At 61.1% G+C, this 132,782-nt stretch overlaps 5 protein-coding genes, 2 long non-coding RNA genes and 1 other non-coding gene across 9 annotated transcripts; 6 read left to right on the top strand and 2 right to left on the bottom strand.

The window, feature by feature from the left end:
* Positions 1-15,902: 15,902 nt before the first annotated feature.
* On the bottom strand, positions 15,903-15,975 carry TRNAR-CCG (transfer RNA arginine (anticodon CCG)). Its single transcript has one exon. It is a non-coding gene; the product is annotated as a tRNA-Arg (tRNA).
* Positions 15,976-19,018: 3,043 nt separating this feature from the next.
* On the top strand, positions 19,019-20,770 carry LOC144246341 (uncharacterized). 2 transcript variants are annotated; one of them, XR_013340035.1, is made up of 2 exons: positions 19,019-19,062; positions 20,128-20,770. It is a non-coding gene; the product is annotated as an uncharacterized LOC144246341 (long non-coding RNA). The 2 variants fall into 2 exon arrangements; XR_013340034.1 differs by lacking the exon at positions 19,019-19,062 and adding an exon at positions 19,389-19,417.
* Positions 20,771-22,009: 1,239 nt separating this feature from the next.
* On the top strand, positions 22,010-87,008 carry CPSF1 (cleavage and polyadenylation specific factor 1). Its single transcript, XM_077781699.1, has 38 exons — positions 22,010-22,053; positions 25,089-25,275; positions 26,622-26,649; positions 28,379-28,512; positions 33,186-33,266; positions 34,728-34,879; positions 34,954-35,100; positions 38,934-39,073; positions 39,806-39,916; positions 40,427-40,520; positions 41,383-41,470; positions 41,583-41,708; positions 42,570-42,618; positions 43,361-43,455; positions 45,111-45,185; positions 46,024-46,104; positions 48,982-49,071; positions 50,308-50,427; positions 52,423-52,564; positions 54,158-54,336; positions 56,247-56,377; positions 58,231-58,402; positions 61,682-61,879; positions 63,169-63,258; positions 65,031-65,198; positions 67,100-67,252; positions 69,696-69,812; positions 70,602-70,692; positions 73,109-73,193; positions 75,035-75,176; positions 75,820-75,972; positions 76,767-76,943; positions 78,220-78,286; positions 79,725-79,772; positions 80,497-80,652; positions 83,311-83,440; positions 85,118-85,256; positions 86,890-87,008. Exons 2-38 carry the CDS (start codon positions 25,132-25,134, stop codon positions 86,935-86,937), a joined length of 4,341 nt encoding a protein of 1,446 aa, XP_077637825.1. The 5' UTR covers positions 22,010-22,053; positions 25,089-25,131; the 3' UTR covers positions 86,938-87,008.
* Positions 87,009-87,084: 76 nt separating this feature from the next.
* On the bottom strand, positions 87,085-101,258 carry ADCK5 (aarF domain containing kinase 5). Its single transcript, XM_077781702.1, has 14 exons — positions 101,252-101,258; positions 100,436-100,511; positions 98,689-98,889; positions 97,829-97,969; positions 97,173-97,286; positions 95,441-95,572; positions 93,922-94,005; positions 92,747-92,828; positions 91,951-92,029; positions 91,747-91,838; positions 90,656-90,764; positions 90,272-90,484; positions 88,916-89,017; positions 87,085-88,454 (listed from the first exon to the last, which is right to left on the bottom strand). Exons 3-14 carry the CDS (start codon positions 98,863-98,865, stop codon positions 88,349-88,351), a joined length of 1,431 nt encoding a protein of 476 aa, XP_077637828.1. The 5' UTR covers positions 98,866-98,889; positions 100,436-100,511; positions 101,252-101,258; the 3' UTR covers positions 87,085-88,348.
* Positions 101,259-104,078: 2,820 nt separating this feature from the next.
* LOC144246328 (uncharacterized) lies at positions 104,079-105,674 on the top strand. Its single transcript, XM_077783588.1, has 4 exons — positions 104,079-104,140; positions 104,933-105,007; positions 105,103-105,441; positions 105,523-105,674. Exons 3-4 carry the CDS (start codon positions 105,118-105,120, stop codon positions 105,607-105,609), a joined length of 411 nt encoding a protein of 136 aa, XP_077639714.1. The 5' UTR covers positions 104,079-104,140; positions 104,933-105,007; positions 105,103-105,117; the 3' UTR covers positions 105,610-105,674.
* An 876-nt stretch (positions 105,675-106,550) lies between these two features.
* On the top strand, positions 106,551-108,482 carry LOC110483344 (uncharacterized). The gene is made up of 4 exons (XR_013340029.1): positions 106,551-106,617; positions 106,772-106,835; positions 107,262-107,315; positions 108,018-108,482. It is a non-coding gene; the product is annotated as an uncharacterized LOC110483344 (long non-coding RNA).
* A 9,320-nt stretch (positions 108,483-117,802) lies between these two features.
* SCRT1 (scratch family transcriptional repressor 1) lies at positions 117,803-122,094 on the top strand. The gene is made up of 2 exons (XM_077781510.1): positions 117,803-118,001; positions 121,367-122,094. Exons 1-2 carry the CDS (start codon positions 117,890-117,892, stop codon positions 122,092-122,094), a joined length of 840 nt encoding a protein of 279 aa, XP_077637636.1. The 5' UTR covers positions 117,803-117,889.
* A 3,575-nt stretch (positions 122,095-125,669) lies between these two features.
* On the top strand, positions 125,670-127,121 carry LOC144245961 (uncharacterized). The gene is made up of 2 exons (XM_077781695.1): positions 125,670-126,020; positions 126,064-127,121. The coding sequence occupies exons 1-2, from the start codon at positions 125,869-125,871 to the stop codon at positions 126,752-126,754; spliced, it is 843 nt and encodes a 280-aa protein (XP_077637821.1). The 5' UTR covers positions 125,670-125,868; the 3' UTR covers positions 126,755-127,121.
* The last annotated feature ends 5,661 nt before the right edge of the window (positions 127,122-132,782 follow it).

The raw sequence follows: 132,782 nt of genomic DNA, 5'->3' as shown, positions 1-132,782 counted from the left end.
CCCCGCGGTTTTCAACGACGGGTCCGACACTGCCGCTACCAGCGCCTTGCGAGGCTTAATTAACCCCGTGATCTAATTACTGCTTGGCCTAATTAGAGCCGTGTGTAGAGGACGTTTTGCCGTAGAAACTTCCCTTCCCAGAACTCCTTTCCCCACGTGTCCCGCCTTTTCCGGTAGCATCTCCGCATCCCATTGGTCAGTTCGTCCAACTCGGCGTGTCTGTGTCACTGATTGGCTCCTCAGCCTGTCAATCATAAGCGTTGCCGGGCAACGCTGCGGCTGGAGGCGGTGTGGGTGCTCCAATTGAGGGATTTTAATTTAAATTAATGAATTTAGGCCCGGTTTAAGGGATTTAAACCGAAATTAATTAATTTAGACCCGGTTTAAGGAATTTAAACCGAAATTAATGAATTTCGACACGGTTGAACGGATTTAAACCCTATTTAAAGGATTTTTCCCGTTTCAACGGATTTAAACTCGATTTAAAGCATTTTTTTTTTATTTAAGAGATTTAAACCCGATTTAAAGGATTTTTTCCCCTGTTTTAATGGATTTAAACCTGATTTAAAGGATTTTTTTTAACCTGATTTAAGAGATTTAAACCCGATTTAAAGGAATTTTTTTCCACCCAAAACCCCCCAAATCCTTGGATTTCCCCCAAAACCCCGCCAGGTTCCCTCCCCCACCGATGTCCCCTGTGTCCCTTTGTCACCAAGGGTGTGGCACCGCGAAGTCCGGGGTTAATTACCCCTAATTACCCCTAATTAGCCTGGGCGGGGGGGGTGTGACCTGGGGGTGGTGGCACTTCCCGGTGCCACCTCGGCGCCGTCACGGGGCAAAGTCCTCGTCCCGTTGTCCCCAAGGGACCCCAAGGTGGGGACATTGGGGGGGACATTGGGATGGACATGGGGACACCGGGATGGACATGGGGACATTGGGATGGACATGGGGACATTGGAGACATTGGGGACACATTGGGGACATTGGGATGGACATGGGAACACTGGGAGGGACATGGGGACATTGGGGACATTGGGGACACATTGGGGACATTGGGGACACCGGGATGGACATGGGGACATTGGGATGGACATGGGGACATTGGGGACATTGGGGGGACATTGGGGACATTGGGATGGACATGGGGACATTGGGGACATTGGGGACACATTGGGGACATTGGGATGGACATGGGAACACTGGGATGGACATGGGGACATTGGGGACATTGGGGGGACACTGGGGGACATTGGGGACATTGGGATGGACATGGGGACATTGGGGACACATTGGGGACATTGGGATGGACATGGGAACACTGGGAGGGACATGGGGACATTGGGATGGACGTGGGGACACTGGGATGGACATGGGGACATTGGGGACATTGGGGACATTGGGGGGACATTGGGGACACTTGGCACATTGGGGGACATTGGGATGGACATGGGGACATTGGGGACATTGGGATGGACATGGGAACACTGGGAGGGACATTGGGGACATTGGGATGGACGTGGGGACATTGGGGACATTGGGGGGACACTGGGGACATTGGGGACATTGGGATGGACATGGGGACACTAGGGACACCCTGCCGGACACTGGGGACACACAGCCACCGTGCCACCAGGACGGGTGGACTTGGGGACCCCAGCGCAGAAGGGGACACGGTGGCCCCGGTGGCAGGTGGCACAGTGCCAGGTGCCACCCCGTGACACATTGGGACGCGTGGCACGCCCGGTGGCACCGCGTGATGTCACGGCGCCCCGGGTCCTTGGCGGGGTGGCCCCGTGTGGCACGGCGGGGTGGGGACAGCCGGGCACCCCCAGGTGACAGTGGCACCCCGGAGCAGCCCAGGGTGGCACCGGGGCCGTGTGGTGGCTCTGGGGACAAATTCCAGCCCGGCAGCGCGGCAGGGAGTGGCAGCGGGTGACACGGGGTGACACGGGTGACACGGGGTGGCACACAGCGTGGTGGGACACGGGGGGTCCCTGGTGCCACGGGGTGTCCGGAAAAGCGGCGCATGTGACATGCGTGACGTGTGTGACATGTGTGACACATGCGACACGTGTGGCATGTGTGACATGTGCCACTTGTGCCACCTGTGCCAGGTGTGGTGTGCCAGGGGGGTCACACGTGACATGTGTGACATGTGCCATCTGTGCCACCTGTGCCAGGTGTGCTGTGCCAAGGATGTCACACGTGTGACACATGTGGCGTGTGTGACATGTGTGACATGTGCCACCTGTGCCAGGTGTGCTGTGCCATGGGGGTCACACATGTGACATGTGTGACATGTGTGACATGTGCCACCTGTGCCAGGTGTGCTGTGCCAGGGGGGTCCCAAGGGTGCCCAGGTGGGGGTTGGTGACCCAGGGGTGTCCCAGATGTCCCAGAAGTGTCCCAGAGGTGTCCCAGGTGACCCAGGGGTGTCCCAGATGTCCCAGAAGTGTCCCAGAGGTGTCCCAGGTGATCCAGGGGTGTCCCAGGGGTGTCCCAGATGTCCCGGGTGTCCCGGGGGTCTCCTGGATTTGTTCCAAGTGTCCCTGAAGTGTCTCGGGGGTGTCCCAGGGGTGTCCCAAGGGTGCCCAGGCGGGGGTTGGTGACTTGGGGATGTCCGAGGGGTGTCCCAGGGTGTCCCGGGGGTGTCCCAGGTGTCCCGGGGGTGTCCCAAGGATGTCCTGGATGTGTCCAAACTTGTCCCGGGTTGTCCCAGGGGTCCCAGGGGTGTCCCAGGAGTCCTGTGGGAGTCCCGGGTGTATCCCAGGGGTGTCCCAGATGTCTCCCAAGTGTCCCGGGGATGTCACGGTTGTGTCCCAGGGGTGTCCCAGGTGTGCCAGGTGTGTCCTGGATTTGTCCCAGGTGTCCTGGGGTTGTCCCAGGGGTATCCTGGATTTATCCCAGGTGTCCCAGGGGTGTCCCAGGGGTGTCCCAGGTGTGTCATGCATTTGTCCCAGGTGTCCTGGGGGTGTCACAGGGGTTTCACAGGTGACCCAGGGGTGTCCTGGGTTTGTCCCAGCTTGTCCCAGGGGTGTCCCAGGGGTGTCCCAGGGATGTCCCGGGGGTTTCACAGGTGACCCAGGGATGTCCTGGGTTTGTCCCAGCTTGTCCCGGGGGTGTCCCAGGTGTCCTGGGGGTGTCCCAGGGATGTCCCAGGTGTCCCAGGGGTGTCCCGGGGGTTTCACAGGTGACCCAGGGGTGTCCCGGGTTTGTCCCAGCTTGTCCCAGGGGTGTCCCAGGGGTGTCCCAGGGATGTCCTGGGTTTGTCCCAGCTTGTCCCAGGGGTGTCCCAGGGGTGTCCCAGGGGTGTCCCAGGTGACCCAGGGATGTCCCGGGGGTGTCCCAGGTGTCCTGGGGGTGTCCCAGGGGCGTCCCAAGGGTGTCCCAGGTGTTTCACAGGTGACCCAGGTATGTCCTGGGTTTGTCCCAGCTTGTCCCGGGGGTGTCCTGGTGCTGTCCCAGGGGTGTCCCAGGTGTTTCACAGGTGACCCAGGGGTGTCCTGGGTTTGTCCCAGCTTGTCCCGGGGGTGTCCCAAGGGTGTCCCAGGGGTTTCACAGGTGACCCAGGGGTGTCCTGGGTTTGTCCCAGCTTGTCCCGGGGGTGTCCCAGGGGTGTCCCAGGGGTTTCACAGGTGACCCAGGGGTGTCCTGGGTTTGTCCCAGCTTGTCCCGGGGGTGTCCCAGGGCTGTCCCAGGTGTCCCAGGGGTGTCCCAGGTGACCCAGGGATGTCCTGGGTTTGTCCCAGCTTGTCCCGGGGGTGTCCCAAGGGTGTCCCAGGGGTTTCACAGGTGTCCCAGGTGTGTCCCAGGTGTGTCCCACGGGTGTCCCAGGTGTCCCAAGGGTGTCCCAGGGGTTTCACAGGTGTCCCAGGTGTGTCCCACGGGTGTCCCAGGTGTCCCAGGTATCCCAGGGGTGTCCCGGGGGTTTCACAGGTGACCCAGGGATGTCCCGGGTTTGTCCCAGCTTGTCCCGGGAGTGTCCCAGTGCTGTCCCAGGTGTCCCAAGGATGTCCTGGGTTTGTCCCAGCTTGCCCCGGGGGTGTCCCAAGGGTGTCCCACGGGTGTCCCAGGTGACCCAAGGGTGTCCCGGGTTTATCCCAGCTTGTCCCGGGGGTGTCCCGGTGCTGTCCCCCGCTGCGGCGGGGCCGTCGCGGGCAGCGGGGCCGTGCCCCGCGGGGTGAATGAATCGTTAACCCGGGCCAATCTCAGCCCGGGCCAATCAGGGCCTGGGCCCCGGGCGGGTTTTACAGCCCCGCTTGTCCCCACGCCGTCCCCGCGGCCGGCGGCGCCGTGAGCCCAGTGGCAGCGCCGCCGTCCCGGCCGCACCATGGCCCGGGCCTGGCTGCTGCTGCTGGCGCTGCCCGCCGCGCTGGCCGCGCCCGCGGGGCCGGCGGCCCGGGCCGGGCCCGGGCTGGCGCTGGCGGGCCTGGAGGCGCTGGTGGCGTCGGGCGAGGGACAATTGTCGCGCGGGGCGCTGCGGGCCCTCGTGGCGCGGGCGGCCGGCCGTGCGCAGTGCCCGCGCGGGCCGTGCGGAGAGGTGAGACCGCGCCCGGGACAGCGGCGGCCGCGGCGCGGGACAAAGGGCGGCTGGCACGGCGGGCGCGGGGCAGGCACGGCCGCGGGCGTGGCACCGGCGGAGCGGGGCAGCGCTGGCGCCTGTGTCAGCTGCGGCACCGGTGCTAGCTGTGCTACCTGTGTTACTTGTGTTACCTGTGTTACACCTGTGCTACCTGTGTTACCTGTGCTACCTGTGCTACCTGTGCTACCTGTGGCACCTGTGTCACCTGTAGTACCTGTGCTACCTGTGCTACCTGTGCTACCTGTGGCACCTGTGTTACACCTGTGTTACCTGTGCTACCTGTGTTACCTGTGCTACCTGTGTTACCTGTGTTACAGCTGTGTTACCTGTGCTACCTGTGTTACCTGTGGCACCTGTGACACCTGTGTTACCTGTGTTACACCTGTGTTACCTGTGCTAGCTGTGTTACCTGTGGCACCTGTGACACCTGTGTTACCTGTGGCACCTGTGCTACCTGTGTTACCTGTGAAACCTGTGTTACCTCTGCTACCTGTGTTACCTGTGTTACCTGTGCTACCTGTGTTACCTGTGGCACCTGTGCTACCTGTGTTACCTGTGGCACCTGTGTTACCTGTGCTATCTGTGTTAGCTCTGGCACCGGTGGCACCTGTGGTACCTGTGCTACCTGTGTCATACCTCTGTCATAGCTGTGTTACCTGTGTCACCTGTGCTACCTGTGTTACCTGTGTTACCTGTGGCACCTGTGTTAGCTGTGTCACCCGTGCTACCTGTGTTACCTGTGTTACCTGTGTTACCTGTGCTACCTGTGTTAGCTATGTCACCTGTGGCGCCTGTGGCACCTGTGCTACCTGTGGTACCTGTGTTACCTGTGGCACCTGTGTTACCTGTGGCACCCATAGCACCTGTGTCACCTGTGTGACCCGTGCTACCTGTGTCACCTGTGTGACCCGTGCTACCTGTGTTACCTGTGCTACCTGTGTTACCTGTGTCACCTGTGTGACCCGTGCTACCTGTGTTACCTGTGCTACCTGTGTTACCTGTGTTACCTGTGCTACCTGTGTTAGCTATGTCACCTGTGGCGCCTGTGGTACCTGTGGTACCTGTGCTACCTGTGGTACCTGTGTTACCTGTGGCACCTGTGTTACCTGTGGCACCCGTAGCACCTGTGTCACCTGTGTGACCCGTGCTACCTGTGTTACCTGTGCTACCTGTGTTAGCTGTGGCACCTGTGTTACCTGTGTTACCTGTGTCACCTGTGTCACCTGTGTTACCTGTGGCACCTGTGGCACCTGTGTTACCTGTGTTACCTGTGTCACCTGTGTCACCTGTGTTACCTGTGTCACCTGTGTCACACCTGTGTCACCTGTGTTACCTGTGGCACCTGTGTCACCTGTGTCACACCTGTGTCACCTGTGTTACCTGTGGCACCTGTGACACCTGTGGCACCTGTGGCACCTGTGGCACCTGTGGCACCTGTGTTACCTGTGGCACCTGTGGCACCTGTGGCACCTGTGGCACCTGTGTTACCTGTGGTGCCTGTTACCTGTGTTACCTGTGTTACCTGTGGCACCTGTGGCACCTGTGGCACCTGTGTTACCTGTGTTACCTGTGGCACCTGTGTCACACCTGTGGCACCTGTGTTACCTGTGTCACCTGTGTCACACCTGTGTCACCTGTGTTACCTGTGTTACCTGTGGCACCTGTGGCACCTGTGTTACCTGTGTTACCTGTGTTACCTGTGTTACCTGTGGCACCTGTGGCACCTGTGGCACCTGTGTCACACCTGTGTTACCTGTGTTACCTGTGTTACCTGTGGCGCCTGTGGCACCTGTGGCACCTGTGTCACACCTGTGGCACCTGTGTTACCTGTGGCGCCTGTGGAACCTGTGGCACCTGTGTCACACCTGTGGCACCTGTGTTACCTGTGGCACCTGTGGCACCTGTGCTGTATCACCTGTATAGCCTGTTCTATGTGTGTGTTCTATGACGTGTGCTATGTGTGTGTCACCTGTGCCACCTGTGCCATGTGCCAGGCAGAGCCGTGTGCACGTGGGCTGTGTCACCTGTGGCAGCTGTGTCACCTGTGTTACCTGTGCTACCTGTGTTACCTGTGTCCCACCTGTGTCACCTGTGTTACCTGTGCCACCTGTGCCACCTGTGCCACCTGTGCCATGTGCCAGGCTGTGCCGTGTGCACCTGGGCTGTGTCACATGTGCCACCTGTGTCACCTGTGCCACCTGTGCCACGAGCCAGGCTGTGCAGTGTGCACCTGGGCTGTGGCTCCTGTGCCACCTGTGCCACCAGTGTCACCTGTGCCACCTGTGCCACGAGCCAGGCTGTGCAGTGTGCACCTGGGCTGTGGCTCCTGTGCCACCTGTGCCACCTGTGGTACCTGTGCCACCTGTGCCACGAGCCAGGCTGTGCCGTGTGCACCTGGGCTGTGTCACCTGTGCCACCTGTGCCATCTGTGTCACCTGTGCCACCTGTGCCACGAGCCAGGCTGTGCCGTGTGCACCTGGGCTGTGGCTCCTGTGTCACCTGTGCCACCTGTGCCACCTGTGTCACCTGTGCCATGTGCCAGGCTGTGCAGTGTGCACCTGGGCTGTGTCACCTGTGCCACCTGTGCCACCTGTGCCACCTGTGCCACGAGCCAGGCTGTGCAGTGTGCACCTGGGCTGTGTCACCTGTGTCACCTGTGCCACCTGTGCCACCTGTGTCACCTGTGCCACCTGTGCCATGTGCCCAGCAGTGCCGTGTGCACCTGGGCGGTGGCACCTGTGCCACCTGTGGTACCTGTGGCACCTGTGCCATGTGCCCAGCAGTGCCGTGTGCACCTGGGCTGTGTCACCTGTGCCACCTGTGCCATCTGTGTCACCTGTGCCACCTGTGCCACGAGCCAGGCTGTGCCGTGTGCACCTGGGCTGTGTCACCTGTGCCACCTGTGGTACCTGTGCCACCTGTGCCATGTGCCAGGCTGTGCCATGTGCACCCGGGCTGTGGCACCTGTGCTACCTGTGGTACCTGTGCCATGTGCCAGGCTGTGCAGTGTGCACCTGGGCTGTGTCACCTGTGGCACCTGTGTCACCTGTGCCACCTGTGCCATGTGCCAGGCTGTGCCGTGTGCACCTTGGCTGTGGCTCCTGTGTCACCTGTGTCACCTGTGTCACCTGTGCCACCTGTGCCATGTGCCCAGCAGTGCCGTGTGCACCTGTGTCACCTGTGTCACCTGTGTCACCTGTGGTACCTGTGGCACCTGTGTCACCTGTGTCACCTGTGTCACCTGTGTCACCTGTGGTACCTGTGCCACCTGTGCCACGTGTACCATGTGCCAGGCTGTGCCGTGTGCACCTGGGCTGTGTCACCTGTGTCACCTGTGGTACCTGTGCCACCTGTGCCATGTGCCAGGCTGTGCAGTGTGCACCTGGGCTGTGGCTCCTGTGCCACCTGTGCCACCTGTGCCACCTGTGCCACCTGTGCCATGTGCCAGGCTGTGCAGTGTGCACCTGGGCTGTGGCTCCTGTGCCACCTGTGGTGCCTGTGCCACCTGTGCCATGTGCCCAGCAGTGCCGTGTGCACCTGGGCTGTGTCACCTGTGCCACCTGTGCCATCTGTGTCACCTGTGCCACCTGTGCCACGAGCCAGGCTGTGCCGTGTGCACCTGGGCTGTGTCACCTGTGCCACCTGTGCCACCTGTGCCACCTGTGCCACCTGTGCCATGTGCCAGGCTGTGCCGTGTGCACCTTGGCTGTGGCTCCTGTGTCACCTGTGTCACCTGTGTCACCTGTGCCACCTGTGCCATGTGCCCAGCAGTGCCGTGTGCACCTGTGTCACCTGTGTCACCTGTGTCACCTGTGGTACCTGTGGCACCTGTGTCACCTGTGTCACCTGTGTCACCTGTGTCACCTGTGGTACCTGTGCCACCTGTGCCACGTGTACCATGTGCCAGGCAGTGCCGTGTGCACCTGGGCTGTGTCACCTGTGTCACCTGTGCCACCTGTGGCACCTGTGGCACCTGTGGCACCTGTGCCACCTGTGGTACCTGTGCCACCTGTGCCACCTGTGCCACCTGTGTCACCTGTGGTACCTGTGCCACCTGTGCCACCTGTGGTACCTGTGCCACCTGTGCCACCTGTGGCACCTGTGTCACCTGTGGTACCTGTGGTACCTGTGCCACCTGTGCCATGTGCCAGGCTGTGCCGTGTGCACCTGGGCTGTGCCACCTGTGGCACCTGTGTCACCTGTGCCACCTGTGCCACCTGTGCCACCTGTGTCACCTGTGGTACCTGTGTCACCTGTGCCACCTGTGTCACCTGTGCCACCTGTGCCACCTGTGGCACCTGCGCTGTGTGTGCCCCGTGTAGCACACGCCCCACGCACCCGTGCCAGGCGGTTTGCCCTGCGCTGTCCCGTGCCCCTGACGCCGTCCCTGTCCCCGCAGTGCCCCTCGGTGCCAGCGCTGCTGGCCCTGGCCGGGAAGGCCCCGGGTGGCCCCGCCGGCCTCGAGGCCACCGAGCTGGGCTGGCTGGGGGCGGCCGTGGTGGCCACGCTCAGGGACCCCCCGGGCGCCTGCGGGGACACCGACGGGGACACCGACGGGGACATCCATGAGGACATCCATGAGGACATCAACGGGGACATCCATGAGGACATCCATGAGGACACCGACGGGGACATCAACAGGGACATCCATGAGGACACCAATGGGGACATCCATGGGGACATCCATGGGGACACCAATGGGGACATCCATGGGGACATCCATGGGGACATCCATGGGGACACCAATGGGGACACCAATGGGGACATCCATGGGGACATCCATGGGGACATCCATAGGGACATCCATAGGGACATCCATGAGGACATCCATGAGGACATCCATGAGGACACCGATGGGGACACCAATGGAGACATCCATGGGGACATCCATGGGGACATCCATAGGGATATCCATGAGGACCTCCATGGGGACCTCCATGGGGACATCCATGGGGACATCCATGGGGACATCCATGGGGACACCGATGGGGACCTCCATGGGGACATCCATGGGGACACCAATGGGGACATCCATGGGGATATCCATAGGGACATCCATGAGGACCTCCATGGGGACACCAATGGGGACACCTATGGGGACATCGATGGGGACACCGATGGGGACACGGATGGGGACACGGGTGGGGACACCCATGGGGACATCCATGGGGACATCCATAGGGACACCAATGGGGACACTGAGGCCACCGCGGCATCCTGGGCCAGCCGTGTCCGCGCTCTGCACCGCGAGTTCGCCACCGATGTCACCTGTAATGTCACCGGGAATGTCACCGGGAATGTCACCGTCACTGTTGCTGGCCATGGTGGCCCCGGGTTGCGGGAGGTGGCCGAGCTGCTGGTGGCCATCGAGCCCAACTACCGCAGTGACAACGGCCACCAGGTGAGGGGACACGGGGACAGGAGGGGGTGGGGACATGGGGACATGGGACATGGAGACATGGGGACATGGGGACACATGGGACATGGGGGACAGATGGACATGGGGACATGGGACATGGAGACATGGGGACATGGGGACACATGGGACATGGGGGACAGATGGACATGGGGACATGGGGACATGGGGACACATGGGACATGGGGGACAGATGGACATGGGGACATGGGGACATGGGACATGGAGACATGGGGACATGGGGACACATGGGACATGGGGGACAGATGGACATGGGGACATGGGGACATGGGACATGGAGACATGGGGACATGGGGACACATGGGACATGGGGGACAGATGGACATGGGGACATGGGGACATGGGGACACATGGGACATGGGGGACAGATGGACATGGGGACATGGGGACATGGGACATGGAGACATGGGGACATGGGGACACATGGGACATGGGGGACAGATGGACATGGGGACATGGGGACATGGGGACACATGGGACATGGGGGACAGATGGACATGGGGACATGGGGACATGGGGACATGGGACATGGAGACATGGGGACATGGGGACACATGGGACATGGGGGACAGATGGACATGGGGACATGGGACATGGGGGACATGGGGACATGGGGACATGGGGAACATGGGGACATGGGGGGCATGGGGGGCATGGGGGATGTGGGGACATGGAGGATGTGGGGACATGGGGACATGGGGGATAAGGGGACATGGGGACACAGGTACATGGGGGGACATGGGGGATATGGGGGACATGGGTACATGGGGTGGACATGGGGACATGGGGACATGGGGACATGGAGGATAAGGGGACATGGGGACACGGGGACATGGGGGAACATGGGGGACATGGGGGACATGGGTACATGGGGTGGACATGGGGACATGGGGACATGGGGACATGGGGGGGACACAAGGCATGGCCACTAGTGCAGGGAGGTGACAAATGTCACATGTGTGTCCTGCTGAGGTGACACACCTGTCCCAGCCACCATTGTCCAGGGGTGGGGGTGACACAGTGACATTCGGGTGAGCTGAGGGTGACACGGTGACGTTTGGGTGTCACAGGCCTGCGTGGACGCTCGGGGGGTGCTGGCGGCTGCCACCAGGGTGTCCCCAAGGGTGGGGACTGGACGGGTGCTGGTGGCACTCGGGGTCCTGGTGCTGCGCGGCCACCGCCTCTGCCCTGGGGACATCGGGGACAGCGGGGACACCGCCAGCCCCTGGTATGGGGACACCGACAGCCGCTGTGGGGACACGGACTGTCACCGTGGGGACACCAACGCCTGGCACTACGGGGACACCAGTGACGCTGAGACGCGCCACGGGGACGTGGACACCTGGCACAGTGACATCGGCCCCAGGGACACCACCCGTGGGGACAGTGACACCTGCCATGGGGACACTGAGTGCCACCACGGGCCCACCGCCCCCAGCTCTGGGGACGGCGGTGACAATGTCACTGTCCCCACGGCCACCAACAGCACCGAGCCTGAGGAGCAGCTCAGCGTCACCGAGAGTGAGCGGGGACGGGGACAGGGGAGGGGACAGGGACAGGGACAGGGACGGTGTCATGCTGTCCCTTGCCCCAATGCTGTGTCCCCTGTCCCTGACCTCATGTCCTCTGTCCCTGTCCCCGTCCCTGTCCCTGTCCCTGTCCCTGTCCCTGTCCCATCCCTGTCCCTGTCCCTGTCCCGTCCCTGTCCCATCCCTGTCCCTGTCCCATCCCTGTCCCTGTCCCTGTCCCATCCCTGTCCCTGTCCCTGTGTCCCTGTCCCTGTCCCTGTCCCATCCCTGTCCCTGTCCCTGTCCCTGTCCCTGTCCCTGTCCCTGTCCCATCCCTGTCCCTGTCCCTGTCCCTGTCCCTGTCCCTGTCCCTGTCCCATCCCTGTCCCTGTCCCTGTCCCTGTCCCTGTCCCATCCCTGTCCCTGTCCCATCCCTGTCCCTGTCCCTGTCCCATCCCTGTCCCTGTCCCTGTCCCTGTCCCATCCCTGTCCCTGTCCCTGTCCCATCCCTGTCCCTGTCCCTGTCCCTGTCCCATCCCTGTCCCTGTCCCATCCCTGTCCCATCCCTGTCCCATCCCTGTCCCTGTCCCATCCCTGTCCCTGTTCCCTGTCCCTGTCCCTGTCCCTGTCCCTGTCCCTGTCCCTGTCCCCAACCCTGTCCCTGTCCCATCCCTGTCCCTGTCCCTGTCCCTGTCCCTGTCCCTGTCCCATCCCCATCCCTGTCCCTGTCCCATCCCTGTCCCTGTCCCTGTCCCTGTCCCCTGTCGCAGGGTACTTGCTGGGGACACTGACGGCGCTGGCGCTGGCGCTGGTGCCGCTGGTGGCGCTGGCGCTGGTGCTGTGTCCCCGCTATCCCCTGTGCTCCCGCTGTCCCCACGGATGTCACCGCGGTCCCCACGGATGTCGCCGCGGTCCCCACGGATGTCGCCTCTGTCCCCGGCGCTGGTGGCGCCCCCTGCTGGACGGGCTGGCGGCCGGGGCGCTGAGCGGGGACGCGCTGCTGCACGTGCTGCCACAGGTGGGGACAGCGAGGGGACAGCGAGGACAGCGGGGACACCGAGGGGACAACGGGGACAGCGGGGACAGCGAGGGGACAGCGAGGATAGCGAGGGGACAGCGAGGGGACAGTAGGAACAGCGGGGACACCGAGGGGACAGCGGGGACAGCGGGGACAGCGGGGACAGCGAGGGGACAGTGGGGACAGCGGGGACAGCGAGGACAGCGAGGGGACAGCGGGGACAGCGAGGGGACAGTGGGGACAGCGAGGGGACAGCGGGGACAGAGAGGGGACAGTGGGGACAGCGGGGACAGCGAGGGGACAGCGAGGGGACAGCGGGGACAGCGAGGGGACAGCGAGGGGACAGCGAGGGGACAGCGGGGACAGCGAGGGGACAGTGGGAACAGCGGGGACAGCGAGGGGACAGCGGGGACAGCGAGGGGACAGCGGGGACAGCGGGGACAGTGGGGACATCAAGGGGACAGCGAGGGGACAGCGAGGGGACAGCGGGAACAGCGGGGACAGCGAGGGGACAGCGAGGGGACAGCGAGGGGACAGCGGGGACAGCGAGGGGACAGCGAGGGGACAGCGAGGGGACAGCGGGGACAGCGGGGACAGTGGGGACATCAAGGGGACAGCGAGGGGACAGCGAGGGGACAGCGGGAACAGCGGGGACAGCGAGGGGACAGCGGGGACAGTGGGGACATCAAGGGGACAGCGAGGGGACAGCGAGGGGACAGCGGGAACAGTGGGGACATCAAGGGGACAGCGAGGGGACAGCGAGGATAGCGGGGACACCGGGGACAGCGAGGGGACAGCGGGGACAGCGGGGACAGCGGGGACAGCGGGGACAGCGAGGGGACAGCGGGGACAGCGGGGACATCAAGGGGACAGCGAGGGGACAGCGAGGGGACAGCGGGGACAGCGGGGACAGTGAGGGGACAGCGAGGACAGCGGGAACAGAGGGGACAGCGGGGACACCGAGGGGACAGCGAGGGGACAGCGGGGACAGCGGGGACAGCGAGGGGACAGCGAGGATAGCGGGGACAGCGAGGGGACAGTGAAGGGACAGCGGGGACATCAAGGGGACAGCGAGGGGACATCGGGGACATCGAGGGGACAACGGGGACAGCGGGGACAGTGAGGGGACAGCGGGGACATCGAGGGACAGTGGGGACATCGAGGGGACATAGAGGGGACAGAGAGGATAGCAGGAACAGCGAGGGGACAGCGGGGACACCAGGGACATCGGGGACATTGGGGACAGCGGGGACATCAGGAGGACAGCCACTCGGGAGGGAGGTGACACTGATGTCACCGCGTGTCCCCCGTGTCCCCAACAGGCTCTGGGGGTCCACAGCCACTCGGGGGGGGTGGTGACACCGATGTCGCCGCGTGTCCCCTCGTGTCCCTGGAGGCTCTGGGGGTCCACAGCCACTCGGGGGGGTTGGGGTGGTGGTGACACTGATGCCACCATCGTGTGTCCCCTCGTGTCCCTGGAGGCTCTGGGGGTCCACGAGGGAGGACACGGGTGGTGACACTGATGCCACCACCGCGTGTCCCCCGTGTCCCCAACAGGCTCTGGGGGTCCACAGCCCCTCGGGGGGGTTGGGGTGGTGGTGACACTGATGCCACCACCGCGTGTCCCCTCGTGTCCCCGCAGGCTCTGGGGGTCCACGAATGGGGACACGGGTAGTGACACTGATGCCACCACCGCGTGTCCCCCGTGTCCCCAACAGGCTCTGGGGGTCCACGAATGGGGACACGGGTAGTGACACTGATGCCACCACCGCGTGTCCCCCGTGTCCCCAACAGGCTCTGGGGGTCCACAGCCACTCGGAGGGGCCGCACGAGGAGCACAGCGCCCCCCACAGCCTCCCCTGGGAGCTGCTGGCCGTGCTGGGGGGGCTCTACGGGGGCTTCGTCCTGGAGCGGCTCCTGGGGGGGCTGGGGGCGCCCCACGGGCAGGTGGGGACAGCGGGGGGACATCGGGGACATCGGGGACACTGGGACACCGAGGGGACATCGGGGACAATCACTGGGGGGATTGGGGACATTGGGGGGCATTGGGGGCATCGGGGGGACATTGGGGGGACATTGGGGACATTGGGGACATTGGGGGACATTGGGGGACATTGGGGGGACATTGGGGACATTGGGGGACCTTGGGGGACATTGGGGGGACATTGGGGGGACATTGGGGACACTGGGGGGACATTGGGGACATTGGGGGACATTGGGGACACTGGGGGGACATTGGGGACATTGGGGGGATTTTTGGGACATTGGGGACATTGGGGGGACATTTGGGGGGCTGGGACCCCCCCCGAGGCTGGGGAATTTTGGGGTGTGGAGCCCCCTGACCCCTCCCCCCCCCGCCCCCGCAGGCGAAGGATGGAGACCCCGCCCCTGACCCCGCCCACAGCACGCTGGAACTGACCAATCCCGGTACGGCCCCAAATCCCCCAATTTTCCCCCCAAAAACTCCTCAAATCCCCCCAAACCTTCCCAAATTCCCCCCAGCTTTTCCCCCAAAACTCCGGAAATTCTCACAATTCTTCCCTCAAATCCCCCCAAAACTCTCCAAATTCCCCCTGAAACTCCTCAAATCCCCCAAATTTTCCCCAAAACTCCACAGTTTCCCCCCAAATCTCCCGATTTCCCCCCCAAAACTTCTCATGCCTCCCAAATTTCACCCCAAAACGCCACAAATTCTCCCAAAACTCCTAAAATTCCCCCAAATTTTTGCCCCAAAACTCCTTAAATCCCCCAAATTCCCCCCAAATCTCCTGAAATCCCCCCAGAACTCCTCAAATCACCCCCAAAACTCCTGAAATCCTCCCAATTCCCCCCCAAAACTCCACAAATTCTCCCAAAACTCTTCACACTCCCCCAAATTTTTTGCCCCAAAACTCCTCAAATTCCACCCCCCAATTTTCCCCCAAAACTCCACAAAATCTCCCCAAAACTCTTCAAATCTCCCCAAATCCCCCCTCAAAACTCCTGAAATCCTCCCAATTTCCCCCCAAAACTCCACAAATTCTCCCAAAACTCCTCAAATTCCCCCAAATTTTTGCCCCAAAACTCCTGAAATCCTTCCAATTTCCCCCCCAAAACTCCACAAATTCTCCCAAAACTCTTCACACTCCCCCAAATTTTTTGCCCCAAAACTCCTCAAATTCCACCCCCCAATTTTCCCTCAAAACTCCACAAAATCTCCCCAAAACTCTTCAAATTCCCCCAAATTTTCCCCCAAAACTCCTCAAATTCCCCCAAATTTTCCCCCAAAACTCCTCAAATCCCCCCTCAATTTTTCCTCCAAAACTCAAATCCCCCAGAGCCGCCCCCTCGGAGCCCCCCGGAAAAAGGCAGCGCTGCCGACCCAGGTGGGACTCGAACCCACAATCCCCAGCTCCGGAGGCTGATGCCTTGTCCATTAGGCCACTGGGCCGGGCGCGGGCCCGCGGCGCCGGGCGCCACCTGGGGGCGCTCCCGGGACCCCCGGAGCGCGCGGGACATTGGGGGGACACTGGGGGGACATTGGGGGACATTGGGGACATTGGGGGGACATTGGGGACATTGGGGGGACATTGGGGGGACATTGGGGGGACACTGGGGGGACATTGGGGGGACATTGGGGGGACATTGGGGGACATTGGGGACATTGGGGGGACATTGGGGGGGATATTGGGGGACATTGGGGACACTGGGGGGACATTGGGGACATTGGGGACATTGGGGGACACATTGGGGGGACATTGGGGACATTGGGGGGGATATTGGGGGGACATTGGGGGGACATTGGGGACATTGGGGGACATTGGGGGGACATTGGGGACATTGGGGAGGGACCTTGGGGACATTGGGGAGACACTGGGGGGGACACGGGGGTCACCCCAAGTGACCCGTGGGTGTCCCCAGGTGACCCCAGGTGTCTCCAAGGGACCCATGGGTGCCTTGTGGTGACCCCTGTCTCTCTCTTGTCTCTCCCCTGTCTGTCCCGTGTCTGTCTGTCCGTCCTGTGTGTGTCCGTGTGTCCTGGTGTATCCCGTGTCTGTTTGTCTACCCCGTGTCTGTCTGTCTGTCCCATGTCTGTCTATCCCGTGTCTGTCTGTCTGTCCCGTGTCTGTGCCGTGTCTGTCTTGTGTCTGTCCCGGTCTGTCCGGTGTCTCTCTGTCTGTCTGTCTGTCTGTCCCGTGTCTATCCTGTGTCTGTCCCGGTCTGTCTGTCCGTCCCGGTCTATCCCCTGTCTCTCTGTCCGTCTGTCCGTCCCGTGTCTATCCCGTGTCTGTGTGTCTGTCTGTCTGTCCCGGTCTATCCCCTGTATCTCTGTCTGTCCCGTGTCTGTCTGTCTGTCCCGGTCTATCCCCTGTCTCTCTGTCCGTCTGTCCGTGCCGGTCTATCCCCTGTCTCTCTGTCCGTCTGTCCGTGCCGGTCTGTCCCGTGTCCGTCCGTCCGTGTGTCGGTGCCGGTCTGTCCCGTGTCTGTCCGTCTGTCCGTGCCGGTCTGTCCCGTGTCCGTGTGTCGGTGCCGGTCTGTCCCGTGTCCGTCCGTCCGTGCCGGTCTGTCCCGTGTCCGTGTGTCGGTGCCGGTCTATCCCGTGTCTGTCCGTGTGTCGGTGCCGGTCTGTCCCGTGTGTGTCCGTGTGTCGGTGCCGGTCTATCCCGTGTCTGTCCGTGTGTCGGTGCCGGTCTGTCCCGTGTGTGTCCGTGTGTCGGTGCCGGTCTATCCCGTGTCTGTCCGTGTGTCGGTGCCGGTCTGTCCCGTGTGTGTCCGTGTGTCGGTGCCGGTCTGTCCCGTGTCCGTGTGTCGGTGCCGGTCTGTCCCGTGTCTGTCCGTGTGTCGGTGCCGGTCTGTCCCGTGTCTGTCCGTGTGTCGGTGCGGGTCGGTGCGGCAGGCGCGGGCCGCGCGCAGGCGCTGTTGCTGTCGGCAGGGGGCGCCGTGCACCGCCTGGCGGACGGGCTCGCGCTCGGCTCCGCCTTCGCCGCCTCCGGGAGCGCGGGGGCGGCCGCGGGGGCGGGGCTGGCGCTGCACGAGCTGCCGCGCGCGCTCAGTAAGGGGCGGGGCCTGCCCGGGGGGCGGGGCTTCGACAGGGGGCGGGGCCTCGATATGGGGGCGGGGGCTCGGGAGGGGCGGGGCCTCGGGCATGGGCGGGGCTTCGGGCATGGGGCGGGGCCTCGGGAGGGGCGGGGCAATGGGCAGGGGGTGGGGCTATAGGAATGGGGCGGGGCTATGGAAATGGGGCGTGGCTATAGGAATGGGGCGGGGCTATGGGCACGGGAGGAGCTGTGGGAATGGGGCGGGGTTATGGAAATGGGGCGTGGCTAAGGGCAGGGGGCGGGGCTAAGGGCAGGGGGTGGGGCTATGGAAATGGGGCGGGGCTAAGGGCAGGGGGCGGGGTTATGGAAATGGGGCGGGGCTAAGGGCAGGGGGCGGGGTCTCTGCAGAGGGGGTGGAGCCTGGAGGTGCTCGGGGGCTCTCAGTGTCCCTGTCCCGAGTTTGGGGTCCGGCTCTCAGTGTCCCTGTCCCGAGTTTGGGGACCCTCTCTCAGTGTCCCTGTCCCCAGTTTGGGGACGCTCTCTCAGTGTCCCTGTCCCGAGTTTGGGGTCCGGCTCTCAGTGTCCCTGTCCCCAGTTTGGGGTCGGGCTCTCAGTGTCCCCGTCCCCAGTTTGGGGACGCTCTCTCAGTGTCCCTGTCCCCAGTTTGGGGACCCTCTCCCAGTGTCCCTGTCCCCAGTTTGGGGACCCTCTCTCAGTGTCCCTGTCCCCAGTTTGGGGACGCTCTCCCAGTGTCCCTGTCCCCAGTTTGGGGACGCTCTCCCAGTGTCCCTGTCCCCAGTTTGGGGACCCTCTCCCAGTGTCCCTGTCCCCAGTTTGGGGACCCTCTCTCAGTGTCCCTGTCCCCAGTTTGGGGACGCTCTCCCAGTGTCCCCGTCCCCAGTTTGGGGACGCTCTCCCAGTGTCCCTGTCCCCAGTTTGGGGACCCTCTCTCAGTGTCCCCGTCCCCAGTTTGGGGACGCTCTCCCAGTGTCCCTGTCCCCAGTTTGGGGACCCTCTCTCAGTGTCCCCGTCCCCAGTTTGGGGACCCTCTCCCAGTGTCCCTGTCCCCAGTTTGGGGTCGGGCTCTCAGTGTCCCTGTCCCCAGTTTGGGGACGCTCTCCCAGTGTCCCTGTCCCCAGTTCGGGGACCCTCTCCCAGTGTCCCTGTCCCCAGTTTGGGGACCCTCTCCCAGTGTCCCTGTCCCCAGTTTGGGGTCGGGCTCTCAGTGTCCCTGTCCCCAGTTTGGGGACGCTCTCCCAGTGTCCCTGTCCCCAGTTCGGGGACCCTCTCCCAGTGTCCCTGTCCCCGCAGGTGACGCGCTGGTGCTGTCGCAGTCCGGCCTGCGGACCCGCTGGCTGGTGGCCCTGGCGGCGGCCGCGGCGCTGCCCGTGGTGCCGGGGGTGGTGGCCGGGCTGGCCCTGGGGGCCGCCCCCGCTGCCCGCTCCTGGCTGGCGGCCGTGGGCGGGGGCTTCCTGCTGCACCTGGCGCTGTGCCACATGGTGAGTGGGGGACATGGGACATGGGGACATTGGGGGGACATTGGGGGGGATTGGGGACATCGGGGACATTGGGGACATTGGGGACATTGGGGCTTCCTGCTGCACCTGGCGCTGTGCCACATGGTGAGTGAGGGACATGGGACATGGGGACATCGGGGACATTGGGGACATCAGGGACATTGGGGGGGATTGGGGACATTGGGGACATCGGGGACATTGGGGACATTGGGGACATTGGGGGGGATTGGGGACATTGGGGACATTGGGGGGACATTGGGGACATTGGGGACATTGGGGACATTGGGGACATTGGGGACATTGGGGCTTCCTGCTGCACCTGGCGCTGTGCCACATGGTGAGTGGGGGACATGGAGACATTGGGGGGGATTGGGGACATTGGGGACATTGGGGGGACATTGGGGACACTCAGGGGACATCGGGGACATTGAGGACATCGGGGACCTTGGGGACATCTGGGACATTGGGGATATTGGGGACACTGGGGACATTGGGGGGACATCAGGGACATCGGGGACGCTAGGGTGTCGTGCTGCACGTGGCACTGTGCCACTTGGTGAGGGACATTAGGAGGGACATCAGGAGCAGCTGGTGTCCCTCAGGTGCTTGTGGACACCTGCAGCTGTCCCCCAGGTACCCCTGGGTGTCCCCAGGTGACTCTCAGGTGGCACTCAGGTGTCTGAGGTGACACCCAGGTGACACCCAGGTGACACTCAGGTGTCTCAGGTGACACCCAGGTGACACCCAGGTGTCCCGCAGGTGCCGCACATGCTGTCGGTGCGCTCGGGGAGCCCCTGGGTGCTGCTGGCGCTGCAGAGCGCGGGGCAGGTGGCACTCGGGTGGCACTCAGGTGACACTCAGGTGTCTCAGGTGGCACCCAGGTGACACCCAGGTGTCCCGCAGGTGCCGCACATGCTGTCGGTGCGCTCGGGGAGCCCATGGGTGCTGCTGGCGCTGCAGAGCGCGGGGCAGGTGGCACTCGGGTGGCACTCAGGTGACACTCAGGTGTCTCAGGTGGCACCCAGGTGACACCCAGGTGTCCCGCAGGTGCCGCACATGCTGTCGGTGCGCTCGGGGAGCCCATGGGTGCTGCTGGCGCTGCAGAGCGCGGGGCTGCTCGGGGGCTGGGCGCTGCTGCTGCTGCTGGCCCTGGGCGAGCAGGAGAGCGAGCACTGACCCGCCTGGCACCACACCTGGACGCACCTGGCACCACCCCCGGCACCTGGTACCGCACCTGGACACACCTGGCACCGCAACTTGACACTCCTGGACACACCTGGAGAGACCTGGAGACACCTGGACACACCTGGAGACAATTGGAACACACCTGGACACACCTGGGACACACCTGGACACACCTGGAGATACCTGGAGACGATTGGAACACACCTGGGACACACCTGGGGACACACCTGGGACACACCTGGACACACCTCCAGACACCTGGAGACACTTAAACACACCTGGAGACACCTGGACACAATTGGAACACACCTGGGCACACCTGGGGACACCCCTGGGACACACCTGGACACACCTGGGGACACACGTGGACACACCTGGGCACACCTGGGGACACCCCTGGGACACACCTGGACACACCTGAGGACACACGTGGACACACCTGGGCACACCTGGGACACCACCCCCACAACCCCCCCAGGGGTGGGGCAATAAAGGCGGAAATAGAGCTGGAGCCTTGGATTTGGGCTTGGGGGAGACTGGGAGGGACTGGGAGGGACTGGGATGGACTGGGAGGTTACTGGGAGGGACTGGGAGGGACTGGGATGGACTGGGAGGTTACTGGGAGGGACTGGGAGGAACTGGGAGGGACTGGGGGGGAACTGGGAGGGACTGGGAGGTTACTGGGAGGAACTGGGAGGGACTGGGAGGGACTGGGAGGGACTGGGATGGACTGGGAGGTTACTGGGAGGGACTGGGAGGAACTGGGAGGGACTGGGATGGGACTGGGATGGACTGGGAGGGACTGGGATGGACTGGGAGGGACTGGGAGGGAACTGGGAGGGACTGGGAGGGTACTGGGATGGACTGGGATGGACTGGGAGGGACTGGGGGGGAACTGGGAGGGACTGGGAGGTTACTGGGAGGAACTGGGAGGGACTGGGAGGGACTGGGATGGGACTGGGATGGACTGGGATGGACTGGGAGGGACTGGGAGGGACTGGGAGGGAACTGGGAGGGACTGGGAGGGTACTGGGATGGACTGGGATGGACTGGGATGGACTGGAAGGGACTGGGATGGATTGGGAGGGATTGGAAGGGACTGGGATGGAGTGGGGGGTTACTGGGAGGGACTGGGAGGAACTGGGATGGGATTGAAGGGTACTGCATGGATTGGGATGGACTGGGATATACTGGGAGGGACTGGGAGGGACTGGGAGGGACTGGGAGGGACTGGGGAGGTACTGGGAGGGACTGGGAGGGACTGGGAGGGACTGGGGAGGTACTGGGATATACTGGGAGGGACTGAGATGGACTGGGATAGACTGGGAGTGAACTGGAGGGTACTGGGAGGGACTGGGAGGGACTGGGATGAAGTGGGATAGACTGGGGGCTTACTGGGAGGAACTGGGATGGACTGGGAACTTTTTGGGGGGCTCTAGGCTCTCTATGGGGTGTGACCCTTTTTATGGTGGGCTATGGGGCCCAGCCCCTTTTGGGGGCTCCGGGCTCCTTCCAGCCCCTTTTGGGGGGTGCCCAGGACCCCCAGATCCCCCCGGATTTCCCCCAGATCCCCGCAGGGGGGTCCCCGGGGGGAGCCCCGGCCCCGCTGGAGGACCGCGCGTCTCTATGGCCGCCGCGGGAGCGGCCGGAGCGGCCCCGGCAGGGCCGCCCAGCGCCACTTCCGGCCTCACTTCCGGCGCCACTTCCGGCCCCACTTCCGGTCCCACTTCCGGCGCCACTTCCGGCATCTCGGCGGCGGCGGGAGCGGGACGGGCCCGCGTGGGAGCGGTGAGGGAGAAGCGCCAGTTCGGGGGGATTTTGGGGGGTTTTTGGGGGGTTTTGAGGGGGACTGAAAGGTGGAGGGAGATGGGGGAGTTGAGGCGTGTGAGGGGAGTTTTGGGAGTAATGGGGGGACTGAGGGGGGAGGTTTGGGGGGGTTCTGTGAAGGGTCTGAGGGGGAATTTGGGGGGTCTGTGAGGGGAAAACCGGGGGGGTCCCTTGGGGGGGGGTCTTGAAATGTCTGAGGGGAGTTCTGGGAGTAATGGGGGGAATGAGGGGGGAGGTTTGGGGGTTCTGTGAAGGGTCTGAGGGGGAATTTGGGGGGTCTGTGAGGGGAAAACCGGGGGGGGTCCCTTGGGGGGGGTCTTGAAATGTCTGAGGGGAGTTCTGGGAGTAATGGGGGGAATGAGGGGGGAGGTTTGGGGGGTTCTGTGAAGGGTCTGAGGGGGAATTTGGGGGGTCTGTGAGGGGAAAACCGGGGGGGGGTCCCTTGGGGGGGGTCTTGAAAGGTCTGAGGGGAAATTTGGCGGGTCCGTGAAGGGAAAACTGGGGGGAATGAGTGGGGAGGTTTGGGGGGGGGTTCTGTGAGGGGTCTGAGGGGGAATTTGGGGGGTCTGTGAGGGGAAAACCGGGGGGGGTCCCTTGGGGGGGGGGTCTTGAAATGTCTGAGGGGAGTTTTGGGAGTAATGGGGGGACTGAGGGGGGAGGTTTGGGGAGGTCCTTTGAGGGGTCTGAGGGGGAATTTGTGGAATCTGTGAGGGGAAAACCGGGGGGGTCCCTTGGGGGGGGTCTTGAAAGGTCTGAGGGGAGTAGTTTTGGGGGGGTCCGTGAGGGGAAAATTGGGGGAGGTTTGGGGGGGTTCTGTGAAGGGTCTGAGGGGAAATTTGGGAGTAATGGGGGGAATGAGGGGGGAGGTTTGAGGGGGGATTCTGAGGGGAAATTTGGGGGCTCTTTGGGGTTCATAGAGGATAATTGGGGTTGAAGAGCTTTGAGGGGTCTGAGGGGAAATTGGAGGGATCTGTGAGGGGAAAATGGGGGGAATGAGGGGGAGGATTGGGGGGAATCTGAGGGGAAATTTAAGGGGGTCTGTGAGGGGGAAATTGGGGGGGGGGTCTTGAGAGGTCTGAGGTGAATTTTGGGGGGCTCCATGAGGAGAAAATAAGGGGGAATGAGGGGGGAGGTTTGGAGGGTCCTGTGAGGGGTCTGAGGGGAAATTTGGGGGGTCTGTGAGGGGGAAATGGGGGGGCTGAGGGAGGAGATTTGGAGGGGATGTGAGAGGAAATGGGGGGGCTGAATGAAAAGATTTTGGGGGGATCTGTGGGGAAATTTGGGAGGGCACTGAGGGGAAATGGGGCTGAGGGTGGAGATTTTAGGGGTCCTTTGAGGGGGCTTGAAGGGAAATTTAAGGGGTCTGTGAGGGGAAAATGGGGGGGAAATGGGGGGGATCCTGTGAGGGGTCTGAGGGGAAATTTGGGGGGTCTGTGAAGAGAAAATGGGGTTAGGGGTTGAGGAGAGAGGTTTGGGGCGGTCTGAGGGGAAATTTGGGGGGCTCTTTGGGGTTCACAGGGGATAATTGGGGTTGAGGGGCTTTGAGGGGAAATTAGAGGGGTCTGTGAGGGGAGATGAGGGGGGCCTTTGTGGGGGGGTCTTGAGAGGTCTGAGGGGAGTTTTGGGGGGTCCGTGAGGGGAAAATGGGGGAATGAGGGGGGAGGTTTGAGGGGATCTGGGGGTCCTTTGGGGGCGTCCATGGGGAGGGGATTGTGGGGTTTGGGGTCCTGTTTTTCCCCACTTTTTGGGGTGATTGCTCCTTTTTTGAGGCAATTCTTCCCTTCTTTGGGTGCTTTCTTTCCTTTTCTTGAGTATTTTTTATAACTTTTTTTTAGGCATAATTTCCTGATGTTTTCCCCCAATTTTTCCTTTCTTGACCCAGATTTTAAGTGGTGACTCTATTTTTTTCTCCACAATTTCCCCCTTTTCCCCCCAATTTGTCCACTCCTTCCCCTTTTTTCACCCTAGTTTTCCCTTTTTAGTGACAATTCTTTCTTTCCCCCCCGATTTTCCCTTTTCCCCTTGATTTTCTCTCTTTTCCTCCCCAATTTCCCCTTTTTTCATCCAATTTCCCACTTTCCCCCAATTTTTCATTTTTGTAGCCAAATTTCCCTTTTTCACCTTGATTCTCCCTTTTCCCTCCAAATTCTCCCTTTTTCCCTCCAATTTCTCCTTTCCCCCCCTGACTTTACCTTTTTCACCTCTGTTTTCTTGGTTTTCATCCCAATTTTCCCATTTTTAGTGATGATTCTCTAATTTCCCTGATTTCCCCTTTTTTCCCCATGATTCCCATTTTTTCCCTGATTCACCTGTTTTTCCCCCAATTCTCCCTTTTTTCCCCTGATCTTCTCTTTTTTTCCCATTTTCCCCTTTTTTCCCCCAACTTTCATTTCCCCCCCATTTTCCGTTTTTCTCCCCATTTTCCCCCTTTTCACTCATTTTCCATTTTTTGCCCCCATTTCCTCTTTCCCCCCACAATTTCCCTTTTTCACTGATAATTATTAGTTTTCCCCCCTTTCATTATTTCACCCCCATTTTCAGCACTAATTCCCTTTTTCCCCCGCAGATTACTGTCTTTCAATGCTAATTCTTCTTTTCCCCCCTACATTTCCATTTTTCACTGATAATTCTTCCTTTTCCCCCTGATTTTCCCTTTTTCACTGATCATTCTTCCTTTCCCCCCCACTTTTCCCTTTCCCTCCACCTTTCTTTATTTCACCACCATTTCCACCCCCAATTTCCCTATTTGAGTTCTAATTCTTCATTCCCCCCCGATTTCCATTTTCACTGATAATTCTTCCTTTCCCCCCACCTTTCATTACTTCACCCCCATTTTCAGCACCAATTCCTCTTTTTTCATCCCAATTTTCCATTTTTCAGTGCTAATTCTTCCTTTCCCTCCCCCAATTTTTCATTTTTCACTGATAATCTTTCCTTTTTTCCCCCCGCTGCCGATGTCCCCGTTTCTCAGCCGGATTTCTCCTGTCTCCCCCCAGGTGCCCCCGTGATTTTGGGGGATTTTGGGGGTTTTTGGGGGCCATGTACGCCGTGTACAAGCAGACCCACCCCCCCACGGGGCTGGAATTTTCCCTTTTCTGCCATTTCTTCTCGGCGGCCGAGCGGAACCTGGTGGTGGCCGGCACCTCGCAGCTCTTCGTCTATCGCCTCAACCACGAGCCCGAGGTCAGCCCCAAAAATCAAAACTGATCCGCCCAAAAAACCTCACCCCCCGCCAAGCAGCCCATTTTCCCACCAAATTCCCCCATTTAATCCCCCAGAATTCCCCCCCAAATTCCCATTTACTCCCCAAAATTCCCCCCATTTAACCCCCAAAATTCCCCCATTTACCCCCCAAAATTCCCCCCAAATTCCCATTTACTCCCCCAAAATTCCCCCATTAACCCCCCCAAAATTCCCCCATTTACCCTCCAAAATTCCCCCAAATTCCCCACATTTACCCCCCAAAATTCCCCCCAAATTCCCCCCATTTACCCCCCAAAATTCCCCCCAAATTCCCCCATTTAACCCCCCAAAATTCCCCCAATTTACTCCCCAAAATTCCCCCCAAATTCCCCTCAATTAACCCCCCCAAAATTCCCCCCATATTTCCCCCAAATTCTCCCCATTTAACCCCCCAAAATTCCCCCATTTACCCTCCAAAATTCCCCCCAAATTCCCCCCCATTTACCCCCCAAATTTCCCCCCATTTACCCCACAAAATTCCCCCCATTTACCGCCCAAAATTCCCCCAAATTCCCCCATTTAACCCCCCAAAATTCCCCCCAAATTCCCCTCAATTAACCCCACAAAATTCCCCCCATATTTCCCCCAAATTCTCCCCATTTAACCCCCCAAAATTCCCCCCATTTAACCCCCCAAAATTCCCCCATTTACCCTCCAAAATTCCCCCAAATTCCCCCCATTTACCCCCCAAAATTCCCCCCATTTACCCCACTAAATTTCCCCCATTTACCCCCCAAAATTCCCCCCAAATTCCCCCATTTAACCCCACAAAATTCCCCCCATTTAACCCCCCAAAATTCCCCCATTTACCCTCCAAAAGTCCCCCCAAATTCCCCCCATTTACCCCCAAAATTCCCCCAAATTCCCCCCATTTACCCCACAAAATTCCCCCCATTTACCCCCAAATTTCCCTCATTTTCCTCCCCAATTTCCTTCTCAAATTTCCCCATTTCCCCCTAAATTCGCCCAATTTCCCCTCCAATTTCCCCCTCAAATTTCCCGAATTTCCCCCCAAATTCTCCCATTTACTCCCTAATTTCCCCCCATTTTCGTCCCCAGTTTTCCTCCCAAATTTCCCCATTTTCCCCCAAATTTCCCCCCCAGTTTCCCCAAATTTCTCCAATTTCCCCATTTTCCCACAATTTCCCCCAATTTCCCCTCAAATTTCCCCATTTTCCCCCCAGTTATCCCAATTCCCCCCAAATTTCCCCCCCAAATTCCCTCTTTTTTTTCCCAAATCCCCAAATTTGGGGTAATTTTTGGGATTTCATCATTTTCCCTCACAGGCTCCAGGAAAAGGAGACAGGAATGGGGGTGAGTGAGCTCCTTTAGGGGGATTTGGGAATTTTGGGGGGATTTGGGAATTTTGGGGGGATTTGGGAATTTTGGGGGGATTTTCTGCCTTTTTGGGGTGATTTCCTCTTTTTTTTTTTGTATAATTTTCCCCTTTCTGGGGTGATTTCCTCTCTTTCTGGTATAATTTTCCCCTTTTTGGGGTGATTTCCTAATTTTTTGGATAATTTCCCCCTTTTTGGGGTGATTTCCTTGTTTTTGGGATAATTCTCTTGTTTTTGGAGTGATTGCCTCCCATTTTTTGGAATAATTTTAACCCTTTTTGGGGTGATTTCCTTTTTTTTAAATAATTTTCCCCTTTTTGGGGTGATTTCCTCATTTTTTTAGATGATTTTCCCATTTTTGGGGTGATTTCCTTTTTTTGGGATAATTCTCTCCTTTTTGGGGTGATTTCCTTGTTTTTGGGATAATTCTCTTGTTTTTGGAGTGATTGCCTCACATTTTTTGGAATAATTTTAACCCTTTTTGGGGTGATTTCCTTTTTTTTAAATAATTTTCCCCTTTTTGGGGTGATTTCCTCATTTTTTTAGATGATTTTCCCATTTTTGGGGTGATTTCCTTTTTTTGGGATAATTCTCTCCTTTTTGGGGTGATTACCTCATTTTTTGGGATAATTCTTTCCTTTTTGGGGTGATTTTCTCTTTTTTTTCACAATTTTCTCATTTTTTGGGCGATTTCCTTTTTTTTTTGGATAATTTTCCCCTTTTTGGGGTGATTTCCTCATTTGTTTGGATATTTTTCACTTTTTGGGATGATTCCCTCCTTTTTTGGGGTGATTTCCTAATTTTTTTTATAATCCTCCAAATTTGGGGTGATTTCCTCCCATTTTTGGGTGATTCTCCCCTTTTTTGAGGTGAATTCTTCCCTTTTCGAGGTGAATTCTTCTCTTTTTGAGGTGATTTTCCTATTTTTTGGGCTGATCCCATTTTTGGGGTAATTTCCTCTTCTTTTGGGGGTGACTCACTCCCTTTCTTGGATGATTCTCCTTTTTTTGTTGTTGTGATTTTCTCATTTTTTTGGATAATACTCCCAATTTTGTGGCGATTTCCTCATTTTTTCTGACAATTCTCTCCTTTTTTGGGTGATTTCCTCCCATTTTTGGGGTGATTTCCTCCTTTTTTGGGTGATTTCCTCCATTTTTTGGATAATTCTCTCCTTTTTTGGGTGATTTCCTCCCATTTTTGGGCTGATTTCCTCCTTTTTTGGGTGATTTCCTCCATTTTTTGGATAATTCTCTCCTTTTTTGGGTGATTTCCTCCCATTTTTGGGCTGATTTCCTCCTTTTTTGGGTGATTTCCTCCATTTTTTGGATAATTCTCTCCTTTTTTGGGTGATTTCCTCCCATTTTTGGGCTGATTTCCCCCCTTTTGTGACAATTTTCCCCATTCCCAAGCATTTTTTGGAGTCCTTACCTTATCCCTGTTAGCCCAAATTCAGGAAAACACCCAAAACCTCACCCCTGATCTCACCTTTGATGGAATTTCTACCCAATTTTACTCAAAATTAACACTAAAAACTAAAAACATTTATTTGAATTAATTAAAAAAAAATCAACAAGCAAAAAAAAAAAAAACCCAACTCACAAAATCACCCCAATTTTTAAATTCTTCATTTTGGGGGGTACAAAACTTGGAGGAATCCCTAAAAAAGCTCAAAAAAATCCCCAAAAAATCCAATTTTTTCCCCACAGAGGGCAAAGGGCAGCGGGAGAAGCTGGAGCTGGTGGCCTCGTTCTCGTTTTTTGGGAATGTGATGTCCATGGCCAGCGTCCAGCTGGCCGGAGCCAAGAGGGACGCGCTGCTCCTCAGCTTCAAGGATGCCAAGGTAGGGGGACAACCCAAAAAACACCCCCAAAAAATCACAAAGAACCTCGAAAAACCACCAAAAAATCACAAAGAACCTCAAAAAACCCAAGAAAATCAAAGAATCTAAAAAAAAAAATCCCCAAAAAATCACAAAGAACCTCGAAAAACCACCAAAAAATCACAAAGAACCTCAAAAAACCCAAGAAAATCAAAGAATCTAAAAAAAAAAAATCCCCAAAAAATCACAAAGAACCTCGAGAAACCACCAAAAAATCACAACCTCAAAAAACCCAAGAAAATCAAAGAATCTTAAAAAAATCCCCAAAAAATCACAAAGAACCTCGAAAAACCACCAAAAAATCACAAAGAACCTCAAAAAACCCAAGAAAATCAAAGAATCTTTAAAAAATCCCCAAAAAATCACAAAGAACCTCGAGAAACCACCAAAAAATCACAATCTCAAAAAACCCAAGAAAATCAAAGAATCTTAAAAAAAATCCCCAAAAAATCACAAAGAACCTCGAAAAACCACCAAAAAATCACAACCTCAAAAAACCCAAGAAAATCAAAGAATCTAAAAAAAAAAATCCCCAAAAAATCACAAAGAACCTCGAAAAACCACCAAAAAATCACAAAGAACCTCAAAAAACCCAAGAAAATCAAAGAATCTAAAAAAAAAAATCCCCAAAAAATCACAAAGAACCTCGAAAAACCACCAAAAAATCACAAAGAACCTCAAAAAACCCAAGAAAATCAAAGAATCTTTAAAAAATCCCCAAAAAATCACAAAGAACCTCGAGAAACCACCAAAAAATCACAATCTCAAAAAACCCAAGAAAATCAAAGAATCTTAAAAAAAATCCCCAAAAAATCACAAAGAACCTCGAGAAACCACCAAAAAATCACAATCTCAAAAAACCCAAGAAAATCAAAGAATCTAAAAAAAAAAAATCCCCAAAAAATCACAAAGAACCTCGAAAAACCACCAAAAAATCACAACCTCAAAAAACCCAAGAAAATCAAAGAATCTAAAAAAAAAAATCCCCAAAAAATCACAAAGAACCTCGAAAAACCACCAAAAAATCACAAAGAACCTCAAAAAACCCAAGAAAATCAAAGAATCTAAAAAAAAAAATCCCCAAAAAATCACAAAAAACCTCGAAAAACCACCAAAAAATCACAAAGAACCTCAAAAAACCCAAGAAAATCAAAGAATCTAAAAAAAAAAAAATCCCCAAAAAATCACAAAGAACCTCGAAAAACCACCAAAAAATCACAACCTCAAAAAACCCAAGAAAATCAAAGAATCTAAAAAAAAAAAATCCCCAAAAAATCACAAAGAACCTCGAAAAACCACCAAAAAATCACAACCTCAAAAAACCCAAGAAAATCAAAGAATCTAAAAAAAAAAAATCCCCAAAAAATCACAAAGAACCTCGAAAAACCACCAAAAAATCACAACCTCAAAAAACCCAAGAAAATCAAAGAATCTAAAAAAAAAAATCCCCAAAAAATCACAAAGAACCTCGAAAAACCACCAAAAAATCACAACCTCAAAAAACCCAAGAAAATCAAAGAATCTAAAAAAAAAAAATCCCCAAAAAATCACAAAGAACCTCGAGAAACCACCAAAAAATCACAACCTCAAAAAACCCAAGAAAATCAAAGAATCTTAAAAAAATCCCCAAAAAATCACAAAGAACCTCGAGAAACCACCAAAAAATCACAAAGAACCTCAAAAAACCCAAGAAAATCAAAGAATCTAAAAAAAATCCCCAAAAAATCACAAAGAACCTCAAAAAACCACCAAAAAATCACAAAGAACCTCAAAAAACCCAAGAAAATCAAAGAATCTAAAAAAAAAAAAATCCCCAAAAAATCACAAAGAACCTCAAAAGAGCTCCAAAAAATCCTAAAGAACATCAAAAAAAAACCCGCCAAAAATCACAAAGAACCTTGGAAAACAACCAGAAAACCACAAAAAAATCTCTCAGAATCTCAAAAAAAAAAAAATCACAAAGGACCTCAGAAAACAAAATAAAATCACAAAGAAACCCAGAAAACAAACAAACAAAAAAAAAACCTCAAAAAATCCCAAAGAATCCCAGAAAATTAAAAAAAAAAACAAAACAAAAAAACACAAAAAATCTCAGGAAATCCTAAAGAACCTCAGAAAACCACAATAGAATCCCAGAAATCCCAAAAAAATCCAAAAGAACCCCAGGAAACAGCAAAAAAATCCCAAAGAACCTCAAAAAAATCTCAAAGAACCCCAAAAAATCCCAAAGAACCTCAAAAACGAGACCCCTAAAAAGATCCCAAAACCCCATTAAGAATTGTGGGGTGCTGTTGATGATTTTGGGGTGCTGTAACTCAGTTTTGGGGTGGATTTTGGGGTGCTGTTGCTAACTGTGGGGTGCTGTGACTCAGTTTTGGGGTGCTGTTGATAATTTTTGGGTGTTGTTGATAATTTTGGGGTGCTGCAGATGATTTTGGGGTGCCCTAAGGGGTTTTTGGGGTGCTGTCCCTCAGCTCTTGGTGGAGTTTGACCTCATTTTGGGGTGCTGGGACTCAGTTTTGGGGTGCAATTACAGATTTTGGGGTGCTGTTGATAATTTTAAGGTGCTGTAGATGATTTTGGGGTGCTCTGACCCGATTTTGGGGTGCTGTTCCCGCAGCTCTCAGTGGTTGAGTACAACCCCGTTTTGGGGTGCAATTACAGATTTTGGGGTGCTGTTGATAATTTTAAGGTGCTGCAGATGATTCTGGGGTGCTGTGGATGATTTTGGGGTGCTGTGGATGATTTTGGGGTGCCCTGACCCGTTTTTGGGGTGCTGCAGATGATTTTGGGGTGCTCTGACCCGATTTTGGGGTGCTGTTCCCGCAGCTCTCGGTGGTTGAGTACAACCCCGTTTTGGGGTGCAATTACAGATTTTGGGGTGCTGTTGATAATTTTAGGGTGCTGTAGATTATTCTGGGGTGCTGTGGATGATTTTGGGGTGCTGTAGATGATTTTGGGGTGCCCTGACCTGATTTTGGGGTGCTGTGGATGATTTTGGGGTGCCCTGACCCGATTTTGGGGTGCTGTTCCCTCAGCTCTCAGTGCTGGAGTACGACCCCATTTTGGGGTGCTGTGACTCAGTTTTGGGGTGCAATTACAGATTTTGGGGTTCTGTTGATAATTTTAAGGTGCTGTAGATGATTTTGGAGTGTTGATGATAATTTTGGGGTGCCCTGACCCGATTTTGGGGTGCTGTGGATGATTTTGGGGTGCCCTGACCCAATTTTGGGGTGCTGTTCCCGCAGCTCTCAGTGCTGGAGTACGACCCCATTTTGCGGTGCTGTGACTCAGTTTTGGGGTGCAATTACAGATTTTGGGGTGCTGTTGATAATTTTAAGGTGCTGTAGATAATTCCGGGGTGCTGTGGATGATTTTGGGGTGCCCTGACCCAATTTTGGGGTGCTGTTCCCTCAGCTCTCGGTGCTGGAGTACGACCCCATTTTGCGGTGCTGTGACTCAGTTTTGGGGTGCAATTACAGATTTTGGGGTGCTGTTGATAATTTTAAGGTGCTGCAGATGATTCTGGGGTGCTGTGGATGATTTTGGGGTGCTGTGGATGATTTTGGGGTGCCCTGACCCGATTTTGGGGTGCTGTTCCCGCAGCTCTCGGTGGTTGAGTACAACCCCGTTTTGGGGTGCAATTACAGATTTTGGGGTGCTGTTGATAATTTTAGGGTGCTGCAGATGATTCTGGGGTGCTGTGGATGATTTTGGGGTGCCCTGACCCGATTTTGGGGTGCTGCAGATGATTTTGGGGTGCCCTGACCCGATTTTGGGGTGCTGTTCCCGCAGCTCTCGGTGCTGGAGTACGACCCCATTTTGGGGTGCAATTACAGATTTTGGGGTGCTGTTGATAATTTTAAGGTGCTGTAGATGATTTTGGGGTGTTGATGATAATTTTGGGGTGCCCTGACCCGATTTTGGGGTGCTGTGGATGATTTTGGGGTGCCCTGACCCGATTTTGGGGTGCTGTTCCCTCAGCTCTCGGTGGTGGAGTACGACCCCATTTTGCGGTGCTGTGACTCAGTTTTGGGGTGCAATTTCAGATTTTGGGGTGCTGTTGATAATTTTAAGGTGCTGCAGATGATTCTGGGGTGCTGTGGATGATTTTGGGGTGCTGTGTATGATTTTGGGGTGCCCTGACCCGTTTTTGGGGTGCTGCAGATGATTTTGGGGTGCCCTGACCAGATTTTGGGGTGCTGTTCCCGCAGCTCTCGGTGGTGGAGTACGACCCCATTTTGGGGTGCTGTGACTCAGTTTTGGGGTGCAATTACAGATTTTGGGGTGCTGTTGATAATTTTAAGGTGCTGTAGATAATTCCGGGGTGCTGTGGATGATTTTGGGGTGCCCTGACCCGATTTTGGGGTGCTGTGGATGATTTTGGGGTGCCCTGACCCGATTTTGGGGTGCTGTGGATGATTTTGGGGTGCCCTGACCCGATTTTGGGGTGCTGTTCCCTCAGCTCTCGGTGGTGGAGTACGACCCCATTTTGTGGTGCTGTGACTCAGTTTTGGGGTGAAATTTCAGATTTTGGGGTGCTGTTGATAATTTTAAGGTGCTGCAGATGATTCTGGGGTGCTGATGATAATTTTGGGGTGCCCTGACCCGATTTTGGGGTGCTGTTCCCGCAGCTCTCGGTGGTGGAGTACGACCCCGGCACCCACGACCTCAAGACTCTGTCCCTGCACTACTTCGAGGAGCCGGAGCTGCGGGTGGGGCTGAACCCCAAATTCCTCATCCCCCAAAATTCCTCATCCCCCCAAATTCCCTCATCCCCCCAAATCCCAACCCCCAAATTCCCTCATCCCCTAAATCCCCTCATCCCCCCAAATTCCTCATCCCCCCAAATCCCCTCAGACCCCCAAATCCCACACCCCAAAGTCCCTCATCCCCCCCAAATTCCCTCCTCCACCCAAATTCCCTCATCCCCCCAGATTTTGGGGTTCCAGAGCCACCCCAAACCCCCTGAATTCCCATTTTTTCCAGGATGGCTTTCTGCACAGAGAGCTTTGGGATGGATTTGGGGTTCCAGAGCCACCCCAAACCCCCTGAATTCCCATTTTTAAGGATGGCTTTGTGCACAGAGAGCTTTGGGATGGATTTTGGGGTTCCAGAGCCACCCCAAACCCCCCAAATTCCCATTTTTCCAGGACGGCTTCGTGCAGAACGTACACACGCCCTTTGTGTGGATGTGGGGTCACTCTGGGATGGATTTGGGGGTTCCAGAACCACCCCAAACCCCCTGAATTCCGATTTTCCAGGACGGCTTCGTGCAGAACGTGCACACGGGGCTATGGGATGGATTTTGGGGTTCCAGAGCCACTCCAAACCCCCTGAATTCCCATTTTTCAGGACGGCTTCATGCAGAACGTGCACATGGGGCTGTGGGATGGATTTGGGGGTTCCAGAGTCGCCCCAAACCCCCCAAATTCCCATTTTCCAGGACGGCTTCGTGCAGAACGTGCACACGGGGCTATGGGATGGATTTGGGGGTTCCAGAGCCACCCCAAACCCCCCAAATTCCCATTTTTCAGGACGGCTTCGTGCAGAACGTGCACACGGGGCTATGGGATGGATTTGGGGGTTCCAGAGCCACCCCAAACCCCCAAATTCCCATTTTTAAGGACGGCTTTGTGCACAGAGAGCTTTGGGATGGATTTGGGGGTTCCAGAACCACCCCAAACCCCCTGAATTCCCATTTTTAAGGACGGCTTTGTGCACAGAGAGCTTTGGGATGGATTTGGGGGTTCCAGAGCCACCCCAAACCCCCCAAATTCCCATTTTTCCAGGACGGCTTCGTGCAGAACGTGCACACGGGGCTATGGGATGGATTTGGGGGTTCCAGAGTCGCCCCAAACCCCCGAATTCCCATTTTTCCAGGATGGCTTCATGCAGAACGTGCACACGCCCCACGTGTGGGTGTGGGGTCACTCTGGGATGGATTTTGGGGTTCCAGAACCACCCCAAACCCCCTGAATTCCCATTTTCCAGGATGGCTTCGTGCAGAACATGCACACGGGGCTGTGGGATGGATTCTGGGCTTTTTCCAGATCCCAAACCCCCCGAATTCCCATTTTTCCAGGACGGCTTCGTGCAGAACGTGCACACGGGGCTATGGGATGGATTCTGGGCTTTTTCCAGATCCCAAACTCCCCAAATTCCCATTTTTCCAGGACGGCTTCGTGCAGAACGTGCACACGCCCCGCGTGCGCGTGGACCCCGACGGGCGCTGCGCGGTGATGCTGATCTACGGCACGCGCCTGGTGGTGCTGCCCTTCCGCCGCGACTCGCTGGCCGACGAGCACGAGGGGCTGGTGGGAGAGGGGTGAGACGGCCCCCCCGGACCCCCCCGAGCCCCCCAAAACCGGGGCGGCCCCCCTGAACCCCCTGTCCTCGCAGGCAGAAGTCGAGTTTCCTGCCCAGCTACATCATCGACGTGCGGGAGCTGGACGAGAAGCTGCTCAACATCATCGACATGCAGTTCCTGCATGGCTACTACGAGCCCACCCTGCTGATCCTCTTCGAGCCCAACCAGACCTGGCCCGGGTCAGTTTTGGGGTTAGGGTTGGACTCAGGGGGTTTTGGGGGTGATTCAGAGGGTTTGGGGGGGTTTTGGGGGGGATTTAGGGGGTTTTGGGGCTCCCAGCCCATGCAGTTCCTGCATGGCTACTACGAGCCCACCCTGCTGATCCTCTTCGAGCCCAACCAGACCTGGCCCGGGTCAGTTTTGGGGTTTGGGGAGGATTCAGGGGGTTTTGGGGGTGATTCAGAGGGTTTTGGGGGGGATTCAGGGGGTTTTGGGAGGGTTTTGGGGTCTCAGGAGGGGTCCCAGCCCATGCAGTTCCTGCATGGCTACTACGAGCCCACGCTGCTGATCCTCTTCGAGCCCAACCAGACCTGGCCCGGGTCAGTTTTGGGGTTTGGGGAGGATTTGGGGTGGTTTTGGGGGTGATTCAGGGGGTTTTGGGTGGGTTTCAGGGGGTTTTGGGGTCTCAGGAGGGGTCCCAGCCCATGCAGTTCCTGCATGGCTACTACGAGCCCACCCTGCTGATCCTCTTCGAGCCCAACCAGACCTGGCCCGGGTCAGTTTTGGGGTTTGGGGAGGATTTGGGGTGGTTTTGGGGGTGATTCAGGGGGTTTTGGGTGGGTTTCAGGGGGTTTTGGGGTCTCAGGAGGGGTCCCAGCCCATGCAGTTCCTGCATGGCTACTACGAGCCCACCCTGCTGATCCTCTTTGAGCCCAACCAGACCTGGCCCGGGTCAGTTTTGGGGTTAGGGTTGGATTCAGGGGGTTTTGGGGGTGATTCAGAGGGTTTGGGGGGTTTTCAGGGGGTTTTGGGAGGGTTTCAGGGGGTTTTGGGGTCTCAGGAGGGCTCCCAGCCCATGCAGTTCCTGCATGGCTACTACGAGCCCATGCTGCTGATCCTCTTCGAGCCCAACCAGACCTGGCCCGGGTCAGTTTTGGGGTTTGGGGAGGATTCAGGGGGTTTTGGGGGTGATTCAGGGGGTTTTGGGGGTGATTCAGGGGGTTTTGGGAGGGTTTTGGGGTCTCAGGAGGGGTCCCAGCCCATGCAGTTCCTGCATGGCTACTACGAGCCCACCCTGCTGATCCTCTTTGAGCCCAACCAGACCTGGCCCGGGTCAGTGCGGGATTTTGGGGGTGATTCAGGGGGTTTTGGGGGTGATTCAGAGGGTTTGGGGGGTTTTCAGGGGGTTTTGGGAGGGTTTCAGGGGGTTTTGGGGTCTCAGGAGGGGTCCCAGCCCATGCAGTTCCTGCATGGCTACTACGAGCCCACCCTGCTGATCCTCTTCGAGCCCAACCAGACCTGGCCCGGGTCAGTGCAGGATTTTGGGGGTGATTCAGGGGGTTTTGGGGGTGATTCAGGGGGTTTTGGGGGTGATTCAGGGGGTTTTGGGGGGTTTTGGGGTCTCAGGAGGGGTCCCAGCCCATGCAGTTCCTGCATGGCTACTACGAGCCCACCCTGCTGATCCTCTTCGAGCCCAACCAGACCTGGCCCGGGTCAGTGCGGGATTTTGGGGGTGATTCAGGGGGTTTTGGGGGTGATTCAGAGGGTTTGGGGGGTTTTCAGGGGGTTTTGGGAGGGTTTCAGGGGGTTTTGGGGTCTCAGGAGGGGTCCCAGCCCATGCAGTTCCTGCATGGCTACTACGAGCCCACCCTGCTGATCCTCTTTGAGCCCAACCAGACCTGGCCCGGGTCAGTTTTGGGGTTTGGGGAGGATTTGGGGTGGTTTTGGGGGTGATTCAGGGGGTTTTGGGGGTGATTCAGTGGGTTTTGGGAGGGTTTTGGGGTCTCAGGAGGGGTCCCAGCCCATGCAGTTCCTGCATGGCTACTACGAGCCCACCCTGCTGATCCTCTTCGAGCCCAACCAGACCTGGCCCGGGTCAGTTTTGGGGTTTGGGGAGGGTTTGGGGTGGTTTTGGGGGGGTTTCAGGAAGTTTAGGGGGGTTTCAGGGGGTTTTGGGCGGGTTTCAGGAAGTTTTGAGGGGCTTTCAGGGGGTTTTGGGGTCTCAAAAGGGGTCCCAGGCCCTGAAGTTCTTACATGGCTACTGTGAGCCCACCCTGCTGATCCTATTTGAGCCCAACCAGAGCTGACCTGAGTCCATTTTGGGGTTTAGAGGAGATTTATGGGAGTTTTGGGACAATTTGGGGGAATTTGGGGCAGTTTTGGGGGAGTTTCAGGGGGCTTTGGGGGTCCCATCCTCTGCAGTTCCCCCATGGACCCCTAATCCCACCCTGCTCCTCCCTCAGCCCAACCAGAGCTGGCCTGGGGCAGTTTTGGGGTTTTGGGGCCGTTTCAGGGAATTTGGGGGATTTTAGGGGCTTCAGGGGCTCAGAGGAGTTTTGGGGTCCCAGGGGGCACTGCCCAGTTTGGGGTGACACTGGGGACACAGGGTCAATGCCAGTTTGGGGTGACACTGGGGACACTGGGACAGGTCAGTGCCAGTTTGGGGTGACAGTGACACTGGGGACACAGGGACAGGGTCAATGCCAGTTTGGGGTGACACTGGGGACACTGGGACAGGTCAGTGCCAGTTTGGGGTGACAGTGACACTGGGGATACTGGGGACAGGGTCAATGCCAGTTTGGGGTGACACTGGGGACACTGGGACAGGGTCAGTGCCAGTTTGGGGTGACACTGGGGACACTGGGACAGGGTCAGTGCCAGTCTGGGGTGACAGTGACACTGGGGACAGGGTCAGTGCCAGTTTGGGGTGACACTGGGGACACAGGGACAGGGTCAGTGCCAGTTTGGGGTGACAGTGACACAGGGACAGGTCAGTGCCAGTTTGGGGTGACACTGGGGACACAGGGACAGGGTCAGTGCCAGTTTGGGGTCACAGTGACACAGGGACACAGGGACAGGTCAGTGCCAGTCTGGGGTGACAGTGACACTGGGGATACTGGGGACAGGGTCAATGCCAGTTTGGGGTGACACTGGGGACACTGGGACAGGGTCAGTGCCAGTCTGGGGTGACAGTGACACAGGGACAGGTCAGTGCCAGTTTGGGGTGACACTGGGGACACAGGGACAGGGTCAGTGCCAGTTTGGGGTGACAGTGACACTGGGGACAGGGTCAGTGCCAGTTTGGGGTGACACTGGGGACACAGGGACAGGGTCAGTGCCAGTTTGGGGTGACAGTGACACAGGGACAGGTCAGTGCCAGTTTGGGGTGACACTGGGGACACAGGGACAGGGTCAGTGCCAGTTTGGGGTCACAGTGACACTGGGGACACAGGGACAGGGTCAGTGCCAGTTTGGGGTGACACTGGGGATACTGGGGACAGGGTCAGTGCCAGTTTGGGGTGACAGTGACACTGGGGACACTGGGACAGGTCAGTGCCAGTTTGGGGTGACAGTGACACTGGGGACAGGGTCAGTGCCAGTTTGGGGTGACACTGGGGACACAGGGACAGGTCAGTGCCAGTTTGGGGTGACACTGGGGACAGGGTCAGTGCCAGTTTGGGGTCACAGTGACACAGGGACACAGGGACAGGTCAGTGCCAGTTTGGGGTCACAGTGACACAGGGACACAGGGACAGGTCAGTGCCAGTTTGGGGTGACACTGGGGATACTGGGGACAGGGTCAATGCCAGTTTGGGGTGACAGTGACACTGGGGACACTGGGACAAGGGTGGGTCTGGGTCAGGGGTCAGTCCGTCACCCCTGGTGACATTGGGGTGTCCCCAAGGGAGTGACAGGGCTGACGGGTCAGGGTGTGTCTGTGACCCCCAGGTGACACGGAGGTGACACCGGTGTCCCCACAGGAGGGTGGCAGTGCGACAGGACACCTGTAGGTGGGGTCAGGGTGTGTCTGTGACCCCCAGGTGGCACGGAGGTGACACCGGTGTCCCCACAGGAGGGTGGCAGTGCGACAGGACACCTGCAGCATCGTGGCCATCTCGCTGAACATCCTGCAGCGCGTCCACCCGGTCATCTGGTCCCTGAGCTCGCTGCCCTTCGACTGTACCCAGGCACTGCCTGTGCCCAAACCCATCGGTCAGTGACACTGACACTGACACTGACACTGACACAGTGACAGTGACACAGTGACAGTGACTGGGTCCCTGAGCTCGCTGCCCTTCGACTGTACCCAGGCACTGCCTGTGCCCAAACCCATTGGTCAGTGACACTGACACAGTGACACTGACAGTGACACAGTGACAGTGACAGTGACACAGTGACACAGTGACAGTGACACAGTGACAGTGACAGGGTCCCTGAGCTCGCTGCCCTTCGACTGTACCCAGGCACTGCCTGTGCCCAAACCCATCGGTCAGTGACACTGACACTGACACAGTGACACAGTGACAGTGACACAGTGACAGTGACAGGGTCCCTGAGCTCGCTGCCCTTCGACTGTACCCAGGCACTGCCTGTGCCCAAACCCATCGGTCAGTGACACAGTGACAGTGACACAGTGACACAGTGACAGTGACACTGACACAGTGACAATGACACTGTCCCTGTCCCCCTGTCACAGGAGGGGTGCTGACAGTGACACTGACAGTGACACTGTCCCTGTCCCCCTGTCACAGGAGGAGTGGTGACAGTGACACTGACGGTGACACTGATGGTGACACTGACGCTGTCCCCCTGTCCCCCTGTCACAGGAGGGGTGGTGACAGTGACACTGACAGTGACACTGTCCCTGTCCCCCTGTCACAGGAGGGGTGGTGACAGTGACACTGATGGTGACACTGACGCTGTCCCCCTGTCCCCTTGTCACAGGAGGAGTGGTGATCTTCGCTGTGAACTCGCTGCTCTACCTGAACCAGAGCGTGCCCCCGTACGGGGTGGCGCTCAACAGCCTCACCTGCGGCACCACCGTCTTCCCGCTGCGTGAGGGACACCGCCGGGCCTGCTGTCCCCTCCTGTCCCTGTCCCCTGTCCCTGTCCCTCCCTGTCTCTGTCCTTGACCCTGTCCCCATCCCTGTCCCATCCCTGTCCTTGTCCCCATCCCTGTCCCTGTCCCCTCCCCTGTCCCTGTCCCTGTCCCTGTCCCTGTCCTTGTCCCCATCCCTGTCCCTGTCCCCTCCCCTGTCCCTGTCCCTGTCCCTGTCCCTGTCCCTGTCCCTGTCCCCATCCCTGTCCCTGTCCCCATGTCTGTCCCTGTCCCCATCCCTGTCCCCATCCCTGTCCCCATCCCTGTCCCTGTCCCCATCCCTGTCCCCTGTCCCCTGTCTCCCTGTCCCCGTCCCTGCTGTGACTGTCCCTGTCCCCTGTCCCTATTCCTGTCCCCTGTCCCTGTCCCCCTGTCCCCGTCCCTGCTGTGACTGTCCCCGTCCCTGTCCCCTGTCCCTGTCCCCCTGTCCCCGTCCCTGCTGTGACTGTCCCTGTCCCTGTCCCCAGGGGTCCAGGAGGGCGTGAGGATCACTCTGGACTGTGCCCAGGCCACCTTCATCTCCTATGACAAGATGGTCATCTCACTCAAGGGGGGCGAGATGTGAGTCTGGGGGCGTCCCCAAGGATTTGGGGTGTCCCCAAGGATTTGGGGTGTCCCATGTCCCCCCCGCTGAAGTGCCACCCCCTGTCCCAGCCATGTCCTGGAGCTGGTTGGGGACAGGATGAGCTCTGTTCTTTTGGACAAGGGGGGGTCCTGGGTTTTTCTGGGGGTGTCCCCAAATATTTGGGGGTGTCCCCAAGGCTTTTGGGGTGTCCCAAACGGTTTGGAGGTGTCCCCAAGGCTTTTGGGGTGTCCCCGAGGGTTTGGGGTGTCCCCTGTCCTCCTCTGAGCTGTCCCCTCCCTGTCCCAGCTGTCTCAATGCTGATCACAAATGGGATGTGCTCTGTCCCTGGGACAAGGGGGGGTCCCTGGTGTTTCTGGGGGTGTCCCCAAATATTTGGGGGTGTCCCCAAGGAATTTTGGGGTGTCCCTAAGGGTTTGGGGTGTCCCCTGTCCCCCCCTGAGCTGTCACTTCCCTGTCCCAGCTACGTGCTGACGCTGATCACGGACGGGATGCGCTCCGTCCCTGGGACAAGGAGGGGGGTGCCTGTTTTTTCTGGGGGTGTCCCCAAATATTTGGGGGTGTCCCCAAGGGTTCATGGGTGTCCCCAAGGAATTTTGGGGTGTCCCCGAGGGTTTGGGGTGTCCCCTGTCCCCCCCTGAGCTGTCCCCTCCCCATCCCAGCTACGTGCTGACGCTGATCACAGATGGGATGCGCTCCGTCCCTGGGACAAGGATGGGGGTGCCTGGTTTTTCTGGGGATGTCCCCAAATATTTGGGGTGTCCCCAAGGAATTTTGGGGTGTCCCCGAGGGTTTGGGGTGTCCCCTGTCCCCCCCTGAGCTGTCCCCTCCTCATCCCAGCTACGTGCTGACGCTGATCACAGATGGGATGCGCTCCGTGCGCTCCTTCCACTTCGACAAAGCGGCCGCCTCCGTCCTCACCACCTGTGTAAGCACCTGGGCACACCTGGGCACAGCTGGGCACAGCTGGCACGCCCAGGGCACACCTGGGGACGCTCAGGGCACACCTGGGGACGCTCAGGGCACACCTGTGTCCCCAGATGGTCCCTCTGGAGCCGGGTTATCTGTTCCTGGGGTCCCGCCTGGGCAACTCCCTCCTGCTCAGGTACACGGAGAAGCTGCAGGAGCCCCCGGCCGGGGCGGGCAAGGAGGGGCCAGACAGACAGGTGAGACCCCAAAACTCACCTGGGCACCCCAAATCACACCTGGGCACCCCAAAACTCACCTGGGCATCGCAAAATCCCTCCCAAAGAACCCCAAATCCTCCCTGGGATCTCAAATCCCCATTCCTGAGTCCCTGGCCGGGGCGGGCAATGAGGGGCCCGACAGACAGGTGAGACCCCAAATCTCACCCCAAAATTCACCTGAGCACCTCAAAATTCACCTGGGCACCCCAAAATTCATCTGGGCACCCCAAAATCCCTCCCAAAGAACCCCAAATCCTCCCTGGGATCTCAAATCCCCATTCCTGAGTCCCTGGCCGGGGCGGGCAATGAGGGGCCCGACAGACAGGTGAGACCCCAAATCTCACCCCAAAATTCACCTGAGCACCTCAAAATTCACCTGGGCACCCCAAAATCCCTCCCAAAGAACCCCAAATCCTCCCTGGGATCTCAATTCCCCATCCCAGAGCCCCCGGCCGGGGCAGGCAAGGAGAGGCCCGACAGACAGGTGGGACCCCAAATCACACCTGGACACCCCAAAACTCACCTGTGTACCCCAAAACTCACCTGGGGATCCCCAAAATTCACCTGGGGAATCCCCAAAACTCACCTGGGTACCCCAAAATTCACCTGGGCACCCCAGATCATACCTGGGCAACCCAAAATTCACCTGGGGATCCCCAAAACTCACCTGGGCACCTCAAAATTCACCCCAAAACTCACCTGGGGGATCCCCAAAATTCACCTGGGCACCCCAAATCACACCTGGGCACCCCGAAACTCACCTGGGGGGACCCAAAACCCTTCCCAAGCACCCCAAAACCCTCAGGGGACCCCAAACCTGTCCCTGTCCCCCCCCAGGAGGAGCCCCCGGTGAAGAAGAAACGCTCGGAGCCATCGGGGCCATGGGCAGGTGGGGACACCTGGGGACATCTGGGATACACCTGGGGACAGCTGGGACACATCTGGAGACACCTGGGGACATCTGGGATACACCTGGGGACAGCTGGGACACACCTGGGGACAGCTGGGGACACACCTGGGACATCTGGAGACACCTGGGGACATCTGGGACAATCCTGGGGACACCTGGGACAGCTGGGACACACATGGGGATACCTGGGACACACCTGGGGACATCTGGGACACACATGGGGACATCTGGGACACACCTGGGGACATCTGGAGACACCTGGGGACATCTGGGACACACATGGGGATACCTGGGACACACCTGGGGACATCTGGGACACACCTGGGGACATCTGGAGACACCTGGGGACATCTGGGACACACATGGGGATACCTGGGACACACCTGGGGACATCTGGGACACACCTGGGGACATCTGGGACACACATGGGGATACCTGGGACACACCTGGGGACATCTGGGACACACCTGGGGACATCTGGGACACACGTGGTGTCACCTGAGGGACACCTGGGGACATCTGGGAGGGTGGCGAGGTGGCAGTGGGGGACAGGGGGGTGACAGCAGTGTCCTTGTCCCCAGCGGGTGACACAGGTGACCCAGGGGATGGCAGCGGGTGACCCAGGGGGTGACACAGGTGACCCAGGGGATGGCAGCGGGTGACCCAGGGGGTGACACAGGTGACACGGGGTGACACAGGTGACAGCTGTGTCCCCTGGCAGGGGGGAAGCCGCAGGCGCAGGACGAGGTGGACGAGATCGAGGTGTACGGCAGCGAGGCGGCCTCGGGGACACAGCTGGCCACCTACTCCTTCGAGGTACTGTCACCTGTGTCACCTCCCTGTCACCTGTCACCTGTGTGTCACCTCCCTATCACCTGTCTGTCACCTGTGTCACCTCCCTGTCACCCCAACCTGGCCACCTACTTCTTCGAGGTACTGTCACCTGTGTCACCTCCCTGTCACCTCCCTGTCACCTCTGTCACCTGTGTGTCACCTCCCTGTCACCTCCCTATCACCTGTCTGTCACCTGTGTCACCTCCCTGTCACCCCAACCTGGCCACCTACTCCTTTGAGGTACTGTCACCTGTGTCAGCTGTGTCACCTCCCTGTCACCTCCCTGTCACCTCTGTCACCTCTGTCACCTGTGTCACCTCTCTGTCACCTCCCTGTCACCTCCCTATCACCTGTCTGTCACCTGTCACCTGTGTCACCTCCCTGTCACCCCAACCTGGCCACCTACTCCTTCGAGGTACTGTCACCTGTGTCACCTCCCTGTCACCTCCCTGTCACCTCTGTCACCTGTGTGTCACCTGTCTGTCACCCCCTGTCACCCCAACCTGGCCACCTACTCCTTCGAGGTACTGTCAGCTGTGTCACCTCCCTGTCACCTCCCTGTCACCTCTGTCACCTGTGTGTCACCTCCCTGTCACCTCCCTATCACCTGTCTGTCACCTGTGTCACCTCCCTGTCACCCCAACCTGGCCACCTACTCCTTCGAGGTACTGTCAGCTGTGTCACCTCCCTGTCACCTCCCTGTCACCTCTGTCACCTGTGTGTCACCTCCCTGTCACCTCCCTATCACCTGTCTGTCACCTGTGTCACCTCCCTGTCACCCCAACCTGGCCACCTACTCCTTCAAGGTACTGCCACCTATGTGTCACCTGTGTCCCCTCCCTGTCACCTCTGTCACCTGTGTGTCACCTCCCTGTCACCTCCCTATCACCTGTCACCTGTCACCTGTGTCCCCTCCCTGTCACCTCTGTCACCTCCCTGTCACCTCCCTATCACCTGTCTGTCACCTGTCACCTGTGTCACCTCCCTGTCACCCCAACCTGGCCACCTACTCCTTTGAGGTACTGTCAGGTGTGTCAGCTGTGTCACCTCCCTGTCACCTCTGTCACCTCCCTGTCACCTCCCTGTCACCTCTGTCACCTGTGTGTCACCTCCCTGTCACCTCCCTATCACCTGTCTGTCACCTGTGTCACCTCCCTGTCACCCCAACCTGGCCACCTACTCCTTCAAGGTACTGTCACCTGTGTCGCCTGTGTCACCTCCCTGTCACCTCCCTGTCACCTGTGTGTCACCTCCCTGTCACCTCCCTGTCACCTCTGTCACCTCTGTCACCTGTGTCACCTCTCTGTCACCTCCCTGTCACCTCCCTATCACCTGTCTGTCACCTGTCACCTGTGTCACCTCCCTGTCACCCCAACCTGGCCACCTACTCCTTTGAGGTACTGTCAGGTGTGTCACCTCCCTGTCACCCGTCTGTCACCTGGTTCACCTCCCTGTCACCTGTCTGTCACCCCCTGTCACCCCAACCTGGCCACCTACTCCTTCGAGGTACTGTCACCTGTGTGTCACCTGTGTCACCTCCCTGTCACCCGTGTGTCACCCATGTGTCACCCGTGTGTCACCCGTGTGTCACCCGTGTGTCACCCGTGTCCCCCGTGGCCACGGTGTCCCCGTGCCAGGTGTGTGACAGCATCCTCAACATCGGGCCCTGCGCCAACGCCGCCATGGGGGAGCCGGCCTTCCTGTCCGAGGAGGTGAGACCCCAAAATCCACCCCAAAAACCCCAGAATTCACCCCAAAATCCACCCCAAACCCACCCCAAACCCGGCCTTCCTCTCCGAGGAGGTGAGACCCCAAAATGGACCCAAAAACCCCAGAATTCACCCCAAAATCCACCCCAAACACGGCCTTCCTCTCCGAGGAGGTGAGACCCCAAAATCCACCCCAAAACCCCCAGAATCCACCCCAAAATCCACCCCAAACCCACCCCAAACCTGGCCTTCCTGTCCGAGGAGGTGAGACCCCAAAATCCACCCCAAAACCCCCAGAATTCACCCCAAAATCCACCCCAAACCCGGCCTTCCTGTCCGAGGAGGTGAGACCCCAAAATCCACCCCAAAAACCCCAGAATTCACCCCAAAATCCACCCCAAACCCGACCTTCCTCTCCGAGGAGGTGAGACCCCAAAATGGACCCAAAAACCCCAGAATTCACCCCAAAATCCACCCCAAACCTGGCCTTCCTGTCCGAGGAGGTGAGACCCCAAAACATACCCAAAAACCCCAGAATCCACCCCAAAATCTGCCCCAAAAACCCCAAAATTCACCCCAAAATCCACCCCAAGAACCCCAAAATCCACCCCAAAATGTACCCCAAAATCCACCCCAAAAACACTCAAATCCACCCCAAAATCCACCCCAAGAACCCCAAAATGTACCCCAAACCTGGTCTTCCTGTCCAAGGAGGTAAGGGACCCAAAAACCCCAAAATCCACCCCAAAATGTACCCCAAAAACCCCAAAATGTACCCCAAAATTCCTGCACCCCAAAGCTGACCCCAATGACCCCAGCTCTGACCCCGCTGTCTCCGCAGTTCCAGAACAGCCCCGAGCCCGACCTGGAGATCGTCCTGTGCTCGGGCTACGGCAAGAACGGGGCGCTGACCGTGCTGCAGGTACCCAAAAACCCAAAAACACCCCAAAAACATCCCAAAAACCCAAAAAAACATCCCAAAAACAGCCCTGGGACCCCAAAACCCCAAAAACCACCCCAAAAACATCCCTGGGACCCCAAAACCCCCATAGCCCCAAACCCTCCCTGTGCTTGGGCTACGGCAAGAACGGGGCGCTGACCGTGCTGCAGGTACCCCAAAACCCCAAAAACACCCCAAAAACATCCCAAAAACCCAAAAAAACACCCCAAAAACAGCCCTGGGACCCCAAAACCCCCGTGACCCCAAACCCTCCCTGTGCTCGGGCTACGGCAAGAACAGGGCGCTGACCGTGCTGCAGGTACCCCAAAACCCCAAAAACCACCCCAAAACCATCCCCATAACCCCAAAAACCACCCCAAAAACATCCCTGGGACCCCACAAACCCCAAACCCTTCCCTGAAGTCCCAACCCCAAACCCCCACTGAACCCCCAAAACCGTGTATCACCCCTGCACCCCAAATCCCTTGTGGACCCCACAAACCCCAAGTCCCCCCTGAACCCCAAAACCCCAAATTCCCCCCAAATTCCAAAACCCCAAATCCCCCCTGAATCCCAAAACCCCCCAGAACCCCAAAATCCCAACTCCACTGTGAACCTCACAACCCCCAAATCCCTCCTGGACTCCCCCAAAACCCCAAATCCCCCCCCAAACCCCACAAACCCCAAATCCCTCCCAAATTCCCAAAATCCCAAAGCCCAAACCTGAACCCCAAAACCCCAAATTCCCTGTGGGCCCCCCCACAAACCCCAAATCCCCCCCCAAACCCAAATCCCTCCCAAATTCCCAAAATCCCAAAGCCCAAACCTGAACCCCAAAACCCCAAATCCCCCCACAAACCCCAAATCCCTCCCAAATTCCCAAAACCCCAAAGCCCAAACCTGAACCCCAAAACCCCAAATCCCCCCTCAAACCCAAATCCCTCCCAAATTCCCAAAATCCCAAAGCCCAAACCTGAACCCCAAAACCCCAAATCCCCCCCGAGCCCCCCGCACCGCCCAGTCCCCCCGCGGGAGGTTCCCGGGGGGCCGATCCCGGTGCCAGAGCAGGGCTGGGGTGAACCAGGGTGACCCCAAAGGCTGGGGTGCGCCTGTACCCCCCAGGGACACCCCAAAACCTGCCTGTACCCCCCCAGGGACACCCCAAAATCTGTGGGGTACCCCAAACCCCACCTGTACCCCCAGGGACACCCCAAAATCTGTGGGGTACCCCAAACCCCACCTGTACCCCCCAGGGACACCCCAAAACCCGTCTGTACCCCCCAGGGACACCCCAAAACCTGTGGGGTACCCCAAACCCCACCTGTACCCCCCAGGGACACCCCAAAACCCGTCTGTACCCCCCAGGGACACCCCAAAATCTGTGGGGTGCACCCCAAAACCCGCCTGTACCCCCCAGGGACACCTCAGAACTGTCCCCATGCCTGACTGCCACCCCTGTCCCTGTCCCTGTCCCTGTCCCATCCCTGTCCCTGTCCCTGTCCCGTCCCTGTCCCTGTCCCTGTCCCATCCCTGTCCCTGTCCCTGTCCCTGTCCCTGTCCCTGTCCCTGTCCCCGTCCCATCCCTGTCCCTGTCCCTGTCCCATCCCTGTCCCTGTCCCTGTCCCGTCCCTGTCCCTGTCCCCTGTCCCATCCCTGTCCCTGTCCCATCCCTGTCCCTGTCCCTGTCCCGTCCCTGTCCCTGTCCCTGTCCCCATCCCTGTCCCATCCCTGTCCCTGTCCCATCCCTGTCCCTGTCCCATCCCTGTCCCCATCCCTGTCCCGTCCCTGTCCCATCCCTGTCCCTGTCCCTGTCCCTGTCCCTGTCCCTGTCCCTGTCCCTGTCCCTGTCCCATCCCTGTCCCTGTCCCTGTCCCATCCCTGTCCCTGTCCCTGTCCTGTCCCTGTCCCTGTCCCTGTCCCTGTCCCATCCCTGTCCCTGTCCCATCCCTGTCCCTGTCCCCGTCCCTGTCCCATCCCTGTCCCTGTCCCATCCCTGTCCCTGTCCCTGTCCCTGTCCCTGTCCCTGTCCCATCCCTGTCCCATCCCTGTCCCATCCCTGTCCCGTCCCTGTCCCTGTCCCTGTCCCATCCCTGTCCCTGTCCCTGTCCCATCCCTGTCCCATCCCTGTCCCTGTCCCTGTCCCATCCCTGTCCCGTCCCTGTCCCTGTCCCTGTCCCATCCCTGTCCCTGTCCCTGTCCCATCCCTGTCCCATCCCTGTCCCATCCCTGTCCCTGTCCCTATCCCTGTCCCTGTCCCTGTCCCTGTCCCTGTCCCATCCCTGTCCCTGTCCCATCCCTGTCCCCGTCCCTGTCCCATCCCTGTCCCTATCCCTGTCCCCGTCCCGTCCCTGTCCCTGTCCCATCCCTGTCCCTGTCCCTGTCCCTGTCCCATCCCTGTCCCTGTCCCTGTCCCTGTCCCATCCCTGTCCCTGTCCCATCCCCGTCCCTGTCCCATCCCTGTCCCCATCCCTGTCCCTGTCCCATCCCTGTCCCTGTCCCTGTCCCATCCCTGTCCCTGTCCCTGTCCCGTCCCTGTCCCTGTCCCATCCCTGTCCCTGTCCCTGTCCCTGTCCCATCCCTGTCCCTGTCCCTGTCCCTGTCCCATCCCTGTCCCATCCCTGTCCCTGTCCCGTCCCTGTCCCTGTCCCATCCCTGTCCCTGTCCCTGTCCCTGTCCCATCCCTGTCCCATCCCTGTCCCTGTCCCATCCCTGTCCCTGTCCCATCCCTGTCCCTGTCCCTGTCCCTGTCCCATCCCTGTCCCTGTCCCATCCCTGTCCCTGTCCCATTGTCCCATTCCTGTCCCTGTCCCATCCCTGTCCCATCCCTGTCCCATTGTCACTCCCTGTCCCTGTCCCCAGCGCAGCATCCGGCCGCAGGTTGTGACCACCTTCGAGCTGCCTGGCTGTTACGACATGTGGACGGTCACCGCGCCCCCCCCGCGGGAACAGGTGTGTCCCCGTGTCACCCCCTGTGTCCCCGTGTCACCCCCTGTGTCACCCCCATCACCCCACTGTGTCCCTGTCATCCTTCCTGTGTCACCGTGTCCCCATGTCACCCCCCTGTGTCACCATGTCCCTGTGTCACCCCCCTGTCACCCCCATGTCCTTGTGTCACCCCCCTGTGTCACCATGTCCCCGTGTCACCCTCTGTGTCACCCCCCTGTGTCCCCTGTATCCCTGTGTCGTCCTTCCTATGTCACCTGTGTTCCCCATGCCACTCCCGTGTCCGTGTGTCACCCCCCTGTGTCACCCATGTCCCCATGTCATTCTCATGTCACCTGTGTTGCCGTGTCACCCCTGCGTCCCTGTCTCACCCCCCTGTGTCACCATGTCCCTGTGTCACCTGTGTCCCCGTGTCCCTGTGTCACCCCATGTCCCTGTGTCATCCCCCTGTGTCCCCGTGTCCCTGTGTCCCTGTGTCACCTGTGTCCCTGTGTCATCCCCCTGTGTCACCTTTGTCCCCATGTCCCCGTGTCCCTGTGTCACCTGTGTCCCCGTGTCCCTGTGTCACCTCTGTCACCTGTGTCCCCGTGTCCCTGTGTCACCTGTGTCCCTGTGTCACCTTTGTCCCCATGTCCCTGTGTCACCTCTGTCACCTGTGTCCCCATGTCCCTGTGTCACCTGTGTCCCCATGTCCCTGTGTCACCTGTGTCCCCGTGTCCCTGTGTCCCCGTGTCCCTGTGTCACCTGTGTCCCCATGTCCCTGTGTCACCTGTCACCTGTGTCCCCGTGTCCCTGTGTCACCTGTGTCCCCATGTCCCTGTGTCACCTGTGTCCCTGTGTCACCTGTCACCTGTGTCCCCGTGTCCCTGTGTCACCTTTGTCCCCATGTCCCTGTGTCACCTGTGTCCCTGTGTCCCTGTGTCACCTGTCACCTGTGTCCCCGTGTCCCTGTGTCACCTTTGTCCCCATGTCCCTGTGTCACCTGTGTCCCCATGTCCCTGTGTCACCTGTCACCTGTGTCCCCGTGTCCCTGTGTCACCTTTGTCCCCATGTCCCTGTGTCACCTCTGTCACCTGTGTCCCCATGTCCCTGTGTCACCTCTGTCACCTGTGTCCCCTGTCCCCGTGTCCCATGTGCCCTCACATCCCCACGTCCCTCCGTGTCCTCTGTGTCCCCATGTCCCCTGTCCCCGTGTCCCCTGTCCCCGTGTCCCCTGTCCCCACCGAGGCTCTGTCCCCCCAGCCCGAGGTGGCTCCGGGGACCAGCGCGGAGCCCGAGGCGGCGACGGCGGCTCCGGAAACTTCTGAGGAGGACGAGGAACGGCACGGCTTCCTCATCCTGAGCCGCGAGGACTCCACCATGGTGAGGACATGGGGACATGGGGACATTGGGGACATCATGGGGACATGGGGACAGGGCTTCCTCATCCTGAGCCGCGAGGACTCCACCATGGTGAGGGACATCATGGGGACATCTTGGGGACACCATGGGGACATCATGGGGACATCATGGGGACAGGGCTTCCTCATCCTGAGCCGCGAGGACTCCACCATGGTGAGGGACACCATGGGGACATCATGGGGACATCATGGGGACATCATGGGGACACCATGGGGACACCATGGGGACATGGGGACAGGGCTTCCTCATCCTGAGCCGCGAGGACTCCACCATGGTGAGGGACATCATGGGGACACCATGGGGACACCATGGGGACATGGGGACATCATGGGGACATCATGGGGACATCATGGGGACACCATGGGGACATGGGGACAGGGCTTCCTCATCCTGAGCCGCGAGGACTCCACCATGGTGAGGGACATCATGGGGACACCATGGGGACATCATGGGGACATCATGGGGACATCATGGGGACACCATGGGGACATGGGGACATCATGGGGACATCATGGGGACACCATGAGGACAGGGCTTCCTCATCCTGAGCTGCGAGGACTCCACCATGGTGAGGGACATCATGGGGACACCATGGGGACATCATGGGGACACCATGGGGACATCATGGGGACACCATGGGGACATCATGGGGACATGGGGACACCATGGGGACAGGGCTTCCTCATCCTGAGCTGCGAGGACTCCACCATGCTGAGGACATCATGGGGACACCATGGGGACATCATGGGGACATCATGGGGACATGGGGACATCATGGGGACATCATGGGGACATGGGGACATCATGGGGACAGGGCTTCCTCATCCTGAGCTGCGAGGACTCCACCATGGTGAGGACATCATGGGGACACCATGGGGACATCATGGGGACATCATGGGGACATGGGGACATCATGGGGACATCATGGGGACACCATGGGGACAGGGCTTCCTCATCCTGAGCCGCGAGGACTCCACCATGGTGAGGGACACCATGGGGACATCATGGGGACATCATGGGGACATGGGGACACCATGGGGACATCATGGGGACACCATGGGGACATCATGGGGACATCATGGGGACATCATGGGGACATGGGGACATCATGGGGACATCATGGGGACAGGGCTTCCTCATCCTGAGCCGCGAGGACTCCACCATGGTGAGGGACATCATGGGGACATCATGGGGACACCATGGGGACACCATGGGGACATCATGGGGACATGGGGACACCATGGGGACATGGGGACACCATGGGGACATCATGGGGACATGGGGACACCATGGGGACAGGGCTTCCTCATCCTGAGCTGCGAGGACTCCACCATGGTGAGGGACATCATGGGGACATTGGGGACATCATGGGGACACCATGGGGACACCATGGGGACATCATGGGGACATGGGGACAGGGCTTCCTCATCCTGAGCCGCGAGGACTCCACCATGGTGAGGGACAGGGAGCATCGTGGGGACAGTGACATGTTTTTGGGGACTTCCCTGGTTGCCACATCCAGGGCTCCGTCCCCCACAGTGTCCCCTGATTGTCCCCGTGTCCCCAAGGGACAGTGACCTGGATTTGGGGTCACCCTGGGGTCTGGCCCTGCCCGGTGTCCCCTCAGTGTCCCCATGTCCCTCCTTGAGGACGGCAGCCATGTTCTGGTGGCAGTGTGGGTGCCACGTCCTGATGTCCCCAGTGTCCCCAATTTCCCCAAACCCCTCCAATGTCCCCAGTGTCCCCAGTGTCCCTGATGTCCCCAATGTCCCCCAATATCCCCCAGTGTCCCCAATGTCCCCAATGTCCCCAATGTCCCCCCAATGTCCTCAATGTCCCCAGTGTCCCCAATGTCCCCCCAATGTCCTCAATGTCCCCAGTGTCCCCAGTGTCCCAATGCCCCCAGTGTCCCCTCAGTGTCCCCTCAGTGTCCCCCAATGTCCCCGATGTCCCCAGATCCTGCAGACGGGCCAGGAGATCCTGGAGCTGGACACGAGCGGCTTCGCCACGCAGGGCCCGACCGTGTTCGCGGGGAACCTGGGCCAGGGCCAGTTCATCGTGCAGGTGTCACCACTGGGGCTGCGGCTGCTGCAGGGCGGTGAGTGACACACCTGGGACACCTGGGGACACACCTGGGGACACACCTGGGACATTGGGGACACCTGGGGACAGGGCCAGTTCATTGTGCAGGTGTCACCACTGGGGCTGCGGCTGCTGCAGGGCGGTGAGTGACACACCTGGGGACACCTGGGACACACCTGGGGACAGGGACACACCTGGGGACACCTGGGACACACCTGGGGACACCTGGGACACACCTGGGGCCAGGGCCAGTTCATCGTGCAGGTGTCACCGCTGGGGCTGCGGCTGCTGCAGGGCGGTGAGTGACACACCTGGGACACACCTGGGGACACACCTGGGGACAGGGACACACCTGGGACACACCTGGGGACAGGGACACACCTGGGGACACCTGGGACACACCTGGGGCCAGGGCCAGTTCATCGTGCAGGTGTCACCGCTGGGGCTGCGGCTGCTGCAGGGCGGTGAGTGACACACCTGGGACACACCTGGGACACACCTGGGGACACACCTGGGACATTGGGGACACACCTGGGGCCAGGGCCAGTTCATCGTGCAGGTGTCACCACTGGGGCTGCGGCTGCTGCAGGGCGGTGAGTGACACACCTGGGGGACACCTGGGGACACCTGGGGACACACCTGGGACATTGGGGACACCTGGGGCCAGGGCCAGTTCATCGTGCAGGTGTCACCACTGGGGCTGCGGCTGCTGCAGGGCAGTGAGTGACACACCTGGGGGACACCTGGGGACACCTGGGGACACACCTGGGACACACCTGGGACACACCTGGGGACACCTGGGGACACACCTGGGGACAGGGACACACCTGGGGACAGGGACACACCTGGGAATACCTGGGACACCTGGGACACACCTGGGATACACCTGGGGTGACACCAGGGTGTCACACGGGCCCTGCTGCGTCCCCAGGTGTGACATCAAGGGGGTGGCAGAGGAAGAGGTGACACCAGAGGGTGGCACCAGGGGGACACTGCTGGGCCATTCTTGGGGCTGCAGTGACAGGTGACATTGGCAGGTGACACAGGGGGTGTAACACTGCTGTGATCCCATGGTGACACTGTTGTGTCACTGCTGTCCCCACACGGGTTTGGGTGACACAGGGGGTGTAACACTGCTGTGACCCCATGGTGACACTGTTGTGGCACTGCTGTCCCCACACGGGTTTGGGTGACACAGGGGGTGTAACACTGCTGTGACCCCATGGTGACACTGTTGTGGCACTGCAGTCCCCACACGGGTTGGGGGTGACACGGGGGTGATGTGACACTGCTGTGACCCTGCTGTGACCCCCTGGTGACACTGTTGTGTCACTGCTGTCCCCACATGGGTTTGGGTGACACAGGGGTGATGTGACACTGCTGTGACCCCCTGGTGACCCCGCTGTCCCCACAGTGACCCAGCTGCACTTCGTCCCCGTGGGTTTGGGTGACACAGGGGTGATGTGACCCCCTGGTGACACCGTTGTCCCCGCAGTGACCCAGCTGCACTTTGTCCCCGTGGGTTTGGGTGACACAGGGGTGATGTGACACCACTGTGACCCTGCTGTGACCCCATGGTGACACTGTTGTGTCACTGCTGTCCCCGCAGTGACCCAGCTGCACTTCGTCCCCGTGGACCTGGGCTCGCCCATCGTGCACTGCGCCGTGGCCGATCCCTTCGGGGTGCTGCTCAGCGCCGACGGCCACCTGGCCACCTTCACCCTCAAGGGGGACACCTACGGCGGCCGCGCCCCGCGCCTGGCGCTGCTGCGGCCCCCGGTGGCACACGTGAGTGTCACCCGTGTCCCCAACCCCTCCTGACCCAACCAAACCCCTCCTGACTGTCCTGCTGTGGCCCCTGGTGGCACACGTGAGTGTCACCCGTGTCCCCAACCCCTCCTGACTGTCCCCAACCCCTCCTGACTGTCCCCAACCCCTCCTGACCCAACCAAACCCCTCCTGACTGTCCTGCTGCGGCCCCCGGTGGCACACGTGAGTGTCACCCGTGTCCCCAACCCCTCCTGACCCAACCAAACCCCTCCTGACTGTCCTTGCTGTGGTCCCTGGTGGCACACCTGACTGTCACCCGTGTCCCCAACCCCTCCTGACTGTCCTTGCTGTGGTCCCTGGTGGCACACCTGACTGTCACCCGTGTCCCCAACCCCTCCTGACTGTCCTTGCTGTGGTCCCTGGTGGCACACCTGACTGTCACCCGTGTCCCCAACCCCTCCTGACTGTCTGTCCCCAACACCTCCTGACTGTCCCCAACCCCTCCTGACTGTCCCCAACCCGTCCCAACCCAACCCAACCCCTCCTGATTGTCCCTGCTCCTGCCACCCGTGGCACACATGAGTGTCACCCTGTCACCTCTGTCCCCAACCCCTCCTGGCGCTGCTGCGGCCCCCGGTGGCACACGTGAGTGTCACCGTGTCACCATGTCCCCAACCACCTGTCCCTGTCCCTGCTGTGGCCCCCATTGGCACATGTGAGTGTCACCTATGTCCCCAACCCCTCCCAACCCAACCCAGCCACCCCTGACTGTCCCTGCTGCAGCCCCCGGTGGCACACGTGAGTGTCACCGTGTCACCGTGTCCCCAACCCTTCCTGACTGTCCTTGCTGTGGCCACCTGTGGCACACGTGAGTGTCACCGTGTCACCTGTGTCCCCAACCCTTCCTGACTGTCCCTGCTGTGGCTACCTGTGGCACACGTGAGTGTCACCGTGTCCCCAACCCTTCCTGCCTGTCCCTGCTGCGGCCACCCGTGTCACACATGAGTTCCCCCGGTGTCACCTCTGTCCCCATTGATGTCCCCGTTGTCCCCTGCAGTCCTCGCGGGTGACGGCGCTCTGCCTGTACCAGGACCTTTCCGGAATGTCCTCAACGTCCCCAGTGTCCCCATTGATGTCCCCAATGTCCCCAATGTCCCCCAATGTTCCCAATGTCCCCCAATGTCCCCAATGTCCCCAATGTCCCCCAATGTCCCCCAATGTCCCCCCAATGTCCCCAATGTCCCCCCAATGTCCTCAATGTCCCCAATGTCCCCAATGTCCCCCAATGTCCCCCCAATGTCCCCAATGTCCCCAATGTCCCCAATGTCCCCAATGTCCCTGTTAATGTCCCCATTGATGTCCCCGTTGTCCCCTGCAGTCCTCGCGGGTGACGGCGCTCTGCCTGTACCGGGACCTTTCCGGAATGTCCCCGTTGATGTCCCCAATGTCCTCACTGACGTCCTCAATGTCCTCAATGTCCCCGTTGATGTCCCCAATGTCCCCAGTGTCCCCATTGATGTCCCCATTGATGTCCCCAATGTCCCCGTTGATGTCCCCAATGTCCCGTTGTCTCCTGCAGTCCTCGCGGGTGACGGCGCTCTGCCTGTACCGGGACCTTTCTGGAATGTCCCCGTTGATGTCCCCAGTGTCCCCAGTGTCCCCATTGATGTCCCCCAATGTCCCCGTTGATGTCCCCAGTGTCCCCGTTGATGTCCCCAATGTCCCATTGTCCCCTGCAGTCCTCGCGGGTGACGGCGCTCTGCCTGTACCGGGACCTTTCTGGAATGTCCCCATTGATGTCCCCAATGTCCCCATTGATGTTCCCAGTGTCCCCAATGTCTCTGTTGATGTCCCCAATGTCCCCGTTGATGTCCCCAATGTCACCAGTGTCCCCACTGATGTCCCCAATGTCCCATTGTCCCCTGCAGTCCTCGCGGGTGACAGCGCTCTGCCTGTACCGGGACCTTTCCGGAATGTTCACCACCGAGAGCCGCGCCCCCCGCGAGGAGCCCCCGCCCCGCCCCCACGCCGAGGCCGAGACCCTCATCCAGGACCTCAGGTGGGTCACAAGGTCCCCAAGGTGTCCCCAGGTGTCCCCAAGATGTCCCCAGGTGTCCCCAGTCTCCAGGTATTCCCAGCTGTGTCTCCAGCGATGTTCTCAGGTGTCCCCAGGTGTGTCCCAGGTGTGTCTCAGGTGTCCCCAGGTGTCCCCCAGGTGTGTCCCAGGTGTGTCCCAGGTGTGCCCAATCTCCAGGTGTTCCTGGTTGTGTCTCCAGGGATGTTCTCAGGTGTATCTCAGGTCTATCCCAGGTGTGCCCGGGTGTGTCCAGGTGTTCCCCAGGTGTGCCCAGTTGTATCGCAGGTGTGCCCAGCTGTATGTCAGGTCTATCCTAGGTGTGCCCAGGTGTCCCCAGGTGTGCCCAGGTGGTTCCCAGGTGCATCCAGGTAACTCAGGTGTGTCCAGGGTTTCCTCAGTGTATCCCAGATGACCCCAGGTGAACTCAGGTGTGCCCAGGTCTATCCCAGCTGTATCCCAGATAACTCAGGTGTGCCCCAGGTGTGCCCATATGTGCCCAGGTGTATCCCAGGTGTACCCAGGTGTGCCCAGGTGTGCCCAGGTAACTCAGGTGTGCTGTCTCCTGCAGCGGCTTGGTGGACGACGAGGACGAGATGCTGTACGGGGACTGGGGGGGTGTTTCCAGGGGGGTCCCAGGTTTATCCCAGGTGTACCCAGGTGTACCCAGGTGTATCCTAGGTGTACCCAGGTGTACCCAGGTGTACCCAGGTGTGCCCAGGTGTGCCCAGGTAACTCAGGTGTGCCCATGTCCCACAGCGGCTCGGTGGACGACGAGGAGGAGATGCTGTACGGGGACTGGGGGGTGTTTCCAGGGGGGTCCCAGGTGTATCCCAGGTGTACCCAGGTGTGTCCAGGTGTGCCCAGGTGTGCCCAGGTGTGCCCAGGTGTGCCCAGGTAACTCAGGTGTGCCCATGTCCCGCAGCGGCTCGGTGGACGACGAGGAGGAGATGCTGTACGGGGACTGGGGGGTGTTTCCAGGGGGGTCCCAGGTGTATCCCAGGTGTATCCCAGGTGTACCCCAGGTGTGCCCAGGTGTGCCCAGGTGTGCCCAGGTAACTCAGGTGAGCTGTCTCCCGCAGCGGCTCGGTGGACGACGAGGAGGAGATGCTGTACGGGGACTGGGGGGTGTTTCCAGGGGGTTCCCAGGTGTATCCCAGGTGTGAACAGGTGTATCCCAGGTGTGCCCAGGTCTGTGCCAGGTCTATCCCAGGTGTGCCCCAGGTGTGCCCAGGTCTATGCCAGGTCTATCCCAAGTCTATCCCAGGTCTATCCCAGGTGTATCCCAGGTGTATCCCAGGTGTACCCAGGTGTATCCCAGGTCTATTCCAGGTGTACCCAGGTGTATCCCAGGTGTGCCCAGGTAACTCAGGTGTGCCCATGTCCCGCAGCGGCTCGGTGGACGACGAGGAGGAGATGCTGTACGGGGACTGGGGGGTGTTTCCAGGGGGGTCCCAGGTGTATCCCAGGTGTATCCCAGGTGTGCCCAGGTGTGCCCAGGTGTGCCCAGGTAACTCAGGTGTGCCCATGTCCCGCAGTGGCTCGGTGGACGACGAGGAGGAGATGCTGTACGGGGACTGGGGGGTGTTTCCAGGGGGGTCCCAGGTTTATCCCAGGTGTACCCAGGTGTACCCAGGTGTGCCCAGGTGTGCCCAGGTAACTCAGGTGTGCTGTCTCCCGCAGCGGCTCGGTGGACGACGAGGAGGAGATGCTGTACGGGGACTGGGGGGTGTTTCCAGGGGGGTCCCAGGTGTACCCCAGGTGTACCCAGGTGTGCCCAGGTGTGCCCAGGTGTGCCCAGGTGTGCCCAGGTAACTCAGGTGAGCTGTCTCCCGCAGCGGCTCGGTGGACGACGAGGAGGAGATGCTGTACGGGGACTCGGGGGGCTCGGGCCGCTCGCCGCCCCGGGAGGAGCCGCGGCGGGCGGGACCCCCCGAGCGCGAGCCGGCCCCGCTCCGGCCCGAGCCCTCGCACTGGTGCGTGCTGGCCCGGGAGAACGGCCACATGGAGGTACTGGGAGCACTGGGAGGGACTGGGAATGGGAACTGGGAATGGGGAACTGGGAACGGGGCTGGGAACTGGGCTGGGAACTGGGAACGGGGATGGGGAGACTGGGAACGGGGCTGGGAACTGGGAATGGGGCTGGGAATGGGAATGGGACTGGGGAACTGGGAATGGGGCTGGGAACTGGGAACGGGGATGGGGAACTGGGAACGGGGATGGGAAACTGGGAACGGGGCTGGGGACTGGGAATGGGAACTGGGAACAGGGCTGGGGAACTGGGAACGGGGATGGGAAATTGGGAATGGGGCTGGGGAACTTGGAACGGGGCTGGGAACTGGGAATGGGGATAGGAATGGGGCTGGGAACTGGGAATGGGAACTGGGAACGGGGCTGGGAACTGGGAACAGGGATGGGAATGGGGCTGGGAACTGGGAACGGGGATGGGGAACTGGGAACAGGGCTGGGGAACTGGGTATGGGGCTGGGGAACTGGGAATGGGAACTGGGAACAGGGCTGGGGAACTGGGAACGGGGATGGGAAACTGGGAATGGGGCTGGGAACTGGGAACGGGGATGGGAATGGGGCTGGGAATGGGAACGGGGCTGGGAACTGGGAACGGGGATGGGAACTGGGAACGGGGATGGGAATGGGGCTGGGAATGGGAACGGGGCTGGGAACTGGGAACGGGGATGGGAACTGGGAACGGGGATGGGGAACTGGGAACGGGGCTGGGAATGGGAATGGGACTGGGGAACTGGGAATGGGGCTGGGGAACTGGGAACGGGGCTGGGAACTGGGAATGGGGCTGGGAACTGGGAACGGGGCTGGGAACTGGGAACGGAGTTCCAGTATTCCCATTTTCCAGTTGCTGTTTTCCCTCTGGAATTCCCATTGTTCTCCTGTCACAATTCCCATTGTTCTCCTGCAGGAATTCCCATTGTTTTCCTGCAGGAATTCCCATTGTTCTCCTGTCACAATTCCCATTGTTTTCCTGTCACAATTCCCATTCTCCCCCCATAACTCCCATTGTTTTTCCACCATGATTTTTGTTTTCCTTCTGGAATTCCTGTCATTTTCCCTCCAGAATTCCTGTTTTTCAATTCCCATTTTCCCCCAGAATTCCCACTGTTTTCCCCCTGGAATTCCCATTGGTTTCCTGCAGGAATTCCCATTGTTTTCCTGTCACGGTTCCCATCATTTTCCTGTCACAATTCCCATCCTTTACCTGCCAGAATTCCCATTTTCAGTTGCTCTTTTCTTTCTGCCATTCCCATTCCCCCACCAATTAACTCCCATTCTTCTCCCACCATCATTTTCGTTCTCCCATGAAAATTCCCATTTTTTCCCCCCGTAATTCCCACTTTTCCCATTTTCCCCAAGATCTCCCAGGTTCCTGAGTGGTGCCTGGTTTTCCTGGTGCAGAATTCCCAGCAGGGCAGCGGGTGCTGGTGGATTCCTCCTTCGAGCAGCCCCAGTTCCCATTTCCCCCCAGAATTCCTGGTGTTTACCCCTGGAATTCCCATTTTCCAATTGTTGTTTTCCTGCTGGAATTCCCATTGTTTCCCCTCTGGAATCCCCATTGTTTTCCTCACAGAATTCCCATTCTTTTCCTCTCAGAATTCCCATTCCTGTCCCCCACCAATACCTCCCATTGTTCTCCCTGTGTGATTTTTGTTTTCCCATCATCATTCCCACCATTTTCCCCCTGGAATTCCCACTGTTCTCCTGTCACAATTCCCATCATTTTCCTGCAGGAATTCCCATCATTTTCCCATCACAATTCCCATCCTTTTCCTACCAGAATTCCCATTTTCAGTTGCTCTTTTCTTGCTGCAATTCCCATTTCCCTCCCCATATAACTCCCATTCTTCTCCCACCGTCATTTTCGTTCTCCCATCAAAATTCCCATTTTTTTTCCCAATTTTTTCCATTTTCCCCAAGATCTCCCAGGTTCCTGAGTGGTGCCTGGTTTTCCTGGTGCAGAATTCCCAGCAGGGCAGCGGGTGCTGGTGGATTCCTCCTTCGAGCAGCCCCAGTTCCCATTTTCCCCCAGAATTCCTGGTGTTTACCCCTGGAATTCCCATTGGTTTCCTGCAGGAATTCCCACTGTTCTCCTGTCACAATTCCCATCATTTTCCTGCAGGAATTCCCATCATTTTCCCATCACAATTCCCATCCTTTTCCTACCAGAATTCCCATTTTCAGTTGCTCTTTTCTTGCTGCCATTCCCATTCCCCTCCCCATATAACTCCCATTCTTCTCCCACCGTCATTTTCGTTCTCCCATCAAAATTCCCATTTTTTTTCCCCGTAATTCCCATTTTTCCCATTTTCCCCAAGATCTCCCAGGTTCCCAAGTGGTGCCTGGTGTTCCTGGTGCAGAATTCCCAACAGGGCAGCGGGTGCTGGTGGATTCCTCCTTCAGGCAGCCCCAGTTCCCATTTCCCCCCAGAATTCCTGGTGTTTTCCCCCTGGAATTCCCATTGTTTTCCTGCAGGAATTCCCATCATTTTCCCATCACAATTCCCATCATTTTCCTGTCACAATTCCCATCGTTTACCTGCCAGAATTCCCATTTTCAGTTGCTCTTTTCTTGCTGCCATTCCCATTCCCCTCCCCATGTAACTCCCATTCTTCTCCCACCATCATTTTCGTTCTCCCATCAAAATTCCCATTTTTTCCCCCCGTAATTCCCATTTTTCCCATTTTCCCCAAGATCTCCCAGGTTCCTGAGTGGTGCCTGGTTTTCCTGGTGCAGAATTCCCAGCAGGGCAGCGGGTGCTGGTGGATTCCTCCTTCAGGCAGCCCCATTTCCCTTTTCCCCCCAGAATTCCTGGTGTTTACCCCTGGAATTCCCATTTTCCAATTGTTGTTTTCCTGCTGGAATTCCCATTGTTTCCCCTCTGGAATCCCCATTGTTTTCCTCACAGAATTCCCATTCTTTTCCTCTCAGAATTCCCATTCCTGTCCCCCACCAATACCTCCCATTGTTCTCCCTGTGTGATTTTTGTTTTCCCATCATCATTCCCACCATTTTCCCCGTGGAATTCCCACTGTTCTCCTGTCACAATTCCCATCATTTTCCCATCACAATTCCCATCATTTTCCCATCACAATTCCCATCGTTTTCCTACCAGAATTCCCATTTTCAGTTGCTCTTTTCTTGCTGCCATTCCCATTCCCCTCCCCATACAACTCCCATTCTTCTCCCACCGTCATTTTCGTTCTCCCATGAAAATTCCCATTTTTTCCCCCCGTAATTCCCACTTTTCCCGTTTTCCCCAAGATCTACCAGGTTCCCGAGTGGCGCCTGGTGTTCCTGGTGAAGAACTTCCCGGTGGGGCAGCGGGTGCTGGTGGATTCCTCCTTCGGGCAGCCGGCGGCCGAGCCCCGCAAGGACGAGCGCGGCGAGCGGGAGCTGCCGCACGTGCGGGAGCTGCTGCTGGTGGGGCTGGGCCGTGCCCAGAGCCGCCCCTTCCTGCTGGTACTGGGCAAACTGGGAGCACTGGGAGCACTGGGAGCTGCCGCACGTGCGGGAGCTGCTGCTGGTGGGGCTGGGCCGCGCCCAGAGCCGCCCCTTCCTGCTGGTACTGGGCAAACTGGGCAAACTGGGAGCACTGGGAGCGCTGGGATGGGCACTGGGAGCACTGGGAGCTGCCCCACGTGCGGGAGCTGCTGCTGGTGGGGCTGGGCCGTGCCCAGAGCCGCCCCTTCCTGCTGGTACTGGGCAAACTGGGAGCACTGGGAGCACTGGGAGCGCTGGGATGGGCACTGGGAGCACTGGGATGGGCACTGGGATGGCACTGGGATGGCACTGGGATGGGCACTGGGAGCACTGGGAACACTGGGAGCACTGGGATGGGCACTGGGATGGCACTGGGATGGGCATTGGGATGGGCACTGGGAGCACTGGGAGCTGCCGCACGTGCGGGAGCTGCTGCTGGTGGGGCTGGGCCGTGCCCAGAGCCGCCCCTTCCTGCTGGTACTGGGCAAACTGGGAGCACTGGGAGCACTGGGAGTGCTGGGATGGGCACTGGGATGGGCACTGGGATGGGCACTGGGATGGGCACTGGGATGGGCACTGGGAGCACTGGGATGGCACTGGGATGGGCACTGGGAGCACTGGGAGCTGCCGCACGTGCGGGAGCTGCTGCTGGTGGGGCTGGGCCGTGCCCAGAGCCGCCCCTTCCTGCTGGTACTGGGCAAACTGGGCAAACTGGGAGCACTGGGAGCGCTGGGATGGGCACTGGGAGCACTGGGAGCACTGGGATGGGCACTGGGATGGGCACTGGGATGGGCACTGGGAGCACTGGGATGGGCACTGGGAGCACTGGGAGCACTGGGATGGGCACTGGGATGGGCACTGGGAGCACTGGGAGCACTGGGATGGGCACTGGGATGGGCACTGGGAGCACTGGGAGCACTGGGATGGGCACTGGGAGCACTGGGATGGCACTGGGATGGATTTTTGGGGTTCGGGGTTGGATTTTGGGGTTCTGGGATGGATTTTGGGGTGACTCTGGCCGTTTTCGGGGTGACTCCTGCTGTTTTTGGGGTGACTCTGGCCGTTTTCGGGGTGACTCTGGCCATTTTTGGGGTTCAGGTGCACGTGGAGCAGGAGCTGCTCCTCTACGAGGCCTTTGGGGTTCCGGGATGGATTTTGGGGTTCCGGGATGGATTTTGGGGTTCCGGGATGGATTTTGGGGTTCGGGGATGGATTTTGGGGTGACTCTGGCTGTTTTTGGGGTGACTCTGGCCATTTTTGGGGTTCAGGTGCACGTGGAGCAGGAGCTGCTCCTCTACGAGGCCTTTGCCCACGACTCCCAGCTGGGCCAGAGCAACCTCAAGGTTCGGTTCCGCAAGGTGAGAGGGGCTGGGGGGATTTTGGGGGGTCCAGGGGGGGCCTGGGGGGATTTGGGGGGTCTTGGGGGGATTTGGGGAGAATTTGGGGGGTCCTGGGGCGATTTGGGGTGCCTGGGGGAATTTGGGGAGGATTTTTTGGGGGCATTTGGGGATGATTTTTTGGGGTCTCCAGGACGATTTGGAGAGGATTTTCCGGGGGTCTCTGGGGGGATTTTGGGAAGATTTTTTTGGGGGATTTTTGGATGATTTTTTGGGGGTCTCCAGGAGGATTTGGGGAGGATTTTTCGGGGCTCCCTGGCAGGATCTGGGGGGATTTTTCGGGGGTCCTCGGGAGGATTTGGGGAGGATTTCTTGGGGTCTCCAGGAGGATTTGAAGAGGTTTTTCTGGGGGGATTTTGGGAAGATTTTTCTGGGGGATTTGGGGATGATTTTTGGGGGTCTCCAGGAGGATTTGGGGAGGATTTTTCAGGGGAATTTGAGGAGGATTTTTCAGGGGGATTTGAGGAGGATTTTTTGGAGGTCTCCAGGAGAATTTGGGGGGATTTTCCGGGGCTCCCTGGCAGGATCTGGGGGGATTTTTCGGGGGTTCCCGGCAGGATCTGGGGGGATTTTCCGGGGGTCCCTGGGAGGATCTGGGGGGATTTTTCGGGGGTCCCCGGCAGGATCTGGGGGGATTTTTCGGGGGGATTTGGGGAGGATTTTTTGGATGTCACCGGAGGGATTTTCTGGGGGTCTCTGGGGGGATTTTCGGGGCTCCCCGGCAGGATCTGGGGGGATTTTCGGGGCTCCCCGGCAGGATCTGGGGGGATTTTTCGGGGGTCCCCAGCAGGATCTGGGGGGATTTTTCGGGAGGATTTGGGGAGGATTTTTTGGATGTCTCTGGAAGGGATTTTCCGGGGGTCCCCGGCAGGATCTGGGGGGATTTTCGGGGGTCCTCGGCAGGATCTAGGGGGATTTCCGGGGGTCCCCGTCAGGATCTGGGGGGATTTTCGGGGGTCTCCGTCAGGACTTGGGGGGATTTTCGGGGCTCCCCGGCAGGATCTGGGGGGATTTTCGGGGCTCCCCGGCAGGATCTGGGGGGATTTTCGGGGCTCCCTGGCAGGATCTGGGGGGATTTTTTGGGGGTCCCCAGCAGGATCTGGGGGGATTTTTGGGGCTCCCTGGGAGGATCTGGGGGGATTTTTCGGGGGTCCCTGGCAGGATCTGGGGGGATTTTTCGGGGGTCCCCAGCAGGATCTGGGGGGATTTTCGGGGGTCCCCGGCAGAATCTGGGGGGATTTCCGGGGGTCCCCGTCAGGATCTGGGGGGATTTTCGGGGGTCTCCGTCAGGACTTGGGGGGATTTTCGGGGCTCCCCGGCAGGATCTGGGGGGATTTTCCGGGGCTCCCCGGCAGGATCTGGGGGGATTTTTGGGGCTCCCTGGGAGGATCTGGGGGGATTTTTCGGGGGTCCCCGGCAGGATCTGGGGGGATTTTCGGGGGGATTTGGGGAGGATTTTTTGGATGTCACCGGAGGGATTTTCTGGGGGTCTCTGGGGGGATTTTCGGGGCTCCCCGTCAGGATTTGGGGGGATTTCCGGGGCTCCCCGGCAGGATCTGGGGGGATTTTTCGGGGGTCCCCAGCAGGATCTGGGGGGATTTTTCGGGGGGATTTGGGGAGGATTTTTTGGGTGTCTCTGGAAGGGATTTTCCGGGGGTCCCCGGCAGGATTTGGGGGGATTTCCGGGGGTCCCCGGCAGGATCCGGGGGTCCCTCAGCCCCGCCTCCGCCCAGGTGCCGCACGGGATCAATTTTCGGGAGAAGAAGCCGCGGCCGTCGCGGAAGAAGCCGGAGGGGCCGGCGGCCGGGGGGGCCGCGGGCGGGACCCCCGAGGAGCCGGGGGGGCCCCGGGGCCGCGTGGCGCGCTTCCGCCCCTTCCACGACATCTACGGCTACTCGGGGGTCAGCACCCCGAAAACCCGGGCACCCCGAATCCACCGGGACCCCGAATCCACCGGGACCCCAAATCCACCGGGACCCCAAATCCACCGGGACCCCCAGTTTGGGGGTGGGACCCCAAATCCGGGGGGTGGGACCCCGAATCCACCGGGACCCCAAATCCACCGGGACCCCAAATCCGGGGCGGGTGGGACCCCAGATCCACCGGGACCCCAAATCCGGGGGAGGGCTGGGACCCCAAAAATGGGCAGGGACCCCAAATCCACCGGGACCCCAAATCCGGGGCGGGTGGGACCCCAGATCCACCGGGACCCCAAATCCGGGGGAGGGCTGGGACCCCAAAAATGGGCAGGGACCCCAAATCCACCGGGACCCCAAATCCGGGGCGGGTGGAACCCCAAATCGACCGGGACCCCGAATCCAGCGGGGGGCTGGGACCCCAAAAATGGGCAGGGATCCCAAATCCACTGGGACCCCAAATCCGGGGGGGGCTGGGACCTCAAAATCCACCGGGACCCCCAGTTCGGGGGTGGGACCTTAAAATCCACCGAGACCCCAAATCCAGGGCGGGTGGGACCCCAAAATCCACTGGGACCCCGAATCCGGGGGGTGGGACCCCAAATCCACCGGGACCCCCAGTTCGGGGGTGGGACCTTAAAATCCACCAGGACCCCAAATCCAGGGCGGGTGGGACCCCAAAAATGGGCAGGGACCCCAAATCCACCGGGACCCCAAATCCGGGGGGTGGGACCCCAAATCCACCGAGACCCCAAATCCGGGGGGGGGGTGGGACCCCAAATCCACCGGGACCCCAAATCCGGGGGGTGGGACCCCAAAATCCACCGGGACCCCAAATCCGGGGGGTGGGACCCCAAATCCACCGGGACCCCAAATCCGGAGGGTGGGACCCCAAATCCACCGGGACCCCAAATCCGGGGGGTGGGACCCCAAAATCCACCGGGACCCCAAATCCGGGTGGGTGGGACCCCAAAATCCACCGGGACCCCGAATCCATTGGGGGTGGGACCCCAAATCTGCCCCCACTTCCAGATGTCCCCAGGTGTCCCTCACCTGTCCCCAGGTGTCTCACCTGTCCCTCACCTGTCCCTCACCTGTCCCAGGTGTTCATCTGCGGCCCCTCCCCGCACTGGGTGCTGCTGACGGGCCGGGGGGCGCTGGGTGTCCCTGTCCCCAGGTGTCCCTCACCTGTCCCCAGGTGTCTCACCTGTCCCTCACCTGTCCCAGGTGTTCATCTGCGGCCCCTCCCCGCACTGGGTGCTGCTGACGGGCCGGGGGGCGCTGGGTGTCCCTGTCCCCAGGTGTCCCTCACCTGTCCCCAGGTGTCTCACCTGTCCCCAGGTGTCTCACCTGTCCCCAGGTGTCCCTCACCTGTCCCCAGGTGTCTCACCTGTCCCCAGGTGTCTCACCTGTCCCTCACCTGTCCCTCACCTGCCCAGGTGTTCATCTGCGGCCCCTCCCCGCACTGGGTGCTGCTGACGGGCCGGGGGGTGCTGGGTGTTCCTGTCCCCAGGTGTCCCTCACCTGTCCCCAGGTGTCTCACCTGTCCCCAGGTGTCTCACCTGTCCCTCACCTGTCCCTCACCTGTCCCTCACCTGCCCAGGTGTTCATCTGCGGCCCCTCCCCGCACTGGGTGCTGCTGACGGGCCGGGAGGCGCTGGGTGTTCCTGTCCCCAGGTGTCTCACCTGTCCCCAGGTGTCTCACCTGTCCCCAGGTGTCCCCAGGTGTCTCACCTGTCCCTCACCTGCCCAGGTGTTCATCTGCGGCCCCTCCCCGCACTGGGTGCTGCTGACGGGCCGGGGGGCGCTGGGTGTTCCTGTCCCCAGGTGTCCCTCACCTGTCCCCAGGTGTCCCCAGGTGTCTCACCTGTCCCTCACCTGCCCAGGTGTTCATCTGCGGCCCCTCCCCGCACTGGGTGCTGCTGACGGGCCGGGGGGCGCTGCGCCTGCACCCCATGGGCATCGACGGCCCCGTGGAGTCCTTCGCACCTTTCCACAACGTCAACTGCCCCAAGGGCTTCCTGTACTTCAACCGGCAGGTGGGCACACCTGGGCACACCTGGGCACACCTGGGCACGGCTAGGAACACACCTGGGCACACCTGGGCACACCTGGGCACAGCTAGGAACACACCTGGGCACGGCTAGGAACACACCTGGGCATGCCTGGGGGGGCACCTGAACTCCCCAAGGGCTTCCTGTACTTCAACCGACAGGTGGGCACACCTGGGTACACCTGGGCACACCTGGGCACGGCTGGGAACACACCTGGGCACACCTGGGCATGGCTGGGGGGGCACCTGAACTGCCCCAAGGGCTTCCTGTACTTCAACCGGCAGGTGGGCACACCTGGGTACACCTGGGCACACCTGGGCACGGCTAGGAACACACCTGGGCACACCTGGGCACACCTGGGCACAGCTAGGAACACACCTGGGCACGGCTAGGAACACACCTGGGCATGCCTGGGGGGGCACCTGAACTCCCCAAGGGCTTCCTGTACTTCAACCGACAGGTGGGCACACCTGGGTACACCTGGGCACACCTGGGCACGGCTGGGAACACACCTGGGCACACCTGGGCATGGCTGGGGGGGCACCTGAACTGCCCCAAGGGCTTCCTGTACTTCAACCGGCAGGTGGGCACACCTGGGTACACCTGGGCACACCTGGGCATGGCTGGGCACAGCTAGGAACACACCTAGGCACGGCTAGGAACACACCTGGGCACACCTGGGCATGGCTGGGGGGGCACATGGACTGCCCCAAGGGCCTCCTGTACTTCAACCGACAGGTGGGCACACCTGGCACACCTGAGTACACCTGGGCACGGCTGGGAACACACCTGGGTACACCTGGGCATGGCTGGGGGGGCACCTGAACTGCCCCAAGGGCCTCCTGTACTTCAACCGACAGGTGGGCACACCTGGCACACCTGAGTACACCTGGGCACGGCTGGGAACACACCTGGGTACACCTGGGCACGGCTAGGAGCACACCTGGGCATGGCTGGGGGGGCACCTGAACTGCCCCAAGGGCTTCCTGTACTTCAACCGACAGGTGGGCACACCTGGGTACACCTGGGCACACCTGGGCACGGCTGGGAACACACCTGGGCACACCTGGGCACGGCTAGGAACACACCTGGGCATGGCTGGGGGGGCACCTGAACTGCCCCAAGGGCTTCCTGTACTTCAACCGACAGGTGGGCACACCTGGGTACACCTGGGCACACCTGGGCACGGCTGGGAACACACCTGGGCACACCTGGGCACGGCTAGGAACACACCTGGGCATGGCTGGGGGGGCACCTGAACTGCCCCAAGGGCTTCCTGTACTTCAACTGACAGGTGGGCACACCTGGGCACACCTGGGCATGGCTAGGAACACACCTGGGCACACCTGGGCACGGCTAAGAACACACCTGGGCACGGCTGGGCATGGCTAGGAACACACCTGGCACACCTGGGGGGGCACCAAGGGCTTCCTGTACTTCAACCACCAGGTGGGCACACCTGGCACACCTGAGGGGGCCCTGAGCCACCTTGGGGTGATTTTGGGGTCACTTTGGGGCATTTTGGGGTGACTTTGGGATATTTTGGGTGCCAGGGCGAGCTGAGGATCAGCGTGCTCCCCTGTACCTGCGCTGTGGCACACCTGAGCCATTCTGGGGTTATTTTGGGGTGACTCTGGGACATTTTGGGGTGACTCAGGGATATTTTGGGATATTTTGGGGTGACTTTGGGATATTTTGGGTGCCAGAGCGAGCTGAGGATCAGTGTGCTCCCCATACCTGTCCTGTGGCACACCTGAGCCATTTTGGGATATTTTGGGGTGACTCTGGGATATTTTGGGGTGACTCTGGGATATTTTGGGGTGACTCTGGGATATTTTGGGGTGGCTCTGGGACATTTTGGGATATTTTGGGGTGACTCAGGGATATTTTGGGGTGGCTCTGGGATATTTCAGGGTGACTCGGACATTTTGGGATATTTTGGGGTGACTCTGGGATATTTTGGGGTGACTCAGGGACATTTTGGGGTGACTCAGGGATATTTTGGGGTGACTCGGACATTTTGGGATATTTTGGGGTGACTTTGGGATATTTTGGGATGACTCAGGGATATTTTGGGTGCCAGGGCGAGTTGAGGATCAGCGTGCTCCCCTGTACCTGTCCTGTGGCACACCTGAGCCATTCTGGGGTTATTTTGGGGTCACTTTGGGATATTTTGTGGTGGCTCTGGGATATTTTGGGGTGACTCAGACATTTTGGGATATTTTGGGGTGACTTTGGGATATTTTGGGTGCCAGGGCGAGCTGAGGATCAGCGTGCTCCCCTGTACCTGTGCTGTGGCACACCTGAGCCATTCTGGGTTATTTTGGGGTGACTCTGGGACATTTTGGGGTGGCTCTGGGACATTTTGGGATATTTTGGGGTGAATTTGGGATATTTTGGGGTGACTCTGGGATATTTTGGGTGCCAGGGCGAGCTGAGGATCAGCGTGCTCCCCGCCTACCTGTCCTACGACGCGCCCTGGCCCGTGAGGAAGATCCCCCTGCGCTGCACCGCCCACTACGTCGCCTACCACGTGGAGTCCAAGGTGGGCGGGGCTGGGGCACACCTGGGCACACCTGGGCATGGCCAGGACACACCTGGGCATGGCCAGGACACACCTGGGCACACCTGGGCATGGCCAGGACACACCTGGGTATGGCCAGGATACACCTGGGCACACCTGGGTATGGCCAGGGCACACCTGGGCACACCTGGGCACACCTGGGTATGGCCAGGGCACACCTGGGCATGACCAGGGCACACCTGGGTATGGCCAGGACACACCTGGGCACACCTGGGTATGGTCAGGATACACTTGGGCATGGCCAGGACACACCTGGGCACACCTGGGTATGGTCAGGATACACTTGGGTATGGCCAGGGCACACCTGGGCACACCTGGGTATGGCCAGGGCACACCTGGGTATGGCCAGGGCACACCTGGGCACACCTGGGCATGGTCAGGACACACCTGGGTATGGCCAGGACACACCTGGGTATGGCCAGGGCACACCTGGGCACACCTGGGCATGACCAGGGCACACCTGGGCATAGCCACAACACACCTGAGCACAGCTGGGTATGCTTAGGACACACCTGGGCATGGCCAGGACACACCTGGGCACGGCCAGGGTACACCTGGGCACGCCTGGGTATGGCCAGAACACACCTGGGTGATTTGAGGGCCTCAGGGGAGTCCTGGGGGATTTTGGGAGGGATTTTGGGGGTCTCGGGGGATTTTGGGAGGGATTCTGGGGGGGGTCCTGGGGATTTTGGGGGGTCCCGGGGGATTTTGGGGGGTCCCAGGGGTCTCTGAGGTGTCCCCTCCCCACAGGTGTACGCGGTGGCCACCAGCTCCCCCCACCCCTGCACGCGCATCCCCCGCATGACGGGCGAGGAGAAGGAGTTCGAGAGCATCGAGAGAGGTGGGCACACCTGGGGGCACCTGGGACACACCTGGGCACAGCTGGGGGCACCTGGGCACACCTGGGATACACCTGGGCACACCTGGGGGCACCTGGGATGCACCTGGGGGCACCTGGGACACACCTGGGGGCACCTGGGATGCACCTGGGGGCACCTGGGATATACCTGGGATACACCTGGGGACACCTGGGCACACCTGGGACCACCTGGACGCACCTGGACACAGCTGGGGGCACCTGGGCACACTGGGATACACCTGGGGGCACCTGGGATGCACCTGGGGGCACCTGGGATATACCTGGGATACACCTGGGCACACCTGGGACCACCTGGGCACACCTGAGGTACACCTGAGGGCACCTGGGGGCACCTGGGATGCACCTGGGGGCACCTGGGATATACCTGGGATACACCTGGGCACACCTGGGCACACCTGGGCACACCTGGACGCACCTGGACACAGCTGGAGGCACCTGGGCACACCTGGGATACACCTGGGATACCCCTTGCGGACACCTGGGATACACCTGGAATACACCTGGGCACAGCTGGGGGCACCTGGGCACACCTGGGATACATCTGGGCACACCTGGGATACACCTGGGCACACCTGGGCACACCTGGGCACACCTGGGATACACCTGGGGGCAGCTGTGGCACACTTGGGGGTACCTGAGATATCCCTGGGGGCACCTGGGGACATCCTGCAATCCCTCCGTGTCCCCCCAGTCCCAGTGTCCCCAATCCCAGTCTCCCCAGTCCCAATGTCCCAGTACCCCCAGTGTCCCCAGTGTCCCCAATCCCAGTGTCCCCAGTATCCCCAGTGTCTCTCCCAGTGTCCCCAATGTCCCCAGTGTCTCTCCCAGTGTCCCCAGTCCCAGTGTCCCCAGTCCCAGTGTCCCCAGTCCCAGTATCCCCAGTGCCTAATCCCAGTATCCCCTGTATCCCCAGTCCCAGTGTCCCCAGTGTCCCCAGTTCCAGTGTCCCCAATGTCCCCAGTCCCAGTGTCCCCAATGTCCCCAGTCCGTGTCGCCAATGACCCCAGTGTCCCCAGTCCCCAATCCCAGTGTCCCCAGTATCCCCAGTGTCCCCAATCACAGTCCCGGTGTCCCTGGTCCCAGTGTCCCCAGTCCCAGTGTCCCCAGTATCCCGTGTCCCCAGTCCCAGTATCCCCAGTGTCTCTCCCAGTATCCCCTGTATCCGCAGTCCCAGTGTCCCCAGTGTCCCCAGTCCCAGTGTCCTCAATGTCCCCAGTCCCCAATCCCAGTGTCCCCAGTATCCCCAGTGTCCCCAATCACAGTCCCGGTGTCCCCGGTCCCAGTGTCCCCAGTCCCAGTGTCCCCAGTGTCCCCAGTCCCAGTGTCCCCAGTATCCCGTGTCCCCAGTCCCAGTATCCCCAGTGCCTAATCCCAGTATCCCCTGTATCCGCAGTCCCAGTGTCCCCAATGTCCCCAGTCCCAGTGTCCTCAATGTCCCCAATCCCCAATCCCAGTCTCTCCAGTATCCCCAGTTCCAGTATCCCCAATCCCAGTGTCCCCAGTGTCCCCAGTGTCCCCAATCCCAGTCCCGGTGTCCCCGGTCCCCAATCCCAGTGTCCCCAATCCCAATCCCAGTGTCCCCAGTGTCCCCAGTGTCCCCAATCCCAATCCCAGTGTCCCCAGTGTCCCCAGTGTCCCCAATCCCAATCCCAGTGTCCCCAGTGTCCCCAGTGTCCCCAATCCCAATCCCAGTGTCCCCAGTGTCCCCAGTGTCCCCAATCCCAATCCCAGTGTCCCCAGTGTCCCCAGTCCCCAATCCCAGTCTCCCCAGTGTCCCCAGTCCCAGTCCCGGTGTCCCCAGTGTCCCCAGTGTCCCCAATCCCAGTATCCCCAGTGTCCAGTCCCAGTCTCCCCAGTGTCCCCAATCCCAATCCCAGTGTCCCCAGTGTCCCCAATCCCAGTATCCCCAGTGTCCAGTCCCAGTCTCCCCAGTGTCCCCAATCCCAATCCCAGTGTCCCCAGTGTCCCCAATCCCAGTATCCCCAGTGTCCAATCCCAGTCTCCCCAGTGTCCCCAATCCCAATCCCAGTGTCCCCAGTGTCCCCAATCCCAGTGTCCCCAGTGTTCCCAGTCCCCAATCCCAATCCCAGTGTCCCCAGTGTCCCCAGTGTCCCCAATCCCAATCCCAGTGTCCCCAGTGTCCCCAGTGTCCCCAATCCCAATCCCAGTGTCCCCAGTGTCCCCAGTGTCCCCAATCCCAATCCCAGTATCCCCAGTGTCCAATCCCAGTGTCCCCAGTCCCAGTATCCCCAGTGTCCCCAGTGTCCAATCCCAGTGTCCCCAGTGTCCCCAGTGTCCCCAGTCCCAATCCCAATCCCAGTATCCCCAGTCCCAGTCCCGGTGTCCCGGTCCCTGACGTGTCCCCGTGTGTCCCCAGACGAGCGCTACGTCCCCCCGCAGCAGGAGGCCTTCAGCATCCAGCTCATCTCGCCTGTCAGCTGGGAGGCCATCCCCAACACCAGGTGGGACCCAAAAACGACCTGAATGTCCCCAAAATGTCCCCAAAATGTCCCCAAAATCCCGGCTCAGCTGGGAGGCCATCCCCAACACCAGGTGGGACCCAAAAATGTCCTGAATGTCCCCAAAATGTCCCCAAAATGTCCCCAAAATCCCGGCTCAGCTGGGAGGCCATCCCCAACACCAGGTGGGACCCAAAAACGTCCTGAATGTCCCCAAAATGTCCCCAAAATGTCCCCAAAATGTCACTGGGAACCCCAAAATCCCGGCTCAGCTGGGAGGCCATCCCCAACACCAGGTGGGACCCAAAAACATCCTGAATGTCCCCAAAATGGCCCCAAAATGTCCCCAAAATGTCACTGGGAACCCCAAAATCCCGGCTCAGCTGGGAGGCCATCCCCAACACCAGGTGGGACCCAAAAATGTCCTAAATGTCCCCAAAATGGCCCCAAAATGTCCCCAAAATGTCACTGGGAACCCCAAAATCCCGGCTCAGCTGGGAGGCCATCCCCAACACCAGGTGGGACCCAAAAACGTCCTGAATGTCCCCAAAATGTCCCCAAAATGTCCCCAAAATCCCGGCTCAGCTGGGAGGCCATCCCCAACACCAGGTGGGACCCAAAAACGTCCTAAATGTCCCCAAAATGTCCCCAAAATGTCCCCAAAATCCCGGCTCAGCTGGGAGGCCATCCCCAACACCAGGTGGGACCCAAAAACGTCCTGAATGTCCCCAAAATGTCCCCAGGGACCCCAAAATGTCTCCAGGGACCCCAAAATCCCGAATACCAGAATGTCCAAAGTGTCCATGGGAATGGGGAGTGACGTCCCTGGGGCATCACCTGTGCCCACCTGAGCTCACCTGCCCTCATCTGTGCCCACCTGAGCTCACCTGTGCCCACCTGTGCCCTCACCTGTGCCCCTCTGACCCCACCTGCTCTCATCTGTGCCCACCTGCCCTCATCTGTGCCCACCTGAGCTCACCTGTGCCCACCTGTGCCCTCACCTGTGCCCACCTGAGCCCACCTGCCCTCATCTGTGCCCACCTGAGCTCACCTGTGCCCACCTGTGCAGGCTGGCCCCAGAGGAGCGGGCACACCTCACCTGCATGGGGTAACCTGAGCACCCTGGGGTGCCCCTCTGACCCCACCTGTGCCCTCACCTGTGCCCACCTGAGCCCACCTGCCCTCATCTGTGCCCACCTGAGCTCATCTGTGCCCACCTGAGCTCACCTGTGCAGGATCACGCTGGGGTAGCGGGCACACCTCACCTGCATGGGGTGACCTGAGCCCCCTGGGGCATCACCTGAGCACCCTGGGGTGCCCCTCTGAGCCCACCCTGACCCCACCTGTGCCCACCTGACCCCTCCATGTCTCACCTGTGCCCACCTGTGCAGGATGTACCTGGAGGAATGGGCACACCTCACCTGCATGGGGTGACCTGAGCCCCCTTGGGCCTCATCTGAGCACCCTTGGGTGCCCCTCTGACCCCACCTGCCCTCACCTGTGCCCTCACCCGTGCCCACCCGCGCAGGATCGCGCTGGAGGAGTGGGAGCACGTCACCTGCATGAAGTCACCTGAGCCCCCTGGGGTGCCCCTCTGACCCCACCTGACCCCACCTGTGCCCACCTGCCCTCACCTGTGCCCTCACCTGTGCCCTCACCTGTGCCCCTCTGCCCTCACCTGTGCCCTCACCTGTGCCCTCACCTGTGCCCCTCTGACCCCACCTGAGCTCACCTGTGCCCTCACCTGTGCCCACCTGCCCTCACCTGTGCCCCTCTGACCCCACCTGACCCCACCTGTGCCCCTCTGCCCTCACCTGTGCCCTCACCTGTGCCCACCTGTGCAGGATCGCGCTGGAGGAGTGGGAGCACGTCACCTGCATGAAGACGGTGTCGCTGCGCTCCGAGGAGACGGTGTCGGGCCTCAAGGGCTACGTGGCCGTGGGCACCTGCCTGATGCAGGGCGAGGAGGTCACCTGCCGCGGCAGGGTACGGCACACCTGGGCACACCTGGGCACACCTGGGCACAGCTGGGGTCACACCTGCCTGATGCAGGGCGAGGAGGTCACCTGCCGCGGCAGGGTACGCACCTGGGCACACCTGGGCACACCTGGGCACACCTGGGCACACCTGGGGTCACACCTGGGGTCACACCTGGGGTCACACCTGCCTGATGCAGGGCGAGGAGGTCACCTGCCGCGGCAGGGTACGGCACACCTGGGGCACCTGGGCACACCTGGGGCACACCTGGGCACACCTGGGGTCACACCTGGGGTCACACCTGCCTGATGCAGGGCGAGGAGGTCACCTGCCGCGGCAGGGTACGCACCTGGGCACACCTGGGGTCACACCTGGGCACACCTGGGCACACCTGGAGTCACACCTGGGCACACCTGGGGGCACACCTGGGGTCACACCTGGGGTCACACCTGCCTGATGCAGGGCGAGGAGGTCACCTGCCGCGGCAGGGTACGGCACACCTGGGGCACCTGGGCACACCTGGGCTGTCCATGACACACCTGTGGGTTCCTCACCTGCAGATCCTGATCCTGGACGGGATCGAGGTGGTGCCAGGGCACACCTGGGCACACCTGGGCTGTCCATGGCTCACCTGTGGGTTCCTCACCTGCAGATCCTGATCCTGGACGTGATCGAGGTGGTGCCCGAGCCGGGGCAGCCGCTGACCAAGAACAAGTTCAAGGTTCTCTACGAGAAGGAGCAGAAGGGACCCGTGACCGCCCTGTGCCACTGCCACGGCTACCTGGTGTCGGCCATCGGGCAGAAGGTACACCTGGGCACACCTGGGCACAGCTGGGCACACCTGAGGACCTCCATGGTGACCTCCGTGCGGTGTCCCCGTGTCCCCTCAGATGTTCCTGAGGAGCCTCAAGGCCAACAAGCCAACCTTGGTGGCCACTCAACGTCCCTTGGGTTTGGGCCAGTGACCTGAGGGGCCACCAGGGAGGTGTTGAAGGCCACCAGGGGTTTGAGGACCTCCATGGTGACCTCCATGGGGGTTGAGGACCTCCCTGGTGACCTCGGGGTGTCGCCCCAGATCTTCCTGTGGAGCCTGAAGGACAACGAGCTGACCTTGGTGGCCACTCAATGTTCCTTGGGTTTGGGCCAAAGACCTGAGGGGCCACCAGGGAGGTGCTGAAGGCCACCAGGGGTTTGAGGACCTCCATGGTGACCTCCATGGAGGTTGAGGACCTCCCTGGTGACCTCGGGCTGTCCCCCCCAGATCTTCCTGTGGAGCCTCAAGGCCAACAAGCCAACCTTGGTGACCATTCAACGTCCCTTGGGTTTGGGCCAGTGACCTGAGGGGCCACCAGGGAGGTGTTGAAGGCCACGAGGGGTTTGAGGATCTCCATGGTGACCTCCATGGGGGTTGAGGACCTCCCTGGTGACCTCGGGGTGTCCCCCCAGATCTTCCTGTGGAGCCTCAAGGACATTGGGATGATGGTGGTGGCCACTCAACATCCCTTGGGTTTGGGCCAATGTCCTGAGGGGCCACCAGGGAGGTGCCAAGGGCCACCACGGGTTGAGGACCTCCCTGGTGACCTCGGGGTGTCACCCCAGATCTTCCTGTGGAGCCTGAAGGACAACGAGCTGACGGGCATGGCCTTCATCGACACGCAGCTCTACATCCACCAGATGATCAGCGTCAAGAGCTTCATCCTGGCCGCCGACCTGATGAAGAGCATCTCGCTGCTGCGCTACCAGGAGGAGAGCAAGACCCTGTCCCTCGTCAGCCGGGTCAGCCGCGGGGCCACCAAACTGTCCGTGGGGCCACCAAACCCACCATGGGGCCACCAAACTGTCCGTGGGGCCACCAAACTGTCCCTGGGGCCACCAAACTGTCCATGGGGTCACCAAACCCACCATGGGGCCACCAAACCCACCATGGGGCCACCAAACTGTCCGTGGGGCCACCAAACTGTCCATGGGGTCACCAAACCCACCATGGGGCCACCAAACCCACCATGGGGCCACCAAACTGTCCGTGGGGCCACCAAACCCACCATGGGGCCACCAAACTGTCCATGGGGTCACCAAACCCACCATGGGGCCACCAAACTGTCCATGGGGTCACCAAACCCACCATGGGGCCACCAAACCCACCATGGGGCCACCAAACTGTCCGTGGGGCCACCAAACCCACCATGGGGCCACCAAACTGTCCGTGGGGCCACCAAACCCACCATGGGGCCAACCAAACTGTCCGTGGGGCCACCAAACCCACCATGGGGCTACCAAACCCACCATGGGGCCACCAAACCCACCATGGGGCCAACCAAACTGTCCGTGGGGCCACCAAACCCACCATGGGGCTACCAAACCCACCATGGGGCCACCAAACCGTCCTCGGGGCCACCAAACCCACCATGGGGCCACCAAACCGTCCTCGGGGCCACCAAACCCCCAAAGGAGACACCTGAGGGACCTGGGGACACCTGAAAGTCCTGGGGACACCTGAAGGTTTTGGGTGACACCTGAAGGTTCTGGGGATACCTGAAGGTCCTGGGTGACACCTGAAGGTTTTGGGTGACACCTGAGGGACCTGGGGACACCTTAAGGTCCTGGGGACACCTGAAGGTTTTGGGTGACACCTGAGGGACCTGGGGACACCTGAAGGACCTCGGTGACACCTGAAGGTTTTGGGTGACACCTGAAGGTTTTGGGTGACACCTGAAGGTCCTGGGGACACCTGAGGGACCTGGGTGACACCTGAAGGTCCTGGGGACACCTGAAAGTTTTGGGTGACACCTGAAGGTCCTGGGGACACCTGAAGGTCCTGGTGACACCTGAAGGTTTTGGGTGACACCTGAAGGTCCTGGGGACACCTGAAGGTCCTGGTGACACCTGAAGGTTTTGGGTGACACCTGAAGGTCCTGGGGACACCTGAAGGTCCTGGGGACACCTGAAGGTTTTGGGTGACACCTGAAGGTTTTGGGTGACACCTGAAGGTCCTGGGGACACCTGAAGGTCCTGGGGACTGGTGGCAGCGCTGGTGACCGGGCTGTCCCCGCAGGACGCCAAGCCGCTGGAGGTCTACAGCGTGGACTTCATGGTGGACGGCAGCCAGCTGGGGTTCCTGGGTACGCTGGGGGGAGGTCACCAGGGCTGGGTGGGTGGGTGGGTGGGGTTGGGTTGGGTTTGGGTTGGTTTGGGTTGGGTTTGGGTTGGGTTTGGGTTGGGTTGGGTTGGGTTGGGTGGGGTTGGGTTGGGTTGGGTGGGGTTGGGTGGGTTGGGTGGGGGTGGGTTGGGTTGGGTGGGTTTGGGTGGGTTTGGGTTGGGTTGGGTGGGGTTGGGTTGGGTTTGGGTGGGGTTGGGTTTTGTTGGGTTGGGTTTGGGTTGGGTTGGGTTGGGTTGGGTGGGTTGGGTGGGTTTGGGTTGGGTTGGGTGGGGTTGGGTTGGGTTGGGTGGGGTTGGGTTGGGTTGGGTGGGGTTGGGTTGGGTTGGGTGGGGTTGGGTTGGGTTGGTTTGGGTTGGGTTGGGTGGGGTTGGGTGGGGTTGGGTTGGTTTTGGTGGGTTGGGTTGGGTTGGGTGGGTTTGGGTGGGTTTGGGTTGGGTTGGGTTGGGTTGGGTGGGTTTGGGTGGGTTGGGTTGGGTTTGGTTAAGTTTGGGTTTAGTTGGATTTGGTTGAGTTTAGTTTGGGTTGGGTTGGGTTTGGGTGGGTTTGGGTTGGGTTTGGTTAAGTTTGGGTTGGATTTAGTTGGGTTTAGTTGGGTTTAGTTGGGTTTAGTTGGGTTTAGTTGGGTTTAGTTGGATTTAGTTGGGTTTAGTTGGGTTTAGTTGGGTTTAGTTGGGTTTAGTTGGGTTTAGTTGGGTTTTTTGGGTTTAGTTGGGTTTAGTTGGGTTTAGTTGGGTTTAGTTGGATTTAGTTGGGTTTAGTTGGGTTTAGTTGGATTTTGTTGGGTTTTGTTGGGTTTTGTTGGATTTAGTTGGATTTAGTTGGATTTAGTTGGGTTTAGTTGGGTTTAGTTGGATTTAGTTGGGTTTAGTTGGGTTTAGTTGGGTTTAGTTGGGTTTAGTTGGGTTTAGTTGGATTTGGGTGGGTTTTGTTTAAAAATTGGGTTTGAGTGTCTGGTTAAGTTTTATTTGCTTTGGTTGAGTTTGGGTTGAGTTTGGTTGGGTTTAGTTGAGTTTGGTTAAGTTTGTGTTTGGTTTGGGTTGGGTTTGGGTTGAATTTGGTTAAGTTTGGGTTGGATTTGTGTCAAGTTTGGATACATTGGGGTTGAATTTGGGGTAACTTGATTAAATTTGGGTCAATTTGGGTCAATGTGGTTAAATTCGGTTAAATTTGGGTCAATTTGGGTCAATGTGGTTAAATTTGGTTAAATTTGGGTCAATGTGGTTAAATTTGGGTCAATTTGGGTCAATGTGGTTAAATTTGGGTTAAATTTGGGTCAGTTTGGGTCAATGTGGTTAAATTTGGTTAAATTTGGGTCAATGTGGTTAAATTTGGGTCAATTTGGGTCAATTTGGGTCAATTTGGGTCAATCCGGGTTGACTTTCCCCCCTCCCGTCCCGCAGTGTCGGACCGAGACCGGAACCTGCTGGTCTACATGTACCTGCCTGAAGGTGAGGGGGGGCTCAGGTGGGCCCAGGTGGGCTCAGGTGGGTTCAGGTGGGCTCAGGTGAACCCCAGGTGATCTCAGGTGGGTTCAGGTGGGCTCAGGTGGGCTCAGGTGATCTCAGGTGGGGTCAGGTGAGCCCCAGATGATCTCAGATGATCTCAGGTGGGTTCAGGTGGGCTCAGGTGGGCTCAGGTGGGTTCACTTGAACCCCAGGTGATCTCAGGTGAGCTCAGGTGGGTTCAGGTGGGTTCAGGTGAGCTCAGGTGGGTTCAGGTGGGCTCAGGTGGGCTCAGGTGGGCTCAGGTGGGTTCAGGTGAACCCCAGATGATCTCAGGTGGGTTCAGGTGAGTTCAGGTGGGTTCAGGTGAACCCCAGATGATCTCAGATGATCTCAGGTGAGCTCAAGTGGGTTCAGGTGAGCCCCAGGTGATCTCAGGTGGGTTCAGGTGAGCCCCAGGTGATCTCAGATGAGCTCAGGTGGGCTCAGGTGAACTCCAGGTGAGCCCCAGGTGATCTCAGGTGGGTTCAGGTGAGCTCAGGTGGGTTCAGGTGGGTTCAGGTGATCTCGGGTGAACCCCAGGTGAGCTCAGGTGGGCTCAGGTGGGTTCAGGTGAGCCCCAGGTGATCTCAGGTGGGTTCAGGTGGGCTCAGGTGATCTCAGGTGAACCCCAGGTGAGCTCAGGTGGGCTCAGGTGAGCCCCAGGTGAGCCACCCCCGTGTCCCCCCAGCCAAGGAGTCCTTCGGGGGGCTGCGGCTGCTGCGCCGCGCCGACTTCCACGTGGGGGCGCACGTGAACACGTTCTGGCGCACGCCGTGCCGCGGGCACGCCGAGGGGCCCAACCGGCGCTCCAGCACCTGGGAGAACAAGCACATCACCTGGTTCGGTGAGGGACACACCTGGGGACACCTGGGACACACCTGGGACACACCTGGGGTGGGTGGGACACACCTGGGAGAACAAGCACATCACCTGGTTCGGTGAGGGACACCTGGGGACACCTGGGGGGGGTGGGACACACCTGGGACACACCTGGGGGGGTGGGACACACCTGGGAGAACAAGCACAGCACCTGGTTCGGTGAGGGACACCTGGGGACACCTGGGGGGGGTGGGACACACCTGGGACACACCTGGGGACACCTGGGACACACCTGGGGGGGTGGGACACACCTGGGAGAACAAGCACAGCACCTGGTTCGGTGAGGGACACCTGGGGACACCTGGGGACACACCTGGGACAGGTGGGACACACCTGGGGTGGGTGGGACACACCTGGGAGAACAAGCACATCACCTGGTTCGGTGAGGGACTCACCTGGGACACACCTGGGGACACACCTGGGGACACCTGGGACACACCTGGGGTGGGTGGGGACAGACCTGGGAGAACACCTCGGACACACCTGGGAGAACAAGCACAGCACCTGGTTCGGTGAGGGACACCTGGGACACACCTGGGGGGGTGAGACACACCTGGGACACACCTGGGACAGGTGGGACACACCTGGGGACACCTGGGACACACCTGGGAGAACAAGCACATCACCTGGTTCGGTGAGGGACACCTGGGACACACCTGGGACACACCTGGGACACACCTGGGGTGGGTGGGGACACACCTGGGACACACCTGGGGTGGGTGGGGACACACCTGGGACACACCTGGGAGAACACCTGGGACACACCTGGGAGAACAAGCACAGCACCTGGTTCGGTGAGGGACACACCTGGGGACACCTGGGGGGGTGGGGGCACACCTGGGGGGGGTGGGGACACACCTGGGACACACCTGGGGTGGGTGGGGACGGGGGTTTCAGGGATTTGGGGTTTTTGGCATCGGAATTTTTGGGATTTAGGGTTTTTGGGATCGGAATTTTTGGGATTTGGGGTTTTTGGGATTGGAATTTTTGGGATTTGGGTTTCTGGACTCTGTTTTTTTGGGATTTGGTGTTTCTGGGATCAGAATTTTCGGGATTTGGGTTTCTGGGATTGGAATTTTTTGGGATTTGGGTTTCTGGGATTGGAATTTTTGGGATTGGTGTTTTTGGGATTTGGGTTTCTGGACTCTGTTTTTTTTGGGTTTGGGGTTTCTGGGCTCTGATTTTTTTGGGGTTTGGGGTTTTGGGGATTGGTGTTTTTTGGGATTTGGGTTTCTGGGATCGGAATTCTGGGATGTGGGTTTTTGGGATCGGAATTCCTGGGATTTGGGGTTTCTGGGATCGGAATTTCTGGGATTTGGGGTTTCTGGGATCGGAATTTCTGGGATTTGGGGTTTCTGGGATCGAATTTCTGGATTTGGGTTTTTGGGCTCGGAATTCCGGGCTGTGGGGTTTCTGGGCTCTGTTTTTTGGGATTTGGGTTTCTGGGATCGGAATTCCTGGGATTTGGGGTTTTTGGGCTCGGAATTCCGGGCTGTGGGGTTTCTGGGCTCTGTTTTCTGGGATTTGGGGTTTCTGGGATTTGGGATTTGGGGTTTCTGGGCTCTGTTTTTTGGGATTTGGGGTTTTTGGGATCGGAATTCCGGGCTGTGGGTTTCTGGGATCGCAATTCCTGGGATTTGGGGTTTTTGGGATCGCAATTCCTGGGATTTGGGGTTTTTGGGATCACAATTCCTGGGATTTGGGTTTTTGGGATCGGAATTCCGGGCTGGGGGTTTCTGGGATCGCAATTCCTGGGATTTGGGGTTTTTGGGATCGCAATTCCTGGGATTTGGGGTTTTTGGGATCACAATTCCTGGGATTTGGGTTTTTGGGATCGGAATTCCGGGCTGTGGGTTTCTGGGATCGCAATTCCGGGATTTGGGGTTTTTGGGATCACAATTCCTGGGATTTGGGTTTTTGGGCTCGCAATTCCGGGATTTGGGGTTTCTGGGATCGCAATTCCTGGGATTTGGGGTTTTTGGGCTCGCAATTCCTGGGATTTGGGGTTTTTGGGCTCGCAATTCCTGGGATTTGGGGTTTTTGGGATCGCAATTCCGGGCTGGGGGTTTTTGGGATCGCAATTCCTGGGATTTGGGTTTTTGGGATCGCAATTCTGGGCTGTGGGTTTCTGGGATCGCAATTCCTGGGATGTGGGGTTTTTGGGATCACAATTCCTGGGATTTGGGGTTTCTGGGCTCTGTTTTTTGGGATTTGGGGTTTTTGGGATCGGAATTCCTGGGATTTGGGGTTTTTGGGATCGCAATTCCGGGATTTGGGGTTTTTGGGATCGCAATTCCGGGATTTGGGGTTTTTGGGATCACAATTCCGGGCTGTGGGTTTTTGGGATCGCAGTTCCTGGGATTTGGGGTTTTTGGGATCGCAATTCCGGGATTTGGGGTTTTTGGGATCACAATTCCGGGCTGGGGGTTTTTGGGATCAGAATTTCTGGGATTTGGGTTTTTGGGATCGGAATTCCGGGCTGGGGGTTTTTGGGATCGCAATTCCGGGCTGGGGGTTTTTGGGATCACAATTCCTGGGATTTGGGTTTCTGGGATCACAATTCCTGGGATTTGGGTTTCTGGGATCGCAATTCCGGGCTGGGGTGCTGAGGCTCGCTCCGCAGCGACGCTGGACGGGGGCCTGGGGCTGCTGCTGCCGATGCAGGAGAAAACCTACCGCAGGCTGCTGATGCTGCAGAACGCGCTCAGCTCCGCCCTGCCGCACCTGGCCGGGCTCAACCCGCGGGCATTCAGGTGAGGGCACACCTGGGGGCACCTGGGATATACCTGGGATACACCTGTGATACACCTGGGATACACCTACACACACCTGGGCACACCTGAGCACACCTCAGCTCCGCCCTGCCGCACCTGGCCGGCCTCAACCCACGGGCATTCAGGTGAGGGCACACCTGGGTACACCTGGGCACACCTGGGATACACCTACACACACCTGGGATACACCTGGGCACACCTGGGTACACCTGGGTACACCTGGGCACACCTGGGGTACACCTACACACACCTGGGATACACCTGGGCACACCTGGGCACACCTGGGATACACCTACACACACCTGGGCACACCTGGGATACACCTGGGTACACCTGTGATACACCTACACACACCTGGGCACACCTGGGATACACCTACACACACCTGAGCACACCTCAGCTCCGCCCTGCCACACCTGGCCGGGCTCAACCCGCGCGCCTTCAGGTGAGGGCACACCTGGGCACACCTGGGCACACCTGTGATACACCTGGGATACACCTACACACACCTGGGATACACCTACACACACCTGAGCACACCTCAGCTCCGCCCTGCCGCACCTGGCCGGGCTCAACCCGCGGGCATTCAGGTGAGGGCACACCTGGGGGCACCTGGGATACACCTACACACACCTGGGCACACCTGGGATACACCTGGGATACACCTGGGCACACCTGGGGTACACCTACACACACCTGGGATACACCTGGGCACACCTGGGGTACACCTACACACACCTGGGTACACCTGGGCACACCTGGGATACACCTACACACACCTGAGCACACCTCAGCTCCGCCCTGCCGCACCTGGCCGGGCTCAATCCAAGGGCCTTCAGGTGAGAGCACACCTGGGTACACCTGGGATACACCTGGGTACACCTGGGATACACCTGGGCACACCTGTGACACACCTCTGATACACCTGGGCATACTTGGGGTACACCTGGGCACACCGCGGGCATTTGGGTGCCATCACCTGCCCCACACCTGTCCTAGCACAGCCTCACACCTGTCACAGCCTCATCCCCCACCTGTCCCCATCCCACCTGTCCCATCTGTTCCCATCCCACCTGTCCCTATCTCACCTGTCCCAAATGTCCCTCACCTGTCCCACCTGTCCCATCTCCTACCTGTCCCATCTCACATCTGTCCCCCATCCCGTCTGTTCCTCACCTGTCCCACTGTCCCTCATCCGTCTCACCTGTCCCAGTGTCCCTCACCCATCTCACCTGTCCGCATCCCACCTGTCCCACCTGTCCGCATCCCACCTGTCCCACCTGTCCCTCACCTGTCCCAGTGTTCCTCACCCATCCCACCTGTCCCACCTGTCCGTATCCCACCTGTCCCACCTGTCCCTCACCTGTCCCGGTGTTCCTCACCCATCTCACCCATCCCACCTGTCCCACCTGTCCCCATCCCACCTGTCCCACCTGTCTCACCCATCTCACCTGTCCCACCTGTGTCACCTGTCCCACCTCTCCCCATTTCACCTGTCCCCATCTCACCTGTTCCCATCCCACCTGTCCCACCTGTCCCTCACCTGTCCCAGTGTTCCTCACCCATCCCACCTGTCCCACCTGTCCCTCACCTGTCCCAGTGTCCCTCACCCGTCCCACCTGTCCCACCTGTCCCTCACCTGTCGCACCTGCGCAGGCTGCTGCAGTCGGAGCGGCGCCTGCTGCAGAACGCCGTGCGGAACGTTCTGGACGGGGAGCTGCTGGCCAGGTTCCTCTACCTGAGCGCCATGGAGCGCGGCGAGCTGGCCAAGAAGATCGGCACCACACCTGACATCGTGAGTGCGCCAGGTGGGGGGCAGGTGCGGGGCTGGCCAGGTGCGGGGCTGGGCAGGGGCTGGGCAGGTGAGGGGCTGGGCAGGTGAGGGGAGGGGCAGGTGAGGGGCAGGTGAGGGGCTGGCACAGGTGAGGGGCAGGTGAGGAGCTGGGCAGGTGAGGGGCTGGCACAGGTGAGGTTGGGACAGGTGAATTTGGGACAGGTGAGGTGGGACAGGTGATGTTGGACAGGTGAGGTTGGGACAGGTGAGTTTGGGACAGGTGAGGTTGGACAGGTGAGGTTGGACAGGTGAGGTTGGGACAGGTGAATTTGGGACAGGTGAATTTGAGACAGGTGAGGTTGGACAGGTGAGTTTGGGACAGGTAAATTTGGGAGAGGTGAGGTTGGACAGGTGAGGTTGGGACAGGTGAGGTGGGACAGGTGAATTTGGGACAGGTGAATTTGGGACAGGTGAATTTGGGACAGGTGAGGTTGGACAGGTGAGGTTGGAACAGGTGAGGTGGGACAGGTGAGTTTGGGACAGGTGAGGTGGGACAGGTGAATTTGGGACAGGTGAGGTTGGACAGGTGAATTTTGGACAGGTAAATTTGGGACTGGTGAATTTGGACAGGTGAGGTTGGGACAGGTGAGGTTGGAACAGGTGAATTTGGGACAGGTGAGGTTGGACAGGTGAGGTTGGGACAGGTGAATTTGGGACAGGTGAGGTTGGACAGGTGAATTTTGGACAGGTGAATTTGGGACAGGTGAATTTGGGACAGGTGAGGTTGGACAGGTGAATTTTGGACAGGTGAATTTGGGACAGGTGAATTTGGGACAGGTGAGGTTGGGACAGGTGAATTTGGGACAGGTGAGGTTGGACAGGTGAATTTTGGACAGGTAAATTTGGGACTGGTGAATTTGGACAGGTGAGGTTGGACAGGTGAGGTTGGGACAGGTGAATTTGAGACAGGTGAGGTTGGACAGGTAAATTTTGGACAGGTAAATTTGGGACAGGTGAGGTTGGACAGGTGAATTTTGGACAGGTGAGGTTGGACAGGTGAGGTTGGACAGGTGAATTTTGGACAGGTGAGGTTGGACAGGTGAATTTTGGACAGGTGAGGTTGGACAGGTGAGGTTGGACAGGTGAGTTTGGGACAGGTGAGGTGGGACAGGTGAATTTGGGACAGGTGAATTTGGGACAGGTGAGGTTGGACAGGTGAGGTTGGGACAGGTGAATTTGGGACAGGTGAGGTTGGACAGGTAAATTTTGGACAGGTAAATTTGGGACTGGTGAATTTGGACAGGTGAGGTGGGACAGGTGAAGTTGGACAGGTGAATTTTGGACAGGTGAGGTTGGACAGGTGAGGTTGGACAGGTGAGGTTGGACAGGTGAATTTGGGACAGGTAAATTTGGGACAGGTGAGGTTGGACAGGTGAATTTTGGACAGGTGAGGTTGGACAGGTGAGGTTGGACAGGTGAATTTTGGACAGGTAAATTTGGGACTGGTGAATTTGGACAGGTGAGGTTGGACAGGTGAGGTTGGGACAGGTGAATTTGGGACAGGTGAGGTTGGACAGGTGAATTTTGGACAGGTAAATTTGGGACAGGTAAATTTGGGACAGGTGAGCCCCTGACCCCCTCCCCTCCCCCACAGATCCTGGACGACCTCCTGGAGATCGACCGAGTCACCGCCCACTTCTGAGGGACCCAAAACCCCCAAAAATCACCCCAAAAAAATCCCCCAAAAATCCCCAAATTCCAAAATCCCAAAAACTCCCCAAAAATCCCTCAAAAAACCCCAAAAATCCCCACAAAAACTCCCCGTTTGTAATAAAACACAATTCTCAACTCCGGTTTTGGGGTTTATTTGGGGGATTTGGGGAAAATTTTGGGGAAGGATTTTGGGGGGTTTGGGAAAAGGTTTTGGGGTCATTTCAGGGGATTTTGTGTAAAATTTTGGGGTAATTTTAGGGAATTTCTGGAAAAGGTTTTGGGGTAATTTCAGGGGGTTTTGGGGTAATTTTAGGGAATTTTGGGTAAGATTTTGGGGTAAATTTAGAGGATTTGGGGTTCACAGTGGCTTTGGGGTTTCACAGTGAATTTTGGGGAGGGGGTTTTGGGATTTTTGGTATTTTCGGGGTGATTTTTTTTTTTTTTTGGGTGGGTTTTGGGGTTTTTTTGGGTTTTTAGGTGAGGTTCGGCCGCTTCCCCAAAATTTTTGGGGTGTCTTTCAGGAATTTTTGGGGGCGTTTTTCTCTTTTCCAGGCGTTTGTGGGGTTTTTTTTTTGTGTTTTTTGGGGTGTTTCAGGGTATTTTTGGGGTGTTCCCAGCCGCTTTTTGGGGTATTTTTGGGTATTTTTAGTGTGCTCCAGGCCGGGTTTTGGGTATTTTTGGGGGTTTTGGGATATTTTGGGATTTCTGGGGTGTTCCGAGCCGGTTTTTGGGTATTTTTGGGGTGCTCCAGATGGTTTTTGGGGTGCTTCCAGCCGTTTTTGGCTATTTTTGGGGTGCTCCGGCCATTTTTAGGGTATTTTTGGGGTGCTCCAGCTGGTTTTTGGTGTATTTTTTGGTTTTTTGGGTGTTTTTGGGGTGCTTCCAGCCGTTTTTGGGTATTTCTGGGGCGCTGCAGCCGCTTTTGGGTATTTTTGGGGTGCTCCAGCTGGTTTTGGGTATTTTTGGGGTGCTCCGGCCGTTTCTGGGGTATTTTGGGTTATTTTTGGGTATTTCTGGGGCACTCCGGCCGTTTTTTGGGTTATTTTTGGGTATTTCTGGGGCGCTCCGGCCGTTTCTGGGGTATTTTGGTTATTTTTGGGTATTTTGGGGGCGCTCCGGCCGTTTTCGGGGTATTTTTGGGGTGTTTGGGGGTGATTTTTGGGGTGGTTCCAGCCGCTTTGGGGGTATTTTTGGGGTGTTTTGGGGTGATTTTCGGGGCGCTCCAGCCGTTTCTGGGGTATTTTGGGTTATTTTGGGGTATTTTTGGGGTGCTCCGGCCGTTTCTGGGGTATTTTGGGTTATTTTTGGGTATTTTTGGGGTGCTCCGGCCGTTTTGGGGGTATTTTTGGGGTGTTTTGGGGTGATTTTTGGGGTGGTTCCAGCCGCTTTGGGGCGCCCCCTCAGGCGCGCAGCAGCAACTGCAGCTGCTCCGCCCCGGGCAGCGCCCCCCAGCGGCCGAGCAGCCGCAGCGCCGCCGCCTCCAGCCGGAACCGCAGCCACGCCCACCTGGGGGACGCGTGACGTCACGGGGGGGAGGGGACACACCTGGGTGGGACACACCTGGGGGGGGGAGGGGACACACCTGGGGGGACACACCTGGGGGGGGGGACACACCTGGGGGGGGACATACCTGGGGGGGGGACACACCTGGGGGGGGAGGGGACACACCTGGGGGGGGGACACACCTGGGGGGGGGACATACCTGGGGGGGACACACCTGGGGGGGGGGGGGACACACATCCCAGCCCCTTCCCCACACCCGAGCCCCGCCCCCAGCTCCTCCCCCTCACCTGAGACCCTCACCTGAGGCCCTCCCCCTCACCTGAGCCCCTCCCCCTCCCCCAGCCCCTCCCCCTCCCCTCCCCTCCCCCCTCACCGCAGCTCCAGCTCGAAGCGCAGTCTGTCCCAGCCCCTCCCCCACCCCTCAGCCCCTCCCCCAGCCCCTCCCCTCCCCTCCCCCCCCTCACCGCAGCTCCAGCTCGAAGCGCAGCCGGTCCCAGCCCAGCCGCAGCCGCTGCCACACGGACCCGCCGGGACCCGCCCGGAGGCGGCGCCAGCCGCGCACGGCGCTGGGGAGGGGCGGCGCCTCAGAGCCCCGGGACCCCCGGGACCCCCGGGACACCCAGGGACCCCCAGGGACCCCCCAGAGACCACAGGGACCCCCGGGACCTCCGGGACCACGAGAGACCCCCCAGGGACCCCCGGGACCTCCAGGGACCCCCGAGACACCCAGGGACACCCAGGGACCACAGGGACCCACCGGGACCCCCGGGACCACGAGAGACCCCCCAGGGACACCCCGGGAGCCCCCAGGGACCCCCGGGACCCCCGAGACACCCAGGGACCACAGGGACCCTCAGGGAGCACAGGGACCCCCCAGGGACCCCCGGGACCCACCGGGGACCCCCCAGGGACACCCGAGACACCCAGGGACCCCCAGAGACCCCCAGGGACCCCCACGGACCCCCAGGGACCCCCCCGGGACCCCCGGGACCCACCGGGACCCACTGGGACCCCCGGGACCACAGGGACCCCCAGGACCCTGACACACGCGTGTGGCACACACACAGACACACAGACACACACACACACACGCCTGGCACACACAGAAACACACACACGTGTTACACACACACACACATACTGTCACGCACACGCATACACATGTGTCACACACACAGACGTGTCATACACACACACACACACACACACGTGGCACACACAGGCACACACACACGTGGCACACACACACACACTGTCACTCACGCACACACATGTGTGGCACACACACACACGTGTCGCACACACCCACACATACTGTCACATACACACGTGTGTCACACACACACACACACACAGTCACACACACACAGATGCGTCGTACATGTCACTCACATGTCCCACGCGTGTCTCACCTGCGCGCCATGATGCCGTGCCGGTCCGCGGGCGTGCCCATGGCGCCGTGCACGCTGCGCACACACACACACAGATGTCACACAGTCACTCACATGACACACACATGACACACGCGTGTCTCACCTGCGCGCCATGATGCCGTGTCTGTCCACGGGCGCGCCCATGGCGCCGTGCACGCTGCGCACACACACACAGATGTCACACGCACACTCACATGTCACGTGTCACTCACATGTCACTCACATGTCCCACACGTGTCTCACCTGTGCGCCATGATGCCGTGTCGGTCCACGGGCGCGCCCATGGCGCCGTGCACGCTGCGCACACACACACAGATGTCACACGCACACTCACATGTCACTCACATGTCACTCACATGTCACTCACATGTCCCACGCGTGTCTCACCTGCGCGCCATGATGCCGTGTCTGTCCGCGGGCGCGCCCATGGCGCCGTGCACGCTGCGCACCGTGTTGATGTTGCGGAACACGAGCAGCATGGGCCGGGGCAGCGCGCGCAGCACGCGCAGCACCTGCGGGAAGCGCCGCGCCGCCATGCCACGCATGTAGCCGCGCTCGGCCGCGCTCAGCCGCCCCTCGGGCCCGCCCAGCAGCGGCGCCCGCAGCGCCGGGGCACCCATGGGTGCGCCTGGGTGAGCCTCGGCCGTGCCCGGGGCACCCATGGGTGCGCCCAGGTGAGCTTCAGGTGTGGCCATGGCACCCTCGGGCGCGCCCAGGTGAGCCTCGGGTGTGCCCGGGGCACCCACAGGCGCACTCTGGGCCCCCTCAGGTGTGCCCGGGGCACCCATGGGTGCGCCCAGGTGAGCCCCCTGCGGGCCCAGCAGGGCCGAGTGGCGGCTCAGGGGTCGCTGCATCAGCATCTCGCAGAAGAGGAAATAATCTGGGGGGCACAGGGGAGGCTCCGGTGACCCCCGGGGGCCCCCCAGGTGTGCCATGGGGTGCCCAGGTAACCCCCAGGTGTGCCCAGGTACCCCCCACCTGTGCCCAGGTACCCCCCACCTGTGCCCAGGTACCCCCAGGTAACCCCCGGGTACCCCCAGGTGTGCCCAGGGGTGCCCAGGTAACCCCCAGGTGTGCCCAGGTGTCCCCCAGGTAACCCCCGGGTACCCCCAGGTGTGCCCAGGTACCCCCCAGGTGTGCCCAGGTGTCCCCCAGGTGTCTCCAGGTACCCCCCAGGTGTGCCCAGGTACCCCCCAGGTAACCCCCGGGTACCCCCAGGTGTGCCCAGGGGTGCCCAGGTACCCCCCAGGTGTGCCCAGGTGTCCCCCAGGTAACCCCTGGGTACCCCCAGGTGTGCCCAGGTGTGCCCAGGTACCCCCCAGGTGTCTCCAGGTACCCCCCAGGTGTGCCCAGATGTGCCCAGGTGTGCCCAGGTGCCCCCTCAAGGTGAATTTCGGGGTTCCCCCCCCAAACCCCAAAATTTGGGTCCCTCCCTCCTCTCACACCTGGATTTTGGGGTTCCCCACCCCATTTTGGGGCTCATTTTGGGGTCCCTCAGGGCTATTTTGGGGTCGGTTTTTGGGGCTTTTTGGGGCTATTTTGGGTTCAGTTTTTGGGGTGCCTCAGGGCCATTTTGGGGTCGGTTTTTGGGGTGATTTTGGGGCTATTTTGGGGGCCGTTTTTGGGGTGATTTTGGGGCTGTTTTGGGGTCAGTTTTTGGGGTGCCTCAGGGCCATTTTGGGGTCAGTTTTTGGGGTCCCTCGGGGCTATTTTGGGGCTGTTTTGGGGTCAGTTTTTGGGGTCCCTCGGGGTTTTTTTGGGGCTGTTTTGGGGTCAGTTTTTGGGGTCCCTCGGGGCCATTTTGGGGTCAGTTTTTGGGGTGCCTCAGGGCCATTTTGGGGTTCGTTTTTGGGGTGCCTCACCCTGCACCCCCAGTTCCGCCGCCCGCTCCCTCATGCCCTCGCGGTCCCGCAGCACGATCGCTCTCCAGAGCCCGCACAGCGCCAGCCGGTCCCTGGGGGGGGCACGGGATTTTGGGGTTCCCTCGGGGATTTTGGGGTTCCCCCGGGGATTTTGGGGTCCCCCCGGCTGATTTTTGGGGTCCCCGGCAGTTTTGGGGCGCTCACCTCTCGCTCAGGGTCTCGTACAAGCCGTGGTCCAGCAGCACCAGCTGCGCCCGCCCGTCGGGGCCGCGCCGCACCAGCACTGCCGGGGGGATTTTGGGGGGACCCCTCGGTTTTTGGGGGACCCCCACCCCATTTTTGGGACCCCCCCCATTTTTTGGGGACTCTCCCCTTTCAATTTTGGGGTCCCTCTCTTTGGGTTTTCCTCCTTCTCTTTTGGGGACCCCCCTCTTTTTCGGGATCCCGTATTTTTGGCGTTCCCTCCCTTTTTGGGGGACCCCCACTTTTTGGGGGACCCCCATCCAATTTCGGAACCCCTCCCCTCTTTGGGGACCCTCCCCTTCATTTTTGGGGGTTCCTCTCTTTGGGTTTTCCTCCTTCTTTTCTGGGGACCCCGTCTGTTTTGGGATCCCGTATTTTTGGGGTTCCACTATTTTTGGGGACCCCTCGGTTTTTGGAGGACCCCCACCCCATTTTCGGGACCCCCCCCCCCCCTTTTTGGGGACCCTCCCCGGTAATTTTTTGGGGTCCCACTCTTCGGGTTTTCCTCCTTCTTTTTTGGGGACCCCCTCATTTTTGAGTTTTCCTTTTTTTGGCCTTTCCCTTTTTTTGGGGGTCCCCGTCCATTTTTGGGGTACACCCCCATTTCGGGGTTTTGGGGTCCCCCTTCCCAGTTTTGGGATCTCCCCCAGTTTTGGGTGCCCCTCCCCGTTTGGGGTCCCCCAATTTTGGAGTCTCCCCGAATTTTGGGGTCCCCCTGCCGATTTTGGGGTCCCCCCAAATTTTGGGGTGCCCGTACTGTTGCCGGGGTGCGGATCCGCGTGGATGAAGCCGGTGTAGAAAATCTGCTCGGCGAACACCTGGATCAGCTTCTCTGCGGTCTGCGGGATTTGGGGGTTCAGGGGGACCCCAAAAACCCCAAAATCCACCCAAAAATCCCCTGGATCAGCTTCTCTGCGGTCTGCGGGATTTGGGGGTTCAGGGGCACCCCAAAAATTCCCAAATCCACCCAAAAATCCCCTGGATCAGCTTCTCTGCGGTCTGCGGGATTTGGGGGTTCAGGGGGACCCCAAAAACCCCAAAATCCACCCAAAAATTCCCTAAAACCCCCTGGATCAGCTTCTCTGAGGTCTGGGGGAATTTGGGGGTTCAGGGGGACCCTACAATCCACCCAAAAATCCACCCAAAAATCCCCTGGATCAGCTTCTCTGCGGTCTGCGGGATTTGGGGGTTCAGGGGCACTCCAAAAACCCCAAAATTCACCCAAAAACCCCAAAATCCACCCAAAAATGCCCTGGATCAGCTTCTCTGCGGTCTGTGGGATTTGGGGGTTCAGGGGGACCCCAAAAACCCCAAAATCCACCCAAAAATCCCCTGGATCAGCTTCTCTGCGGTCTGCGGGATTTGGGGGTTCAGGGGCACTCCAAAAACCCCAAAATTCACCCAAAAACCCCAAAATCCACCCAAAAATGCCCTGGATCAGCTTCTCTGCGGTCTGCGGGATTTGGGGGTTCAGGGGGACCCCAAAAAACCCAAAATCCGCCCCAAAAATCCCCCGGGACCCCCAAACTGAGATCACAGACTCCCAGCCCCCAAATCCCCTGGGACGTTTGTCCCCAAGGCAGGAGGGGACAGGGACACCCGGGACCCCCCTGGGGACACTTGGGACCCCCCTGGGGACACCCGGGACCCCCCTGGGGACACATGGGACCCCTCTGGGGACCCCTAAATTTATTTTGGGACCCCCCAAATTCCCTCAGGACCCCCAAATTGAAACCACGGACCCCCAGCCCCAGCCCCCAAATCCCCTGGGACGTTTGTCCCCAAGGTGGGAGGGGACAGGGACACCCGGGACCCTCCTGGGGACACCCCAAAACCCCCCGGGGACACCCAAACCCCTTTTGGGGACCCCCAAATTTATCTGGGGACCCCCAAACTCCCCGGGACCCCCAAACCCTGGGACCCCTCACTGACGTCTCGCAGGCCCAGCCCCAGCGCCCGGATCCCCTCCAGGTTGGTGATCTTGCAGCCCTCGCAGAAATCGGCCGTGAGCACCCGCTGGGGACAGGGGGACATTGGGGACATTGGGGACATTGGGGACACTGGGGGGACATTGGGGGGACATTGGGGACATTGGGGACATTGGGGACATTGGGGACATTGGGGGACATTGGGGGGACATTGGGGACATTGGGGACATTGGGGGGACATTGGGGACATTGGGGACATTGGGGGACATTGGGGACATTGGGGGGATTGGGGACATTGGGGACATTGGGGACATTGGGGGACATTGGGGACATTGGGGGACATTGGGGACACTGGGGGGACATTGGGGACATTGGGGGGACATTGGGGGACATTGGGGACATTGGGGGGACATTGGGAGGACATTGGGGGACATTGGGGGACATTGGGGACATTGGGGGACATTGGGGACATTGGGGGGACATTGGGGGACATTGGGGACATTGGGGACATTGGGGGGACATTGGGGACATTGGGGACATTGGGGGGACATTGGGGACATTGGGGGACATTGGGGACATTGGGGACATTGGGGGGACATTGGGGGGATTGGGGACATTGGGGGGACATTGGGGGGACATTGGGGACATTGGGGGACATTGGGGACATTGGGGACATTGGGGACATTGGGGACATTGGGGGGACATTGGGGGACATTGGGGACATTGGGGACATTGGGGGGACATTGGGGGGATTGGGGACATTGGGGACATTGGGGGACATTGGGGGGACATTGGGGGACATTGGGGACATTGGGGACATTGGGGACATTGGGGGACATTGGGGACATTGGGGGGACATTGGGGGGACATTGGGGGGACATTGGGGGGACATTGGGGACATTGGGGGGGACATTGGGGGGACATTGGGGGGACATTGGGGGGACATTGGGGGGACACTGAGGGGACATTGGGGGACATTGGGGACATTGGGGACATTGGGGACATTGGGGACATTGGGGACATTGGGGGACATTGGGGACATTGGGGACATTGGGGACATTGGGGACATTGGGGGACATTGGGGACATTGGGGACATTGGGGGACATTGGGGGGACATTGGGGACATTGGGGACATTGGGGGGACATTGGGGTTCCAGGTGTCCCCGAGGTGTCACTGCAGGTGACCCCCGGCCCCTCCCTGTCCCCGCCCGCTGCCACCGCCGGCTGCTCCTGTCCCTGTGCCCACCTCGCTGCGGTGCCCAGGTGTGCCCAGGTGTGTCCCAGGTGTGCCAGGTGTGTCCCATGTGTGCCCAGGTGTGTCCTAGCTGTACCCAGCTGTACCCAGGTGTGCCCAAGTGTGTCCCAGCTGTGCCCAGGTGTGTCTGTGGATGTCCCCAGGTGTGCCCAGGTGCCCCCAGATGGACACAGGTGTGCCCAGGTCTATCCCAGGTGTGCCCAGGTGTGCCCAGCTGTCCCCAGGTGTATTTCCAGCTGTCCCCAGGTGTGCCCAGGTGTGCCTCACCTTGCTGCAGTGCCCCCAGTGCACGCGTGGCACCGTCACCCCCCGCAGGTGCCGCAGGTCGCGCCCGCAGCGCTCCGAGTTGCGCGCCTCGTTCTCGAAATCCAGCTCCAGCGCCAGCGTGCCCTTCAGCTCCTGCACAGGTGAGACAGGTGTGACAGGTGTGTGACAGGTGTGACAGGTGCGTGACAGGTGTGACACTGCCAGCGTGCCCTTCAGCTCCTGCACAGGTGAGACAGGTGTGTGACAGGTGTGTGTGACAGGTGTGACACTGCCAGCGTGCCCTTCAGCTCCTGCACAGGTGAGAGAGGTGTGACAGGTGTGTGTGACACAGGTGAGTGTGACACTGCCAGCGTGCCCTTCAGCTCCTGCACAGGTGAGACAGGTGTGACAGGTGTGTGTGACACAGGTGAGTGTGACACTGCCAGCGTGCCCTTCAGCTCCTGCACAGGTGAGACAGGTGTGACAGGTGTGTGTGACACAGGTGAGTGTGACACTGCCAGCGTGCCCTTCAGCTCCTGCACAGGTGAGAGAGGTGTGACAGGTGTGTGTGACACAGGTGAGTGTGACACTGCCAGCGTGCCCTTCAGCTCCTGCACAGGTGAGACAGGTGTGTGACAGGTGTGTGTGACAGGTGTGACACTGCCAGCGTGCCCTTCAGCTCCTGCACAGGTGAGACAGGTGTGACAGGTGTGTGACAGGTGTGTGACACAGGTGAGTGTGACACAGGTGTGACACTGCCAGCGTGCCCTTCAGCTCCTGCACAGGTGAGACAGGTGTGTGACAGGTGTGTGACAGGTGTGTGACAGGTGTGTGACACAGGTGTGACACTGCCAGCATGCCCTTCAGCTCCTGCACAGGTGGGACAGGTGTGTGACAGGTGTGTGACAGGTGAGTGTGACAGGTGTGTGACACAGGTGTGTGTGACACTGCCAGCGTGCCCTTCAGCTCCTGCACAGGTGAGACAGGTGTGACAGGTGTGTGACACAGGTGTGTGACAGGTGTGTGTGACAGGTGTGTGTGACAGGTGAGTGTGACACAGGTGAGTGTGACACAGGTGTGTGTGACACTGCCAGCGTGCCCTTCAGCTCCTGGGACAGGTGAGTGTGACACAGGTGTGCCCAGGTGCCCCCAGCTATGCCCAGGTGTGTCTGTAGCTGTGCCCAGGTGTATCTCAGGTGCCCCCACGGGTGCCCCCAGCTGTGTCCAGGTATGCACAGGTCTATCCCAGCTGTGCCCAGGTGTGCCCCCAGGTGTGCCCAGGTGTGCCCACCTGCAGCACCCAGCCCAGGGCGAAGTCGGGGTGGAGGAACTGCACAGGGCAGGTGGGCAGGGCTGTGCCCAGGTGTGCCCAGGTGTGTCTGTGGCTATCCCAGGTGTGCCCAGGTGTATCTGTGGCTATCCCAGGTGCCCCCAGGTGTGCCCAGGTGCCCCCAGGTGTGCCCAGGTGTGTCTGTGGCTATCCCAGGTGCCCCCAGGTGTGCCCAGGTGTGCCCACCTGCAGCATCCAGCCCAGGACGAAGTCAGAGTGCAGGAACTGCACAGGGCAGGTGGGCGGGGCTGTGCCCAGGTGCCCCCAGGTGCCCCCAGGTGTGCCCAGGTGTGTCTGTGGTTATCCCAGGTGTGCCCAGGTGAGTGCCCCAGGTGTGCCCAGGTGTGTCTGTGGCTATCCCAGGTGTGCCCAGGTGCCCCCAGGTGCCCCCAGCTGTGCCCAGGTGTGCCCAGGTGTGCCCACCTGCAGCACCCAGCCCAGGGCGAAGTCGGGGTGCAGGAACTGCACGAGGCGCAGGAGCAGCTCCAGGGTCCGGATGTCGCCCTCGAAGCGATCGCGCAGGTCCAGGTACTGCACCTGGGGGGGGGGTCACCTGGGGGGCTGGCACCGCCCCCTGCCCAGGTGTGCCACCCCCGGGTGTGCCCCCCCAGCACAGGTGTGCCCCCCTCCTCCAGGTGTACGTCCGCCAGGTGTGCCATCCCCAGGTGTGCCCCCTCCTCCAGATGTGCCCCAGGTGCCCCAAGGTGTCTCCAGATGTCCCCAGGTGTACCCAGGTGTGCCCAGGTGGACCCCAGGTGCCCCTGAGTGTTCCCCAGGTGCCCCTGGGTGTGTCCCCCCAGGTGTGCCCCCCCCTTCCCAGGTGTGCCCCCTCAGGTGTGCCCCCCTCCTCCAGGTGTGCCCCAAGTGTCCCCAAGTATGCCCCAGGTGTCTCCCCAGGTGCCCCCAGGTACGCCCAGGTGCCCCCAGGTATGCCCAGGTATGCCCAGGTGTGCCCAGGTGTGCCCAGGTGTCCACAGGTGCCCAGGTGTGCCCAGGTGCCCCAGGTGTGCCCAGGTGTATCCCAGGTGTGCCCAGGTGTCCCCAGGTGTGCCCAGGTGCCCCAGGTGTGCCCCCCACACCTTGACAGCCACGGGGGTGCCGTCGGGCAGCGTCGCCCGGTGCACCTGGGCCAGGCTGGCGGCGGCCACGGGCTCGTAGTCGAAATCCCGGAACATTCCGGAAGGCGTGGTCTGGAAATCCTCCAGGAACAGCTCGTCCACCTGGGGACAGGTGAGGGACCCGGAGTCACCAGTGTCCCCAAAGTGTCCCCAAAATGTCCCCAGAATGTCCCCAATGTCCCCAATGTCCCCAATGTCCCCAATGTCCCCCCAATGTCCCCCCAATGTCCCCAATGTCCCCAATGTCCCCAATGTCCCCCCAATGTCCCCAATGTCCCCAATGTCCCCAATGTCCCCCAATGTCCCCAATGTCCCCAATGTCCCCAATGTCCCCCAATGTCCCCCCAATGTCCCCAATGTCCCCAATGTCCCCCAATGTCCCCCCAATATCCCCAATGTCCCCCAATGTCCCCAATGTCCCCCCAATGTCCCCCCAATGTCCCCCCAATGTCCCCCAATGTCCCCAATGTCCCCAATGTCCCCCAATGTCCCCCCAATGTCCCCAATGTCCCCCCAATGTCCCCCCAATGTCCCCAATGTCCCCAATGTCCCCCAATGTCCCCCCAGTGTCCCCAATGTCCCCCAATGTCCCCCAATGTCCCCAATGTCCCCAATGTCCCCAATGTCCCCAATGTCCCCAATGTCCCCAATGTCCCCCAATGTCCCCAATGTCCCCAATGTCCCCCAATGTCCCCAATGTCCCCCAATGTCCCCAATGTCCCCAATGTCCCCAATGTCCCCAGTGTCCCCAATCCCCCCAATCCCCCCAACCCCCCCGCTGTCCCCGCTGTCCCCATGTCCCCCCGGTGTCCCGGTGTCACCTCCCGGTGTCCCCTGGGGGTGGCGCTGTCCTCCAGGGGCCGCAGGCTGCGGGTCAGCTCCGGGGGCAGCAGGTGCTCCATGGCGCTCAGGCCCTGGCCCAGCTTCACGTACAGGCCCCCGTTGGAGAGCGCCCCCTGCAGGAGGCGCTGCCCCGCGCGGCGGTGGCACCGCGACATGGCCGCCACGTAGGTGGGGTTATCCTGGGGGGACACGCGTGGGACACGCGTGGGACATGTGTGTGGGACATGTGTGTGACAGGTGTTGGACATGGCCGACACGTAGGTGGGGTTATCCTGGGGGGACACGGGTGGGACATGTGTGGGACATGTGTGTGACACGTGTGGGACATGGCCGCCACGTAGGTGGGGTTATCCTGGGGGGACACGGGTGGACACGCGTGGGACATGTGTGTGACACGTCTGAGACATGGCCGCCACGTAGGTGGGGCTATCCTGGGGGACACAGGTGGGACACGCGTGGGACACGTGTGTGGGACATGTGTGTCACAGGTGTTGGACATGGCCAACACGTAGGTGGGGCTATCCTGGGGGGACACGGGTGGGACATGTGTGTGACACGTGTGGGACATGTGTGTGACACGTGTTGGACATGGCCGACACGTAGGTGGGGCTATCCTGGGGGGACACGGGTGGGACACGCGTGGGACACGTGTGGGACATGTGTGTGGGACACGTGTGTGACAGGTGTTGGACATGGCCAACACGTAGGTGGGGTTATCCTGGGGGAACACGGGTGGGACATGTGTGTGACATGTGTGTGTGACATGTGTGTGACACGTGTGGGACATGGCCGCCACGTAGGTGGGGCTGTCCTGGGGGGACACGTGTGGGACACGTGTGTGACAGGTTTGGGACATGGCCGCCACGTAGGTGGGGCTGTCCTGGGGGACACGGGTGGGACATGTGTGTGACACGTGTGGGACATGTGTGTGGGACACGTGTGTGACAGGTGTTGGACATGGCCGCCACGTAGGTGGGCTGTCCTGGGGGACACGGGTGGGACACATGTGGGACACATGTGGGACATGTGTGTGACGTGTGTGACACGTGTGGGACATGGCCAACACGTAGGTGGGGTTATCCTGTGTGTGACACATGTGGGACACGGGTGGGACACGTGTGTGACATGGCCAACATGTAGGTGGGGTTATCCTGGGGGGACACGTGTGGGACACGTGTGGGACACGTGTGGGACATGGCCGACACGTAGGTGGGGTTATCCTGTGTGTGACAGGTGTGTGACATGGCCGACAGGTACGCGGGGTTATCCTGGGGACACGTGTGTGACATGTGTGTTACATCTATCTATCATCTGCAGCACCAAATCCCCCCCGGGAGCCCCCAAAACCCCCCCGGGACCCCAAATCCCCACGGGACCCCCAAATCCCCCAGGACCCCCCAAATCCCCCCCAGGACCCCCCAAATCCCCCCCGGGACCCCCAAAACCCCCCGGGACCCCCCAAATCCCCCCTGGGACCCCCCAAATCCCCCCCGGGACCCCCCAAATCCCCCCCGGGACCCCCAAAACCCCCCGGGACCCCCCAAATCGCCCCCGGGACCCCCCAAAACCCCCCTGGGACCCCCCAAAAACCCCCCCGGGACCCCCAAATCCCCACGGGACCCCCCAAATCCCCCCCGGGACCCCCAAATCCCCGCTGGGACCCCCCAAATCCCCCCGGACCCCCCAAAATCCCCCCCGGGACCCCCCAAATCCCCCGGCCCCCACCTGCGCGAGGCCCCTCAGCTCCACCTTGGTGGTCCACCAGTAATCGAGGGAGATGCGGAGCCCCACCGAGAGCGACCTGGGACGGGGGGTCAGGGCACCCCAAAAACCACCCGGGACCCCCCGAGACCCCAAAACCCACCCGGGACCCCCCGAGACCCCCCAAAACCCACCCGGGACACCCCGAGACCCCAAATCCCACCCGAGACCCCCCAAAGCCCACCCGGGACACCCCAAAAACCACCCGGGAACCCCCAAAACCCACCCAGGACCCCCCTGAGACCCCCCAAAAACCCACCCGGGACCCCCCGAGACCCCCCAGAACCCACCCGGGACCCCCCGAGACCCCCCAAAAACCCACCCGGGACCCCCCGAGACCCCAAAAATCCACCCGGGAACCCCCTGAGACCCCAAAACCCACCCGGGACACCCCAAAAACCACCCGGGAACCCCCAAAACCCAACCGGGACCCCCAAAACCCACCCAGGACCGCCCTGAGACCCCCAAAACCCACCCGGGACCCCCAAAACCCACCCGAGACCCCCAAAACCCACCCGGGACCCCCAAAACCCACCCGAGACCCCCAAAACCCACCCGGGACCCCCCAAATTCCCCCCTGGGACCCCCCAAATCCCCCCTAGGACCCTCAAAGTCCTACCAAGCCCACCCTGGGGCCGCCCAAACCCACCCTGGGCCCCCCAAAATGCCCCCGGGACCCCCCAAAACCCCCAAATCCCCCCAAATCCCCCCCGGGACCCCCCAAACCCCCCGGGACCCCCCAAAATGCCCCTGGGACCCCCCAAACCCCCCAGCCCCGACCTGCAGAACCGCGCCGTCCCCTCGAGCAGGAGCCGCGCCCGGCGGCGCCGGGGGGAGGGGCCAGCGCCCATCCCCCCACGGCCAGAGACCCCCCCAGGGCCAGCGCGGCCAGCAGCGACCTGTGGGGCAAAGGTCAGGGGTCAGGGGTCAAAGGTCAGGGGTCAAAGGTCAGGCTCAGGGGCCAGCGCCCATCCCCCCACGGCCAGAGACCCCCCCAGGGCCAGCGCGGCCAGCAGGGACCTGCGGGGTCAAAGGTCAGGGGTCAAAGGTCAGGGGTCAGAGACCCCCCAGGGCCAGCGCGGCCAGCAGGGACCTGCAGGGCAAAGGTCAGGGGTCAAAGGTCAGGGTCAGTGGTCAGATACCCCCCCAGGGCCAGCACGGCCAGCAGGGACCTGCGGGGTCAAAGGTCAGGGGTCAAAGGTCAGGGGTCAAAGGTCAGGGTCAGGGGCCAGCGCCCATCCCCCACAGCCACGGACCCCCCAGGGCCAGCGTGGCCAGCAGCGACCTGCGGGTCAAAGGTCAGGGGTTAAAGGTCAGGGGTCAGAGACCCCCGAGGGCCAGCAGCGACCTGCGGGCCAAAGGTCAAGGGTCAGGGGTCAAGGTCAGGGGTCAGAGACCCCCCAGGGCCAGCGCGGCCAGCAGTGACCTGTGGGTCAAAGGTCAAGGGTCAAAGGTTAGGGACAGGGGTCAAAGGTTAGGGTCAGGGTCAGGATCAGGGGTCAGGGGTCAAGGGTCAGGGGTCTGGGACCCTCCAAATCCCCACAGGGAGTCCCCCCAATTTGGGTGTGACCCCCCCCCGAACCCCAATTTGGTGGAGGTCCCCTCCCCCCCCTACCCCTCCCCCCAATTTCAGGTGGGGGTCCCTCCCCTGCCCCTCCCCCCAATTTTGGGTGGGGGTCCCTCCCCTGCCCCTCCCCCAATTTTGGGTGGGGTCCCTCCCCTCCCCCCCCACCCCTCCCCCCAATTTAGGGGGTCCCTCCCCCCGCCCCTCCCCTCACCGCGGGGTCGCTCCGGGGCCGCTCCGGGGCCGGGGGTGGGGGAGGGGCAGCAGCCGCACCTGGGGGGGGGAGGGGAAATTTGGGGGTCCCGGGGGGGTCCCGGTGACACCGGGGGTGGGGGAGGGGCCCGAGAGGGGATCCCGGGGGGGGGTCCCGGGTGAGGGTCGGTGACATTGGGGGGTCCCGGAATAGGGGGGGACAATTGGGGGGGGTCCCGGTGCCCGGGGGTGGGGGAGGGGCCCCTGAGGAGTTCCCGGGGGGTCCCGGGGGGGTCCCGGTGACATCGGGGGGTCCCGGGTGGGGGTTGGTGACATTTGGGGGGTCCCGGGGGGGTCCCGGTGACATTGGGGGGGTCCCGGGGGGGTCCCGGTAACTCCGGGGGGGTCCCGGGTGGGGGTTGGTGACATTTGGGGGGTCCCGGTGACTCCGGGGGTGGGGGAGGGGCCCGCCCGGAATTCCCGGGGGGGTCCCGGTGACATTTGGGGGGTCCCGGTGACATTGGGGGGGTCCCGGGGGGTCCCGGTGACTCCGGGGGTGGGGGAGGGGCCCGCCCGGAATTCCCGGGGGGGGTCCCGGTGACATTTGGGGGGTCCCGGTGACATTGGGGGGGTCCCGGGGGGGTCCCGGTGCTCCGGGGGTGGGGGAGGGGCCTGTCCGGAGTTCCCGGGGGGGTCCCGGTGACTCCGGGGGGGTCCCGGGTGGGGGTTGGTGACATTGGGGGGTCCCGGAGTGTCCCGGTGACATTTGGGGGGGTCCCGGTGACTCCGGGGGTGGGGGAGGGGCCCCTGAGGAGTTCCCGGGGGGGTCCCGGTGACATTGGGGGGGTCCCGGGGGGGCGTCGGTGACATTTGGGGAGTCCCGGAGGGTCCCGGTGACATTTGGGGGGTCCCGGTAACTCCGGGGGGGTCCCGGGTGGGGGTTGGTGACATTGGGGGGGTCCCGGAGGGTCCCGGTGACATTTGGGGGGTCCCGGTGACTCCGGGGGTGGGGGAGGGGCCCCTGAGGAGTTCCGGGGGGGTCCCGGTGACATTGGGGGGGTCCCGGGGGGGTCCCGGTGCTCCGGGGGTGGGGGAGGGGCCTGTCCGGAGTTCCCGGGGGGGTCCCGGTGACTCCGGGGGGTCCCGGGGGGGCGTCGGTGACATTTGGGGGGGTCCCGGAGGGTCCCGGTGAGATTTGGGGGGTCCCGGTGACTCCGGGGGTGGGGGAGGGGCCCCTGAGGAGTTCCCGGGGGGGGTCCCGGTCCCGGCGGAAGTTCCGGGAAGTTGCGGGGGGGGGTCCCGGGGTGGGGGAGGGGTCCCGGGGGGGGTCCCGGGGTGGGGGAGGGGTCCCGGGGGGGGTCCCGGGGTGGGGGAGGGGTCCCGGCGCTCCCCCCGCCCCCCCTCACCGCCCGCCGCAGCCCCATGGCCGCCGCCGCCGCCGGGCCACGCCCCCCGCGCGCGCTCATTGGCCGGCGGCCGCCGCGGCCACGCCCCCCGCGCCTCCCGATTGGCCGGGCGGGGCGAGGCCCCGCCCACCCCGCGCCGCCCCGTGCGGGGATTGGCTGGAGCGAGGCGCGAGCGGGAATGGGCAGAGGGGGCGTGGCCTGAGCCGCGGAGGGGGCGTGGCTAAGGCGAGGGGGCGTGGCTAAGCAAAGGGTGGGTGGCTATGGATGAGGGGGCGTGGCTATGGAGATGTAGGCGTGGCTATGGGAGAGGGGCGTGGCTATAGAAAAGGGGCGTGGTTTTAGAGGAGGGGGCGTGGCTATTGTGAAGGGGGCGTGGTTGTTGGTCAGTGGGCGTGGCTATGTGGAGGGGGCGTGGTTTGTTGGTTATGGGGGTGGGGGAGGGGAGCCGGCACGGCCCCTCCCCCCTCTCCCCGAAGCCACGCCCCCTCCCCAAGATGGCGGCGGCCGGTGAGAACCGGGCGGGGGTCGCGCGATCCGCCCCTCCCCCACCCCCACCCCCCGCGAGCCCCCGGACAGGAGGGGGAGGGGCGGGGAGCGGAGGGGGAGGGGGAGGGGGGAGGGGCCGGTTCCCCTCCCCCACCCCGGGGATCCCCCCGGCCCGCGGGAGGGGGAGGGGAGGGGGAGGGGGAGGGGGAGGGGAGGGGACAGGCCCCGCCCCCACCCCACCCCCTACCTGGGACACCCCTCCCCCACCCCAAAACCACCCCGCCGTGCCCCTCCCCCACCCCAAAAAACAGCCCCGGACGCACCTGAGAGAGAGAGAGAGTCCCAAAATGACCCAAAATGGCACAAAATGACCCAAAATGGCACAAAATGACCCAAAATGGCCCAAAATGACCCCAAAATGGCACCAAAATGACCCAAAAATGACCCCAAAATGGCACCAAGTGTCCCAAAATTACCCAAAATGTCCCCAAAATGTCCCAAAATGATACAAAATGACCCCAAAAATGTCCCCAAAATGACCCAAATGGCCCCAAATGTCCAAAATTACCCAAAATGTCCCCAAAGTGACCCAAAATGTCCCAAAATGATACAAAATGTCCCGAAAATGTCCCCAAAATTACCCAAAATGGCCCCAAATGGCCCCAAATTTCCCAAATGTGCCAAAATGTCCCCAAATTTCCCAAAATGTCCCCAAAATGTTCCCACGTGTCCCAAAATGACCCCAAATGTCCCAAAATGTCCCAAATGTCCCAAAATGTCCCAGATGCCCCTCACCTGTCCCTTCCCCCCTAGCAGAGCCGCGGGGCCCTCACAGGGAGCCCAGGTGAGGAGGAGGAGGAGGAGGAGGAGGAGGAAGGCTCCGGCCAGGTGAGAGCTCAGGTGTGACCCCGTCCCCAGGTGAGGAGGAGGAGGAGGACGAAGGCTCAGCCCTGACCCAGGTGAGAGCTCAGGTGTTCCCCCAGGTGAGGAAGAGGAGGATGAAGGCTCAGGACCCGGCCCAGGTGATTTCCCAGGTGAGGAAGAGGAGGATGAAGGCTCCAGCCCAGGTGTTCCCCCAGGTGAGGAAGAGGAGGATGAAGGCTCAGGACCCGGCCCAGGTGATGCCCCAGGTGAGGAGGAGGAGGACGAAGGCTCCGGCCGAGGTGATGAGGAGGAGGAGGAGGAGGACGAAGGCTCCAGGCCAGGTGAGAGCTCAGGTGTTCCCCCAGGTGAGGAAGAGGAGGATGAAGGAGGCTCAGGACCCGGCCCAGGTGATGCCCCAGGTGAGGAAGAGGAGGATGAAGGCTCAGGACCCGACCCAGGTGAGAGCTCAGGTGTTCCTCCAGGTGAGGAAGAGGAGGATGAAGGCTCCGGCCCAGGTGAGAGCTCAGGTGTTCCCCCAGGTGAGGAAGAGGAGGACGAAGGCCCCGGGGCAGGTGAGGGGGGGGAGGGGCCGGCCCCGCCCCCGCTGCCCCCCGAGATCGTCCTGAGGATCCTCCGGAGCGGCGCGCAGGGGGAGGGGGCGCTGCCCTTCCTCTGCAGGTGAGCACACCTGGGCACACCTGGGCACACCTGGGGGCACCTGGGCACACCTGGGCACACCTGGGCACACCTGGGCACACCTGGGGGCACCTGGGATACACCTGGGGGCACCTGGGCACACCTGGGATACACCTGGGGGCACCTGGGGGCACCTGGGATACACCTGGGCACACCTGGGGGGCACCTGGGCACACCTGGGCACACCTGGGATACACCTGGGATACACCTGGGATACACCTGGGATACACCTGGGCACACCTGGGGGCACCTGGGCACACCTGGGCACACCTGGGCACACCTGGGGGCACCTGGGATACACCTGGGCACACCTGGGATACACCTGGGATACACCTGGGATACACCTGGGCACACCTGGGGGCACCTGGGCACACCTGGGACACACCTGGGATACACCTGGGATACACCTGGGCACACCTGGGCACACCTGGGGGCACCTGGGCACACCTGGGCGCACCTGGGACACACCTGGGCACACCTGGGCACACCTGGGATACACCTGGGGGCACCTGGGATACACCTGGGCACACCTGGGGGCACCTGGGACACACCTGGGGGCACCTGGGGGCACCTGAGAGGCATCTGAGATACACCTGGGCACACCTGGGCACACCTGGGCACACCTGGGGGCACCTGGGGACAGCTGGGCACACCTGGGCACAGCTGGACACACCTGGGCACACCTGGGGGCATTTCCTGTCCCTCACGTGTCCCTCCCGTGTCTGTCGCGTGTGCAGGGCGTCACGCGTGTGCCGCCTGTGGCGGGACCTGGCCGCCGACCCCCGGCTGTGGCTGCGGGTGCACCTGGGGGCTCACCTGGGGGCTCACCTGGGGGCTCACCTGGGGGCTCACCTGGGGGCTCACCTGGGCGGCCCCGCCCGCGGCCGCCGTCCCCCCGAGCAGGTGCTGAACCCGCTGCTGCGATTGGTGGAGAGCAGGTGAGGCCGGCCCCGCCCACACGGGCGTGCGGCTCAGCTGTGTCACGCGTGTGTCACGCCTGTGTCACGCCTGTGTCACGCCTGTGTCACGCCTGTGTCACGCCTGTGTCACACCTGTGTCACGCCTGTGTCACGCGTGTCTCGCCCGTGCCAGGTTCTCGCTCCTGCAGGAGTTCGTGCTCAGTGATTGGAGCCGGCACGTGGGGCCTGTGCTGCAGGTGGGCACTGGGGCACACCTGGGCACACCTGGGCACACCTGGGCACACCTGGGGACAGCTGGGATAGACCTGGGCACACCTGGGGGCACCTGGGCACACCTGGGCACACCTGGGATAGAGACCTGGGCACACCTGGGCACACCTGGAGCACACCTGGGACACACCTGGGCACACCTGGGACACACCTGGGCACAGCTGGAGCACACCTGGACACACCTGGGATACACCTGGGCACACCTGGGGGGGAGGTGGCACACCTGGGCGCACCTGGGCGCACCTGGAATAGACCTGGGACACACCTGGACACACCTAGGCACAGCTGGAGCACACCTGGGACACACCTGGGCACACCTGGGACACACCTGGGCACACCTGGGGGGAGGGGGCACACCTGGGCACACCTGGAGCCTCCCCTTCCCTCCCCAGGCCCTGAGCAAGTTCTGCCCCCACCTGCAGCACCTGGAGCTGCGGCGCTGCCAGGTGAGAGCTGGGCACACCTGGGGGGGGGTTGGGCACACCTGGGCACACCTGGCGGGTTAGGCACACCTGGGGGGAGTTGGGGACACCTGTGGGGTTTTGGGGTCACCTGAGAGTGGGTTGGGGACACCTGGGGGGGGTTGGGCACACCTGGGGGGGTTTTGGGGTCACCTGGGGGTGTTTGGGGTCATCTGTGGGGTTTTCGGGGTCACCTGAGGGGGTTTGGAGACACCTGTGGGATTTTGGGCACACCTGGGGGGGTTTTGGGGTCACCTGGGGGGGTTTTGGACACACCTCAGGGGGTTTTGGGGTCACCTGAGGGATTCTGGGCACACCTGGATGGATTTTGAAGTCACCTGGATGGGTTTTGGGGTCACCTGGATGGGTTTTGGGGTCACCTGGGGGTGTTTGGGGACACCTGTGGGATTTTGGGCACACCTGGGGGGGTTTTGGGGTCACCTGGATGGGTTTTGGGGTCACCTGGGGGGTTTTGGGGTCACCTGGATGGGTTTGGGGTCACCTGGGGGGATTTTGGGGACACCTGGGGGGATTTTGGGGTCACCTGGGGGATTTTGGGGTCACCTGAGGGATTTTGGGACACCTGGGGGGATTTTGGGGTCACCTGGATGGGTTTTGGGATCACCTGGGGGATTTTGGGTCACCTGAGGGATTTTGGGGTCACCTGTGTGGTTTTGGGGTCCCCAGGTGGAGCCGGCGGCGCTCGGGGGGTTCCTGGCCGCCCCTCCCCCCCTGCAGCACCTGCACCTCACCTGCGCCCACCTGCGGCCGGTGCTGCCCGCGCTGGCCGTGAGTGCGGGGCTGGAAACGGCCCAAAATCCCCCAAAATCACCCCAAAATATACCCAAAAATATCACCAAAATCACCCCAAAAATATCCCAAAATATCCCCAAAATCAACCCAAAAATATCCCCAAAATCCCCCAAAAATCACCCCAAAATAGCCCCAAAGTCACCCCAAAGATATCCCAAATGTCCCCAAAATATCCCCAGAATATCCCAAAAAACATCCCCAAAATCACCCCAAAAATATCCTGAAATAGCCCCAAAATATCCCCAAAATATCTCCAAAATCACCCCAAAAATCACCCCAAAGTAGCCCCAAAAATATCCTCAAAATATCGCCAAAAATCACCGCAAAATATCCCCAAAATATCTCCAAATACACCCCAAAATCCCCCAAAATGCCCCAAAACCCCACAGATCCCCCAAATCACCATATTCAACCAAAATCCCCCAAAAATCCCTAAATCCCCCCAAAATCACCAAAATTCCCCAAAATCCCCTCAAAAATCCCCTAAATCCCCCCAAAATCCCCCAAATCCTCCCAAAATTCCCCAAAATCCCCTCAAAAATCCCCAAAATTCCCCAAATTCCCCCCAAAAATCCCCCAAATCCCCAAAATCCCCAGATTCCACCCAAAAATCTCCAAAATCCCCAGATTCCCCCCAAAAATCCCCAACATCTCCCCAAATTCCCCCCAAAAATCCCCAAAATCCCCAAATCCTCCCAAAATTCCCCAAAATCCCCTCAAAATCCCCCCAAATTCCCCCCAAAAATCCCCCCAAAAATCCAAAAATCCCCCAAAAATCCCCTCAAGAATCCCCAAATCCCCCCCAAAAATCCCCCAAAATCCCCCAAATTCCCCCCTAAAATCCCCCAAAATCCCCCAAATTCCCCCCTAAAATCCCCAAATCCCCCCAAAATTCCCCTAAATCCCTTAAAGATCCCCAAAATTCCCCAAATCCCCCCAAAATCCCCAAAATCCCCCAAATTCCCCCCAAAAATCCCCCTAAATCCCCTTAAAAATCCCAAATCCCCAAAATCCCCAAAATTCCCCAAAATCCCCTCAAAAATCCCCCAAATTCCCCCCAAAAATCCCCCTAAATCCCTTAAAAATCCCAAAATTCCCCAAAATCCCCAAAATTCCCCAAATTCCCCAAATTTCCCGTCCCGTTTCCCAGGCCGGGCGCTGTCCCCGGCTCCGGGTCCTGGAGCTGGATCAGAGTTTGGGGGGCCCGGCCCCCCCCTCCCGCTGCCCCTGGAGCGGCTGCAGGCGGCCTGTCCCCTGCTGCAGGTACCCCAAAATCACCCGGGCACCCCAAAAACACCTGGGCACCCAAAAAACACCCGGGCACCCCAAAAAACACCTGGGCACCCCAAAAAACCCCAAAAATCCCCAAAAAAATACCCCAAAAACCCCCAAAAACCTCACCTGGGCACCCCAAATCCCCTCCCGCTGCCCCTGGAGCGGCTGCAGGCGGCCTGAGCCTGCTGCAGGTACCCAAAATCACCCGGGCACCCCAAAATCCACCTGGGCACCCCAAAATCCACCTGGGCACCCCAAAAAAACCCAAAAATCCCCAAAAAAATACCCCAAAACCTCACCTGGCACCCCAAATCCACCTGGGCACCCCCAAATCCCCTCCCGCTGCCCTGGAGCGGCTGCAGGCGGCCTGTCCCCTGCTGCAGGTACCCCAAAATCACCCGGGCACCCAAAAAACCCCAAAATCCACCTGGGCACCCCAAAAATCACCTGGGCACCCCAAAAAAACCCAAAAAATCCCCAAAAAAATACCCCAAAAACCTCACCTGGGCACCCAAATCCCCTCCCGCTGCCCCTGGAGCGGCTGCAGGCGGCCTGTCCCCTGCTGCAGGTACCCCAAATCACCCGGGCACCCCAAAAAACCCCAAAATCCACCCGGGCACCCCAAAAAACCCAAAATCCACCTGGGCACCCAAAAAACCCAAAATCCCCAAAAAAATACCCCAAAAACCTCACCTGGGCACCCCAAATCCACCTGGGCACCCCAAATCCCCTCCCGCTGCCCCTGGAGCGGCTGCAGGCGGCCTGTCCCCTGCTGCAGGTACCCCAAAATACCTGGGCACCCCAAAATCCACCTGGGCACCCCAAAAATCACCTGGGCACCCCAAAAACCCCAAAAATCCCCAAAAAAAACCCCCCAAAATCCCCCAAAAACCACCCTTGGGCACCCCAAATCCCTCCCGCTGCCCCTGGAGCGGCTGCAGGCGGCCTGAGCCTGCTGCAGGTACCCAAAAATCACCCGGGCACCCCAAAATCCACTTGGGCACCCCAAAATCCACCTGGGCACCCCAAAATCACCCGGGCACCCCAAAATCACCCGGGCACCCCAAAAATCACCCGGGCACCCCAAAAATCACCTGGGCACCCCAAAATCCACCTGGGCACCCCAAAAATCACCCGGGCACCCCAAAAATCACCTGGGCACCCCAAAAAAACCCAAAAATACCCCAAAAACACCCCCAAAATCACCCAAAAACGTCACCTGGGTAACCCAAAATCACCTGGGCGCCCCAAAACTCACCTGGGAACGCCAAAAATTCACCTGGAAATGCCAAAATTCTCACCTGGGCACCCCAAAATCACCTGGGCACCCCAAAATACCCCAGAGCTCACCTGGGGCCCCCCAAATCACCCCGGGATCCCCCAAAACCCCCCCAAAATCCAAAATGTGCCCCTCCCCCACCCCTTAAAGTGACCCTGGGTGCCCCTCCCCCACCCCCGGGTGCCCCTCCCCCTGACCTCTGCCCCTCCCCCACCCCAGGGTGCCCCTCCCCCCGACGTCTGCCCCTCCCCACTCCTGGGCGCCCTCCCCCACCCCAGGGTGCCCCTCCCCCACCCCAGGGTGCCCCTCCCCCACCCCCGGGTGCCCCTCCCCCACCTCAGGGTGCCCCTCCCCCACCCCAGGGTGCCCCTCCCCCCGACCTCTGCCCCTCCCCCACCCCCGGGTGCCCCTCCCCCACCTCAGGGTGCCCCTCCCCCACCCCCAGGGTGCCCCTCCCCCGACCTCTGCCCCTCCCCCACCCCAGGGTGCCTCTCCCCCACCCCTGGGTGCCCCTCCCCCTGACCTCTGCCCCTCCCCCACCCAGGGTGCCCCTCCCCTGACCTCTGCCCCTCCCCCACCCCAGGGTGCCCCTCCCCCCGACCTCTGCCCCTCCCCCACCCCAGGGTGCCCCTCCCCCCTGACCTCTGCCCCTCCCCCCAGGAGCTGCGGCTGGGGGGGCGGTGTGGGAGCCCCTCCCCCAGCGCTGCCCCTCCCCCCCCCCCCGGGGCCGCCCCTCCCCCCCGGTTCTCGGGGCTGCGGCTGCTGGCGCTGGGCGAGGCCGGGGGGGGGGAGGGGCTCCTGCGGCGCCTCCTGCGCGGGACCCCCCCCCTGAGGGCGCTGGAGCTGCGGGGGGGCGGCCAGGTGAGCCCCCAGGGGCTGCTGCGCTGCCCTGCCCAGGTGAGGCACGGCTGGGGGTGGGCGCTCACCTGGGCACAGCTGGGCACACCTGGGATAGACCTGGGTACACCTGGGCACAGTTGGGCACACCTGGGATACACCCGGGCACACCTGAGACACACCTGGGGACACCTGGTATACACCTGGGCACACCTGAGACACACCTGGGTACACCTGGGGTACACCTGGGATACACCTGGGGGCACCTGGGTACACCTGGGCACACCTGGGATAGACCTGGGCACACACCTCGGCACACCTGGGGGGATGGGGGCACACCTGGGCACACCTGGGGGCACCTGGGCACACCTGGGGAGGACGTGGGGGTCACCCGGGGAGGGGGCGGATGTGTCACCCGCTGTCCCCGCGATGTCCCAGCGCTGCAGCGCCTCTGGGTGGCGCTGTGCCCGTGCCATTGTCCCTGTCCCGTCCCTGCCCGTGTCCCCATTGTCACTGTCCCTGTCCCTGTCCCTGTCCCTGTCCCTGTCCCTGTCCCTGTCCCTGTCCCTGTCCCCATTGTCCCTGTCCCTGTCCCCATTGTCCCTGTCCCTGTCCCTGTCCCCATTGTCCCTGATGTCCCCAGCCCTGGAGCGCCTGTCCCTGCCGCTGTCCCCGGGCTGTCCGGTGTCACCGCGGCGCGGGCCGGTGGCCTGGGTGGACGTGACCCGGCGCTGGCACCGGACGCTGCTGGAGCTGGACCTGAGCGGCCGCCGCGACCCCGACCTGGGCCGGGCCTTGGCCGCCTTCGGCCCCCGAGACCCCCTGAGGGTCCTGAGGCTGGCGGGGACCCCCGTGACCCCCGGGGAGCTCAGGTGAGACACTGGGGACACTGGGGACATCGGGGACAGTGGGGACAGTGGGGACATTGGGGACAGTGGGGACAGTGGGGACATTGGGGACAGTGGGGACATTGGGGACATTGGGGGGAATTGGGGACATTGGGGGACACTGGGGACATTGGGGACATTGGGGGGACATTGGGGACATTGGGGACACTCAGGGGACACTGGGGATGGAGGGGACACGGGGACCCCCATCACTGCCAGGAGTTCAGGTGCCACAAGGGGACACGGGGACATTGGGGACATTCCCGGGGGGTTGGGGTCACTGGGGGGGTCAGGGGACATTGTGACCCCCATGTCCCGCTGTCCCCAGCCCGCTGCTGGCCTGTCCCCAGCTGTCCCCACACTGCTGGGGGGTCAGGGGACATTCGGGGGTCACTGGGGGGGCACAGGGGACATTTCGGGGGGTCAGGGGACATTCGGGGGACCCTCACCCCGTGTCCCGCTGTCCCCAGCCCGCTGCTGGCCTGTCCCCAGCTGTCGCACCTGGACGTGTCCTCGTGTCGCCGCCTGCCCCGCGCACCAGCGGCCGCACCGGGCCGGGCCGCGGTGCTGCGGCTGCTGCGGGCGCTGCCGGGGGGCGGCGAGGGGACCCCCCGGAGCCGGGGACACCCCCAGAACCGGGGACACCCCAGAACACGGGACACCCCCCGAGGGGACCCCCCCGGAGCCGGGGACATCCCCTGAAACGGGGACACCCCCGGAGCCGGGGACACCCCCCGAGGGGACACCCCCAGAACCGGGGACACCCCCCGAAACAACGGACCCCCCAAAACACGGGACCCCCCCGGAACCGGGGACACCCCCAGAAACGGGGACACCCCCCGAGGGGACACCCCCGCCCCGAGGGGACACCCCCGGAGCCGGGGACACCCCCCGAAACGGGGACACCCCTAAAACACGGGACACCCCCCGAGGGGACACCCCTAAAAGAGGGGACACCCCCCGAGGGGACACCCCCGGAACTGGGGACACCCCCCGAAACAACGGACCCCCCAAAACACGGGACACCCCCGGAACCGGGGACACTCCCGGAAACGGGGACACCCCTAAAACACGGGACACCCCCCGAGGGGACACCCCAAAACCGGGGACACCCCGAGAACCGGGGACACCCCCTGAGGTGACACCCCCAAAACCGGGGACCCCCCCAGAACTGGGGACACCCCCAAAACACGGGACACCCCCCGAGGGCACACCCCCAAAACGGGGGACACCCCCCGGGGATGAGGAGGAGCCCCCAGCGCCGGAGCCCCCCCAAAAGAGGAGGAGACCCCCCCGGGATGAGACCCCCCCCGCAAAGAGGAGACCCCCCCAATTCTGACACCCCAAATTATTAGACCCCCCCCAATTCTGACACCCCCAAATCTGAGGACCCCCCCAATCCTGACACCCCCCATTATGAGAGACCCCCAAGTCTGCGACCGCCCCTCAATTAAGAGACCCCCCCCAATTCAGAGACCCCCCCCAATTCTGACACCCCCCCGTTATGAGACCCCCAAATCTGCGACCCCCCCACAATTCTGGGCCCCCCCAATTCTGAGACCCCCCAAATCTGACACCCGCCAATTCCGAGACCCCCCAATCTGAGACCCCCCCAAATGCGACACCCCCAAAGAGGAGACCCCCCAAAAGAGGAGACCCCCCCCAATTCTGAGACCCCCCAAATCTGCGACCCCCCCAATTCTGAGACCCCCCAAAAGAGCCCCCAACCCCCCCCCCCCAAACGCCCCCTCCCCAATAACGCCCCCCCATCTCGGGGACCCCCCCGGCTCCCCTCCCCCACCCCTTTTTTGTAACGCCCCCCCCCCAATTTTTGCACCCCCACTTTTGTAGCCCCTCCCCCAATTTTGTACCCCCCGATTTTGTATTAAAAAAAAAAACAACCTAATTTTGGGGGAGCCCCCCCGAAATAAATTTTTGGGTTTTTTCCACACAAAAAATTTGGGAATCGCTGGAGGGGCGGTGGGGGAGGGGCGGTGGGGAAGGGCCCCTCCCCCCCCCAGCTGAGGCTCGGGGACCCCCGGGGGGGGAGGGGCGGTTGTGTGTCCCCCTCCCCTCCCCCCCCGGGGTCGTTTGTCACCCGCCGGCGGCAGCCGCCTCATTTGCATATTCATGAGGTTTAATGAGGCGGGACGGCCCCGCCCCCACCCCGAAAACCAGCTGCGGCCATTGGGGGGAGGGGGGCGGGGCTGGGGGGCGGGGCCACCTGGGCGAGCTCGGAGCGCACCTGGGCAACCTCAAAATCCACCTGGGCAACTTCAAAATCCACCTGGGCAACCTCAAAATCCACCTGGGCAACTTCAGGATCCACCTGGGCAACCTCAGGATCCACCTGGGCAACCCCGGAACACACCTGGGCAACCTCAGAGCCCACCTGGGCAACCTCAGAGCCCACCTGGGCAACCTCAGGATCCACCTGGGCAACCTCAAAATCCACCTGGGCAACCTCAGGATCCACCTGGGCAACCTCAGGATCCACCTGGGCAACCTCAGAGCCCACCTGGGCAACCCCAGAGCCCACCTGGGCAACCCCAGAACACACCTGGGCAACCTCAAAATCCACCTGGGCAACCTCAGGATACACCTGGGCGAGCTCGGGATCCACCTGGGCAACCCCAGAACACACCTGGGCAACCTCAAAATCCACCTGGGCAACCTCGGGATACACCTGGGCAACCTCAGAACACACCTGGGCAACCTCGGGATCCACCTGGGCAACCTCAGAGCCCACCTGGGCAACCTCAAAATCCACCTGGGCAACCCCGGAACACACCTGGGCAACCTCAGAGCCCACCTGGGCAACCCCGGAACACACCTGGGCAACCTCAGAGCCCACCTGGCAACCTCAAAATCCACCTGGGCAACCTCAGAGCCCACCTGGGCAACCTCAGGATCCACCTGGGCAACCTCAGGATCCACCTGGGCAACCTCAAAATCCACCTGGGCAACCCCGGAACACACCTGGTCAACCTCAGTGCCCAACTGGGCAACTTCAGCACCACCTGGGCAACCTCAGCTCCACCTGGGCAAGCTCCACATCCACCTGGGCAACGCCAAGATCAACCTTGGCTACCGCAGGGTCCACCTGGGCAAAACAAAGATCCACCTGGGCAACCTCAAAATCCACCTGGGCAACCTCAGAGCCCACCTGGGCAACCTCAAAATCCATCTGGGCAACCTCAGGATCCACCTGGGCAACCCCAGAACACACCTGGGCAACCTCAAAATCCACCTGGGCAACCCCAGAACACACCTGGGCAACCTCAGGATCCACCTGGGCAACCCCAGAACACACCTGGGCAACCTCAGAGCCCAACTGGGCAACTTCAGCACCACCTGGGCAACCTCAGCTCCACCTGGGCAAGCTCCACATCCACCTGGGCAATGTCGGAGAGCGCTGGGCTACCGAAGCTCCCACCTGGGCAACCTCAGCACCACCTGGGCAACCTCCGGATCTACCTGGGCAACCTCAGGATCCACCTGGGCAACCTGAGAGCCAACCTGGGCAATGTCAACCTTTACCTGCACAACCCCGACGCCGACCTGGGCGCCGTCAGAGCCAACCTGGGCAACCTGGGCGCCCTCCTGGGCAAGCTGAGCGACCACCTGGACAACCTGAGCGCCCTGCTGGGCAACCTCAGCGCCCACCTGGGCCAGCTCAGGCTCCAGGTGGGCAACCTGAGCGCCCACCTGGGCGATGGCAGCGGCCACGCCCGGGTGAGCTCGGAGGCACCTGGGCAACCTCAAAATCCACCTGGGCAACCTCAGGATCCACCTGGGCAACCTCAAAATCCACCTGGGCAACCTCGGGATCCACCTGGGCAACCTCGGGATCCACCTGGGCAACCTGAGAGCCCACCTGGGCAACCTCAGAATCCACCTGGGCAACCTCAGAGCCCACCTGGGCAACCCCAGAATCCACCTGGGCAACCTCAGAATCCACCTGGGCAACCTCAGAGCCCACCTGGGCAACCTCAGAGCCCACCTGGGCAACCTCAGAGCCCACCTGGGCAAGCCCAGAACACACCTGGGCAACCTCAAAATCCACCTGGGCAACCTCGGGATCCACCTGGGCAACCTCAGAATCCACCTGGGCAACCCCAGAGCCCACCTGGGCAACCTCAAAATCCACCTGGGCAACCTCAGAGCCCACCTGGGCAACCCCAGAATCCACCTGGGCAACCTCAGGATCCACCTGGGCAACCTCAGGATCCACCTGGGCAACCTGAGCCCCCCGGAGCCCCCTCCCCCACCGAGGGCTGAATTAAATGCTAATGAGATGTAAATGCCATGTTAATGAGATGCAAATGAGCCTCCCTGATTGCCCGCAGCCTGGCGGGGTGGGGGAGGGGAGCCCATCCCCCCCCCCCCCTCAATTCCCGGGAATTCCCCCCCCAAAAAAATTTGGGATTTCCCGGGGTTTTGTGCGTCCCAAAATTTTGGGATTTTCCCGGGTCCTAAATCCCCCAAAATCCCCCAAAATCCCGGGATTCTCCCCAATCCTAAAGCTCCCAAATCCCCGAAAATTCCGGGATTCTCCCGGTTCCCATCCCACCCAAATCCCGGGATTCTCCCGGTTCCCATCCCCCCAAATCCCGGGATTCTCCCGGTTCCCATCCCCCCCGAATCCCGGGATTCTCCCGGCTCACATCCCCCCCGAATCCCGGGATTCTCCCGGTTCCCATTTCTCCCAAATCCCGGGATTCTCCCTGTTCCCATCCCCCCCGAATCCCGGGATTCTCCCGGTTCCCATCGCTCCCAGATCCCGGGATTCTCCCGGTTCCCATCCCCCCAAATCCCGGGATTCTCCCGGTTCCTCCCCCGGTGGGCGGGGGTCTCCCTTCCCCCTCCCCCGCCCCGCCCCGGGGCCGTTCCCGCCCCGCCCCCTCCCCGCCCCCCGCCGTTCCCCGCGCCCCCCGCGCCCCCCCCGCCGTTCCCGTTATAAGCGCGGGGCCGGTGCTGAGCGCTCACACGCTGCGGGCCCCGCGCCCATCCCGCACCCGCATCCCGCAGCCCCGTCCATCCATCCATCCATCCATCCGTCCGTCCGTCCGTCCGTCCGTCCCCCGCGCCCCGGGCCCGCCCCGCCGCCGCCGCCGCTGTCCGCGGTGCTGACCGGGCGCTGCCCGCCGTGCTGAGCCGCCGCCGCCGCGCCGCGACCCCCGCCCCGGGACCCGCTCCGGCCCCGGGAGGGGTTCGGCCGCCGCCCCGCGCCGGTGCCGACCCCGCCGGTCCATGCCCGGTGGCGGGGGGGGTCCGGGAGCCGCCGGGCGCGGCCTCACCGACACCGACACGGCGGCGGCGGCGGCGGCGGCGGCGGCGGCTGCGGGCGGCCCCGGCCCGGAGCTGGGCGGCCGCGCCCGCCGCACAAAGCCGTAGCTCGGTGCAGCGACCCCCGGGCGGGGGGGCCCTTTGTGGCGGCGGGGCCGGGCCCGGTCCCCGGCGGAACCATGCCCAGGTCGTTCCTGGTGAAGAAGGTGAAGCTCGATGATTTCCCCGCCGGCCTCGACGCCCCGTACGGCCGCGCCCGGGCGGATTTCGGCTCCCGCTTGCACGACAAGGGTAAATACCGAGCGCCGGGCCCCCGCCGGGCCCCGGCCGGGAACCGCCGCATTCCGCCGCGCTGCCGCCGCCGCCGGGCGCGGGGAGACGCCGCCGGAGCGCGGCGGGACCGGGCCGGGACCGGGGCAGAACCGGGGCAGAACCGGGGCTCCGCGGGCGGCCGGTCCCCGGCGCTGCCCTTTGTCTGCGGGAGCCAAGTTCAAGGGCAGCGGCGGCGGCGGCGGCGGCGGCGCGGAGCCCCCCGCGGCCCCGCCGCCGTTGTCCCCGTTGTCCCCGTTGTCCCCGTTGTCCCCGTGCTCCTCGGCCCGGCCTTTGTGCGGAGCGCGGCCCCGGCCGGGCCCGGTGCGGCGGCGGCGGCTGCGGCTGCGGCGCGTTGCGTAACCGGGACCGGCGGAACCGCCGCAGCCGCACCGGGCCCGGCCCGGCCCCGCCGTGACCTTGAGCGGGGCCGGGGCAGCGGCGGCGGCGGGCGGGGAATGCGGGAATGCGGGAGCGCGGATGGCGGCGGCCCCGGGAATGCGGGCACGGAGCGGGACGGCGGCGGGGAACGGACACGGGACAGGGGAGGGACACACGGACACGGGAACGGACAGCGGGACACGGGGAGGGACACACGGACACGGGAACGGACACGGGACAGGGGAGGGACACACGGACACGGGAACGGACAGCGGGACACGGGGAGGGACACACGGACACGGGAACGGACACGGGACAGGGGAGGGACACACGGACACAGAGAGGGACAGACGGACAAGGAGAGGGACAGACGGACACGGGAACGGACACGGGACAGGGGAGGGACAGATGGACACGGAGAGGGACAGCGGGACACGGGAACGGACAGAGGGACCAAGGAAGGGACAGCGGGACACGGAGAGGGACAGTGAGCCACGGGAACGGACAGAGGGACACGGGAACGGACAGCGGGACACAGAGAGGGACAGCGAGACACGGGGACGGACAGAGGGACACGGGAACGGACAGCGGGACACGGGAAGGGACGGGATGCGGGGGCAGGGACCGGGACTGCGGGCACGGACGGGGACAGCGACAGGGGAAGGGACAGCGGGACACGGGAATGGACAGCGGGACATGGGGAGGGACAGAGGGACAGGGGAAGGGACAGACGGACACGGAGAGGGACAGTGGAGGACGGCAGCGATGCGGGGATGGGGATGGAGGAAGGAGGGACGGGGACAGGGGACACGGACTGCGGGGACAGGGACAGGGACAGGGACAGGGGACAGGGAGCAGAGCAGAGATGCGGCAGCGATGGGGACAGGGACAGGGGACAGCGACAGGGACAAGGGAAGGGACAGGAAGCCAACGGCAGGGATGGGGACAGGAGTGCGGGGACAAGGGACAGGGGACAGAGATGCGGGCAGGGATGGGGACAAGGGACAGGGACATGGACTGGGGACTGCGGGGACAGGGATGGGGACAGCGTCAGGAGAAGGAGACAGGGGACAGGGACAGGGACAGGGGACAGGGGACAGGGGACGGGGGACAAGGGACAAGGGACAGGGGCAGGAGTTGAGTCGGGCACAGTCTGGCAGAGGGATGGGCCGGGGTCGGGAAGGGGGACAGTCGGGGGGGACAGAAGGGGGACAGGCAGGGGCAGAGGGGTGACAGACACGACAGGCAAGGGGACAGACGGGGGGACAGACAAGGGGACAGGCAGGGGGACAGACAAGGGGACAGACAAGGGGACAGACAAGGGGACGGGCAGGGGGACGGGCAGGGGGGGACAAGGGGGTCACAGTGTGACAGACAAGGGGACAGGCAGGGGGATGGGCAGGGGGATGGGCAGGGAAGGGGCAGGGGACGAGCAGGGGACAAGGAACTGCCAGGAGGACACAGGAGGGACACAGCCAGGGTGACACACATGGGACAGGCAGGGTGACACACACGGGACACAGGAGGGACACGCATGAGACGGCCAGGGGGACACAGGAGGGACACACAGGGGACAGGCAGGGGGACACACAGGGAATAGCCAGGGTGACACAGGAGGGACACACAGGGGACATCCAGGGGGACACAGGAGGGACACACAGGGGACAGGCAGGGGGACACAGGAGGGACACACAGGGGACAGGCAGGGGGACACACAGGGAATAGCCAGGGTGACACAAGAGGGACACACAGGGGACACACAAGGGACACCAGGGTGACACAGAAGGAACACTCAGGGGACAACCAGGGTGACACTCAGCGCCCCCATCATGTCCCCCCCGTTCACCACCACCCCCACGCGTGTCCCAAGTGCCACCAGCCCCTCTGACCGCTGTCCCCAGTGCCACCAGTGCCACCATCCCCTCTGACTGCTGTCCCCAGTGCCACCAGTGCCACCACCCTCCCTGACCTCTGTCCCCAGTGCCACCAGTGCCACCATCCCCTCTGACCGCTGTCCCCAGTGCCACCACCCTCCCTGACCGCTGTCCCCCGTGTCCCCCGGCTGTCCCAAATGCCACCACCCTGCCTGACCGCTGTCCCCCCGTGTCCCCAGTGCCACCAGCCCCTCTGACCGCTGTCCCCAGTGCCACCAGCCTCTCTGACCTCTGTCCAACCGTGTCCCCAGTGCCACCACCCTCCCTGACCGCTGTCCCCCCATTGTCCCCCCGTGTCCCCAGTGCCACCATCCCCTCTGACCGCTGTCCCCAATGCCACCACCCTCCCTGACCGCTGTTGCCCGGCTGTCCCTCCATGTCCCCAATGCCACCACCCTCCCTGACCACTGTTCCCCGGCTGTCCCCCGTGTCCCCAGTGCCACCAGCCCCTCTGACCGCTGTCCCCAGCGCCACCACCCTCCCTGACCGCTGTCCCCCGTGTCCCCAGTGCCACCAGCCTCTCTGACCGCTGTCCCCCGGCTGTCCCCCTGTGTCCCCAGTGCCACCAGCCCCTCTGACCTCTGTCCCCAGTGCCACCAGCCTCTCTGACCGCTGTCCCCCTGTGTCCCCAGTGCCACCAGCCCCTCTGACCGCTGTCCCCCGTGTCCCCAGTGCCACCACCCTCCCTGACCACTGTCCCCCGGCTGTCCCCATTGTCCCCAGTGCCACCAGCCCCTATGACCTCTGTCCCCCGTGTCCCCAGTGCCACCACCCTCCCTGACCGCTGTCCCCAGCGCCACCACCCTCCCTGACCGCTGTCCCGCCGTGTCCCCAATGCCACCATCCCCTCTGACCGCTGTCCCCCGGCTGTCCCCCCATTGTCCCCAATGCCACCATCCTCCCTGACCGCTGTCCCCCGGCTGTCCCCCCATTGTCCCCAGTGCCACCACCCTCCCTGACCGCTGTCCCCCGGCTGTCCCCCGTGTCCCCAGTGCCACCAGCCCCTCTGACCGCTGTCCCCCGCGTCCCCAGGTTACCTCAGCGACTACATGGCCCCCTCGTCCTTCCCGGGGGACGCCGAGGCCGCGCTCAAGGTGCCGTCGCCGGCCTCGCTCTACCCCGGCGGCCGCGGCGACTTCGGCGCCGGCGACTCGGAGCCCCCCGACAGCCCGCACTCGGGCATGGCCGGCGGCTACATCAACGGCGACGCGGCCGTCAGCGAGGGCTACGCCGTGGACGCCTTCTTCATCACGGACGGCCGCTCCCGGCGCAAGGCGAGCGGCGGCGCGGCGCGGAGCCTGCCCCGCCACACCTGCGGCGAGTGCGGCAAGAGCTACGCCACCTCGTCCAACCTCAGCCGCCACAAGCAGACCCACCGCAGCCTGGACAGCAAGATGGCCAAGAAATGCCCCACCTGCGGCAAGGTGTACGTCTCCATGCCGGCCATGGCCATGCACCTGCTGACGCACGACCTGAAGCACAAGTGCCAGGTGTGCGGGAAGGCGTTCAGCCGGCCCTGGCTGCTGCAGGGCCACATGCGCTCGCACACCGGGGAGAAGCCGTTCGGCTGCGCCCACTGCGGCAAAGCCTTCGCCGACCGCTCCAACCTGCGCGCCCACATGCAGACCCACTCGGCCTTCAAGCACTTCAAGTGCAAGCGCTGCAGCAAAACCTTCGCCCTCAAATCCTATCTCAACAAGCACTACGAGTCCGCCTGCTTCAAGGGCGCCGCGGCGCCCCTCAGCCCCCTGCACCCCTGATGGGGCCGGGGGGCAGCGAGCCCCGCGGAGCCGCCGCGGGGGGAGCGGCCCCGCCCGGGGCTCTGCGGCTCCTCCGCACCGAGTTCGCCCGGCCGGGACCCCGAGGGGACGGGGAGCCCCCGGTTCAGCCCCTCGGAGCGCGGCCGCCGGGCCCGAGGCGCCGGCGCGGACGGAGCTTCGCCCGTCGGGATCGGCGGCGGGGATCGCGGCCGGCGGGGTCCGCCCGGCGGGATCCGCCCTTCGAACTTCATCCTCCAGGATTCACCTGGCCAAATTCACCCGGCGGGATCCGCCCTTCGAAATTCATCCTCCAGGATTCACCTGGCCAAATTCACCCTTCAGGATCCGCCCTTCGAAATTCATCCTCCAGGATTCACCTGGCCAAATTCACCCTTCAGGATCCGCCCTTCGAACTTCATCCTCCAGGATTCACCTGGCCAAATTCACCCGGCGGGATCCGCCCTTCGAACTTCATCCTCCAGGATTCACCTGGCCAAATTCACCTTTCAGGATCCGCCCTTCGAAATTCATCCTTCAAATTTCATCCTTCGAACTTCATCCTCCAGGATTCACCTGGCCAAATTCACCCTTCAGGATCCGCCCTTCGAAATTCATCCTTCAAATTTCATCCTTCGAATTTCATCCTCCAGGATTCACCCGGCCAAATTCACCCGGCGGGATCCGCCCTTCGAACTTCATCCTCCAGGATTCACCTGGCCAAATTCACCTTTCAGGATCCGCCCTTCGAATTTCATCCTTCAGGATTCACCTGGCCAAATTCACCTTTCAGGATCCGCCCTTCGAAATTCATCCTCCAGGATTCACCTGGCCAAATTCACCCTTCAGGATCCGCCCTTCGAACTTCATCCTCCAGGATTCACCTGGCCAAATTCACCCGGCGGGATCCGCCCTTCGAACTTCATCCTCCAGGATTCACCTGGCCAAATTCACCCTTCAGGATCCGCCCTTCGAAATTCATCCTTCAAATTTCATCCTTCGAACTTCATCCTCCAGGATTCACCTGGCCAAATTCACCTTTCAGGATCCGCCCTTCAGGATTCACCTGGCCAAATTTGCCCTTCACATTTCACCCTTCAGGAATAACCTCTCAAAATTCACCCTTCAGGATTCAATTCTCAAATTTCAACCTTCAGGAATCACCTCGCCAAATTCAACCCTTCAGAATTCGCCTTTCAAATTTCACCCTTCGGGATTCACTTTGCAAAGTTCGCCTTTCAAAATTCACCTTTCAAATTTGACTCGTCGGGATTCACCTGTCGAAATTCACTTTTCAAAATTCACTTTTCAAAATTCACTTTTCAAAATTCACCCTTCCAATTCCGGCCGTCAGGATTCACCCCAAAAACTTCACTCTTCAAAGTTCAGCCCAAGGAATTGCACCCCAAAAATTTCAGTCACGAGATTCACCCCAAAAAATTCACTCTTCAAAGTTCAGCCCAAAAAATTCACCCTTCAAAATTCAGCCCCAAAAATCACCCCAAAAAATTCCGGCCCCAAAATTGACCCCAAAAAAGTCAACCTTCAAAGTTCAGCCCAAGGAATTGCACCCCAAAAATTTCAGTCACGAGATTCACCCCAAAAAATTCACTCTTCAAAGTTCAGCCCAAAAAATTCACCCTTCAAAATTCAGCCCCAAAAATCACCCCAAAAAATTTCGGCCCCAAAATTGACCCCAAAAAAGTTCACCCTTCAAAGTTCAGCCCAAGGAATTGCATCCCAAAAATTCCGGCCACAAAATTCACTCCAAAAATTCATCCCCCCAAAATTCAGCCCCCCCAAAAATTCACCCCAAAATTCATCACCCCAAAATTCATCCCGCCAAAATTCATCCCAAATTCATCCCCCCAAAATTCACCCTCCAAAATTCATCCCAAAAAATTAATCCCCCCAAAACTCATTCCCCGCAAAATTCATCCCAAAATTCATCCCCCCCAAATTCGATCTCCCAAAAATTCACCCCAAAATTCACCTCAAAATTCATTCCCCCAAAATTCATTCCCCCCAAATTCATCCCAAAATTCATCCCCCCAAATTTCACCCCAAAATTCATTCCCCCCAAAATTCGACACCCCCCAAATTTCATCCCCCCAAAATTCATCCCCCCAAATTTCACCCCAAAATTCATTCCCCCCAAAATTCGACACCCCCCCAAAATTCATCCCCCCAAATTTCATCCCAAAATTCATCCCAAAATCCGACCCCCCAAATTCCCCTCTGGGATCCCCCAAATTCACGTGCATGGCCCCTCCCCCCGCCCCTCCCCCACCCGGCGCCCCCCCGCTGCCTTCAGGGGGGTCCCGGGCACCCCAAAATTGGGGGGACCCCCCCAGTTCTTGCAGGGACGTCCCCCCCCCACGCTGGTGTCCCCCAAATTCGGGGTCACCCTCGCTCTTCCATGGGCTCTGCGCCCCCCCACCGGGGCGCACCCCAAATTTGGGGTGACCCCCCCTCCCCCCACCCTCAAAGGGTGCCCCGACCCCGCGGGGCGCCCCAAAATTGGGGTGCCCCCCCCGCGCCCCCCCTTTTTGCATGGGTGCCTCAGCCTTGTGCCATAGCCCAGCCCTGGGGTCACCCCCCCGCACCCCAAAATTCGGGGTGACCCCCCCCCAAAACTCTGCATGGGCCCCCCGGGCCTGCTGGGGGAGCCCCCCCAAAATTCGGGGGGACCCCCCCACCCACTTTTGCATGGGCGCCCCCCTCCCGTGCCGTGACCCAGCCCTGGGGTCACCCCAAAATTTGGGGGTGCCCCCCTCCCCCCGCGCTGCACCCCAAAATTCGGGGTGCCCCCCCTCCCCCCCTTGCATGGGTACCCCGGCCTCGCGCCGTACCCCAAATCAGGTGAGCCCCCCCCCCCCAGACCCCCAAATTTGGGGGTCCCCCCCTCCCCCCACGCTGCATGGGTGCCCCTCCCCCACAGCTGCCCCCCCGTGCCGTACCCCAAAACCGGGGCGCCCCCCCCCAATTTGGGGGCGCCCCTCCCCCCGCAATAAGCCCCTCCCCCCCCACGGCACAGCAGCTCCTGGGGGGACCCCAAAACCTCCCCCCACCCCCCCCGGGACCCCCCAATTTGGGGAGGGGTCCCGCCACCCCTCCCCCATCCGTGCATGGCCCCCCCCTCCCCCCGGGTACCCCTCCCCCACCTTGGGTACCCCAATAACTTCAGGGTGCCCCTCCCCCACCCCTCCCCCTCAATGGGGGGGGGATCCCCCAAATTTCCCATTGAGGGACCCCCCCCCAAAATCCCGGGGGGTTTTTTTTGGGGGGGGGGGGAGGACCCCCAAATTCTCCCCTCCCCCCACGAGGGGCGGCCCCGCCTCCCCCCATTTTGGGGGCGCCCTTGCCGAGAGCACAAACCCCTCCCCCACCCCCCCAAAACCGACCCCTCCCCCCCCAATTAAACCCCTCCCCCTCCCCCCCCGGGATTTCGCGCCCCTCCCCCCTCCTCCCCTCCCCCCCCGCGATGCCAAAGCCTGAAGGGGGGAGGGGGAGGGGAGGGGGGAGGGGCGGGGTGGGGGAGGGGTCTCTGCATGCCGGCCCCTCCCCCCGCCCCTCCCCCCCCCCCCGATCTCCATCTATGCCAATTTTTGGAGCTTTTTTGGAGTTTTGTTTTTTTTTTAAAGGAATTTTTTCCTTTTTTTTCCGTTTTTTTTTTAAATTAATTTTTTTGCGTTGCCAAACTGTAGAACCGCGGGCGCGCCGCCCGCCCTAGAGCAATAATTACCGACCGTTAATTACCGATTAATTAGCGACCGCATGGGCTCGAGCAATCAGGGACCCCCCCGAGCCGAAACCCCTCCCCCCGCCCCTCCCCCCCTTAGAGCGACCGAAATCAGGGATGACGTCAGAGTAGCGATAGCCGCCCCTCCCCCACCGCACGGCCACGCCCACGGACACGCCCGGGACACCTGGACACGCCCACGGACACGCCCACGGACACGCCCGGGACACCTGGACACGCCCACGGACACCTGGACACGCCCACGGACACGCCCACGGACACGGCCACGGACACCTGGACACGGCCAGGACACCTGGACACGCCCACGGCACCTGGACACGGCCACGGACACCTGGACACGGCCAGGACACCTGGACACGCCCACGGACACCTGGACACGGCCACGGACACCTGGACACGGCCACGGACACCTGGACACGCCCGGGACACCTGGACACGCCCACGGACAGGCCCACGGACACCTGGACACGGCCGGGACACCTGGACACGCCCACGGCACCTGGACGCGCCCATGGACACGGCCAGGCCACGCCCACGGACACTGACACGCCCACTCCCAGGCCACGCCCACGGACACCTGGACACGCCCACGGACACCTGGACACGCCCACGGCCAGGCCACGCCCACGGCACCTGGACACGCCCACGGCACCTGGACGCGCCCACGGATACCTGGACACGCCCACGGCACCTGGACACGCCCACGGACACCTGGACACGCCCATTGACACCTGGATACGCCCACGGACACCTGGACACGCCCACGGCCAGGCCACGCCCACGGACACCTGGACACGCCCACGGCACCTGGACAGGCCCAGGACATGCCAAGGACACGCCAAGAACATGAGGGGTGGGCGTGGGGAGAGGGGGAGTGAGAATACCTGTACACACGTGTGAGCACCTGGACACACCTGTGCGCACACCTGGACACACCTGGACACACACCTGTGCACACACACATGTTCACACACCTCTGCACACACCTGTGAGCACCGGTGCACACACCTGGATACACATGTACACACCTGGACACACATGTACACACCTGTGAGCACCAATACACACACCTGTAGACACACCTGTGCACACCTGTACACACCTATATACACACCTGTACACACAGGTACAGACCTGTGCACACCTGTGAGCACCTGGACACACACCTGTGCACACCTGTACACAGCTGCACACACAGGTGCACACCTGCACAAACCTTGACACACCTGTACACACCTGTATGCACCTGTACAGACCTGCACACACCTGAGCACACCTGAGCACACCTGTGAACACCTCTACACACCTGCACACGCCTGCACATTGACACACCTGTGCACACCTGTACACACACCTCTACACACCTGCACAGGCCTGCACATTGACACACCTGTGCACACCTGTGCACACCTGTACACACACCTCTACACACCTGCACACGCCTGCACATTGACACACCTGAGCACACCTGAGCACACCTGTACACACACCTCTACACACCTGCACACGCCTGCACATTGACACACCTGTGCACACCTGTGCACACCTGTACACACACCTCTACACACCTGCACACGCCTGCACATTGACACACCTGTGCACACCTGTACACACACCTCTACACACCTGCACACGCCTGCACATTGACACACCTGTGCACACCTGTGCACACCTGTACACACACCTCTACACACCTGCACACGCCTGCACATTGACACACCTGTGCACACCTGTACACACACCTCTACACACCTGCACACGCCTGCACATTGACACACCTGCGCACACCTGTGCACACCTGTGAGTGCCTGCACACACCTGCGCACACCTGTGAGGACTTGTACATACCTGTACACACCTGTACACACCTGCACAAAGCATGTACTGTAACTCAGCTCACCTGCACACACCTGTACACACCTGTACACACACCTTTGCACACCTGCACACACCTGCACACACCTGCACACACCTGTACACACCTGTACACACACCTTTGCACACCTGCACACACCTGCACACACCTGCACACACCTGCACACACCTGTACACACACGTTTGCACACCTGCACACACCTGTACACACTTGTGCACACCTGCACACACCTGCGCAGGGCGCACCTGTGCACCTGTGCACTGACACGCATTGTACCTGTATGGCACACCTGTACATTGACACACCTGTACACACCTTTAGGCACCCATGAATACCTGCACACACCTGCGCACACCTGAACACACCTGTACACACCTGTGCTTTGCACACCTGTGCACCTGGGCACTGACACGCATTGTACCTGCACTGCACACCTGTACACACCTGTACAATGCGCACCTGCACACCTGTGCTTTGCACACCTGCACACCTGGGCACACCTGTGCACCGGTGCACCTGTGTGCACCTGTGCTTTGCACACCTGTACCGCTGCGCATGGCCCACATTACACCTGTACTGCACACCTGACACACCTGCACACACCTGTGCAATGCACACCTGCACACCTGGGTATTGACACGCATTGCACCTGTAGTGTACACCTGACACACCTGTGCACACCTGTACACACCTGTGCAATGCACACCTGTGCACCTGGGCACTGACACGCATCGTACCTGCATGGCGCGCCTGCACACTTGTGCAATGCACACCTGTGCACCTATGCTTTGCACACCTGTACCGCTACGCATGGCCCACATTACACCTGTACTGCACACCTGTACACACCTGCACACACCTGTGCACCTGGGCACTGACACGCATTGTACCTGTATTGCACACCTGCACACCTGTGCAATGCACACCTGCGCACCTGTGCTTTGCACACCTGCACCGCTGTGCATGGCCCACACTACACCTGTACGGCACACCTGACGCACCTGCGCACACCTGTCCAATGCAAACTTGCACACACCTGTGCAGTGCACACCTGTCCAATGCACACTTGCACACCTGTGCAATACACACCTGCACACACCGGTGCATGGCCCACATTACACCTGTACTGCACACCTGCACACACCTGCGCACACCTGAACACAACTGCGCACACCTGATACACCTGTACACACCTGACACACCCACCCAGGTGCACCCCCACAGGTGCCCCCAGATACCCCCAGGTGTCCCAGGTGTGCCCAGGTGTGTCCCAGATACCCCCAGGTGTGCCAAGGTGTGTCCCAGGTGTGCCCAGGTGTGACCCCCCTCACCTGGGCCAGGCTGGGCCCCCCCAATTCAGGTACCGCAGGTCCGGGAGCTCCGCCCCTTTCTGGCCACGCCCCCGGGCACACCTGAGCCTGGCCACGCCCCTTGGGCACACCTGGCCACGCCCCCGGGCACACCTGAGCCTGGCCACGCCCCCGGGCACACCTGGCCACGCCCCCGGGCACACCTGAGCCTGGCCACGCCCCCGGGCACACCTGGCCACGCCCCCGGGCACACCTGAACCTGGCCACGCCCCCGGGCACACCTGGGTTGGTCACGCCCCTTGGGCACAGCAGGGCCTGGCCACGCCCCCCAGGCACACCTGGGCCTGGCCACGCCCCCCGGGCACACCTGGGCCTGGCCACGCCCCCGGGCATACCTGGCCGCGCCCCCGGGCACACCTGGCTGCGCCCCCGGGCACACCTGGGCCTGGCCACGCCCCCGGGCACACCTGGGTTGGTCACGCCCCTTGGGCACACCTGGCCACGCCCCCGGCGCACCTGGGCCTGGCCACGCCCCCGGGCACACCTGGCCACACCCCCGGGCACACCTGGCCACGCCCCCGGCGCACCTGGGCCTGGCCACGCCCCCGGGCACACCTGGCTGCGCCCCCGGGCACACCTGGGCCTGGCCACGCCCCCGGGCACACCTGGCCACGCCCCCGGCGCACCTGGGCACGCCCCCGGGCACACCTGGGCCTGGCCACGCCCCCGGGCACACCTGGCCACGCCCCCGGCGCACCTGGGCACGCCCCCGGGGTTTTGGGGCCAATCCGAGCGGTTTCTGGACAAGCACAAGCGGCCCCCGCGGCCCCCCCGGCCCCGCGGCCAATAAAGGGACGAACCCGGCCCGGCTCCGCCTCCCTGCGACCCCCGGGAACACCGGGAACGAACACCGGGAACACCGGGAACACCGGGAATAAACACCGGGAACAAACACCGGGAACACCGGGAACACCGGGAATAAACACCAGGAATAAACACCGGGAACACACACCGGGAACAAACACCGGGAACACCGGGAACACACACCGGGAACACCGGGAATAAACACCGGGAATAAACACCGGGAACAACGGGAACACCGGGAACGAACACCGGGAACAAACACCGGGAACACCGGGAACACCGGGAACAAACACCGGGGAACACTGGGAAATACCGGGGAACACCGGGAACACCGGGAACAAACACCGGGAACAAACACCGGGAACACCGGGAATAAACACCGGGAATAAACACCGGGAATACCAGGGAAATACCGGGAATACCGGAAATACCGGGAATAAACACCGGGAATACCGGTAACACCGGGAAATACCGGGGAACACCCGGGAAATACCGGGGAACACCGGGAAACACCGGGAACACCAGGGAAATACCGGGAAATACCGGGGAACACTGGGGAATACCGGGGAACACCGGGAAATACCGGGAAACACCGGGAATACCGGGAATACCGGGAACACCAGGGAACACCAGGGAACACCAGGAACACCGGGAATACCGGTAAATACCGGTAAATACCGGGAAATACCGGGGAACACCAGGAAATACCGGGAAACACCGGTAAATACCGGGAAACACTGGGAAATACCGGGGAACACCGGGAACACTGGGAACACCGGGAATAAACACCGGGAAACACAGGGAATACCGGGAAATACCGGGAAACACCGGGAAACACCGGGACCCTCCCGGGACCCCCCTCGGGATCACCGGGACGCCCACGGGACCACCGGGATCAGCCCCGGGACCCAACCGGGACTCCCCCCCCGGGAAACACCGGGACCACCGGGAGCCCCCAGGACCCCCTCGGGAATCACCGGGAAAGACCGGGACTACCCCGGAAAACACCGGGAAACACCGGGAATCACAGGGGACCCCCTCGGGACCCCCCCCCCCCCCGGGAAACACCGGGACCACCGGGACCCCTCCGGGACACCCCCGGGAAACACCGGGACCACCGGACCCCTCCGGGAGACACCGGGATCCCCCCGGGAAACACCGGGGTCCCCCCGGGATCACCGGGACCCCCACGGGATCCCCCCGGGGCCACCACTGGGACCCCACCGGGACCACCGGGATCAGCCCTGGGACCCTCCCGGGACCACCAGGACTCCCCCCCCGGAAACACCGGGACCACCGGGACCCCCCCGGGAATCAACGGGAAACACCGGGACCCCCCGGGATCACCGGGATTCCCCCGGGAACCACCCGGGAATCAACGGGACCCACCCAGGACCCCCCCGAGACCCCCTCCCGGGACCACCGGGACCCCCCGGGAATCACTGGGAAACACCGGGACCCCCCCCAGGAAACACCGGGATCACCGGGACCCCCCCGGGATCACCGGGACCCCCCCGGGAAACACTGGGAAACATCGGGAGTCACCGGGAACCACCGGATCAGCTCCGGGATCCCTCGGGATCACCGGGATCCCCCCGCCGGGGCACCGAGACCCCCCCGGGAAACACTGGGACGACCCCATCCGGGACCCCCCAGGGATCACCGGGACCCCACCCCGGGATCACCGGGAATCACCGGGACCCCCCCGGGACCACACCAGGGCCTCCCCCCCCACCATGGAACCCCCGGGACCACCGGGACCCTCCCCGGGAAACACCGGGACCCCCCCGGGATTCTCCGGGACCCCCCCCGGGGCCTTTCATAGGCGAGACCCACCCCGGGACCCCCGAACCGCGGGACCCCCGGTCCCGGGACCCCCGGGACCCCCGAACCGCGGGACCCCCGGTCCCGGGACCCCCGGGACCCCCGAACCGCGGGACCCCCGGGGTCCCCTCGCCCCCAGCCCTGTCCCGTTCCACGGGGCTCCCCCCGCCCACCCCCGGCCCCCCCGGTGTCTCCCCGGTGTCCCCTCGATGTCCCCCCGGTGTCCCCCCGGTGTCCCCCCGGTTTTCCCCCCCGGTTTTTCCCCTCCCTCGTATCCCCCGTATCCCCCCCGGTGTCCCCTCCCGGTGTCCGGTGTCCCCCCGATGTCCCCCCGGTTTTCCCCCCCGGTTTTTCCCCCCGGTGTCCCCTCCCGGTGTCCGGTGTCCCCCCGATGTCCCCCCGGTTTTCCCCCCCGGTTTTTCCCCTCCCGGTGTCCCCCCGGTGTCCCTCCCCCCTCCCGGTGCCCCTCCCCCCTCCCGGTGTCCCCCCGGTGCCCCTCCCCCCTCCCGGTGCCCCTCCCCCTCCCGGCCCCTCCCCTCCCCCCCGGGCCCTGACCCCGCTGCCCCCCCGGTTATTTTTAGCTCCGGCGGCAGCGGCGGGGGGAGGGGAGACCCCGAAACCGGGAGAGAGACCCCCCAAACTGCCCCACGCCGACCCCAAAACCGGGGGAGACCCCGAAATCGGGGGGAGAGACCCCAAAACCGGGGAGACCCCAAAACCGGGGAGAGAGACCCCAAAACCGGGGAGAGAGACCCCGAAACCGGGGGAGAGACCCCGAAACTGGGGGGAGACCCCGAAACCGGGAGAGAGACCCCGAAACCGGGGAGAGAGACCCCGAAACCGGGGAGAGACCCCGAAACCGGGGAGAGAGACCCCGAAACCGGGGGGAGACCCCGAAACCGGGACAGACTCCGAAACTGGGGGGAGAGACCCCGAAACCGGGACAGACCCCGAAACCGGGAGAGTCCCCGAAACCGGGGGAGACCCCGAAACCGGGACAGACCCCAAAACCGGGACAGACCCCGAAACCGGGACAGACCCCTAAACCGGGACA

Source organism: Lonchura striata, chromosome 1 (assembly GCF_046129695.1).
Source record: "Lonchura striata isolate bLonStr1 chromosome 1, bLonStr1.mat, whole genome shotgun sequence".
Lineage (NCBI taxonomy): Eukaryota > Metazoa > Chordata > Aves > Passeriformes > Estrildidae > Lonchura > Lonchura striata.
This window is presented reverse-complemented; position numbering and strand designations above follow the sequence as displayed.

What these genes read in the sequence shown, in the direction of transcription:
- CPSF1 (XM_077781699.1), top strand. Translation starts at nt 25,132, where the DNA reads ATGTACGCCGTGTACAAGCAGACCCACCCCCCCACGGGGCTGGAATTT. An exon ending in GCCGCGAGGACTCCACCATG is followed by an intron (nt 50,428 to 52,422) that starts GTGAGGACATGG and finishes CGATGTCCCCAG; the next exon opens with ATCCTGCAGACGGGCCAGGA. An exon ending in AGAGCCGCCCCTTCCTGCTG is followed by an intron (nt 61,880 to 63,168) that starts GTACTGGGCAAA and finishes TTTGGGGTTCAG; the next exon opens with GTGCACGTGGAGCAGGAGCT.
- LOC144245961 (XM_077781695.1), top strand. Translation starts at nt 125,869, where the DNA reads ATGGGCTCGAGCAATCAGGGACCCCCCCGAGCCGAAACCCCTCCCCCC. An exon ending in CACGGACACGCCCGGGACAC is followed by an intron (nt 126,021 to 126,063) that starts CTGGACACGCCC and finishes CGCCCGGGACAC; the next exon opens with CTGGACACGCCCACGGACAC.
- LOC144246328 (XM_077783588.1), top strand. Translation starts at nt 105,118, where the DNA reads ATGAAGGCTCAGGACCCGGCCCAGGTGATTTCCCAGGTGAGGAAGAGG. An exon ending in AGGCTCAGGACCCGACCCAG is followed by an intron (nt 105,442 to 105,522) that starts GTGAGAGCTCAG and finishes GTGTTCCCCCAG; the next exon opens with GTGAGGAAGAGGAGGACGAA.
- ADCK5 (XM_077781702.1), bottom strand. Translation starts at nt 98,865, where the DNA reads ATGTCGCGGTGCCACCGCCGCGCGGGGCAGCGCCTCCTGCAGGGGGCG. An exon ending in CCCCCAGGGGACACCGGGAG is followed by an intron (nt 97,970 to 98,688) that starts GTGACACCGGGA and finishes ACCTGTCCCCAG; the next exon opens with GTGGACGAGCTGTTCCTGGA. An exon ending in CACGGCATCATGGCGCGCAG is followed by an intron (nt 89,018 to 90,271) that starts GTGAGACACGCG and finishes GCCCCTCCCCAG; the next exon opens with CGCCGTGCGCGGCTGGCGCC.
- SCRT1 (XM_077781510.1), top strand. Translation starts at nt 117,890, where the DNA reads ATGCCCAGGTCGTTCCTGGTGAAGAAGGTGAAGCTCGATGATTTCCCC. An exon ending in CTCCCGCTTGCACGACAAGG is followed by an intron (nt 118,002 to 121,366) that starts GTAAATACCGAG and finishes CCGCGTCCCCAG; the next exon opens with GTTACCTCAGCGACTACATG.